This window comes from Oncorhynchus masou, chromosome 6 (assembly GCF_036934945.1).
Source record: "Oncorhynchus masou masou isolate Uvic2021 chromosome 6, UVic_Omas_1.1, whole genome shotgun sequence".
Classification (NCBI taxonomy): Eukaryota; Metazoa; Chordata; class Actinopteri; order Salmoniformes; family Salmonidae; genus Oncorhynchus; species Oncorhynchus masou.
The window spans coordinates 6,325,503-6,447,398 of NC_088217.1; the positions used below are offsets into that span (position 1 = coordinate 6,325,503).

Here is a 121,896-nt window from a genome sequence, read left to right on the forward strand (position 1 = left end):
TAGGCTTCAGAGGTTTGGTGATTGCAATGACCTCGTTCTATCCCAGCTTTCACAATCATTACAAATCATTAGTATTTACCACAGGACTGAAAACACATTGGGTTTTATTTTGAATTTTTTATTTTGAATATTGTAAAGTGGCTGTTCCACTGGATGTCATAAGGTGAATTCACCAATTTGTAAGTCGCTCTGGATAAGAGCGTCTGCCAAATGACTTAAATGTAATGTAAATGTTTTGTCTACATACCCCCTCCCCTATACCCCACCAGTAACACTTTTGGCTATTCTTACCAGAGAACGAGAAAATAAATATCTGTTTTCGTTGTTATCAAAATGGAAACCCCAGAGCCTCCCAATGGATTAATTATGAATTAAGACGCTTACCTCCAAAACACTATAAGAACGAAGAGATATAGTTTCTACACTTAGCTTATAGTTATACTTCACTAAATACTCGTAGGAACCAACACAGCCATAGGGAAGATTTATTTAATTTAATTATTTATTTACAACCTTTATTTACAATGACGGCCAAGGAACAATGTGTTAACTACCTTGTTCAGGGGCAGAACGACCGATTTTTACCTTGTCAGCTCGGGGATTCGTTCCAGCAACCTTTTGGTTACCGGCCCAATGCCTTGTTCAGGGGCAGAACAGCAGATTCCAGATGAATGATATGACACATTGCTGATCCTATTGTAAGAATTTTGAATCGAATTCTGTGAACCTCTTGAGTTCCGGGACTTGTGTGTTCATTGTAGCCTCCTGTGAGCTCCTGAACCAATAGGAAGCCTGTATTCAACACGAGTAGAGGGGATGCACACCGAACAGAGCAGATTTCGATCAACCATAGAGAATGATAGAGGCCAAAAGGCTGTTTTAGCATGGGCAGCACCATTGAGGGCTTCCACCGTGCTTCCACCATTTTAAAGTAGTCCAAGTAGTCAACTGGGTGGGGATTCCTATGGTTTGTTGCCTCAATGGCGCTGCCCATGACGACACAGATCCTTTAATGGCACAGATATAAAGATGAGTCCTCTATCTATCTCTAGGGGATCAACCCTCAGGCGAGGTGGTCAGGATGTTCACCACTATGGCTGCGTTTACACAGGCAGCCGAATTCTAATCTGTTGCCCAATTATAAGTAAAAGTGCTGATCTGATTGGTCAGAAGAATTACTCACTCCAGCTTCAGGGATGGGCAATATAACATTACTATAGAATACTATAGGGCATTATAACTATAGAACATTAATAAAGAATACTGTTGGGAATTAGAACTATAGAACATTACTATAGAATACTATAGGGCATTAGAACTATAGAACATTAATATAGAATACTGTTGGGAATTAGAACTATAGTACATTACTATAGAATACTATAGGGAATTAGAACTATAGAACATTACTATAGAATACTATAGGGCATTAGAACTATAGAACATTCATATAGAATACTGTTGGGAATTAGAACTATAGTACATTACTATAGAATACTGTTGGGAATTAGAACTATAGAACATTACTATAGAATACTATAGGGCATTAGAACTATAGAACATTCATATAGAATACTGTTGGGAATTAGAACTATAGTACATTACTATAGAATACTATAGGGAATTAGAACTATAGAACATTACTATAGAATACTATAGGGAATTAGAACTATAGAACATTACTATAGAATACTATAGGGCATTAGAATTATAGAACATTACCATAGAATACTATAGGGAATTAGAACTATAGAACATTACTATAGAATACTATAGGGAATTAGAACTATAGAACATTACTATAGAATACTATAGGGAATTAGAACATTACTATAGAATACTATAGGGCATTAGAACTATAGAACATTACCATAGAATACTATAGGGAATTAGAACTATAGAACATTACTATAGAATACTATAGGGAATTAGAACTATAGAACATTACTATAGGGAATTAGAACTATAGAATATTACTATAGAATACTTTAGGGAATTAGAACTATAGAACATTACTATAGAATACTATAGAACATTACTATAGAATACTATAGGGAATTAGAACTATAGAACATTACTATAGAATACTATAGGGAATTAGAACTATAGAACATAACTATAGGGAATTAGAACTATAGAATATTACTATAGAATACTATAGGGAATTAGAACTATAGAACATTACTATAGAATACTATAGGGCATTAGAACTATAGAACATTACTATAGAATACTATAGGGAATTAGAACTATAGAACATTACTAAAGGGAATTAGAACCATAGAACATTACTATAGAATACTATAGGGCATTAGAACTATAGAACATTACTATAGAATACTATAGGGAATTAGAACTATAGATCATTACTATAGAATACTATAGGGCATTAGAACTATAGAACATTACTATAGAATACTATAGGGAATTAGAACTATAGAACATTACTATAGAATACTATAGGGAATTAGAACTATAGAACATTACTATAGAATACTATAGGGAATTAGAACTATAGAACATTACTATAGAATACTATAGGGAATTAGAACTATAGAACATTACTATAGAATACTATAGGGAATTAGAACTATAGAACATTACTATAGAATACTATAGGGAATTAGAACTATAGATCATTACTATAGAATACTATAGGGCATTAGAACTATAGAACATTACTATAGAATACTATAGGGAATTAGAACTATAGAACATTACTAAAGGGAATTAGAACTATAGAACATTACTATAGGGAATTAGAACTATAGAACATTACTATAGAATACTATAGGGAATTAGAACTATAGAACATTACTATAGAATACTATAGGGCATTAGAACTATAGAACATTACTATAGAATACTATAGGGAATTAGAACTATAGAACATTACTATAGAATACTATAGAACATTACTATAGAATACTATAGGGAATTAGAACTATAGAACATTACTATAGAATACTATAGGGAATTAGAACTATAGAACATTACTATAGAATACTATAGGGAATTAGAACTATAGAACATTACTATAGAATACTATAGGGCATTAGAACTATAGAACATTACTATAGAATACTATAGGGAATTAGAACTATAGAACATTACTATAGAATACTATAGGGCATTAGAACTATAGAACATTACTATAGAATACTATAGGGAATTAGAACTATAGAACATTACTAAAGGGAATTAGAACTATAGAACATTACTATAGGGAATTAGAACTATAGAACATTACTATAGAATACTATAGGGAATTAGAACTATAGAAAATTACTATAGAATACTATAGGGCATTAGAACTATAGAACATTACTATAGAATACTATAGGGAATTAGAACTATAGAACATTACTATAGAATACTATAGGGCATTAGAACTATAGAACATTACTATAGAATACTATAGGGAATTAGAACTATAGAACATTACTATAGAATACTATAGGGAATTAGAACTATAGAACATTACTATAGAATACTATAGGGAATTAGAACTATAGAACATTACTATAGAATACTATAGGGAATTAGAACTATAGAACATTACTATAGAATACTATAGGGAATTAGAACTATAGAACATTACTAAAGGGAATTAGGACTATAGAACAGTACTATAGGGAATTAGAACTATAGAACATTACTATAGAATACTATAGGGAATTAGAACTATAGAACATTACTATAGAATACTATAGGGAATTAGAACTATAGAATATTACTATAGAATACTATAGGGAATTAGAACTATAGAACATTACTATAGAATACTATAGGGCATTAGAACTATAGAACATTACTATAGAATACTATAGGGAATTAGAACTATAGAACAATACTAAAGGGAATTAGAACTATAGAACATTACTATAGGGAATTAGAACTATAGAACATTACTATAGAATACTATAGGGCATTAGAACTATAGAACATTACTATAGAATACTATAGGGAATTAGAACTATAGAACATTACTATAGAATACTATAGGGAATTAGAACTATAGAACATTACTATAGAATACTATAGGGAATTAGAACTATAGAACATTACTATAGAATACTATAGGGAATTAGAACTATAGAACATTACTATAGAATACTATAGGGAATTAGAACTATAGAACATTACTATAGAATACTATAGGGAATTAGAACTATAGAACATTACTATAGAATACTATAGGGAATTAGAACTATAGAACATTACTATAGAATACTATAGGGCATTAGAACTATAGAACATTACTATAGAATACTATAGGGAATTAGAACTATAGAACATTACTAAAGGGAATTAGAACTATAGAACATTACTATAGGGAATTAGAACTATAGAACATTACTATAGAATACTACAGGGAATTAGAACTATAGAACATTACTATAGAATACTATAGAACATTACTATAGAATACTATAGGGAATTAGAACTATAGAACATTACTATAGAATACTATAGGGCATTAGAACTATAGAACATTACTATAGAATACTATAGGGAATTAGAACTATAGAACATTACTAAAGGGAATTAGAACTATAGAACATTACTATAGGGAATTAGAACTATAGAACATTACTATAGAATACTACAGGGAATTAGAACTATAGAACATTACTATAGAATACTATAGAACATTACTATAGAATACTATAGGGAATTAGAACTATAGAACATTACTATAGAATACTATAGGGAATTAGAACTATAGAACATTACTATAGAATACTATATGGCATTAGAACTATAGAACATTACTATAGAATACTATAGGGTATTAGAACTATAGAACATTACTATAGAATACTATAGGGAATTAGAACTATAGAACATTACTATAGAATACTATAGGGAATTAGAACTATAGAACATTACTATAGAATACTATAGGGCATTAGAACTATAGAACATTACTGTAGAATACTATAGGGAATTAGAACTATAGAACATTACTATAGAATACTATAGGGAATTAGAACTATAGAACATTACTGTAGGGCATTAGATCTATAGAACATTACTATAGAATACTATAGGGAATTAGAACTATAGAACATTACTATAGAATACTATAGGGCATTAGAACTATAGAACATTACTGTAGAATACTATAGGGAATTAGAACTATAGAACATTACTATAGAATACTATAGGGAATTAGAACTATAGAACATTACTATAGAATACTATAGGGAATTAGAACTATAGAACATTACTGTAGGGCATTAGATCTATAGAACATTACTATAGAATACTATAGGGCATTAGAACTATAGAACATTACTGTAGAATACTATAGGGAATTAGAACTATAGAACATTACTATAGAATACTATAGGGAATTAGAACTATAGAACATTACTGTAGGGAATTAGAACTATAGAACATTACTATAGAATACTATAGGGCATTAGAACTATAGAACATTACTGTAGGGCATTAGATCTATAGAACATTACTATAGAATACTATAGGGAATTAGAACTATAGAACATTACTGTAGGGCATTAGATCTATAGAACATTACTATAGGGCATTAGAACTATAGAACATTACTGTAGGGCATTAGATCTATAGAACATTACTATAGGGCATTAGAACTATAGAACATTACTGTAAGGCATTAGATCTATAGAACATTACTATAGAATACTATAGGGCATTAGATCTATAGAACATTACTATAGAATACTATAGGGCATTAGAACTATAGAACATTACTGTAGGGCATTAGATCTATAGAACATTACTATAGAATACTATAGGGCATTAGAACTATAGAACATTACTGTAGGGCATTAGATCTATAGAACATTACTATAGAATACTATAGGGCATTAGAACTATAGAACATTACTGTAGGGCATTAGATCTATAGAACATTACTATAGAATACTATAGGGAATTAGAACTATAGAACATTACTATAGAATACTATAGGGCATTAGAACTATAGAACATTACTGTAGGGCATTAGATCTATAGAACATTACTATAGAATACTATAGGGCATTAGAACTATAGAACATTACTGTAGGGCATTAGATCTATAGAACATTACTATAGAATACTATAGGGAATTAGAACTATAGAACATTACTATAGAATACTATAGGGCATTAGAACTATAGAACATTACTGTAGGGCATTAGATCTATAGAACATTACTATAGAATACTATAGGGAATTAGAACTATAGAACATTACTATAGAATACTATAGGGAATTAGACCTATAGAACATTACTGTAGGGCATTAGATCTATAGAACATTACTATAGAATACTATAGGGCATTAGAACTATAGAACATTACTGTAGGGCATTAGAACTATAGAACATTACTATAGAATACTATAGGGCATTAGAACTATAGAACATTACTGTAGGGCATTAGATCTATACCTGTCCAATCCGTTTAGACCAGTGCCATACTGAAGTATGGAAAACAATCCTGATAATTACCTGACAGTTTGTCTAGTTTTCCTGTAGTAGATGTTCTGATCTCATCCTGATACTGTGCTTTACTAACACTGGGATCTCTGAACCAGTGGGGTTCATTTAACACCACACGGGGTGACAGATTATCTGTGGGCTATCTGGTGATCTTGTCTGAACCTCTGATCAAGTCAAGTTATTGCTAGTTCTATCTCTGGTCCAGGATGTTAGTGTATGTTCCTTCACTAACCCACACAGCCACACTAATGCCTGGGACCAAAGCTACTCTATTCCTTGGGGAGCCACAGTGCCCGAATGGCGCCCCCTTGTGATTGTAATGTCCCCTCTTGCAGGTAACACAACATATCACATCTTTCGGGAGTTCTCGCTCATGGCGTCCCACCAGCCCGAGAAGCTAAAGAAGAGAATACACTTCAACAACTGCCAGACGTAGTCCATGATGACATCAAAACATACTTCAGCCACTGCCTGAGGTAGTCAAAGACTCCTAACTTGAGTCAGACTCTGAAGTGACTTACTAACAAGTCTCTGTGTCCTACACCTGAGATCTATTTAGGTAGAGCACCGCCATCAAGACAGATCTATTTGGGTAGAGCACCATCAAGACAGATCTATTTAGGTAGAGCACCATCAAGACAGATCTATTTAGGTAGAGAACCACCACCAAGACAGATCTATTTAGGTAGAGAACCACCACCAAGACAGATCTATTTAGGTAGAGAACCACCACCAAGACAGATCTATTTAGGTAGAGAACCACCACCAAGACAGATCTATTTAGGTAGAGCACCATCAAGACAGATCTATTTAGGTAGAGCACCATCAAGACAGATCTATTTAGGTAGAGAACCACCACCAAGACAGATCTATTTAGGTAGAGAACCACCACCAAGACAGATCTATTTAGGTAGAGAACCACCACCAAGACAGATCTATTTAGGTAGAGAACCACCATCAAGACAGATCTATTTAGGTAGAGAACCACCACCAAGACAGATCTATTTAGGTAGAGAACCACCACCAAGACAGATCTATTTAGGTAGAGCACCATCAAGACAGATCTATTTAGGTAGAGAACCACCACCAAGACAGATCTATTTAGGTAGAGAACCACCACCAAGACAGATCTATTTAGGTAGAGAACCACCACCAAGACAGATCTATTTAGGTTGAGAACCACCACCAAGACAGATCTATTTAGGTAGAGAACCACCAAGACAGATCTATTTAGGGAGAGCACCATCAAGACAGATCTATTTGGGTAGAGCACCACCATCAAGACAGATCTATTTAGTTAGAGCACCACCATCAAGACCACCATTTTTCTTCAATCAGTTTTGATATAAAGATTTCAGTGGGTGTCCTGGTGTTCTCCTAGCACGCGATCATTGCTCTCAGTTCCATTACATTACACACAAGAGTCATCATTGGACGAAGGCGTCTACTGTACGGGAAAGTTTTGTTAAGAGTCGCGACGCTCGGGCTGAACATTTAACACGCATCGTTTGCGGTACGGTTTTGCAAGCATAAGGACCTTATCTTTATTTATTTTTAAAGGTTAAATTGATACACACCTTTTATAGGGTTCACACACGGTCGTATCTCCATTTAAGCACTAGTTTAGGGAAAACATACGGAAGACAGAGTGGACTACCTGTGCTAGTTAGTTATCTGCGTCTCAGAACATCTGTGTGTAAATGGAAGATGACACACGGTGTTGTCACTGAAAAATACTGTCGGCTGCAACTGTGTTGAAACCGGTTAAAACGGAGTACAGTGTTTCTTTTGTGTATTTTGCATTTGGGAAATTACTTAGAGGGAATTCATGTTTCTAGAACCGTACTGCAATTGAGGATCGATTCAGGTTTGGATTGGATTTGGGTTCCAGAACCACTTCTCCTTTAAACAGAACATGTAAGGTCATTGGACTAAGGAGTAACGTTAGGTTTATTTAGTTTATTATTGGGCGATTGTTCCCTTAGTTAGGGAGAGTGAAAAATAGCAATTTCAATTCATGCTTGATTATGTATTACTGTTTGTACAGACACACACAAAGGTACAGACACATGCACACTGCATACATTATGATATTGTTGTATGGTGGTATTAAACATTTTGTACTGTAGATATGTAGTGGTGTAATAATGTTATTTGATGTACTGTTTTATCTCTTGTTTTATATGTAATGTATGTGCTTTAATGTGTTTGGACCCCAGGAAGAGTAGCTGTTGCCTTGGCAGGAACTAATGGGGATCCATAATAAACCCCAGGAAGAGTAGCTGCTGCCTTGGCAGGAACTAATGGGGGATCCATAATAAACCCCAGGAAGAGTAGCTGCTGCCTTGGCAGGAACTAATGGGGATCCATAATAAACCCCAGGAAGAGTAGCTGCTGCCTTGGCAGGAACTAATGGGGATCCATAATAAACACCAGGAAGAGTAGCTGCTGCCTTGGCAGGAACTAATGGGGATCCATAATAAACCCCAGGAAGAGTAGCTGCTGAATTGGCAGGAATTAATGGGGATCCATAATAAACCCCAGGAAGAGTAGCTACTGCCTCGGCAGGAACTAATGGGGATCCATATTAAACCCATGGAAGAGTAGCTGCTGCCTTGGCAGGAACTAATGGGGATCCATAATAAACCTCAGGAAGAGTAGCTGCTGAATTGGCAGGAACTAATGGGGATCCATAATAAACCCCAGGAAGAGTAGCTGCTGAATTGGCAGGAACTAATGGGGATCCATAATAAATACACATACAGTACAGATAAAATGTGTCCTATATACAAGATAGAAAGTGTGTGTATATATATATATATATTCAGACAAATTGTAATTTTGCAACAAACAGGTGGAAATAAATGGGGCTATAAAATAATTGAAACGTCTGTTGGTCGTTCTTCTACATTCGATTCGGATTATTTAATACAGTTCAATGATTTAGACACACCGACTGTATACATCATACATGGCGGCAGGTAGCAATTGGGCCAATAACCCTGAGAGGTTGCTGGTTCGAATCCCAGAGCGGACTTGGTGAAAAATCTGTTGATGTGCCCTTGAGCGTGACACTTAACCCTGTAAGACGCTTTTAATAAGACAGCAGAGAGGGCCCTCTGGTGGTCATTTGATTTGTCATCTATAATTTTGTAGGCCGACACATGACCCATGTCATACCCAGTGAATGATATATGATGATGTCTAGGATCATACCCAAACTGTCCATCCTATCACTGTTAATGAGAGAAGAAGAAGAAGAAGAAGAAGAAGAAGAAGAAGAAGAAGAAGAAGGAGAAGAAGAAGAAGGAGAAGAAGAAGAAGGAGAAGAAGAAGAAGAAGAAGGAGAAGAAGGAGAAGAAGAAGAAGAAGGAGAAGAAGGAGAAGAAGAAGAAGAAGAAGAAGAAGAAGGAGAAGAAGAAGGAGAAGGAGAAGAAGAAGGAGAAAAAGAAGGAGAAGAAGAAAAATGTATCGTACTAAAGGTTCAAGGTCCATTTATACGAAAAACAGTCTGAAACATGTTGTCAAAGTTGAACAAACAAACACCGATAATCAAAGTCAACATATACCTTAGTACAATCAACCACCCCTAAATAATTATCTTCAAGAAAGACAGTTTAGTCCTCAAAACACACTTTCAGGTACAAGAAAATGCTCTCATCCTGCAGAAAAGAGGTGGTTTTATACTCACTTTGCATGTTCACCACTAATTAGTCCCCTGGGAAACATAGACCGAAACCATGGTTCCTACCTTGTACCATGAAGTAGCCTATCCTACACTAGACAGACTCTTTTCACGCCACTTTTGATAAAAAGGGATTTTCACATTAGGTTAGAAAAGCATTTTTGCTAACCCTAACCCTTTTCCTAATCTTAACCTCCTAACCGGTCACGTTAATTCTCCTAACATGCTACGATAAAGTCACTTCAGTATTAAAGTAGCATGAAAATAGTGTTCGCCTAACCTATAAATCAACCCTGAATAACAGGTCTGTATATCGTCAAAATACCACAAGCCTCTATTAGAACAATAATCATTACAGTTGAATAGTATTCTCATTCTGGGTCAAGTGACACACCTCAATTAACAACTAACATTGATTGCCCTTTATTCACGTTATATATAAAACATAAGATGCATACATTTAGTGTGTATTATTCAGTCGGATCCTTTACTTATGAAGAAGAAGGAAAAAAACGATTTAGAATGACAAAATGATGTTAAATTAACTCTAAATAGACTATTTGTACACTTTACACGCTTTGCTTTGGATTGCACATAGTTTATTTGTATTAATCAAATTGTAAAACTATAAGTAATGTTTTTGCATGATTCAATTTGTTTGGATAAATTATATTTTTATATGACTGTTGCAATGTAACTATTGCACAATGAGTTTATAACTGTGGTGACAACATTGTAACAACAAGTGCAGAGGGCATGTGTATCACTCCCCCTTACTGTAGATTAGACATGGTGAAACACGCAGGCGAAGCGATTACCGTTCTCCTAGCAGCAGGATATTATGCTGGCAGCACGATGACGTTTTATATATATATATATATATATATATAAGAGTCCCCTGCAAAGACATGCTAAACTGAGAATATCGATTTTTTTTTTACGGATGCGGTACAACTGCTTTTCACATAATCGCAAACACCTTTAAAAAAATAAATTGATAATTTTTACATGGAAAAACAGATAGTTCCCCCAAAAATCTAAAGGACGTTTGTTCTGAAGTGTCTGTTCTATATCTGAGAGATACAATAAAGATCAGGAAATATTTTGTTTTGTTTATGTATTTAACCCCTTGTTTTAGGCACTAAACTACCTCCATATATACTTCCCATTCATTTTTAAAAACTGGTATCTGGCTACCTTCAGACTAGTCTTTTGAGGATCCTAGAGCAAAACAACCGACATGTAAGTGGACGTGAGAGACTCCCCTTTCAAACAGAGTGTGTAGCCCAGATGGTTCAGAGGTTGGCAGATTGGATGTACCTACTTCAGAAAAGTCCCATGGCCATAAAACAAAACGGAGAACACCATCATGTTCGTGAGAATCATCTTTCCGGGGGGGTCATAATAGTTTTTTATAATTGTATTTATTTATTTCACCTTTATTTAACCAGGTAGGCTAGTCGAGAACAAGTTCTCATTTACAACTGGGACCTGGCCAAGAATAAAGCTATGCAGTGCGACACAAAACATGTCTCATGACACAACTCCTGGCTCTGCCATCTTTTTATTTATTTATGGGTATATATATATATTTATTAACAACAAATCAGTACAGAAAGTACATGAGGGAACACCAGTATATTTAGATTATAAACAATTGACAATCTGCCACCTTCCACTTTCACAATGCGGAAGGACAACGTCGGCGGAAGTATTTGATTGATACGTCACCGGTGCAACAAAAAAAATATAAAAATAAAAGTTCATTGTTTGTGCTGCTGGCAGAATAACGTTACTAGTCCCAAAACGTCGGTGTTTGTTTTTTTAGTAGCCCGTATTCACGATTTGTGGAAGAAAAAAAACGACTCACCATCGAGTCTTTCCACGAAGAAATAGGTATATTTCTCTAATCGAATGATTTATGTTCAGTTTTTTGTTGTTGTTTTGTTTAGAGGCTAACGTTAGCTAGCTAGCTAATAATGTCGACGCAACGGCCTAGTTAGTTACAGCGATAGCATCAGCTGCTAGCTAGCCGTTTCTTCCTATCGGTCCATTTTATTTTAATTGACCAGTTAGCTATCTAGGTTCGTGGCAAGCAGCTGATTAAGTAGCTAGCACAACGTTTTTAATAGCTTAACACATTAGTTGTTTATAATCGGAGGTTTTCAGCGAACCACGCGTAACCTTGACGCTGGAAATATATATATATTTCGGTTTTCCGGTTACCTAACCAGCACTCAGTCAGAGCTAACGTTAGCCACCAACCCATGGAGATACAGTATGTGTCTGCTAGCTACATATAGGATTAATAAATCCCCCCTCCTCTCGGTTGGTTTACCTTCCTTAGTAACTTACTAGCTAATTTATCTAAAAATTGCGATATTTCCAGGTACGTAAGACCGTAAACTCGCTCGTCTCGTTGATCATTCCTTGGTGTCGGTTCTTCATCAAGTACCATATAAATGTCAATGAGCGTCATCCGATATAATGTAACTTAGAATTCAGGTACTGATTATGCCAATCAAGCTAGTTGGCGACCTAACAAATCCTGTTAACTCGTATCAGTCATTCTATTAAGTAGTTTTACAGCACTGCACTGTGTGTGTGTGTCTCAGCATTGGAGAAGTGCCATTTGTTTAGCCTTACGTAATCCGTGGCATTCAATATGTTGACAGATTTTTATTATCCATAATATTCCCATTGATACCTGCTTCTTATGATAATTTGGGTCCCAAGTCACCTGCTTCAAGATGAGGTGTGAGCTAGTATTTTTTTTACATTTTTAATCCATGACTCAAAGGAAAACGGATTAATACACAGTTAATCTAATCCTTGTAAAGATGATTAATGATGTATTGTAATTTGTGTGTGGTGTCTGTCTAAGGAACTCTCTGCCTGTAGATGAACAACCACGGGAATAAGAGGGCACCGACCACAGCCACCCAGAGACTAAAGCAGGACTACCTCAGGATAAAGAAAGACCCTGTGCCTTACATCTGTGCTGAACCCCTACCATCCAACATCCTCGAATGGTAAGGGCTCTCGCTCTCACATATCGATAGAGCCTCTCAGAGGAGGAGTGCTGATCTAGGATCAGGTCCCCCTGTGCATTACTTATTCATTATGATCTAGAAGGGGGGGGTTGTCTGATCCTATATCAGAACTCCTACTCTGATGCTTTTTTAATTTTGGCCCACGCTGTTTAAGAGCTGAGTCTCGATACTTTTCAATCCTCGCCTGGTCTCTTCTCTCTCTCTCTCCTTCATCTGCACTGATATGAAAACAGGATTGGTGAAAATAGTGGAGGATGGTGATTGCTTGCTGTGAATCTGACTATTGAGATGCACCCGAGGTCTCTTTAGAGAATGTGATGAATGAACAGGATCTTTATAGTATGAATAAATAGTACCCTTGTTGTTAGCCAAATCAGTCATGGGTCTTCTTAGTTGTTCACCAATTGCGTTTTCCATGATGTGATTTTCTCCCCCTCTCTCTCCAGGCACTATGTTGTTCGAGGTCCTGAGAAAACCCCATACGAAGGTAGATAAATGCACTTTTACATATAGTACAGTACTCTGAATAATATAACTTTAAATTGAGGCTCTCCAACCCAGTTCCTGGAAAGCTAACCTCCTGTAGGTTTTTGCTCCAAGCCCAGTTGTAAACTAGCCTGATACATCTCCTCAACCAGCTAATTATTAGAATTAGGTGCTCTAGATTAAGTTTGAGGTGAAAACCTATAGGACGGTTTCTCTCCAGGAACATGTTTGGAGAGCCCTGATTTAAATGATCTCATACTAACTGGTGTTATATTGACATTTTTTAAATTCTGTGTCTGACTAAATTGACAATATTGTTGTTACAGTATATTGTAATTTAATTTATTGAATGTCTTGATTCTTTGTTCCACAGGGGGATATTATCATGGCAAACTAATATTCCCTCGGGACTTCCCCTTTAAACCACCCAGCATCTACATGATCACACCTAACGGGAGATTTAAGTGTAACACACGGTAAGAATCAAATTAAAATCACATTCTAGGGAGTTTTTCCCTGGTTCCTCTCTAGGTTCCTCTCTAGGTTCCTCTCTAGGTTCCTCTCTAGGTTCCTCTCTAGGTTCCTCTCTAGATTTCTGCCTTATCTAGGGAGTCTTTCTATCTCAGAGCCTGGTTCCTCTATACCCGGTACAGCCAGAAGAGGACTGGTAACCTGTCAGAGCCTGGTTCCTCTCTAGTTTCCTTCCTAGGTTCCTGCTTTTCTAGGGATTTTTTTCTAGCCACTGTGCTTCTGGATTGCTTGCGCTCTGAGGTTTTAGGCTGGGTATATGGAAAGCACATGTGACAACTAAAAAGGGCTTTAAAAACTACATTTGATTGATTGAATTACCCAGAAGATGTGATTGAACCAATGACCAGGGCTGGGGTAAATTCCAGAAAATTCAGAAAATAAACCAAATTCCATATTTTTCTCATTGAAGAGAATTAAAATAGGAATTTCAGTGTACATCCTGAATTGAAATTGAATTGACCCCAACCCTACTAACACAATTAAGTACAATCTTCAGTACATATCCTAAATGGATGTAATTTAATCTCAGGGTTTAAACTATGGAACTACGGTATTTTCTGTTAAATCATTGCATCTGTTTTTCATGCTGTCTTTTCCTGAGTGCTGCGGTGACTGAGTGTGTCATGCTGTATCTCTCCCCCCCCCAGGTTATGTCTGTCCATCACTGATTTCCACCCGGACACGTGGAACCCAGCCTGGTCCGTCTCCACCATCCTGACTGGTCTGCTCAGCTTCATGGTGGAGAAAGGCCCTACTCTGGGCAGCATCGAGACCTCTGACTACACTGTGAGTTCATATTGACAATGTAATTTATTATTCTGTGTGTGTTGTATCAGTTGATTAGACGGGGGGCTATGGATACAAGGGATCCATCCTTGAGATCAAAAGGATTTGGAACCATGGTGTAATACAATTCTATTGTTTACAAACAATGGAGTTAAAAACCAGCTTCTATTTGGGTTCTGATGGGGCACAACAGTTGAACTAAAAGCTCATGAAAGCCTTTACAGTATAAAGTTATATTCTTCAACAATCAATGGCTATATATATATATATATATATATCATTAATTTAAAAGGTTTTTAAAAACTTGATGTAGCAATGGACGATTGTCCCTTTTTTTAATGTTAGACCATTAGAGTCCCGCGGCTTTAAATCATTCAGCTTATAAAGCCTTCGTAAGCACTACATAAACATGTTACAAAGCATCTATAACCATATGTCATGGTTTTATAAAGGGTTCATAAATGTGGCATAACGGTGTGTGACATAATCACCCATGTCAAATGTGACATAACCCACTATGTCGAATATGATATAAACATGCTTTACAAAGGGCGACACTACTACTACTACAACACCCTGACAGGGTCTGTCTGAAATAAGCCCCTAGCTGCTACTACTACAACACCCTGACCGGGTCTGTCTGAAATAAGCCCCTAGCTGCTACTACACCCTGACAGGGACTGTCTGAAATAAGCCCCTAGCTGCTACTACTACAACTACTACTACAACACCCTGACAGGGTCTGTCTGAAATAAGCCCCTAGCTGCTACTACTACAACTACTACTACAACACCCTGACAGGGTCTGTCTGAAATAAGCCCCTAGCTGCTACTACTACAACACCCTGACCGGGTCTGTCTGAAATAAGCCCCTAGCTGCTACTACTACAACTACTACTACAACACCCTGACAGGGTCTGTCTGAAATAAGCCCCTAGCTGCTACTACTACAACTACTACTACAACACCCTGACAGGGACTGTCTGAAATAAGCCCCTAGCTGCTACTACTACAACTACTACTACAACACCCTGACAGGGTCTGTCTGAAATAAGCCCCTAGCTGCTACTACTACAACTACTACTACAACACCCTGACAGGGTCTGTCTGAAATAAGCCCCTAGCTGCTACTACTACAACTACTACTACAACACCCTGACAGGGTCTGTCTGAAATAAGCCCCTAGCTGCTACTACTACAACTACTACTACAACACCCTGACAGGGACTGTCTGAAATAAGCCCCTAGCTGCTACTACTACAACTACTACTACAACACCCTGACAGGGTCTGTCTGAAATAAGCCCCTAGCTGCTACTACTACAACTACTACTACAACACCCTGACAGGGACTGTCTGAAATAAGCCCCTAGCTGCTACTACTACAACTACTACTACAACACCCTGACAGGGTCTGTCTGAAATAAGCCCCTAGCTGCTACTACTACAACACCCTGACCGGGTCTGTCTGAAATAAGCCCCTAGCTACTACTACACCCTGACAGGGACTGTCTGAAATAAGCCCCTAGCTGCTACTACTACAACACCCTGACCGGGTCTGTCTGAAATAAGCCCCTAGCTACTACAACACCCTGACAGGGTCTGTCTGAAATAAGCCCCTAGCTACTACTACTACTACAACACCCTGACAGGGACTGTCTGAAATAAGCCCCTAGCTACTACTACTACTACTACAAGAAATACAAAATATTGTGTGTTTGCTTTATTTGTACTATTTTCTACATTGTAGAATAATAGTGAAGACATCAAAACTATAAAATAACACATGGAATCATGTAGTAACCAAAAAAAGTGTTCAACAAATCAAAATATTTTTGAGATTCTTCAAAGTAGCCACCCTTTGCCTTGACATCTTTGTGCGCTCTTGTTCATCATTAATTTAACACATGTCGGTCATACAATATGGAAAATTTCCAGAACCCCACAGGAAAGGAAGACCCAGAGTTATCTTTGCTGCAGAGGATACGTTCATTAGAGTTACCAGCCTCAGAAATTGCAACCCAAATAAATGCTTCACAGAGTTCAAGTAACACATCTCAACATCAACTGTTCAGAGGAGACTGCTTGAATCAGGTCTTCATGGCCTAATTGCTGTAAAGAAACCTACTAAAGGACACCAATAAGAAGAAGATACTTGCTTGGGCCAAGAAACACAAGAAATGGACATTAGACCGGTGGAAATCTGTCCTTTGATCTGATGAGTCCAAATTTGAGATTTTTGGCTCCAACCGCCGTGTCTTTGTGAGATGCAAAGCTGGTGAACGGATGATCTCCGCATGTGTGGTTCCCACCGTGAGGCATGGAGGAGGAGGTTTTTTTTTTTTTTTAACCTCTATTTTACTAGGCAAGTCAGTTAAGAACAAATTCTTATTTTCAATGACGGCCTAGGAACAGTGGGTTAACTGCGTGTTCAGGGGCAGAACGACAGATTTTGTACCTTGTCAGCTCGGGGATTTGAACTTGCAACCTTTCGGGTACTAGTCCAACGCTCTGACCACTAGGCTACCCTGCCGCCCCAATGGTGTGGGGGTGCTTTGCTGGTGATACTGTCTGATTTATTTAGAATTCAAGGCACACTTAACCAGCAGGGCTACCACAGCATTCTGCAGCAATACGCCATCCCATCTGGTTTGTGCTTGGTGGGACTATCATTTGTTTTTCAACAGCACAATGACCCAACACACCTCCAGGCTGTGTAAGGGCTATTTGACCAAGAAGGAGAGTGATGGAATGCTGTATCAGATGACCTGGCCTTCACAATCACCTGACCTCAACCCAATTGAGATGATTTGGGATGAGTTGGACCGCAGAGTGAAGGAGAAGCAGCCAACAAGTGCTCAGCATATGTGGGAACTCCTTCAAGACTGTTGGAAAAGCATTCCAAGTGAAACTGGTTGAGAGAATGCCAAGAGGGCAAAGCTGTCATCGAGGCAAATGGTGGCTACTTTGAATAATCTAATATCTATTTACTTTGTTGGTTACTACATGATTCCATATGTGCTATTTCATAGTGTTGATGTCTTCACTATTATTCTTCAATGTAGAAAATAGTCAAAAATAAACCTTGAAGGAGCAGGTGTGTCCAAACTTTTGACTGGTACTGTGTGGGTGTTCTATAAAGACACACAAACTGTATTCACTATTAAAGTGCATTCAGACCCTTTGACTTTTTCTGCATTCTGTTATGTTACAGCCTTTTTCTAAAATAGTTTTTTTCCCCTCATCAATCTACACACAATGCCCCATGATGATCAACCAAGAACATGTTTTTATACATTTTTGCAAATGTATTGAATATTAAAAACACATCACATTTCCATAAGTATTCAGACCCTTTACTCGGTACTTTGTTGAAGCCCCTTTGGCAGTGATTACAGCCTGGAGTCTTCTTGGGTATGTTGCTACAAGCTTGACACACCTGTATTTGGGGAGTTTCTCTCATTCTTCTCTGCAGATCCTCTCAAGCTCTGTCAGGTTGGATGGAGAGCGTTGCTGCACAGCTATTTTCAGGTTCCCCATAGATTTTAGATTGAGTTCAAGTCCGAACTCTGGCTGGGCACTCAAGGACATTCAGAGACTAGTACCGAAGCCACTCCTGCGTTGTCTTGGCTGTGTGCTTAAGGTCGTTGTCCTGTTGGAAGGTGAACCTTCGCCCCAGTCTGAGGTTCTGAGTGCTCTGAAGCAGGGTTTCATCAAGGACCTCTCTGTACTTTGCTTCGTTCATCTTTGCCTCGATCATCTTTCCTTCCATCCTGACTCATCTCCCAGTCCCTGACGCTAAAAAACATCACGATGCTGCCACCACCACCATGCTTCACTGTAGGGAAGGTGCCAGGTTTCAGGCCAAAGAGTTCAGTCTTGGTTCATCAGACCAGAGATTCATGCCTTTCACGGAGTGGCTTTCACCTGCCCACTGAACCCTGAAGGCCTGATTGGTGGAGTGTTGCAGACATGGTGGTCGTTCTGGAAGGTTCTCCTAGTTCCATAGAGGAACTCTGTCAGAGTGACCATCGGGTTCTTGTTCACCTCCCTGACCAAGGCCCTTGTCTCCCGATTGCTCAGTTTGACCGGGCGGCCAGCTCTAGGAAGAGTCTTGGGGGTTCCAAACTTCTTCCATTTAAGAATGATGGAGGCCACTGTGTTCTTGGGAACCTTCAATGCAGCAGAAATATTTTTGTTACCCCTCACCAGATCTGTGCCTCGACACAATCCTGTCTCGGGGCTCTATGGACAATTCCTTCGACCTCGTGGCTTGGTTTTTTTCTCTTACATGCACTGTCAACTGTGGGAACTTATATAGACTAGTGTGTGCTTTTCCAAATCATGTCATATCAATTGAATTTACCATAAGTGGACTCTAGTCAAGTTGTTGAAACATCTCAAGGATGATCAATGGAAACAGGACGCACCTGAGCTCAATTTAAAGTCTCATAGCAAAGAGTCTGAATACTTATGTAAATAAGGTATTTCAGTTCTTTATTTTTAATAAACGTTAAAACATTTCAAAAACCTGTTTTTGCTTTTCCATTATGGGGTATTGTGTTTAGATTGATTCAGGATTTATATTTAATCCATTTTAGAATAAGGTTGTAACTTAACAAAATATGGAGAAATTCAAAGGGTCTGAATACTTTATGTATGTATAGCCGTTCCTGTAGACTATTGCGCTAACGCCAGTTAGCATTGGCTTGTGAAACTACATTGAATTTCCTTAATCCTGGACACGGAGACAAATAAAAATTGTATCCATGAGTTCATTCACCTCTGGAGAGAAGTATATCAAATACTTACTTGCCAAAATCTTGAGCTATCCCTTTAAGATTAATGTTCTGACAAAATCCTGAGCTAATCCCTAGGAACAGTGGGTTAACTGCCTGTTCAGGGGCAGAACGACAGATTTTGTCAGCTCGGGGATTTGAACTTGCAACCTTTCGGTTACTAGTCCAATGCTCTAACCACTAGGCTACACTGCCGCCCCACCTTTCAGATGAATGTTCTGACAAAATCCCGAGCTTTCCCTTTACGATGAATGTTCTGACAAAATCCCGAGCTATCCCTTTAAGATGAATGTTCTGACAAAATCCCGAGCTATCCCTTTAAGATGAATGTTCTAACTTTAAGTCACTCTGGAAAAGATGTAAATGTAATTCAAATTGTTGGTTCTTTTGGTTATTTATTGTTTTTGTTTATTTCCTCCAGAAACGACAGCTGTCAGCCCAGAGCTTGGCTTTCAACCTAAAGGAGAAGGTTTTCTGTGAATTGTTTCCTGATGCCGTTGATGTGAGTCTGCATGGAAATCATTTACTAAAGACGGATACCATAACAAAGACTGATTACCACTATGACAATAAACAAGACTGATAATACTATGACAATAAACAAGACGGATAATGCTATGACAATACACTAGACTGATAATACTATGACAATACACTAGACTGATAATACTATGACAATACACTAAAGACGGATAATGCTATGACTAAACTAAAAAGCAGCATATACTAGAGCAGTATTTCTGAACCTCGGCCCCCCCCCTGGGTACAAGTTCTGTTTTTTGCTGCTAGCTCTACAGCTGATTCACTGTGGGGAAACCCGACACGAGATCACAATTTCATCCACTGAGTGGATTCTATTACTGGCTTATTTTGACTGCAGGCTTTCATCGTTTTCCACTTCGTCTCTCCCTGACTACTGGCTCGTCCCTGCTCCACCCCTCGTCCCTGCTCCACCCCTCGTCCCTGCTCCATTTCTGCCTCCTCTCTCTCTATCCTCGCTCCCCTGTCCATCCATCCCTCAATCTTTCTCCATCCCTCCCTCTCTCTCCAGGAGATAAAGCAGAAACAGAAGGCCCAGGAGGAATTGAGTGCCCGTCCCCTCCCCCTCCCCGACGTGGTTCCTGATGGCGACCCTCAACACGGCAACTACGGAATCCCCGCCCTCAACGGAGGCCACGGCCCTCTGGGCCCCGCTAACCCCGCCCCCGGCCTCCAGCAGGCCAATCGGAACCACGGACTGCTGGGCGGCGCCTTGGCCAACCTGTTTGTGATTGTAGGGTTCGCGGCGTTTGCCTACACAGTGAAGTACGTGCTGCGGAGCATCGCCCAGGAGTGAGAGAGGAGAGATGAAGGAGAGCAGAGGGTCAGCTACAGGACTATTGTATGATTTAAACACATTATTGATAGAAATTCTGAGCCACCCCCCTGAAGGAGGGATGGAGAAGCAGGTGGGGGGGTTTGGGGTGGGGGGGGACTGGGACAGGGTTGTTTGGGATCACGGTTGTTGATCCACTCTGTGCTTTCGGTGGTTATGACCTAATACCAGGTAGAAGAAGTGCTTGGCTCATGGGTTGACCGCTGGCTCAGAACATTTTCAAGTAATTGTTCTTCTCTGCCTATTTACTCTGAAGCCACTGTATTGTTAGTGTTCTGTGTGCTAGATACATTTTCAATCTATTGTGCCGCCATATTGGTGGGTCCCTGGGAAAAAAAAGGAAAAAAAGAAGAAAAAAAATCATGTGGATTTTGGAACCATGTTTTCATTCTGCCTCTTCCTGCTCCACAAAGTATGTCTTAAGTGGGGATAGCTAGCCCTCTGTTGCCCGGGAAACAAGGTTCAGACTCACTTGGGTAAGTGTTGCCCTTCTGTCCTGTGTCACCTTAGACAGGTAAGACAGTCTCTTCTCCCCCCCCCTCTCCCAGGTGTCCTGAGAAACACACAGGAAGGAGTCTGTGTAATATAATGTCAATGAAACCCTGGCTTTTAAGTAAGCTCATCACAACAAGAGAACCTGTTTTATTCAAACCCCCCCCCCAGGTTTTCGGGACTGAGTCCTAAATCAGTTGTCACTGTGTGTTTAGCAAATACAACAAGGTAGATCTCTGAGTGTGTGTGTGTGTGTGTGTCCCCCAAATGGCCCCCTTTTCCCTTTTCTAGTGCACTACTTTTGACCAGGACCTACAGGGCTCTGGTCTAAAGTACCGCACTATATAGGGGATAGGGTGCCATTTGGGACACCAGCTCAGTCAGTCTGTCTGCTGTGGCTTTTTCCCCAAAATGGCTGACCCCCCCGGGTGTCTTCTTCAGAATGCATCCATAATACCATTGTCACGCTTCATTCACCATCTTGTCTGGTTGAAACCAAATACACGACTCTTAGGTTTGGCCCGTTTTTAATCACTGACAATGCTGTCGTTTTTCATGGGGTTAGTTTGGAAAAGGTTGGGGGTTGTAGGATAATGAGGAAGTTGTTTGAAATTCCGTAAGTCATTGGTCGTGGGATATGTGTCACATAAGAATGGAAGACGCAGGGGACTGAACCGATTAGCTGGCCTTAGAGCATGTTGTCTGTCTGTCTTTACAATGCTACTGACCCACTCAAACATTTTGAAAAGAGAAGTATGGACATGGTGGATAGGTTAACTATAGTAGTGGAATAAAATTAGGTTATATAGTAACCTATTTAAATAGTTATCTCAAGGAAGTTGATTCTGCCTAATATACATTTTAATTCTACTGAAACAAAATATGCACTCGACATGTAAAAGGTTGGTTTCATAAAAGATGCCAGACCGGTTCCATATGTACAAGTGTTTCTCAAAAATGTTGGGCACAAATGTGTTTACATCCGTGTTAGTTAGCATTTCTTCTTTTGCCAAGTGGCATATCAAGAAGCTGATTAAACAGCATGATCATTCCACAGGTTCACCTTGTGCTGGGGTCAATAGAAGGCCACTCTCTAAAATGTGCAGTTTTGTCACACAAAGCAATGCCACAGATGTCTGAAGTTTTAAGGGAGCGTGCAATTGGCATGCTGACTACAGGAATCTCCACCAGAGTTCCTGCCAGAGAATTGAATGTTCAATTCTCTACCATAAGCCGCCTCAATGTCGTTTTTTTTGGGGGGGGGCTGTACGTCCAACTGGCCTCACAACCACAGACCGTGTGTAACAACGCCAGCCCGGGATCTCCACATCGTCTGAGACCAGCCACCCGGATCGCTGGTGAAACTGAGTATTTCTGTCTGTAATAAAGCTCTTTTGTGGGGAAAAACTCATTCTGATTGGTTGGGCCTGGCTCCCCAGTGGGGTGGACCTATGCCCACCCATGGCTGTGCCCCTACCAAGTTAAGTGAAATCCATAGATTAGGGCCTAATGAATTTATTTCAATTTGACTGATTTCCTTATATGAACTGTAACTTTGAAATTGTTGCATGTTGTTTTTTTTCTTCTTCAGTATAGCTAAATTCCCCATTTTAAAATACCATGTCAACCTACCTGTGTGTTTGGTAAAGCTGATATCTGTTTATGTTTGGGTGAGTTTCAATGCGTGCTGTGGGTCATTGCATTGGTCATTAGGCTTGTCTTTAAACCGTGACATCAAAAAGACAGACTGCGTCTGACTAGAGCACGAAATAGGAAATGGGGTAGGAGATATGAGTTGACTCGTCTCTCGGCTGGTGTTTTGTTGTCAGTCAACCCAACCCGTGAGCCAAGGCAGTTAAGTCCAGCACCTGTCAATCTCCCTAGTTGCGCTGAGACGGGGATCTCCAAGGTGCTTGGCTGACCATTTTTTTTAACAACACATCGCTCTATATAGACCCCAATGAGGAGATAACAGTCTGTATAGGCCCCAATGAGACAACAGTCTGTATAGGCCCCAATGAGGAGACAACAGCACATGGAGAAGTAAACCTTTGTGTTTAATATGGATATTTTATTTTATATAATAGTAGCCATGGTGTGGCAGTCTGTTAGATCGGGAACCAGCTTTCTTGTCCCTAGCAGTGTACAAAATGGCACCTTATTCCATATCTTGTTCGCTACTTTTGACCAGAGCCTTTGCAAAGGTTTAAGGAATAGGGTGTAATTTGGGACATATCCCGTCTTGCCAAACAGGACAGGGTTGAGAGAAGAGCTGGTTAATGTGAAAACACACCAGCACCTCCCTGGCTAGTAGAATTACTCATTTACATTGCATTTAGTGCAGATTGTTCTACAGTGTAGCCTACTTTTGACTTCAGAAAGCAGAAGAAAAGAAATCTGTTCAGATAATAGCAGAAGACTTGACAAAGCTCTTTTTGTGTCTTGTTCTGGCCCTTTTTTAATGAGTTAATTTGAGATGCACAGCAAAGCACACAAATTCCACACGCTTCATAATTATCTCCTTTTGAAATTGTATGTTTTCATAGTTGATGCAAATAAATGTACCCCGCCATTTTAGAGAATACGTTTGGTGGTTATTATTGGTGTGTGTGTTAAATGGAACCCAGTGCCAGCGAGAGATGAAGATCACGCCATCTTTGAAATGACAGTCACAACATTTTTAAGTTGGCATTTTAGTGAATTGACCGGTATGTGTGTTTGTAGGAACTTCCAATCCACAACAGCAGAGTAGATCTCTCAGTTTACTTCCTTTTTGAGTTATAAGGGTGCAAAGCCTCATTTGAATATATCTTCGTCTTTCACATTATTTGTATTTATTATGGATTCCCATTATCCGTTGCGAAGGCTACTCTTCCTGGGGTCCAGCAAAAAAAAATATTTTTTACTAGGCAAGTCAGTTAAGAACAAATTCTTATTTTCAATGATGGCCTAGGAACAGTGGTTTAACTGCCTGGTCAGGGGGCAGAACGACAGATTTGTACCTTGTCAGCTCGGGGGTTTGAACTTGCAACCTTCTGGTTACTAGCCCAACGCTCTAACCACGAGGCTACCCTGCCGCCCCCCTCATTTCAAATGAAGGCAGTTATATATTTTTTAACATTACAATACATTATGGCGGTGCAGTGTGAAAGCCAATCTCTGTTGGAATCCAGTTTGCAGGAAGATATCTCTCACAACTTGCATCTTGAATTAGTTTCAGAGTAGGACAGAAAATACAAAGACTACATACACACACCATGTAAACTGGAACGAATTGTCTCACTAACGGTTGCTATAAATCGAACCACTTATAGATTGGATTAGTTTAAGGGGGGTGGGGGGGGGAACGTTTCTTAGTGCTGAACGATTAGTGCTTTTTGAGGTCGATGATCACGTTCGTCGTCCCCGTCCCCCTGGGGTTTTGATTATTTGGATTGAGCGCTGTAACACAGAATAAAACTATTTTACGAAAGGCCCCTTGTTAACCATTTATTCACATTACTTTTATAAAATATTTATGTTGTGTATATTACTATTATTTGAATTCCAAGTCCTCATCTCTATAGAGCTGCTGTCTACGCTGTCTGACAAAATCACGACTTTAGTCGTTCTTCAAAGTAAATAAGGCATACTTCTATGACTGCTGAATACAAGCCATCAACGACAACTCCCTACTACATAGCACAGTTCTGTCTGGATCTGCATAGTTTCTCTAGAGAGAAAATAATGTGCGTATTGAGCTTACAGAAGAAAATAAACTGAACAAAATGGAATTCAAATAATTGAACCGATATCAGTCAATTAGTTGTTTAAACTGCAAAAAAATAACAGACATTTCGGTTAATCTCTCACCACTGACGTTTCTGATCTTTGTGTAGCAGAAGATTGAAAACAATCAATGTACATGCGAAAACACAGATAGTGGAACAAACATTTTTTTTTTTTTTTTTTATCCACCTGCAACAGACCATGCTGAGAAATATAACAGAGGCCCCTCCCATATCTGTGGATAATTGCGTAGATTTAACTCCCTGTTTCTGGTTACTCTTAATTTATTTATTTTTATTTTACCTTTATTTTACTTGGCAAAGGTGAAATGCTCAAAACTTGAGAGCAATAAGCTTTTTGTGCATATGGAAAATTTCTGGGATCTTTTATTTCAGCTCAAGAACAATGGGACCAACACTTTACATGTTACGTTTACATTGCTTGTGACTATATTCACGTCACCAAATAATTTATTAAAATACATGGTTTTGGAATGGTCTACAATAGCCTCAACAGACCTCTGTAGGGTAGCGTCATGGTGTAGCCGGAGGACAGCTAGCTTCTATCCTCATCTGGGTACATTGACTTCAATACAAAACCTAGGAGGCTCTTGGGTCTCACCCCCACCATAGACTTACATGGTAATTATGACAACTTCCGGAGGACGTCCTCCAACCTATCAGAGCTCTTGCAGCATGAACTGACATGTTGTCCACCCAATCAAAGGATTAGAGAATGAATCTAGTTCTGAAAGCATAACCTAGAGCTAGCTAGCACTGTAGTGTATAAAATGTGGTGAGTAGCTGACTCAGAGAAAGATGGGAGTCACACAGTTTTAAACAAATTAATTTCTTCAGAAATTAAGGAGAAGTGAGAGAGCTATATTTATTTTTAAAAAATGTTTTACTTTCACTTAGCTAGCAAACGGAGCTAGCTAGGTTAGCTTACTCAAACACCTGGCTCAAACAAGGGATTACATGTTAGCTAGCCAGCTATGGCTATCTAACACTGGAACTTTTCCAAGTCAAGGTAAGCTTTTTTTCATTTATTGGTGAGAGAGTGCCAAGAGTGTGCAAAGCTGTCATCGAGGCAAAGGGTGGCTACTTTGAAGAATTTCAAATATAGAATATATTTGGATTTGTTTAACCACTTGTTTTTGCATTCCATAGGTGTTATTTCATAGTTTTGATATCTTCACTATTATTATACAATGTAAAAAAAAAAAAAAAAAAAACAATTAAAAACCCTTGAATGAGTTGTTCTAAAACTTTTGACCGGTAGTATAGAATAATACCAAATACCCCACCGAAGACATTCTTTAAAAAACATATATACTTGGTCATAACAGACTTTATATGGGCAAATAGAACTCATAGAATAAAGGAAAGTTTTACATCTCCCTAAGAGGAAACAATGGGTACATATTGAAGATACACAAACCCGACAATCTTTTCACGTGTCTATTTCCAAAGGATAAAGCGAAGACCATGAACAACTTTAATAGTTTAGATGACAATAAGGAAGAAAATGAAACGGATTCTACAAGAACCAATAACCCCTCCCTAAAAAACACACCCCTATGGAACAATCCTTGGATAGCTTTAACTTATTACATTGGTCCACATGGAAAAAAAGGCATAGAAACTGTAAACTACTTGGTAAGGGAAAAATAAAACGACTTAAATGACAGACTAAAAAAAGCCATTTTCGACTGACCAATGTAGATATTTTCAAATACATACAACTTAAAAGTTTCATATCACAAAATGTTGATTTTAAATATTTTGGACATCAGAGCAATTTTGATGGAATCCTATTTGAGTCAGAAAAGGATACTAATATAATAGATAAGATATACAAAACATTGAAGATTGCCTATCCAATTTACAATCTCTTAGAAAAAAAGATGAACTCTTGGTACCAAAACTTCAAAAATAACTGATATTGGCACAAGATGGAGGTGTTGGAACGTAACTAACGAAATTGAAGAGTGCATAGAACGTAACTAATGAAATTGTAAACTTAATCCACTAATGTAAATGTAAACGTAATCCAGTCATGTTTTAAGTGTAAAACGAACAATCACTCAATAAGTCATGCCTTCTGGGAATGCTATGAAGTCCAAAAGTTGGCTGTTTTTTTATTTTTACCTTTATTTAACGAGGCAAGTCAGTTAAGAACAAATTCTTATTTTCAATGATGGCCTAGGAACAGTGGGTTAACTGCCTGTTCAGGGGGCAGAATGACAGATTTTGTACCTTGTCAGCTCGGGGATTTGAACTTGCAACCTTTTGGTTACTAGTCCAATGCTCTAACCACTAGGCTACACTGCCGCCCCAAAGTTGGCTGTTAGACGGACTAAAACGCATAACGCATCACCGGGGGCAAACTACCTGCCCTCCAGGACTCCAACACCACCCGATGTCACAGGAAGGCCATAAAGATCATCAAGGACAACAACCACCCGAGCCACTGCCTGTTCACCCCGCTATCATCCAGAAGGCAAGGTCAGTACAGGTGCATCAAAGCAAAATCAAATGTATTTATATAGCCCTTCGTACATCAGCTGATATCTCAAAGTGCTCTAACAGAAACCCAGCCTAAAACCCCAAACAGCAAGCAATGCAGGTGTAGAAGCATGTTGGCTAGGAAAAACTCCCTAGAAAGGCCAAAACCTAGGAAGAAACCTAGAGAGGAACCAGGCTATGAGGGGTGGCTAGTCCTCTTCTGGCTGTGCCGGGTGGAGATTATAACAGAACATGGCCAAGATGTTCAAATGTTCATAAATGACCAGCATGGTCAAATAATAAAAATCACAGTGGCTGTCGAGGGTGCAGCAAGTCAGCATATCAGGAGTAAATGTCAGTTGGCTTTTCATAGCCGATCATTAAGAGTATCTCTACCGCTCCTGCTGTCTCTAGAGAGTTGAAAACAGCAGGTCTGGGACAGGTAGCACATCTGGTGACCAGGTCAGGATTCCATAGCCGCAGGCAGAACAGTTGAAACAGGAGCAGCAGCACGGCCAGGTGGACTGGGGACAGCAAGGAGTCATCATGCCAGGTAGTCCTGAGGCATGGTCCTAGGGCTCAGGTCCTCCGAGAGAGAGAAAGAAAGAGAATTAGAGAGAGCATACTTAAATTCACACAGGACACAGGATAAGACAGGAGAAGTACTCCAGATATAACAAACTGACCCTAGCCCCCCGACACATAAACTACTGCAGCATAAATACTGGAGGCTGAGACAGGAGGGGTCAGGAGACACTGTGGCCCCATCCGATGATACCCCAGGACAGGGCCAAACAGGAAGGATATAACCCCACCCACTTTGCCGAAGCACAGGCCGCACACCGCTAGAGGGATATCTTCAACCACCAACTTACCATCCTGAGACAAGGCCGAGTATAGCCCACAAAGATCTCCACCACGGCACAACCCGGGGGGACAGAGAGACTGGAAGGACTGAGAGACTGAAAAACAGCTCAAGGCCATCAGACTGTTAAACAGCCGCTGCTGCCAACACACTGACTCAACTCCAGCCACTTTAATAATGGAAATTGATGTTAAATGTATCACTAGCCACTTTAAACAATGCCACTTAATATAATGTTTACATACCCTACATTACTCATCTCATATGTATAATCTGTACTCTATACCATCTACTGCATCTCACCTATGCCGTTCTGTACCATCACTCATTCATATATCTTTATGTACATATTCTTTATCCCCTTACACTTGTGTGTATAAGACAGTAGTTGTGGAATTGTTCTGTTAGATTACTCGTTGGTTATTACTGCATTGTCGGAACTAGAAGCACAAGCATTTCGCTACACTCACATTAACATCTGCTAACCATGTGTCTGTGACAAATAAAATTTTATTAAAAAGTCATCTTTACATTTCTATCTGCATATTTCAAGGCATGGCAAATGAGGGTGAGGTGAGATACCCAATGGGTTGGACCATATTTTTCTAGTAAATCATTTTTGAAAAAATGTTTACATAAAAACTGGAAATCATTAAGACAGTGGATGAATCAAATGCATTATGATTTAAATTTTGCAAAAAATTAAAATGTGGGCTCACATCGAGAAATAAAGTAACACAATTTGAGGCCATGTGTGCATAGTGTTAAACGTGCTGGAAACGCCCAAGGTCTAAAGAATGAGAGGGAACGTTGGACTGAGCCAAACGGAATAGATGTGGGTGCGGTGGGAATGTGGGTGTGACGTCATTGATGTTTGTTGGAATTTGCGTGCGTCTGTCTATTAGATTCCGTCTTGTTTTCTTTTGTTTGAAAATATCTTACCAAAAAAAAAAAAGACACGCATATATCGTCTACATTCGTTTTTATTTGCCACGTTTATTAACTTACAGACACCTTAATGCATACTTTTAAAATATATTATGTTTTCTCCTTAAATGTATAACTGTCCCCACTAGGACAACCAAAATACTTCAATGCATCCTTGAAACATTTAATTTAAATAGTGTAGAATTCCAGTCATTCTTATGGAGGACTGCTACTGGCTTCAAAGTCCCTTAATGGTCAACACATAGCATCAGCAATCCAGGGTTTATATACGTCATTGGTTCAAATTCTCATCCTTAGTGGAAAGACTGTTTGAAGTGCCTTGTTCATTGAATCAAATCCTGAGACACTGATAATGCAACACAGGAAGGAGTCATAATCACTAGTGCACTGCGGTAGAAAACCACTTCATTGGAGTTTATTTTTGGACAAGTTGAAGTAGTCCCTCCCCATTTAGGTTTCTATTAAATAAGGTTTATGGCGAGGTCTTGCTGGTAACAGGAGATCTGCTGTGGCAGGTTGGAGTTGTTGTGGAAACACTGTGACAGGATGAAGACCTGTGTGTAAAATTAATTCAAACATACAGTATATAGTAATTTACTAGATGATTAATGTAAAACGTAGGTTTTAAATGGGGAGGGACTACCGTTCAGTTTAAACTACATTTTTGATTTCACTATCAATATGAGAAGTTTAGCTAACTATTGAATGAATGATAGCCTGACACAAAAGCCTGTTAACTATGATTAGCGTTGCTTAGAGTCAAGAGACAAGACACATGGACTTCTGGGTAATTTATTTGAAAACAGTGATTGGGTTGATTTGACGTTGACATTATCCTCACCAATAACCTGATTACTTAAATGCATTGTGTAACATAATGACAAGACAGTACAGTATCAAGAAAAAGACCAGTGAGTGTTTTGAAAACTATATAAACAACACCACCCAGATGAAGATATTCTGAGGTTCTCTGCAGAACCAGTAAAATATTTCCTTTAACAGCAGTAGGAACCTTCAGTCACAATAGAACACTGGGAGAGTTCCGTCCGAGAGTGAGAATGCACTTCTATCTAAACCACAGGTGACAAAATGAACCAAATCCTTTTCAGTAGGTCAGTTTAAGTTCTAAAGCAGTTTCCTGGCTGATCGATGAGCGATGTGACTTTCCATCGTTCAGCCTCGTTATTACAGTCCAAACAACAAACATTAAAACGCTCAGTATGTCATGTGAAGACCTGGGTTCAATTACTATTTGAAATAATTTCAAATACTTTAAACTGTGCTCAACTGAATGTGCGCGTGTGAAGACTAGTGTGACCGTCTCCCTTACCAGGCTGTGACAGAATAGACTACATCGTTACCAGGCTGTGTCAGAATAGACTACATCGTTACCAGGCTGTGACAGAAAAGACTACATCATTACCAGGCTGTGACAGAATAGACCACATCGTTACCAGGCTGTGACAGAATAGACTACATCGTTACCAGGCTGTGACAGAATAGACTACATCGTTACCAGGCTGTGACAGAATAGACTACATCGTTACCAGGCTGTGACAGAATAGACTAACTACATCGTTACCAGGCTGTGACAGAATAGACCACATCATTACCAGGCTGTGACAGAATAGACTACATCATTACCAGGCTGTGACAGAATAGACTACATCGTTACCAGGCTGTGACAGAAAAGACTACATCATTACCAGGCTGTGACAGAATAGACTACATCGTTACCAGGCTGTGTCAGAGTAGACTACATCGTTACCAGGCTGTGACAGAATAGACTAACTACATCGTTACCAGGCTGTGACAGAATAGACTACATCATTACCAGGCTGTGACAGAATAGACTACATCGTTACCAGGCTGTGACAGAATAGACTACATCGTTACCAGGCTGTGACAGAATAGACTACATCGTTACCAGGCTGTGACAGAATAGACTACATCGTTACCAGGCTGTGACAGAATAGACTACATCGTTACCAGGCTGTGACAGAATAGACTACATCGTTACCAGGCTGTGACAGAATAGACTAACTACATCGTTACCAGGCTGTGACAGAATAGACTACATCGTTACCAGGCTGTGACAGAATAGACTACATCATTACCAGGCTGTGACAGAATAGACTACATCGTTACCAGGCTGTGACAGAATAGACTACATCATTACCAGGCTGTGACAGAATAGACTACATCGTTACCAGGCTGTGACAGAATAGACTACATCGTTACCAGGCTGTGACAGAATAGACTAACTACATCGTTACCAGGCTGTGACAGAATAGACTACGTCATTACCAGGCTGTGACAGAATAGACTACATCGTTACCAGGCTGTGACAGAATAGACTACATACAACATGCTAATGATTTAAATGAAATGATCCAGAACATCAGTGTCAAACAACCATACATTTCTGTCTCCTTCTCCTTCCATTCAAACGTCTTACCATCCATCAGGTGCGGCATGAGCCACCAACAAGACCGTCTTGTGTGACAGCTCACATTAACCACAAAACATAATTTAAACTCACAATAGAGAAGTTTAGAACTTAACATTTCGAACATGTAGAACTAAAAACACAGGAGTTAGGCTATATGTAAAATATAATACAAACATTATCAAACCATATTATGGATGTCACTGGATTAGTTTGGGTTATATAAGGGTGCTAAACACACAAGGATCACCGTTATAAGTTATTTAGGTTAGCATATAGCTAGCATCTCTAGCTAGTTAGCCAGCCATGCTAAAGACACACAAATCACCTTTAGGTAAGCTAGAAGATTCCAACTTTATACGCTCTGCTATATGGTTGGAAAGGGCTTTTGTTTAGATCTAGACACTGCTGAGACGTTTTTTTCCCTCATGCTCGCCAGCATGTGGCTACTGCTCGCTAGCATGAGGACGAAAACGGAATCACCTTAAGTGCTTTGTTTAAATTAGCAAGTAGCTAGCATTCCTCTAGCTAGCCTGTCATGCTAAAGATACTTGGATCACCTTTAGACCGGCCTTGGGTTAGCTAAAAGCTGGCATCTCTCTAGCTAGCTGTGCTATAGTTAGGCTACAAAGGTCTCCTGTAGGTTTTCTTAAGATTAGCTAGCTAATTAGCTAGCAGTAGCATCTCCCTAGCTAGGTGCGCCGTTTCTCTAGCTACGCCTTTCTAGGCTCTCCTACATTGTCTGACGTCAGATAGCGTTGACGGCCGTTTGCACTCAAAAAAAAAAAAAAAAACTCGGTTGAGGGACGAGCGTCGCGTAGGAGTGACGCCATCTGACGTGAGACAATGGGCTCTCCTATTGCAAGGAGACAGCTAGGGCCTATTCAGGAGGCAGCAACGCTACAGACCACACAGACTCATATCATATTCCTACATTTCATATGGAAGTGCATTTCATATACATCCTGATCCTTACATTTCATTCGGTATAGAAACACATTTTGTATCTCCAGTATTCTGTGTTTCAGCTCACTGACTGGACCCCTAGAAGAGACCAGTGTCCTTTAAAACACAAAGCCTTTTAAATAAACACAATTTATAATATATATGTTATTAAAAACCAGAACGCCTCAATCTACATCCAATTAAAACAGGGATAAAACAAAACAATTATACTTTTTCTGCTGGGAAAAATAACAGTACAATATCACATAATAATAATACTACTACAAAAGGTCAGAAAGCTGTTAAACCAGTTTGAGGTGAACCACTGCTTAACAGAACGCTGTTAAATCAGTTTGAGGTGAACCACTGCTTAACAGAACGCTGTTAAACCAGTTTGAGGTGAACCACTGCTTAACAGAACGCTGTTAAAACCAGTTTGAGGTGAACCACTGCTTAACTTAACGCTGTTAAACCAGTTTGAGGTGAACCGCTGCTTAACAGAATGCTGTTAAACCAGTTTGAGGTGAACCACTGCTTAACATAACGCTGTTAAACCAGTTTGAGGTGAACCACTGCTTAACATAACGCTGTTAAATCAGTTTGAGGTGAACCACTGCTTAACAGAATGCTGTTAAACCAGTTTGAGGTGAACCACTGCTTAACAGTAAATAAAATGCAGTAGTGCAAAAATTCAAAGGAACCCCCCCCACCCCACCCCTTTCCATAGCCCTCCCTGATTCATCCACAAGGTGATGTGGGGGGGGGGGGGGTCTTATTGCCCCTTCAGAGAGTGTGTGTGTGAGAGCCATAGTCCTACACATTATCGCCCCTCCCCCCATCTCTCGCCCCAGTATCATAGCCACGTTCAGTTGCAAAACGTTGTCCCAACGTTTCAGATTTAAAAAAAAAAAAATGTCATGAATAGTGTCGACGTGATCTAGAGCTGGGCGATAAGGACAACAAACAAATCCACATCGGGATAAATGACCTGAATTGATTTGACAATGGTACATAGAAAGGGGAGTATATAACAAATCTGCACCAACATATAGTTTTAATATCCTTTAAAGGCCCAGTGTAGCCTAAAACATTGTTTTTCCCCCCTGTGTGGTTGGAATAACACTGTGAAATTGTAAAAAAATATATATATATATATATATATATATATATGATAATGCCCTTTAAATGTAAAAACTGTTTGAAAAGACCGCCTGAAATGGCTGCCTGTTTTTGGTGGGGTGGAGTTTTGGGCGTGTCTGGTGACATCACCAGGTGGTTAATTAGTTAATAGACCAATAAGAAAGAGTTCCAAAACTCTCTGCCAATAACAGCTAGTTTTCAGTTTCTCCTCCCCAGTCAGACCACTCCCAGACAGTCCTAGCAAAATCCTTGCTTGAGAAATTGCTCTTTGCTATTTAGCTTTCTGTTTATTTTAGATTATTTTAATTGAAAACAATCACAGTAAGGTACTTAATTGTTACCCAGAACTGGCTTGATATTGAGATAAAAACGGCAGCATTGGGCCTTTAAACTACTACTAGTTTGATGTTTGTAGCCATCAATTGTTCTATCAACAATCACCCATATTAGTAAACTTATTTAATTTCAAACTTCACATTTCTCTATTAGAGGCTACGTATTATAACGAACGATATTAACAAAATGTCTGCGATAAGTGGTCAGGTATAGTCGGTGTCAATCATTTTTGGTTTATCATCCCAGCTCTAATGTGATCTGCAATTCACAGACACGTTTGTTCTACGTAGGATTTTTCTATCTGAACGTTCCAAAACGTTGCATGCTGCTGAAAGCGCCTCACGTCTCATCACAAGTAAGGGTACTGTCCCAAGCGTCGAGGGCTGAGCTGGTATGCGCTGTAGGCTTCAGCCCGGGGCCTCACACTAATGTATGGGGGCCCAGCAGTAAACTGGTGCTGATAGGTTGCAGGAAGCCCCACCCCATGGATCATCCCTGACCCCACCGAAGACTCCTTCCTGGTCCCTGCGTCACTCCGGGCCAACCCCGAGGCTCCGTAGGAGACGGTGGGAGGGGCGTAGGTGGAAGGGGTGGGGTGGCCACGCCCCAGGAACTGTTCCATGGCCTGAGAGGCGGAGGCTAGCGCTGCGGAGGCGGGAAAGGTGTAGAGGCTGGGGGCGGCGCTTAGGGAGGGCGCTTCCTGAAAGGTGTAGTGGGAAGCGGGGCTAGGGGGGTAGGTTGCCTGGCGACGCAGGCTGCCGTGGGAACGGTCCTGAGACGAGGATGAGGATGAGACTACAGGCTGTACCTGGAGAAAGAGAGGCAGGCAGACTGCATCAGAACATGTCTTTAGCCAAATAACTCAATGAAAATAAACTGTATAAACAAAGGAAACATTTTGCGTCACTGTTTAAAAATTAAAATAGTCAATCAATTGTTCTACACAATACATTTCTATCTGAACGTTCTGTAACATGTCACAGTGGCCTGGGGCACACCTGCTTGTAAGAGAGGATACTATTGGCTGGCTGACTCACCTGGCTGAGGTTGAGAGGATGTGATTGGCTGGGGACAAGCTTATGGCGGTCGCTGTTGTCACCACTACAGGGCTGTCGATTGGCCCGCTTGGGCTTGATGTAGGAGCTCTGGAGTTGCCCTGGAAACCAACCAGGAAGAGACAGAGAGACATGGTTAGAAATGCAGCTTTCAACGAAACACTCAAACTGGTTTTAAAGCTTTGCTTCTGTATACTGGTTTTGTGATTCTAAACTGTACAGAGCTCTGTGGGTATGTCCTAGTGTTGTCAAGATACCAGAATTTTGACATTGATACTGATACCAGGTTGAGTATCACAATACTCAATACCATCACAATACTCGATACCATCACAATACAGAAAGTCAGCTACTGCTCTGTTCAATCATTGGGCAACTGTTGAGTTCAATATAACATTTGCATTTCATTTTATTTTTACATTTGAAAATGAATGCATTAATGAATCAATTATACCATCAATTTGACTTTGTTTAAAAAAACAAACAATTTAGCAACATAACGGTAATAATTGATTTGAATGGTAAATCTCTATTGATAAACTGGGTAAATCAAGATGTAGCGTAGGAGTGTGTGCATACATTGAGTTACTGAGCTTGTTTTTGGCTAATTTCATGGGGCTACAGACGACAAACAATCTGTTTCCTTCCATTTGGGACTTATTTTATTGTACCGATCAAGAACATCTCTTTAACTAGTATTGACATCATTTACGAGGCAGTCAGTTCGCTGAGGCAATAGATCATCATTGTGAGAGACGTGAGAGAGAAACTGAATAAGTGAATTAATAAAGTTGTTGGGCCAATCAGATTTAAAATTAGCATATTTTACATTATGGTTTGCATATCACAAACAAAGTACAAGGGTAACGAATTGATGTTAGCTTCAGCTTTCAGCTAGCAGGGAAAGTTAGCCTACAAAGCTGGAAGGTAGCGATATCTTCTTCCATTGTAAAGTGTTGTAGCCTGTATGGACATTGTTTTGTGAACAGTAATGAACAGTTTCTACATCATTACATTATTCAAATGTGTTGGACTTCTGTGCAGCATGAGTGGGGAGCTAACATGATGCAGCCCAGACTCCCAGTACAGGCTAGCAGTGAGTTAGTGGAGCTAACATGATACAGCCCAGACTCCCAGTACAGGCTAGCAGTGAGTTAGTGGAGCTAACATGATACAGCCCAGACTCCCAGGCTAGCAGTGAGTTAGTGGAGCTAACATGATACAGCCCAGACTCCCAGTACAGGCTAGCAGTGAGTTGGTGGAGCTAACATGATACAGCCCAGACTCCCAGTACAGGCTAGCAGTGAGTTGGTGGAGCTAACATGATGCAGCCCAGACTCCCAGGCTAGCAGTGAGTTAGTGGAGCTAACATGATGCAGCCCAGACTCCCAGTACAGGCTAGCAGTGAGTTAGTGGAGCTAACATGATGCAGCCCAGACTCCCAGGCTAGCAGTGAGTTGGTGGAGCTAACATGATGCAGCCCAGACTCCCAGTACAGGCTAGCAGTGAGTTAGTGGAGCTAACATGATACAGCCCAGACTCCCAGTACAGGCTAGCAGTGAGTTAGTGGAGCTAACATGATGTAGCCCAGACTCCCAGGCTAGCAGTGAGTTGGTGGAGCTAACATGATACAGCCCAGACTCCCAGTACAGGCTAGCAGTGAGTTGGTGGAGCTAACATGATACAGCCCAGACTCCCAGTACAGGCTAGCAGTGAGTTAGTGGAGCTAACATGATGCAGCCCAGACTCCCAGTACAGGCTAGCAGTGAGTTAGTGGAGCTAACATGATGCAGCCCAGACTCCCAGTACAGGCTAGCAGTGAGTTAGTGGAGCTAACATGATGCAGCCCAGACTCCCAGGCTAGCAGTGAGTTAGTGGAGCTAACATGATGCAGCCCAGACTCCCAGGCTAGCAGTGAGTTAGTGGAGCTAACATGATGCAGCCCAGACTCCCAGTACAGGCTAGCAGTGAGTTAGTGGAGCTAACATGATACAGCCCAGACTCCCAGGCTAGTAGTGAGTTAGTGGAGCTAACATGATGCAGCCCAGACTCCCAGGCTAGCAGTTAGTTAGTGGAGCTAACATGATACAGCCCAATCTCCCAGGCTAGCAGTGAGTTAGTGGAGCTAACATGATACAGCCCAGACTCCAAGGCCAGCAGTGAGTTAGTGGAGCTAACATGATGCAGCCCAGACTCCCAGTACAGGCTAGCAGTGAGTTAGTGGAGCTAACATGATACAGCCCAGACTCCCAGGCTAGCAGTGAGTTAGTGGAGCTAACATGATACAGCCCAGAATCCCAGTACAGGCTAGCAGTGAGTTGGTGGATCAGGCAGGCACTTGCACTTGATCCCTGATCTAGTATCGAAAAAGTACATAACTTTCGGTAAACCGTGTAACACTAGTATGCGAGTGAGCCACCTCACCTGTCTCAGTCGGCTGGGTCTTGACAGATGGTGCCACCACGGCCAGTGACCTGCCCATAGACGTCCCCCCTCCCCGGAGGTGTGTGAGAGTGCTGGAGCCGGCGAGGAGGCGGGGGGTGAGGGGGCTGGCCGTGGAGGAGTCAGAGTCGTGGACCGTCAAACAGCTGATCACGTTAGTCCTCTGAGCTGGACCACAGCTGTTAAACAGACAAATACAGAGATTCATACATTAGAGACATACATTAAGGGATTCAGTACCAGTCAAAAGTTTGGACACACCTAATAATTCAAGGGGTTTTCTTTATTATACTATTTTCTACATTGGAGAATAACAGTGAAGACATTGACACTATGAAATAACACATATGGAATCATGTAGTAACCCAAAACGTTTTAAACAAATCAAAATATATTTTATATTTGAGATTCTTCAAAGTGGCCATTCTTTGCCTCGATGACAGCTTTGCACACTTGGCATTCTCTCAACCAACTTCACCTGGAATGCTTTTCCAACAGTCTTGAAGGAGTTCCCACAAATGCTGAGCACTTGTTGGCTGCTTTTCCTTCACTCTGTGGTCCAACTCATCCCAAACCATCTCAATTGGGTTGAGGTCGGTTGATTTGTGGAGGCCGGGTCACCTTCTTGGTCAAATAGTGCTTACACAGCCTGGAGGTGTGTTTGGTCATTGTCCTGTTGAAAAACAAATAATAGTCCCACTAAGCGCAAACCAGATGGGATGGCGTATCGCAGCAGAATACTGTGGTAGCCACGCTGGTTAAGTGTTCCTTGAATTCTAAATAAATCACTGACAGTGTCACCAGCAAAGCACCATCACTCCTCCTCCATGCTTCAGGGTGGGAACCACACATGCAGTCTCCTCTGAACAGTTGATGTTGAGATGTGTTTGTTACTTGAACTCCGTGAAGCATTTATTTGGACTTCAATTTCTGAGGCTGGTAACTCTACTGAACGTATCCTCTGGGTCTTCCTCTCCTGTGGCGGTCCTCATGAGAGTCAGGTTCATCATAGAGCTTGATGATTTTTACAACTGCACTTGAAGAAACTTTCAAAGTTCTTGAAATGTTCCAGATTGACTAACCTTCATGTCTTAAAGTAATGATGGACTGTCATTTCTCTTTGCTTATTTGAGCTCTTCTTGACATAATATATTTTTTTATTGAACCTTGATTTAACTAGGAAAGTCAGTTAAAAACACATTCTTATTTACAATGAAGGACAAACCCGGACGACGCTGGGGCAATTGTGCGCCGCCCTATTGGACTCCCAATCACGGCCGGTTGGGATACAGACTGGAATTAAACCGGGGGTCTGTAGTGACGCCTCTTGCACTGAGATGCCTTAGACCGCTGTGCTACTCAGGAATATATGGACTTGGTCTCTTACCAAATAGGGCTTCTTCTGTATACCACCCCTACCTTGACACAACACAACTGATTGGCTCAAATGCATTAAGAAGGAAAGAAATTCCACAAATTAACAAGGCACACCTGTTAATTTAAATGCACTCCAGGTGACTACCTCATGAAGCTGGTTGAAACGCATTAGGGCGGCGCACACCCTGACCGTAGAGATCCTTTTATTCTCTATGTTTGTTTGGTCAGGGTGTGACTCGGGTGGGAAAGTCTATGCTTTCTGGTTCTTTGTTTTTGGCCGGGTATGATTCTCAATCAGGGACAGCTGTCTATCGTTGTCTCTGATTGGGAATCATACTTAGGCAGCCTTTTTTCCGTTTCTCACTTTTGGGTTGTTGTCTTTGTTAGTGGCATGTATAGCCTTACAGAGCTTCACGTTTGTTTAGCTGTTTATTGTTTTGTTGGCGACATTTAAAATAAAGGAATGTACGCTTACCACGCTGCATCTTGGTCCGGTCCTTCCCTTGACGACGATCGTGACAGAACAACCCACCATAAACGGACTAAGCGGCGTGGCCGGGAGGAGAAGACATTCTGCAAGGAAAAGGACCCTGGGCGCAGGCTGGAGAATATCGGCGTCCGAAGGAGGCAGCTAAGGCGGAACGGCGACGTTACGAGGAGTTGGCTCAATGAGGCACGAGAGGCACACGGGGAGATGGGCGGAGTCAGGGTTCAGACCTGAGCCAACTCCCCGTGGTTACCATGGGGAGCGTGGAACGGGTCAGGCACCATGTTATGCGGTGATGCACCCCATGTCTCCAGTGCGCAGTCACAGTCCGGTGCGCTATATTCCAGCTCCTCGCATTGGCAACCAGCCAGGACGGATCGTGCCGGCGCAGTGATCTTGGCCTTCAGCCCAGGATATCCTGCGCCGGCTCTGCGAACTGTGTCTCCGGTGCGTCTGCACAGCCCAGTGCGTCCTGTGCTAGCGCCCCGCAGTTGCCGGGTGAAAGTAACCATCCAGCCAGGACGAGTTGTGCCAGCTCTACTCTTGAGATCTCCAGTGCGCCTCCACGGCCCAGTGTATCCGGTGCCTGCTCCACGCACCAGGCTTCCAGGGCATCTCCACGTCCGGAGCCTCCAGCGACGGTCTCCAGTCCGGAGCCTACGGAGAGGGTCCCCAGTCTGGGGCCGGCGACGGGGGTGCACAGTCCGGGGCCTGCGGAGAGGGTCCCCAGTCCGGGGCCGGCAATGAGGGTCCCCGCACCAGAGACGCCACCAAAGTGGGGGGAGCCAGAGGTGGAGCGCCACCAGGATAGATGCCCACCCGGACCCTCCCCTATAGTGTTAGGGAAGGATTGTACGCTTACCGCGCTGCACCTTGGTCGGTCATTTCCTTGACGACGATCGTGACAGGCGCACAATTGGCCCAGCGTCGTCCGGGTTTGTCCTTCATGGTAAATAATAATTTAAGTTCCTCGGCATACACATCACGGACAAACTGAAATGGTCCACCCACACAGACAGCGTGGTGAAGAAGGCGCAACAGAGCCTCTTCAACCTCAGGAGGCTGAAGAAATTTGGCTTGTCACCAAAAACACTCACAAACTTTTACAGATGCACAATCGAGAGCATCCTGGCGGGCTGTATCACCGCCTGGTACGGCAACTGCTCCGCCCACAACCGTAAGGCTCTCCAGAGGGTAGTGAGGTCTGCACAACGCATCACCGGGGGCAAACTACCTGCCCTCCAGGACACCTACACCACCCAATGTCACAGGAAGGCCAAAAAGATCCTCAAGGACAACAACCACCCAATCCACTGCCTGTTCTCCCCGCTATCATCCAAAAGGCGAGGTCAGTACAGGTGCATCAACGCAGGGACCGAGAGACTGAAAAACAGCTTCTATCTCAAGGCCATCAGACTGTTAAACAGTCATCACTAACATTGAGTGGCTGCTGCCAACATACTGACTCAACTCTAGCCACTTTAATAATGGAAATATTTATGTAATAAATGTATCACTAGCCACTTTAAACAATGCCACATTACATAATGTTTATATACCCTACATTACTCATCTCATATGTATATACTGTACTCTATACCATCTTGCCTATGCCGTTCGGCCATCACTCATTCATATATTTTTATGTACATATTCTTATTCATTCCTTTACACTTGTGTGTATAAGGGAGTTGTGAAATTGTTAGGTTAGATTACTTGCTAGATATTACTGCATGGTCGGAACTATAAGCACAAGCATTTCACTACACTCGCATTAACATCTGCTAACCATGTGTATGTGACAAATTTAATTTAATTTGAGAATGCCAAGTGCGTGCAAAGCTGTCATAAAGCAAAGGCTGGCAACCTGGAAGAATCTAATAAATATTTTGATTTGTTTAACACTTTTTTGGTTACTACATGATTCCATATGTGTTATTTAATAGTTTTGATTAATTCACTATTATTCTCCAACACTTGATTGTGGACTAAAGGAAAAGGAGGACCGAGCACGCCCCCATTCTCATTGACGGGGATGTAGTGGAGCAGGTTGAGAGCTTCAAGTTCCTTGGTGTCCACATCACCAACACACTATCATGGTCCAAGCACACCAAGACAGTCGTGAAGAGGGCATGACAAAACCTATTCCCTCTCAGGAGACTGAAAAGATTTGGCATGAAGGTTCTACAGTTGCAACATCGAGAGCATCCTGCCTGGATGCATCACCAACTGCTCGGCATCTAACCATAAGGCGCTACAGAGAGTAGTGTGAACGGCCCAGAACGGCCAAGCTTCCTGCCATACAGGACCTATATACTAGGCGGTGTCAGAGGAAGGCCCATAAAATTGTCAGAGACTCATAATAAAAAGTAGCACGATAACAAGACAGGGGGAACCGGTAACGAGTCAGTGTGCGGGGGTACTGATTAGTTGAAGTAATTTGTACATGTAGGTGGGGGTGAAGTGACTATGCATAGATAATAAACAGCGAGTAGCAGAAGTATACAAAAAGGAGGAGGGTGTCAATGTAAATTGTCTGGTGGTGATTTTATTAATTGTTCAGCATTCTAATGTTGAGGGAGAGGTTGTTGTCCTGGCACCACACTACAGTTCTCTAACCTCCTGCCTATAGGCCGTCTCATCGTTGTCCGTGATCAGGCCTACCACTGTTGTGTCATCAGCAAACTTAATGACGGTGTTGGAGTCGTGTTTGGCCACGCAGTCGTGGGTGAACAGGGAATACAGGAGGGGACAAAGCACACACCCCTGAGGGGCCCCGGTGTTGACGATCAGCATGGCAGACGTGTTACCTCAATTATCTCGAATAACCGGTGCCCCGCACATTGACTCTGTACCGGTACCCCAATAGCCTTGCTATTGTTATTTTACTTCTGCTCTTTAATTATTTGTTACTTTAAAAAAAAAAAATCTTAAAACTGCATTGTTGGTTAAGGGCTTGTAAGTAAGCATTTCACTGTAAGGTCTAAACCTGTTGTATTCAGCATTTCACTGTAAGGTCTACTACACCTGTTGTATTCAGCATGTCACTGTAAGGTCTACTACACCTGTTGTATTCAGCATGTCACTGTAAGGTCTACTACACCGGTTGTATTCAGCATTTCACTGTAAGGTCTACTACACCTGTTGTATTCAGCATTTCACTGTAAGGTATACTACACCTGTTGTATTCAGCATTTCACTGTAAGGTCTACTACACCTGTTGTATTCAGCATGTCACTGTGAGGTCTACTACACCTGTTGTATTCGGCATGTCACTGTAAGGTCTACTACACCTGTTGTATTCAGCATGTCACTGTGAGGTCTACTACACCTGTTGTATTCAGCATGTCACTGTAAGGTCTACTACACCTGTTGTATTCAGCATGTCACTGTAAGGTCTACTACACCTGTTGTATTCAGCATGTCACTGTAAGGTCTACACCTGTTGTATTCAGCATTTCACTGTAAGGTCTACACCTGTTGTATTCAGCATGTCACTGTAAGGTCTACACCTGTTGTATTCAGCATTTCACTGTAAGGTCTACTAAACCTGTTGTATTCAGCATGTCACTGTGAGGTCTACTACACCTGTTGTATTCAGCATGTCACTGTAAGGTCTACTACACCTGTTGTATTCAGCATGTCACTGTAAGGTCTACTACACCTGTTGTATTCAGCATGTCACTGTAAGGTCTACACCTGTTGTATTCAGCATTTCACTGTAAGGTCTACACCTGTTGTATTCAGCATTTCACTGTAAGGTCTACTACACCTGTTGTATTCAGCATTTCACTGTAAGGTCTACTAAACCTGTTGTATTCAGCATGTCACTGTAAGGTCTACACCTGTTGTATTCAGCATTTCACTGTAAGGTCTACACCTGTTGTATTCAGCATTTCACTGTAAGGTCTACTACACCTGTTGTATTCAGCATTTCACTGTGAGGTCTACACGTGTTGTATTCAGCATGTCACTGTGAGGTCTACACCTGTTGTATTCAGCATGTCACTGTAAGGTCTACTACACCTGTTGTATTCAGCATGTCACTGTAAGGTCTACTACACCTGTTGTATTCAGCATTTCACTGTCAGGTCTACTACACCTGTTGTATTCAGCATGTCACTGTAAGGTCTACTACACCTGTTGTATTCAGCATGTCACTGTAAGGTCTACACCTGTTGTATTCAGCATTTCACTGTAAGGTCTACACCTGTTGTATTCAGCATGTCACTGTAAGGTCTACACCTGTTGTATTCAGCATTTCACTGTAAGGTCTACTAAACCTGTTGTATTCAGCATGTCACTGTAAGGTCTACTACACCTGTTGTATTCAGCATGTCACTGTAAGGTCTACTACACCTGTTGTATTCAGCATTTCACTGTAAGGTCTACTACACCTGTTGTATTCAGCATTTCACTGTGAGGTCTACTACACCTGTTGTATTCAGCATGTCACTGTAAGGTCTACTACACCTGTTGTATTCAGCATTTCACTGTAAGGTCTACTATACCTGTTGTATTCAGCATTTCACTGTAAGGTCTACTACACCTGTTGTATTCAGCATTTCACTGTAAGGTCTACTACACCTGTTGTATTCAGCATGTCACTGTAAGGTCTACACCTGTTGTATTCAGCATTTCACTGTAAGGTCTACTACACCTGTTGTATTCAGCATTTCACTGTAAGGTCTACTAAACCTGTTGTATTCAGCATGTCACTGTAAGGTCTACTACACCTGTTGTATTCAGCATGTCACTGTAAGGTCTACACCTGTTGTATTCAGCATTTCACTGTAAGGTCTACTACACCTGTTGTATTCAGCATGTCACTGTGAGGTCTACTACACCTGTTGTATTCAGCATGTCACTGTAAGGTCTACTACACCTGTTGTATTCAGCATGTCACTGTAAGGTCTACACCTGTTGTATTCAGCATTTCACTGTAAGGTCTACTACACCTGTTGTATTCAGCATTTCACTGTAAGGTCTACTAAACCTGTTGTATTCAGCATGTCACTGTAAGGTCTACTACACCTGTTGTATTCAGCATTTCACTGTGAGGTCTACTACACCTGTTGTATTCAGCATTTCACTGTGAGGTCTACACGTGTTGTATTCAGCATGTCACTGTAAGGTCTACACCTGTTGTATTCAGCATGTCACTGTAAGGTCTACTAAACCTGTTGTATTCAGCATTTCACTGTAAGGTCTACTACACCTGTTGTATTCAGCATGTCACTGTGAGGTCTACTACACCTGTTGTATTCAGCATGTCACTGTGAGGTCTACACCTGTTGTATTCAGCATGTCACTGTAAGGTCTACTACACCTGTTGTATTCAGCATGTCACTGTAAGGTCTACTACACCTGTTGTATTCAGCATTTCACTGTGAGGTCTACTACACCTGTTGTATTCAGCATTTCACTGTAAGGTCTACTACACCTGTTGTATTCAGCATTTCACTGTGAGGTCTACTACACCTGTTGTATTCAGCATTTCACTGTAAGGTCTACTACACCTGTTGTATTCAGCATTTCACTGTGAGGTCTACTACACCTGTTGTATTCAGCATTTCACTGTGAGGTCTACTACACCTGTTGTATTCAGCATTTCACTCTAAGGTCTACTACACCTGTTGTATTCAGCATTTCACTGTGAGGTCTACTACACCTGTTGTATTCAGCATTTCACTGTAAGGTCTACTACACCTGTTGTATTAGGCGCATGTGACTAATAAAGTTTGATTTGATTTTACAATGTAGAAAATAGTAAAAAATAAAGAAAAACCCTGGAATGAGAAGGTGTCCAAACATTTGACTGGTACTGTACATTAGAAACATACATTAGATTCATAGCAACAACAGAAATCAATCTGGTATCACTAGCCACTTTAACTATGCCACTTTGTTTACATACTCATCTCATATGTATATACTGTACTCGATACCATCTGCTGTATCTTGCCTATGCTGCTCTGTACCATCACTCATTCATATATCTTTATGTACATATTCTTTATCCTCTTACACTTGTGTGTATAAGACAGTAGTTTTGGAATTGTTAGTTAGATTACTTGTTGGTTATTACTGCATTGTCGGAACTAGAAGCACAAGCATTTCGCTACACTCGCATTAACATCTGCTAACCATGTGTATGTGACAAATACAATTTGATTTGATTTGATTTGGATAGGATGATCAATTCTCGTCCATTCAGATCAGATTTTCACATGTTTTAGGAGAACTTGAATACTAGTTTTACCATCATTAGTGGATGACCTATGCTCCTCACTTAAAGGGTTTAATGCAAGTAAATCTGTGAAATTGTTGCAAATCAACAGAGATTAGTACAAGCTAGATGCTAGTTTCGATAGGCTGTCATCTGAAAACCATCTATAAAGGGACAGTCCACCTAAAACCAACAGTCGTTTGTGATTGGAAAGGAGTACAGGCATAGGAATATGACCTCACCTGGCGGGGTGGAACTTCCTCTCGTCTTCCTCGTCTGAGTCGCTGTGGATGGTGATGACGCTGACCGCCGGGCTGGGCGTGTCTGAGATGATGATTGGCTGAGAGAGAGCTGCCACACTACAGGTGGGCGGAGTCAGCATGGCGTTGGTGAGCAGCGACACACCGGACACACCCCTGGATACACACACACTGGGTTACCAATCCTGCTTTTCTAGTCACCGTTCCAGAGTTCCAGAGTAATGGCCAAAACATTTCCATCAGTGAGCAAAAAAACACACACCTTTCTAAGTGGAGCCCCTGAAAATCTAACTTTACCAGCTAACTGTTGCTAGTTGATAACAGTAACTAGTTAATAACTGTAACTAGTTGATAACTGTAACTAGTTGATAACTGTTACTAGTTGATAACTGTAACTAGTTGATAACTGTTACTAGTTGATAACTGTAACTGGTTGATAACTGTTACTAGTTGATAACTGTTACTAGTTGATAACTGTAACTAGTTGATAACTGTAACTAGTTGATAACTGCTACTAGTTGATAACTGTAACTAGTTGATAACTGTTACTAGCTGACAACTGTAACTAGTTGATAACTGTTACTAGTTGATAACTGTTATAAGTTGATAACTGTAACTAGTTGATAACTGTTACTAGTTGATAACTGTTACTAGTTGATAACTGTTACTCGTTGATAACTGTTACTCGTTGATAACTTACTAGTTGATAACTGTAACTAGTTAATACATGTTACTAGTTAATAACTGTAACTATATAGTTGATACTAGTTGGTAACTGTAACTATATAGTTGATAAACTAGTTGGTAACTGTAACTATATAGTTGATAAACTAGTTGGTAACTGTAACTATATAGTTGATAAACTAGTTGGTAACTGTAACTATATAGTTGATAAACTAGTTGGTAACTGTAACTATATAGTTGATAAACTAGTTGGTAACTGTAACTATATAGTTGATAAACTAGTTGGTAACTGTAACTATATAGTTGATAAACTAGTTGGTAACTGTAACTATATAGTTGATACTAGTTGGTAACTGTAACTATATAGTTGATAAACTAGTTGGTAACTGTAACTATATTATTGATACTAGTTGGTAACTGTAACTATATAGTTGATACGAGTTGGTAACTGTAACTATATAGTTGATAATAGTTGGTAACTGTAACTATATAGTTGATACGAGTTGATAACTGTAACTATATAGTTGATAAACTAGTTGGTAACTGTAACTATATAGTTGATAAACTAGTTGATAACTGTAACTATATAGTTGATAAAGTAGTTGGTAACAGTAACTATATAGTTGATAAACTAGTTGGTAACTGTAACTATATAGTTGATAAACTAGTTGATAACTGTAACTATATAGATGATAAACTAGTTGATAACTGTAACTATATAGTTCATAAACTAGTTGGTAACTGTAACTATATAGTTGATAAACTAGTTGATAACTGTAACTATATAGTTGATACGAGTTGGTAACTGTAACTATATAGTTGATAATAGTTGGTAACTGTAACTATATAGTTGATACTAGTTGGTAACTGTAACTATATAGTTGATAAACTAGTTGGTAACTGTAACTATATAGTTGATGAACTAGTTGGTAACTGTAACTATATAGTTGACACGAGTTGGTAACTGTAACTATATAGTTGATACTAGTTGGTAACTGTAACTATATAGTTGATAATAGTTGGTAACTGTAACTATATAGTTGATACGAGTTGGTAACTGTAACTATATAGTTGATAATAGTTGGTAACTGTAACTATATAGTTGATACGAGTTGATAACTGTAACTATATAGTTGATAAACTAGTTGGTAACTGTAACTATATAGTTGATAAACTAGTTGATAACTGTAACTATATAGTTGATAAAGTAGTTGGTAACAGTAACTATATAGTTGATAAACTAGTTGATAACTGTAACTATATAGATGATAAACTAGTTGATAACTGTAACTATATAGTTGATAAACTAGTTGGTAACTGTAACTATATAGTTGATACTAGTTGATAACTGCAACTATATAGTTGATACTAGTTGGTAACTGTAACTATATAGTTGATAAACTAGTTGGTAACTGTAACTATATAGTTGATACTAGTTGATAACTGTAACTATATAGTTGATACTAGTTGGTAACTGTAACTATATAGTTGATACTAGTTGGTAACTGTAACTATATAGTTGATAAACTAGTTGGTAACTGTAACTATATAGTTGATACTAGTTGATAACTCTAACTATATAGTTGATACTAGTTGGTAACTGTAACTATATAGTTGATACTAGTTGATAACTGTAACTAGTTGTTGTGCCACGATCTATCCATAGCCTTTCTCTTCCAGTCAGTTGTACCTGGTTGTTCTGTTGTTGCCACGGCGACCTTTGGCCCTCTTCCCCGCTCCGCTCCTCTCCTGCTGTGACCTCTGGGTGGCCTGACCCCGGCTAGGGTCAGAGGTCGATTGACTCTGCTGCAGGACTCCCCTGTACTGAGACCCCCTACACACACCACACACATCTGAGTAACGCTGCGTTTCTTCAGACATGTGTTTCAAATACTGTTTCCGTGCCTGTGAGCTTTTGCCTGTCTTAAATCAACCAATAGAAAGGTCCCAAAACCGCAACCCCCCCCCATCTGGCACTCCAAGCAGACAAGTAAACGCTCAAAGTTTTTAAACATTTTTGTTTCTCTATTTTTTGGGATAGCTACACCCTGACATGATCTGGGTAACAATCCTATTGATGGCCTGACTACTGTTCTCTTATATAAAGAGGTCTATTGTGACAGACAGCTATGTAACCATGGTGATAACCATACCTCCAGCTGTTTGTGTGCTGGGCTGTGTCCGGATGGAGAGTCTCAATGGGAGACTCCGCGACAACCGTCTGGTGGGCGGAGCCGTGGATGGCCACGCCAGGAACCTGCTGCCATGACGACGGGATGAGGATCTGCTGGGTGCCGGCGGGCCAAGCCTGCTACAGAGAGAGAGAGAAACACACACACACACACACACACACACACACACACACACACACACACACACACACACACACACACACACACACACACACACACACACACACACACACACACACACACACACACACACACACACACACACACACACACACAGAAGCCAGTTAGCATTCATTCCAGTGTTTATATGTAATATCACATGAAAGCAATGCCAACCCTGGACAGAATGTCATTATCAAGAAGAGCCAATCACTACTTGTAAGAAGTATTGATATGTTGAACAGATCTGTCTTCATGGAACTCTATTCCACAGTACTACATAGAGCCATGACTACATGGAACTCTATTCCACAGTACTACATAGAGCCATGACTACATGGAACTCTATTCCACAGTACTACATAGAGCCATGACTACATGGAACTCTATTCCACAGTACTACATAGAGCCATGACTACATGGAACTCTATTCCACAGTACTACATAGAGCCATGACTACATGGAACTCTATTCCACAGTACTACATAGAGCCATGACTACATGGAACTCTATTCCACAGTACTACATAGAGCCATGACTACATGGAACTCTATTCCACAGTACTACATAGAGCCATGACTACATGGAACTCTATTCCACAGTACTACATAGAGCCATGACTACATGGAACTCTATTCCACAGTACTACATAGAGCCATGACTACATGGAACTCTATTCCACAGTACTACATAGAGCCATGACTCCATGGAACTCTATTCCACAGTACTACATAGAGCCATGACTACATGGAACTCTATTCCACAGTACTACATAGAGCCATGACTCCATGGAACTCTATTCCACAGTACTACATAGAGCCATGACTACATGGAACTCTATTCCACAGTACTACATAGAGCCATGACTCCATGGAACTCTATTCCACAGTACTACATAGAGCCATGACTACATGGAACTCTATTCCACAGTACTACATAGAGCCATAACTACATGGAACTCTATTCCACAGTACTACATAGAGCCATGACTACATGGAACTCTATTCCACAGTACTACATAGAGCCATAACTACATGGAACTCTATTCCACAGTACTACATAGAGCCATGACTACATGGAACTCTATTCCACAGTACTACATAGAGCCATGACTACATGGAACTCTATTCCACAGTACTACATAGAGCAGCTGCTGCCTTGGCAGGAACTAATGGGGATCCATAATAAACCCCAGGAAGAGTAGCTGCTGCCTTGACAGGAACTAATGGGGATCCATAATAAACCCCAGGAAGAGTAGCTGCTGCCTTGACAGGAACTAATGGGGATCCATAATAAACCCCAGGAAGAGTAGCTGCTGCCTTGACAGGAACTAATGGGGATCCATAATAAACCCCAGGAAGAGTAGCTGCTGCCTCGGCAGGAACTAATGGGGATCCATAATAAACTAATGGGGATCCATAATAAACTAATGGGGATCCATAATAAACCCCAGGAAGAGTAGCTGATCCTTTGACAGGAACTAATGGGGATCCATAATAAACCCCAGGAAGAGTAGCTGCTGCCTTGGCAGGAACTAATGGGGATCCATAATAAACCCCAGGAAGAGTAGCTGCTGCTTTGGCAGGAACTAATGGGGATCCATAATAAACCCCAGGAAGAGTAGCTGCTGCCTTGGCAGGAACTCATGGGGATCCATAATAAACCCCAGGAAGAGTAGCTGCTGCCTTGGCAGGAACTAATGGGGATCCATAATAAACCCCAGGAAGAGTAGCTGCTGCCTTGACAGGAACTAATGGGGATCCATAATAAACCCCAGGAAGAGTAGCTGCTGCCTTGGCAGGAACTAATGGGGATCCATAATAAACCCCAGGAAGAGTAGTTGCTGCCTTGACAGGAACTAATGGGGATCCATAATAAACCCCAGGAAGAGTAGCTGTTGCCTTGGCAGGAACTAATGGGGATCCATAATAAACCCCAGGGAGAGTAGCTGCTGCCTTGGCAGGAACTAATGGGGATCCATAATAAACCCCAGGGAGAGTAGCTGCTGCCTTGGCAGGAACTAATGGGGATCCATAATAAACCCCAGGAAGAGTAGCTGCTGCCTTGGCAGGAACTACTGGGGATCCATAATAAACCCCAGGAAGAGTAGCTGCTGCCTTGGCAGGAACTAATGGGGATCCATAATAAACCCCAGGAAGAGTAGCTATTGCCTTGGCAGGAACTAATGGGGATCCATAATAAACCCCAGGAAAAGTAGTTGCTGCCTTGACAGGAACTAATGGGGATCCATAATAAACCCCAGGAAGAGTAGCTGTTGCCTTGGCAGGAACTAATGGGGATCCATAATAAACCCCAGGGAGAGTAGCTGCTGCCTTGGCAGGAACTAATGGGGATCCATAATAAACCCCAGGGAGAGTAGCTGCTGCCTTGGCAGGAACTAATGGGGATCCATAATAAACCCCAGGAAGAGTAGCTGCTGCCTTGGCAGGAACTACTGGGGATCCATAATAAACCCCAGGAAGAGTAGCTGCTGCCTTGGCAGGAACTAATGGGGATCCATAATAAACCCCAGGAAGAGTAGCTATTGCCTTGGCAGGAACTAATGGGGATCCATAATAAACCCCAGGAAGAGTAGCTGCTACCTTAGCAGGAACTAATGGGGATCCATAATAAACCCCAGGAAGAGTAGCTGCTGCCTTGACAGGAACTAATGGGGATCCATAATAAACCCCAGGAAGAGTAGCTGCTGCCTTGGCAGGAACTAATGGGGATCCATAATAAACCCCAGGAAGAGTAGCTGCTGCCTTGGCAGGAACTACTGGGGATCCATAATAAACCCCAGGAAGAGTAGCTGCTGCCTTGGCAGGAACTAATGGGGATCCATAATAAACCCCAGGAAGAGTAGCTGCTGCCTTGGCAGGAACTAATGGGGATCCATAATAAGTTCCAATGCCAGACTCTCATGATTGCTAAATACTGCACAATTTAAACACCAATCCTCCTTCCCAAATGCATGTGTAAATGTTGGACGATAAACTGTGCCTTCCTGTATTATACTGATGCTCAAATGTTTATTCTATTCTACTGAGGCATTTACTTTATGTTTGTATTCTTAACTGTTTTATTTATTATTATTGTTATTGCTTCGTCCAGAAGGAATCTGTATGTGAGCATTTGGTTGGACGATGCCATGACTATCCTGTACATACAACTAATAAAACTTCAAACTTAGATTAGGCAGAGAGAGACAGAGAGAGACAGAGAGAGAGAGAGAGAGAAACAGAGAGAGAGAGACAGAGAGAGAAACAGAGAGACAGAGAGAGAGACAGAGACAGAGAGAGACAGAGAGAGAGACAGACAGACAGAGAGAGACAGAGACAGAGAGAGAGAGACAGAGAGAGACAGAGAGAGAGACAGAGAGAGAAACAGAGAGAGAGACAGAGAGAGACAGAGAGAGACAGAGAGAGACAGAGAGAGAGACAGAGAGAGAAACAGAGAGAGACAGAGAGAGAGACAGAGAGAGAAACAGAGAGACAGAGAGACAGAGAGAAGACAGAGACAGAGAGAGAGACAGAGAGAGAGACAGAGAGAGACAGAGAGAGACAGAGAGAGACGGAGAGAGAAACAGAGAGAGAGACAGAGAGAGACAGAGAGAGAGACAGAGAGACAGAGAGAGAGAGAAAGAGACAGACAGAGACAGAGAGAGAGAGGGAGACATATATATATATATATATAATATGACATTTGTAATGTGTTTATTGTTTTGAAACTTCTGTATGGGTGATGTCTACTGTTAATTTTTATTGTTTATTTCACTTTATATATTATCTACCTTACTTGCTTTGGCAATGTTAACACATGTTACCCATGCCAATAAAGCCCTTGAATTGAATTGAATTGAGAGAGACGGAGAGAGAGAGAGAGAGAGACGGAGAGAGAGAGAGAGAGAGAGACGGAGAGAGAGAGAGAGACGGAGAGAGATGGAGAGAGAGGGACGGAGAGAGAGAGACAGAGAGAGAGAGAGAGAGACGGAGGAAGAGAGACGGAGAGAAAGAGACGGAGAGAGAGAGGGAGACGGAGAGAGAGAGACGGAGACAGCTTCCTGGAGGGGGAAATCAATCATTTCCAGGCCCAGGGACATGTACTCGTCTGTGGCGACCTAAATGCCAGAACCGGACAAGAACCTGACACCCTCAGCACACAGGGGGACAAACACCTGCCTGGAGGTGACAGCATTCCCTCCCACATATGCCCCCCTAGGCTCAACTATGACAACGTAACCAACAAAAACGGGTCACAACTCCTGCAGCTCTGTCGCACGCTGGGTATGTACATAGTCAATGGTAGGCTTCGAGGGGACTCCTATGGTAGGTACACCTATAGCTCATCTCTTGGCAGTAGTACTGTAGACTACTTTATCACTGACCTCAACCCAGAGTCTCTCAGAGCGTTCACAGTCAGCCCACTGACACCCCTATCAGACCACAGCAAAATCACAGTCTACCTAAACAAAGCAATATTCAATCATGAGGCATTAAAGCCAAAGGAACTGAGTAACATTAAGAAATGCTATAGATGGAAGGAATGCAGTTTGGAAAACGTTCCACTGTAATAGTGAAGGTGTAAACTTGGCAGTAGAAAATCTTAACAGTATATTTGACCTCTTAGCTTCCCTATCAAATCTAAAAATCTCAAATAGAAAACCGAAGAAAATTAACAACAATGACAAATGGTTTGATGAAGAATGCAAAAATCTAAGAAAGAAATTGAGAAACCTGTCCAACCAAAAACATAGAGACCCGGAAAACCTGAGTCTACGCCTTCACTATGGTGAATCACTAAAACAATACATAAATACACTACGGAAAAAGAAGGAACAGCATGTCAGAAATCAGCTCAATGTAATTGAAGAATCCATAGACTCTAACCACTTCTGGGAAAATTGGAAAACACTAAACAAACAACAACACAAAGAATTATCTATCCAAAATGGAGATGTATGGGTAAACCAATTCTCCAATCTTTTTGGCTCTATAACAAAGAATAAAGAGCAAAAACATATACATGATCAAATACAGATCTTAGAATCAACTATTGAAGACTACCAGAACCCACTGGATTCTCCAATTACATTGAATGAGTTACAGGACAAAATAAAAACCCTCCAACCCAAAAAGGCCTGTGGTGTTGATGGTATCCTCAATGAAATGATCAAATACACAGACAACAAATTCCAATTGGCTATACTAAAACTCTTTAACATCATCCTTAGCTCTGGCATCTTCCCCAATATTTGGAACCAAGGACTGATCACCCCAATACACAAAAATGGAGACAAATTTGACCCCAATAACTACCATGGAATATGCGTCAACAGTAACCTTGGGAAAATCCTCTGCATTATCATTAACAGCAGACTCGTACACTTCCTCAATGAAAACAATGTACTGAGCAAATGTCAAATTGGCTTTTTACCAAATCACCGTACAACAGACCATGTATTCACCCTGCACACCCTAATTGACAACCAAACAAACCAAAACAAAGGCAAAGTCTTCTCATGCTTTGTTGATTTCAAAAAAGCCTTTGACTCAATTTGGCATGAGGGTCTGCTATACAAACTGATGGAAAGTGGTGTTGGGGGTAAAACATACGACATCATAAAATCCATGTACACAAAACAAGTGTGTGGTTAAAATTGGCAAAAAACACACACATTTCTTCACACAGGGTCGTGGGGTTAGACAGGGATGCAGCTTAAGCCCCACCCTCTTCAACATATATATCAATGAACTGGCGCGGGCACTAGAAAAGTCTGCAGCACCCGGCCTCACCCTACTAGAATCTGAAGTCAAATGTCTGCTGTTTGCTGATGATCTGGTGCTTCTGTCACCAACCAAGGAGGGCCTACAGCAGCACCTAGATCTTATGCACAGATTCTGTCAGACCTGGGCCCTGACAGTAAATCTCAGTAAGACCAAAATAATGGTGTTCCAAAAAAGGTCCAGTCACCAGGACCACAAATACAAATTCCATCTAGACACTGTTGCCCTAGTGCACACAAAAAACTATACATACCTTGGCCTAAACATCAGCGCCACAGGTAACTTCCACAAAGCTGTGAACGATCTGAGAGACAAGGCAAGAAGGGCATTCTATGCCATCAAAAGGAACATAAATTTCAACAACATACCAATTAGGATTTGGCTAAAAATACTTGAATCAGTCATAGAGCCCATTGCCCTTTATGGTTGTGAGGTCAGGGGTCCGCTCACCAACCAAGACTTCACAAAATGGGACAAACACCAATTTGAGAGACTGCATGCAGAATTCTGCAAAAATATCCTCTGTGTACAACGTAGAACACCAAATAGTGCATGCAGAGCAGAATTAGGCCGATACCCACTAATTATCCAAATCCAGAAAAGAGCTGTTAAATTCTATAACCATCTAAAAGGAAGCGATTCCCAAACCTTCCACAACAAAGCCATCACCTACAGAGAGATGAACCTGGAGAAGAGTCCCCTAAGCAAGCTGGTCTTGGGGCTCTGTTCACAAACACACCCTACAGAGCCCCATGAAAGCAGCACAATTAGACCCAACCAAATCATGAGAAAACAAAAAGATAATTACTTGACACATTGGAAAGAATTAACAAAAAAACAGAGCAAACTAGAATGCTATTTGGCCCTACACAGAGAGTACACAGCGGCAGAATACCTGACCACCGTGACTGACCCAAAATTAGGGAAAGCTTTGACTATGTACAGACTCAGCGGGCATAGCCTTGCTATTGAGAAAGGCCGACGCAGGCAGACATGGCTCTCAAGAGAAGACAGGCTATGTGCTCACTGCCCACAAAATGAGGTGGAAACTGAGCTGCACTTCCTAACCTCCTGCCCAATGTATGACCATATTAGAGAGACATATTTCCCTCAGATTACACAGATCCACAAAGAATTCAAAAACAAATCCAATTTTGAAAAACTCCCATATCTACTGGGTGAAATTCCACAGTGTGCCATCACAGCAGCAAGATTTGTGACCTGTTGCCACGAGAAAAGGGCAACCAGTGAAGAACACGCACCATTGTAAATACAACCCATTTCTATGCTTATTTATTTTATCTTGTGTCCTTTACCATTTGTACATTGTAAAAACACTATATATATATATATATATATATATATATATATAAATAATATGACATTTGTAATGTCTTTATTGTTCTGAAACTTCTGTATGTGTGATGTTTACTGTTAATTTTGATTGTTTATTTCACTTTATATATTATCTACCTTACTTGCTTTGGCAATGTTAACACGTTTCCCATGCCAATAAAGCCCTTGAATTGAATTGAATTGAGAGAGAGACGGAGAGAGAGAGAGACAGCGAGAGAGAGAGAGAGACGGAGAGAGAGAGAGAGAGACGGAGAGAGAGACAGCAAGAGAGAGAGACGGAGAGAGAGAGAGAGAAAGAGACGGAGAGAGATGGAGAGAGGGACAGAGAGAGAGAGAGAGAGACGGAGGGAGATAGACGGAGAGAGAGAGAGGGAGACAGAGAGAGAGAGGGAGACGGAGAGAGAGAGGGAGACAGAGAGATAGAGGGAGACGGAGAGAGAGAGACGGAGAGAGAGACAGAGAGAAAGAGAGAGAGACAGAGAGAGATAGATATAGACAGAGAGAGAGGGAGACAGAGAGAAAGAGAGAGAGACGGAGAGAGAGCGAGACGGAGAGAGAGAGACGGAGAGAGAGAGAGAGACGGAGAGAGCGAGAGAGACAGCGAGAGAAAGAGACAGCGAGAGAGAGAGAGAGACAGGGCTATATGGCTGCTAACTAGCTCTCTACATCACCGATGTCATGGGAGTCTGGGACCTGATAAACTGGACAACTACATCCAACAAGAAAGGAAGGAAGGACGGAGGGAAACACTAACTAGAACAGTCTCATTGCGGTGCCAATACCGTTGAGCTGAAAGGAAAGGAGAAGAATGGGTCGAGCTGTTAAGGAAAGATGTGTCTCAGCTGGTGTCTCCTTTAGGGAAAAGATATGAGAGGAAGGAGGGGCGAGGGAGGGGCGAAGGAGGGGCGAGGGAGGGAGAGGGGGAACAAGCAACCACAGGAAGCTTCAAGTAAAGTGAAGTCAGGCATCATGCCTCCATGTCCTCAGAACAGCAGATCTAAAGAAAGGAGGGGAAGAGGGTGTGTGTAGGCACCTCCGCACTGCAAGAGAGAGGAAATGACAGACTGAGGAAAAGGAAACGGGGACAGAGAGAGAACGAGGTAAGAGACAGAGATCATCAGAGTAGAGATGGAGAACGAGGTAAGAGACAGAGATAATCAGAGACGGAGAACGAGGTAAGAGACAGAGATAATCAGAGACGGAGAATGAGGTAAGAGAGAGATAATCAGAGACGGAGAACGAGGTAAGAGACAGAGATAATCAGAGACGGAGAACGAGGTAAGAGAGAGATAATCAGAGACGGAGAACGAGGTAAGAGACAGAGATAATCAGAGTAGAGACGGAGAACGAGGTAAGAGACAGAGATAATCAGAGTAGAGACGGAGAACGAGGTAAGAGACAGAGATAATCAGAGACGGAGAACGAGGTAAGAGAGAGATAATCAGAGTAGAGACGGAGAACGAGGTAAGAGACAGAGATAATCAGAGTAGAGAAGGAGAACGAGGTAAGAGACAGAGATCATCAGAGTAGAGACGGAGAACGAGGTAAGAGACAGAGATAATCAGAGACGGAGAACGAGGTAAGAGACAGAGATAATCAGAGTAGAGACGGAGAACGAGGTAAGAGACAGAGATAATCAGAGACGGAGAACGAGGTAAGAGACAGAGATAATCAGAGACGGAGAACGAGGTAAGAGACAGAGATCATCAGAGTAGAGACGGAGAACGAGGTAAGAGACAGAGATAATCAGAGACGGAGAACGAGGTAAGAGACAGAGATAATCAGAGACGGAGAACGAGGTAAGAGAAAGAGATAATCAGAGATGGAGAACGAGGTAAGAGACAGAGATCATCAGAGTAGAGACGGAGACCGAGGTAAGAGAAAGAGATAATCAGAGACGGAGAACGAGGTAAGAGACAGAGATAATCAGAGTAGAGACGGAGAACGAGGTAAGAGACAGAGATAATCAGAGTAGAGACGGAGAACGAGGTAAGAGACAGAGATAATCAGAGACGGAGAACGAGGTAAGAGACAGAGATAATCAGAGACGGAGAACGAGGTAAGAGACAGAGATCATCAGAGTAGAGACGGAGACCGAGGTAAGAGACAGAGATAATCAGAGTAGAGACGGAGAACGAGGTAAGAGACAGAGATAATCAGAGTAGACGGAGAACGAGGTAAGAGACAGAGATAATCAGAGTAGAGAGAGAGAACGAGGTAAGAGACAGAGATAATCAGAGTAGAGACGGAGAACGAGGTAAGAGACAGAGATAATCAGAGTAGAGACAGAGAACGAGGTAAGAGACAGAGATAATCAGAGTAGAGACAGAGAACGAGGTAAGAGACAGAGATCATCAGAGTAGAGACGGAGAACGAGGTAAGAGACAGAGATCATCAGAGTAGAGATGGAGAACGAGGTAAGAGACAGAGATAATCAGAGTAGAGACGGAGAACGAGGTAAGAGACAGAGATCATCAGAGTAGAGACGGAGAACGAGGTAAGAGACAGAGATAATCAGAGTAGAGACAGAGAACGAGGTAAGAGACAGAGATAATCAGAGTAGAGACAGAGAACGAGGTAAGAGACAGAGATCATCAGAGTAGAGACGGAGAACGAGGTAAGAGACAGAGATAATCAGAGTAGAGACGGAGAACGAGGTAAGAGACAGAGATAATCAGAGTGGAGACGGAGAACGAGGTAAGAGACAGAGATAATCAGAGTAGAGACGGAGAACGAGGTAAGAGACAGAGATAATCAGAGTAGAGATGGAGAACGAGGTAAGAGACAGAGATAATCAGAGTGGAGACGGAGAACGAGGTAAGAGACAGAGATAATCAGAGTAGAGACGGAGAACGAGGTAAGAGACAGAGATAATCAGAGTGGAGACGGAGAACGAGGTAAGAGACAGAGATAATCAGAGTAGAGACGGAGAACGAGGTAAGAGACAGAGATAATCAGAGTAGAGACGGAGAACGAGGTAAGAGACAGAGATAATCAGAGTGGAGACGGAGAACGAGGTAAGAGACAGAGATAATCAGAGTAGAGACGGAGAACGAGGTAAGAGACAGAGATAATCAGAGTAGAGACGGAGAACGAGGTAAGAGACAGAGATAATCAGAGTAGAGACGGATAACGAGGTAAGAGACAGAGATAATCAGAGTGGAGAGAGAGAACGAGGTAAGAGACAGAGATAATCAGAGTAGAGACGGAGAACGAGGTAAGAGACAGAGATAATCAGAGTAGAGACGGAGAACGAGGTAAGAGACAGAGATAATCAGAGTAGAGACAGAGAACGAGGTAAGAGACAGAGATAATCAGAGTAGAGACGGATAACGGGGTAAGACACAGAGATAATCAGAGTGGAGACTGAACATTATTGAAAGGGAGAGAATAAGAAGAGGATTGAACTGGGTGAGCGAGGAGGAGGAGGGAGAACGTGGAGGTGTGTGTGTGTTTTACCAGCACGGTGGCAGTGTGCTCCAGCAGAGTGGGGTGGCCAGCATCACAGCCCAGCCCCAGGGGAACAGAGTACTGGGGGGCTACGCCCGCTACCGTGGGGGGGTGGGTGTGGAGGGTGGCTACCATCAGGGGTGTGCAGGAGCCCTGGGAGGTGGAGGGGAGGGGGGATGGGTCAGGAAAGGGTGGAGGGTTAAATAAGTTGGCAGAGACTCTTTTTCCTCGGGTTGGTGAACACTCATTCTTTTCAACCTGTGGAAGCAGGTGTTTCTGGACTGATTGAGGTTAGATAAGCTGTAGGTCAGACGATAAACTGTCCATGGATGGGGAGAGGAGGAGATATGAGCCCAACTCCAACAACCTTTCAACCGGAATATGTTCTAGATTCTTCTGAGCTTCAAGACCTGGAGTTCTAACAGACACGCAGACAGACACGCAGACAGACACGTAGACAGACACGCAGACAGACAGACAGACAGACAGACAGACATGTACCTGTGTGAGCATGGCAGGCTGCAGCTGCAGTGGCTGTGTTGATTGGTTCTGGTTCACTATGGGGGCTGAACTGTTCATCCTCACTGGGAAACTAGAGCTCTTATTGGATGACTGGAGACCTGCAGACAGAAGAACAGCCAATCAGTGACCACCACTACACCATGATATCACAACAGTGTTACTAAGTCCCAAGTCATTCAGACAGTCAGAAGTTTACATACACCTTAGCCAAATACATTTAAACTCAGTTTATTCACAATTCCTGACATTTAATCCAAGTAAAAATTCCCTGTCTTAGGTCAGTTAGGATCACCACTTGATTTTAAGAATGTGAAATGTCAGAATAATAGTAGAGAGAATTATTTATTTCAGCTTTCATTTCTTTCATCACATTCCCAGTGGGTCAGAAGTTTACATACACTTAATTAGTATTTGGTAGCATTGCCTTTAAATTGTTTAACTTGGGTCAAACGTTTTGGGTAGCCTTCCACAAGCTTCCCACAATAAGTTGGGTGAATTTTGGCCCATTCCTCCTGAGCTGGTGTAACTGAGTCAGGTTTGTAGGTTTGTAGGCCTCCTTGCTCGCACACACCTTTTCAGTTCTGCCCACAAATTTTCTATGGGATTGAGGTCAGGGCTTTGTGATGGCCACTCCAATATGTTGACTTTGTTGTCCTTAAGCCATTTTGCCACAACTTTGGAAGTATGCTTGCGGTCATTGTCCATTTAGAAGAACATTTTACGACCAAGCTTTAATTTCCTGACTGATGTCATGAGATGTTGCTTCAATATATCCACATAATGTTCCTACCTCATGATGCCATCAATTTTGTGAAATGCACCAGTCCCTCCTGCAGCAAAGCACCCCCACAACATGATGCTGCCACCCCCGTGCTTCACGGTTGGGATGGATTTCTTCGGCTTGCAAGCCTCCCCCATTTTCCTCCAAACATAACGATGGTCATTATGGCCAAACAGTTCTATTTTTGTTTCATCAGACCAGAGGATATTTCTCCAAAAAGTACGATCTTTGTCCCCATGTGCAGTTGCAAACTGTAGTCTGGCTTTTTTATGGCGGTTTTGGAGCAGTGGCTTCTTACTTGCTGAGCGGTCTTTCAGGTTATGTCGATATAGGACTCATTTTACTGTGGTTATAGATACTTTTGCACCTGTTTCCTCCATCATCTTCACTGGGTCTTTGCTGTTGTTCTGGGATTGATTTGCGCTTTTCGCACCAAAGTGCGTTCATCTCTAGGAGACAGAATGCGTCTCCGTCCTGAGCGGTATGACGGCTGCGTGGTCCCCTGGTGTTTATACTTGCGTACTATTGTTTGTACAGATGAATGTGGTACCTTCAGGCGTTTGGAAATTGCACTCAAGGATGAACCAGACTTGTGGAGGTCTACAATTTGTTTTCTGAGGTCTTGGCTGATTTATTTTGATTTTGCCATGATGTCAAGCAAAGAGGCATTGAGTTTGAAGGTAGGCCTTGAAATACATACTCAGGTACACCTCCAATTGACTCAAATGATGTCAATTAGCCTATCAGAAGATTCTAAAGCCATTATAGAATTTTCTGGAATTTTCCAAGCTGTTTAAAGGCACAGTCAACTTAGTGTATGTAAACTTCAGACCCACTGGAATTGTGATACAGTGAATTATAAGTGAAATAATCTGTCTGTAAACAATTGTTGGAAAAATTACTTGTGTCATGCACAAAGTAGATGTCCTAACCGACTTGCTAAAACTATACGTATATAGATGGGCTCCGATACGATACATGAACGATACGTTTTAGTTTGAAACGATTCGGTGGGATTCGGTTTGATTAGAGAATGAATCGACGCGACTCGGTTCGATACAATTCGATGCACTAACATTTGATGCATAAACACATTCATTTTCCATTCTAAATGAAAATCTGCTGCTGATGGAACTCATGAGCTGAATGTCTCTGAGCTGAATGTCTCTGAGCTGGATCTGTCTGAGCTGGATCTGTCTGAGCTGGATCTGTCTGAGCTGGGCCTCTCTGAGCTGGATCTGTCTGAGCTGGATCTGTCTGAGCTGGATCTGTCTGAGCTGGATCTGTCTGAGCTGGATCTGTCTGAGCTGGATCTGTCTGAGCTGGATCTGTCTGAGCTGGATCTGTCTGAGCTGGATCTGTCTGAGCTGGATCTGTCTGAGCTGGATCTGTCTGAGCTGGATCTATCTGAGCTGGATCTGTCTGAGCTGGATCTGTCTGAGCTGGACCACTTTGAACTGTCTGTGAACAAAAATAAACGCAACATGCAACAATTTCAAAGATTTGACTTGTCCAATAAGAAACAGAAATGTAAATGTTCCAGTTGAAAACATGAACAATGTGTCCTAAACAGCACAAACAGATCTGGGACCAGGGTAGTTCATTTATATGCTGTTATAATAGGAACTATCCCTATTTTTTTATTACCTACTTTCCCCCCCTAATTTTAATGTCGATCTTGTCTCATCGCTGCAACTCCCCAACGGGCTCTCGAGAGATGACGGTGGAGTCATGCGTCCTCTGAAACATGCCTAATCGCGCTCCTTAACACCCGCCAGCTTAACCCAGAAGGCCAGCCGCCCCAATGTGTCGGAGGAAAACACCGTTCAGCTGGCGACTGGGATCAGCCCGCAGGCACCCGGCCAGCCACAAGGAGTCGCTAGAGTGCGATGAGCCAAGTAAAGCCCCCTCCTGCCAAACCCTCCCCTAACCCGGACGAAGCTGGGTCAATTGCGCTCCTGTCCTATGGGACTCTCGGCAACGGCCGGTTGTGGCACAGCCCGGGATTGAACCCAGGTCTGTAGTAACGCCTTCAGACAACTGCGGCACTCGGGAGACCCATAAGTATTCCTCTATCGTGGACGGTAAAGAGCATATTTTTGGGTCATGTTCCCGAAAATATTTGAAACCCTCCATCTTAAATAATCCAACCCCCCCCCCCCCCAAATCAGAGAGCTTGGACTTCCCTTTAGTTTACTCAACATCATAGTGTTTGGCTCTTACCCTGTATGGTGTTTGGTGGGCAGACGATGAGAGTCTGCTGGAAGGGCTCAGTCTGGCAGGCCAGGCCGTTGGGGCGTGCCTGCACGGGGACACTCTGTTGGGCCAGACCAGGGATGTTGATGGTGGCCTGCTGGTACAGGGCTGGCTGGTAGTTCATGAGAGGAACAGCGCCCCCTGCTGACGGGACCTGTTGGTTTACGCTCATTTAGAGTTCCACTACTGGTCGGTCAGACGGAAGTTGGAACAAACAGTTTTGTCCCGGTCATTTTGTTCATAGATCTGGACCCATAATTCTAAAGAGCCTTAAAGTACACATGCTGATCTAGGATCAGATCCCACTCGTGGATATTATATATATAATTCATTGTGATCTAAAAAGGCAAAGCTGATCCTAAATCACATCTTGCCCCTGGTGACTTGCACTGTGTGTGTGTGTGTGTGTGTGTGTGCGTGCGTGAGTGAGTGAGTGAGTGAGTGAGTGAGTGAGTGAGTGAGGGTGTGTGTGTGTGTGTGTGTGTGTGTGTGTACCTGGTTGTGCTGGCTCAGCTGGCTGCTGAAGGTGACAGTGAGGTTGCCGGCGGCAGCACTAGGAAGAGTGTTCGTAGAGAAGAGAGTTTTGTTGTTGTTGTTGTTGTCGAACGATGAGCTCCTATGTTTACAAAGCTCCATGTTCTGAAAACAAGACTTCACACTGCAAGGGGTGAGAAACAAACAATCAATCTATTGTTCCATCAAATAATGTAATCAATCGACTCAAACAATTAATTACATTTCACCCACAGAGGGAAAAGTTAAATCGTGACATTCTTTCACACCACAGACAGGTGTACGTACTGGGAGCTGTGAGGGAAGTCCAGCAGGTGACTCATGGTGACGAAGGGATGACCCAGCGTCTTAGTGGGCGTGATCCTCTTGTCAGCGTCCAATCGAAGCATCCGCTTCAGCAGGTCGATGAATTCCCGCCTATCAGCTTTCTCCGCAAGCATGTCCGTCCCCTCCAGGTGAGACGATAGGTTGACCTGCACCAGGAGGAAGTGAGGCAACAGGAGGAAGTCAGGTTGGATGAACGTGGTGCTAGAAAGATCTATTTTCAGTTTAGGATTATCTATTATTATTATTATATATATATATATTATCTATCTATAACTATATCTATAATATATATATATATTATCTATCTATTATCTAGTTGTTAAAGTTAGGATTTGGGGAGAGGGAGCAGAGGAAAAGCAGAATCATTGAATTAGCCAGCTAACTTGCCTAAATGTTAAGAAATAACTCGTTTATAAAAATAAAATAAAAAGATTAAATACTTTTCCCGCCCTCATCAATCTAAACATAATACCCCATAATGACAAGGCAAAAAACAGTGTGAAATGTTTGTAAATGTATTAAATATAAAACACTGAAATATCACATTTACATAAGTATTCAGACCCTTTACTCAGTACTTTGTTGAAGCAACTTTGGCAGCGATTACAGCCTTGAGTCTTCTTGGGTATGACGCTACAAGCTTGGCAAACCTGTATTTGGGGAGTTTCTCCCATTCTTCTCTGCAGATCAGATGCCTCCCAAGCTCTGTCAAGTTGGATGGGTAGAGTTGCTGCACAGCTATTTTCAGGTCTCTCCAGAGATGTTCAATTGGGTTCAAGTCCAGGCTCTGGCTGGGCCACTCAAGGACATTGTCCCAAAGCCATTCCTGTGTTGTGTTGGCTGTGTGCTTAGGGTCATTGTCCTGTTGGAAGGTGAACCTTTGCCCCAGTCTGAGGTCCTGAGCGCTCTGGAGCAGGTTTTCATCTCACCCCTCTGAGCCTGGTTCCTCTCTACCCGGTACAGCCAGAAGAGAACTGGACACCCCTCTGAGCCTGGTTCCTCTCTACCCAGTACAGCCAGAAGAGGACTGGTCACCCCTCAGAGCGGCAGGGTAGCCTAGTGGTTAGAGCGTTGGACTAGTAACCGAAAGGGTGCAAGATCGAAACCCTGAGCTGACAAAAGACGCCGCAGCCCGTCTGGTGTTCAACCTTCCCAAGTTCTCTCACGTCACCCCGCTCCTCCGCTCTCTCCACTGGCTTCCAGTTGAAGCTCGCATTCGCTACAAGACCATGGTGCTTGCCTACGGAGCTGTGAGGGGAACGGCACCGCAGTACCTCCAGGCTCTGATCAGGCCCTACACCCAAACAAGGGCACTGCGTTCATCCACCTCTGGCCTGCTCGCCTCCCTACCACTGAGGAAGTACAGTTCCCGCTCAGCCCAGTCAAAAAAATAAGAATTTGTTCTTAACTGACTTGCCTAGTTAAATAAAATACACTTAAATAATAAAGAGACTGGTTTCTTCTTCATTTCTTGCCTTGTAATATAATTTTTCCTGGCCACTGTGTGTGCTTCTGGCATCTGCCTCTGCCTCTGCATTGCTTGCTCTTTCTGTAAAGCTCTTTGGGGTTTTCGGCTGGGTATCTTTAAAGCACTTTGTGACAACTTTGTTTTCAAAATAATGGTCCAGTGGTATACTAACAAGCAAGCTAGAGCTAGTCAGGCTTTTATAAAGCTAGCCAGCTTCAGTTAGCCAGCTTCAGTTAGCTTGGATACTGGTTGTCTTTTAACTGCGCGTGAATTGCGAACTCTTTTTTAAATTTTATTACCTTTATTTAATTAGTCAAGTCAGTTAAGAACAAATTCTTATTTTCAATGACGGCCTAGGAACAGTGGGTTAACTGCCTGTTCAGGGGCAGAACGACAGACTTGTACCTTGTCAGCTCGGGGATTCGAACTTGCAACCTTCCGGTTACTAGCCCAACGCTCTAACCACTAGGCTACCCTGCCGCCCCAGGGCGCCCACTAGGCTACTCTTCCCTAAGACAACGCTGAACCGTCAACCCATCGGCGAGTCAGTACCACGTTTTAATTCTTGCGAACTCAGCAGGCTACGGTGTGAACTAGGCTTTTAAAAAGTGTCGTCTTTATTGTATTATTTTATAATTTAATGCCGTCTTTGTGTGCTGAGTTTATCAATGCACAGAGCACCTTTTTCCTCCACTAATATCAATAAAATAATTTTATAAAATCATATAAATGTTTTCCTGAACTTTTAAATGCATCCCATCATTAGTAAATGGTATTTTAATATATATATATTTTTAATTTACACCGGAAAAAAACGAGAGAAAAAAAAATATTTGATTAATTAAATATGTCAAAATTGATCATCTTTCTTCAAAATGAAGGGGACGCAATCTGATGGATTGGAGACAGGGATGGATTGGAGACAGGGATGGATTGGATTGGAGACAGGGATGGATTGGATTGGAGACAGGGATGGGATGGAGACAGGGATGGATTGGATTGGAGACAGGGATGGATTGGAGACAGGGATGGATTGGAGACAGGGATGGATTGGATTGGAGACAGGGATGGGATGGAGACAGGGATGGATTGGAGACAGGGATGGATTGGAGACAGGGATGGATTGGATTGGAGACAGGGATGGATTGGAGACAGGGATGGATTGGAGACAGGGATGGATTGGAGACAGGGATGGATTGGAGACAGGGATGGATTGGATTGGAGACAGGGATGGATTGGATTAGAGACAGGGATGGGATGGAGACAGGGATGGGATGGAGACAGGGATGGATTGGAGACAGGGATGGGATGGAGACAGGGATGGGATGGAGACAGGGATGGGATGGAGACAGGGATGGGATGGAGACAGGGATGGATTGGAGACAGGGATGGGATGGAGACAGGGATGGATTGGAGACAGGGATGGATTGGAGACAGGGATGGGATGGAATGGAGACAGGGATGGATTGGATTAGAGACAGGGATGGGATGGAGACAGGGATGGGATGGAGACAGGGATGGATTGGAGACAGGGATGGGATGGAGACAGGGATGGGATGGAGACAGGGATGGATTGGATTGGAGACAGGGATGGATTGGATTAGAGACAGGGATGGGATGGAGACAGGGATGGATTGGAGACAGGGATGGGATGGAGACAGGGATGGGATGGAGACAGGGATGGGATGGAGACAGGGATGGATTGGAGACAGGGATGGATTGGAGACAGGGATGGATTGGAGACAGGGATGGATTGGAGACAGGGATGGATTGGAGACAGGGATGGATTGGAGACAGGGATGGATTGGAGACAGGGATGGATTGGAGACAGGGATGGGATGGAGACAGGGATGGATTGGAGACAGGGATGGATTGGAGACAGGGATGGGATGGATTGGAGACAGGGATGGATTGGAGACAGGGATGGATTGGAGACAGGGATGGATTGGAGACAGGGATGGATTGGAGACAGGGATGGATTGGAGACAGGGATGGGATGGATTGTGGTCCTCAACTCGCGGCTCAGACACTTCATTCAGGGTGAGTGGAGTTAGCCGTGAGTTAGCGTGCCCCGGTAGCAGGTTAGTTCTGAAGGATACGTTGCTAATGGAAATTAACCTAGCGAAAAGCTGAGCCTCGATTATCGGTTATCCCGAGGAACAAAGTTACCTCACCAACTCTTCAGACCTGCTTTGTTGTTTAGTTTCTCGTGAAAAAAAAAATATATATATATATTTTTTTAGATCTCAACGAGACTAACCTGATTAAATAAAGGTAAAAAAACATAAAAAATAAAAAAAAATGGCGAATGTAAAAAGGGGGTTTATAAACATAAACGTGACATACTAGATGACGTCACATAGCTTAACCAACCTGCATCATGTCGTCCAGACAGTTGAAGATGTATTTACGAGCCTCCTTGGACTTGATGCCCATCTCAGCCTCGTGGTCCGAAGGGGCCTATTGAACAGACACATCAGGAACGTTACACTTGTTGTCGTCACCAAAATACTGATTCAATAAAACTAATAAGGAAGTGCCCAGGAAAACGTGGGTTTCTATCTGCCCACGAACCCCACTGAAAGCCCTGTCCACAGCAGTGTGTGGAGATCCACCTGCTGATTCCGGCAGGAACTAGATGAGTTTCCAAAATGGCAACCTATTCCCAATATAGTACTGTTATTCAGGGCTCTGTAGTACACTACTGTTGACCAGGGCTCTGTAGTACACTACTGTTAACCAGGGCTTTATAGTACACTACTGTTAACCAGGGCTCTGTAGTACACTACTGTTAACCAGGGCTCTGTAGTACACTACTGTTAACCAGGGCTCTATAGTACACTACTGTTAACCAGGGCTTTATAGTACACTACTGTTAACCAGGGCTCTATAGTACACTACTGTTAACCAGGGCTCTATAGTACACTACTGTTAACCAGGGCTTTATAGTACACTACTGTTAACCGGGGCTCTGTAGTACACTACTGTTAACCGGGGCTCTATAGTACACTACTGTTGACCAGGGCTCTGTAGTACACTACTGTTAACCAGGGCTCTGTAGTACACTACTGTTAACCAGGGCTCTGTAGTACACTACTGTTAACCAGGGCTTTATAGTACACTACTGTTAACCAGGGCTCTGTAGTACACTACTGTTAACCAGGGCCCTGTAGTACACTACTGTTAACCAGGGCTCTGTAGTACACTACTGTTGACCAGGGCTCTACAGTACACTACTGTTAACCAGGGCTCTGTAGTACACTACTGTTGACCAGGGCTCTACAGTACACTACTGTTAACCAGGGCTTTATAGTACACTACTGTTAACCAGGGCTCTGTAGTACACTACTGTTAACCAGGGCTCTATAGTACACTACTGTTAACCAGGGCTCTATAGTACACTACTGTTAACCAGGGCTCTATAGTACACTACTGTTAACCAGGGCTCTATAGTACACTACTGTTAACCAGGGCTCTATAGTACACTACTGTTAACCAGGGCTCTGTAGTACACTACTGTTAACCAGGGCTCTATAGTACACTACTGTTAACCAGGGCTCTATAGTACACTACTGTTAACCAGCGCTCTGTAGTACACTACTGTTAACCAGGGCTCTGTAGTACACTACTGTTGACCAGGGCTCTGTAGTACACTACTGATGACCAGGGCTCTGTAGTACACTACTGTTGACCAGGGCTCTATAGTACACTACTGTTAACCAGGACTCTATAGTACACTACTGTTAACCAGGGCTCTGTAGTACACTACTGTTGACCAGGGCTCTGTAGTACACTACTGTTAACCAGGGCTCTGTAGTACACTACTGTTAACCAGGGCTCTATAGTACACTACTGTTAACCAGGGCTCTGTAGTACACTACTGTTAACCAGGGCTCTGTAGTACACTACTGTTAACCAGGGCTCTGTAGTACACTACTGTTGACCAGGGCTCTGTAGTACACTACTGTTAACCAGGGCTCTGTAGTACACTACTGTTAACCAGGGCTCTGTAGTACACTACTGTTAACCAGGGCTCTATAGTACACTACTGTTAACCAGGGCTCTGTAGTACACTACTGTTAACCAGGACTCTATAGTACACTACTGTTAACCAGGGCTCTGTAGTACACTACTGTTAACCAGGGCTCTGTAGTACACTACTGTTAACCAGGGCTCTATAGTACACTACTGTTAACCAGGGCTCTATAGTACACTACTGTTAACCAGGGCTCTATAGTACACTACTGTTAACCAGGGCTCTATAGTACACTACTGTTAACCAGGGCTCTGTAGTAGTCAGGTGTACTGTAATACCTGGACCATCCAGAGAGGATAGATGGAGTCAGGTGTACTGTAATATATTGACCATCCAGAAGGGAATATTTGTTTTTAAATTTTACATTTGAGATTCTTCAAAGTAGCCACCCTTTGCCTTGATGACAGCTTTGCACACTCTTGACATTCTCTCAACCTGGAATGCATTTTAATAAACAGTTGTGCCTTGTTAAAAGTACATTTGTGGAATTTCTTTCCTTCTTAATGTGTTGTGTTGTGTTGCGACAAGGTAGTGGTGGTATACAAAAGATAGCCCTATTTGGTGAAATACCAAGTCCATATTATGGCAAGAACAGCTCATATAAGCAAAGAGAAACGACAGTCCATCATTACTCTAAGACATGAAGGTCAGCCAATAAGGAGCATTTCAAGAACTTCAAGTACAGTAGCAAAAACCATCCAGCATTATGATGAAACTGGCTCTCATGAGGACCGCCACAGGAAAGGAAGACCCAGAGTTACCTCTGCTGCAGAGGATAAGTTCGTTAGAGTTACCAGCCTCAGACATTGCAGCCCAAATAAATACTACACGGAGTTCAAGTAACAGACACATCTCAACATCAACTGTTCAGAGGGGACTGAGTGAATCAGGCCTTCATTGTCTAATTGCTGCAAAGAAACCACTACTAAAGGACACCAATAAGAAGAGACTTGCTTGAGCCAAGAAATACGAGCAATAGACATTAGACTAGTGGAAATCTGTCCTTTGGTCTACTGAGTCCAAATTTGAGATGTTTGGTTCCAACCGCCGTGTCTTTTGTGAGAAGCAGAGTCGGTGAACGGATGATCTCTGCATGTGTGGTTCCCACCGTGAAGCATGGAGGAGGAGGTGTGATGGTGTGGGGGTGCTTTGCTGGTGATACTGTCAGTGATTTATTTAGAATTCAAGGCACACTTAACCAGCATGGCTGGCACAGCAACGCTCCATCACATCTGGTCTGCTCTTAGTGGGACTATCATTTGTTTTTCAACAGGACAATAACCCAAAACACACCTGTGTACGAGCTATTTGACCAAGAAGGAGAGTGATGGCGCGCATCCGTGCGTGAAGTCAGTGTGTCGTGTACTGGAATTGACTCAATACCTTGATTCTCCAGATGGGATAGCTGGAGTCAGGTCCTCTCTTGAAGAAGCGGCTTGTCTTGGTGCCGGCACTCAGCAGGTACTCTGCAGGCAGGCCCTGGGTCTGGGAGATGTACCGGATCTAGCGGACGAGGACAGGAGGGGACATGTTAGAATGCATCATAAGAGTTTTAAGATAAAATACACGTGTCTTGGTGTGGTTGTGCGGTTCCTACCTGGTCATACTCCGAGGCCCCGGGGTACAGCGGCCACCCCAGGAACAGCTCAGCTATAACGCAGCCCAGAGACCACATATCTATAGCCTCACAGAACGGCAAGCCCAGGATGATCTCTGGAGCCCTGAAAGAACAATAACACGTCAACAACAACACAGATAACATGCTCGCACACTTAGTATTAAATATAGTATATTGGGAAAGTGTTCAACTGTTGTGAAACAACCACCTGTATTTTTTCTGTAGTCTCAGATTCTTACCAGTGAATGGAATTACTTACTTGTAAAGTCTGGTTCACCTGTACCAGTCATCATGTTATATACACCTGTACCAGTCATCATGTTATATACACCTGTACCAGTCATCATGTTATATACACCTGTACCAGTCATCATGTTATATATACCTGTACCAGTCATCATGTTATATACACCTGTACCAGTCATCATGTTATATACACCTATACCAGTCATCATGTTATATACACCTGTACCAGTCATCATGTTATATACACCTGTACCAGTCATCATGTTATATACACCTGTACCAGTCATCATGTTATATACACCTGTACCAGTCATCATGTTATATATACCTGTACCAGTCATCATGTTATATACACCTGTACTAGTCATCATGTTATATACACCTGTACCAGTCATCATGTTATATACACCTGTACCAGTCATCATGTTATATACACCTGTACCAGTCATCATGTTATATATACCTGTACCAGTCATCATGTTATATACACCTGTACCAGTCATCATGTTATATACACCTGTACCAGTCATCATGTTATATATACCTGTACCAGTCATCATGTTATATACACCTGTAACAGTCATCATGTTATATACACCTGTACCAGTCATCATGTTATATATACCTGTACCAGTCATCATGTTATATACACCTGTACCAGTCATCATGTTATATATACCTGTACCAGTCATCATGTTATATACACCTGTACCAGTCATCATGTTATATACACCTGTACCAGTCATCATGTTATATACACCTGTACCAGTCATCATGTTATATACACCTGTACCAGTCATCATGTTATATACACCTGTACCAGTCATCATGTTATATATACCTGTACCAGTCATCATGTTATATACACCTGTACCAGTCATCATGTTATATATACCTGTACCAGTCATCATGTTATATATACCTGTACCAGTCATCATGTTATATACACCTGTACCAGTCATCATGTTATATATAGCTGTACCAGTCATCATGTTATATATACCTGTACCAGTCCTCATGTTATATACACCTGTACCAGTCATCATGTTATATATACCTGTACCAGTCATCATGTTATATACACCTGTACCAGTCATCATGTTATATATACCTGTACCAGTCATCATGTTATATATACCTGTACCAGTCATCATGTTATATATACCTGTACCAGTCCTCATGTTATATACACCTGTACCAGTCATCATGTTATATATACCTGTACCAGTCATCATGTTATATACACCTGTACCAGTCATCATGTTATATATACCTGTACCAGTCATCATGTTATATACACCTGTACCAGTCATCATGTTATATATACCTGTACCAGTCATCATGTTATATATACCTGTACCAGTCATCATGTTATATATAGCTGTACCAGTCATCATGTTATATATACCTGTACCAGTCCTCATGTTATATACACCTGTACCAGTCATCATGTTATATATACCTGTACCAGTCATCATGTTATATACACCTGTACCAGTCATCATGTTATATATACCTGTACCAGTCATCATGTTATATATACCTGTACCAGTCATCATGTTATATATACCTGTACCAGTCCTCATGTTATATACACCTGTACCAGTCATCATGTTATATATACCTGTACCAGTCATCATGTTATATACACCTGTACCAGTCATCATGTTATATATACCTGTACCAGTCATCATGTTATATATACCTGTACCAGTCATCATGTTATATATACCTGTACCAGTCCTCATGTTATATACACCTGTACCAGTCATCATGTTATATACACCTGTACCAGTCATCATGTTATATATACCTGTACCAGTCATCATGTTATATATACCTGTACCAGTCATCATGTTATATACACCTGTACCAGTCATCATGTTATATACACCTGTACCAGTCATCATGTTATATACACCTGTACCAGTCATCATGTTATATATACCTGTACCAGTCATCATGTTATATATAGCTGTACCAGTCATCATGTTATATACACCTGTACCAGTCATCATGTTATATATACCTGTACCAGTCATCATGTTATATATACCTGTACCAGTCATCATGTTATATATACCTGTACCAGTCATCATGTTATATACACCTGTACCAGTCATCATGTTATATATACCTGTACCAGTCCTCATGTTATATACACCTGTACCAGTCATCATGTTATATACACCTGTACCAGTCATCATGTTATATATACCTGTACCAGTCATCATGTTATATACACCTGTACCAGTCATCATGTTATATACACCTGTACCAGTCATCATGTTATATACACCTGTACCAGTCATCATGTTATATACACCTGTACCAGTCATCATGTTATATACACCTGTACCAGTCATCATGTTATATATACCTGTACCAGTCATCATGTTATATACACCTGTACCAGTCATCATGTTATATATACCTGTACCAGTCATCATGTTATATATACCTGTACCAGTCATCATGTTATATACACCTGTACCAGTCATCATGTTATATATAGCTGTACCAGTCATCATGTTATATATACCTGTACCAGTCCTCATGTTATATACACCTGTACCAGTCATCATGTTATATATACCTGTACCAGTCATCATGTTATATACACCTGTACCAGTCATCATGTTATATATACCTGTACCAGTCATCATGTTATATATACCTGTACCAGTCATCATGTTATATATACCTGTACCAGTCCTCATGTTATATACACCTGTACCAGTCATCATGTTATATATACCTGTACCAGTCATCATGTTATATACACCTGTACCAGTCATCATGTTATATATACCTGTACCAGTCATCATGTTATATACACCTGTACCAGTCATCATGTTATATATACCTGTACCAGTCATCATGTTATATATACCTGTACCAGTCATCATGTTATATATAGCTGTACCAGTCATCATGTTATATATACCTGTACCAGTCCTCATGTTATATACACCTGTACCAGTCATCATGTTATATATACCTGTACCAGTCATCATGTTATATACACCTGTACCAGTCATCATGTTATATATACCTGTACCAGTCATCATGTTATATATACCTGTACCAGTCATCATGTTATATATACCTGTACCAGTCCTCATGTTATATACACCTGTACCAGTCATCATGTTATATATACCTGTACCAGTCATCATGTTATATACACCTGTACCAGTCATCATGTTATATATACCTGTACCAGTCATCATGTTATATATACCTGTACCAGTCATCATGTTATATATACCTGTACCAGTCCTCATGTTATATACACCTGTACCAGTCATCATGTTATATACACCTGTACCAGTCATCATGTTATATATACCTGTACCAGTCATCATGTTATATATACCTGTACCAGTCATCATGTTATATACACCTGTACCAGTCATCATGTTATATACACCTGTACCAGTCATCATGTTATATACACCTGTACCAGTCATCATGTTATATATACCTGTACCAGTCATCATGTTATATATAGCTGTACCAGTCATCATGTTATATACACCTGTACCAGTCATCATGTTATATATACCTGTACCAGTCATCATGTTATATATACCTGTACCAGTCATCATGTTATATATACCTGTACCAGTCATCATGTTATATACACCTGTACCAGTCATCATGTTATATATACCTGTACCAGTCCTCATGTTATATACACCTGTACCAGTCATCATGTTATATATACCTGTACCAGTCATCATGTTATATACACCTGTACCAGTCATCATGTTATATATACCTGTACCAGTCATCATGTTATATATACCTGTACCAGTCATCATGTTATATACACCTGTACCAGTCCTCATGTTATATACACCTGTACCAGTCATCATGTTATATACACCTGTACCAGTCATCATGTTATATACACCTGTACCAGTCATCATGTTATATACACCTGTACCAGTCATCATGTTATATACACCTGTACCAGTCATCATGTTATATATACCTGTACCAGTCATCATGTTATATACACCTGTACCAGTCATCATGTTATATACACCTGTACCAGTCATCATGTTATATACACCTGTACCAGTCATCATGTTATATACACCTGTACCAGTCATCATGTTATATACACCTGTACCAGTCATCATGTTATATATACCTGTACCAGTCATCATGTTATATACACCTGTACCAGTCATCATGTTATATATACCTGTACCAGTCCTCATGTTATATACACCTGTACCAGTCATCATGTTATATATACCTGTACCAGTCATCATGTTATATATACCTGTACCAGTCATCATGTTATATACACCTGTACCAGTCATCATGTTATATATACCTGTACCAGTCATCATGTTATATATACCTGTACCAGTCATCATGTTATATATACCTGTACCAGTCATCATGTTATATATACATGTACCAGTCATCATGTTATATATACCTGTACCCGTCATCATGTTATATATACCTGTACCCGTCATCATGTTATATATACCTGTACCAGTCATCATGTTATATATACCTGTACCAGTCATCATGTTATATATACCTGTACCAGTCATCATGTTATATATACCTGTACCAGTCATCATGTTATATATACCTGTACCAGTCATCATGTTATATATACCTGTACCAGTCATCATGTTATATACACCTGTACCAGTCATCATGTTATATACACCTGTACCAGTCATCATGTTATATATACCTGTACCAGTCATCATGTTATATATACCTGTACTAGTCATCATGTTATATACACCTGTACCAGTCATCATGTTATATATACCTGTACCAGTCCTCATGTTATATACACCTGTACCAGTCATCATGTTATATATACCTGTACCAGTCATCATGTTATATATACCTGTACCAGTCATCATGTTATATATACCTGTACTAGTCATCATGTTATATACACCTGTACCAGTCATCATGTTATATATACCTGTACCAGTCATCATGTTATATATACCTGTACTAGTCATCATGTTATATACACCTGTACCAGTCATCATGTTATATATACCTGTACTAGTCATCATGTTATATATACCTGTACCAGTCATCATGTTATATACACCTGTACCAGTCATCATGTTATATACACCTGTACCAGTCCTCATGTTATATATACCTGTACCCGTCATCATGTTATATATACCTGTACCAGTCATCATGTTATATATACCTGTACCCGTCATCATGTTATATATACCTGTACCAGTCATCATGTTATATATACCTGTACCAGTCATCATGTTATATATACCTGTACCAGTCCTCATGTTATATACACCTGTACCAGTCATCATGTTATATATACCTGTACCAGTCATCATGTTATATATACCTGTACCAGTCATCATGTTATATACACCTGTACCAGTCATCATGTTATATATACCTGTACCAGTCATCATGTTATATACACCTGTACCAGTCATCATGTTATATACACCTGTACCAGTCATCATGTTATATATACCTGTACCAGTCATCATGTTATATATACCTGTACCAGTCATCATGTTATATATACCTGTACCAGCTATTACTCACTGATGCAAACATGCTGTGTCACTCACACACACACCTGCAAAGAAAACCCCAATATGAGGTGTAAAAACAGGTGAATCTACCTGTAGTATCGTGACTGCAGGTACGTTGAGCAGATAGCCTTGGAGACGTGTGAGGCTGAGCCGAAGTCGATGACCTTGACCCTGTAGGGCTGTCTGAGTGGATCCACCAGCATTATGTTCTCTGGCTTGAGGTCAGCATGGATCAGACCCAGAGACTTCAACTTCATCAGCGCAGTCGCCACCTGGTGGGGAAATAGACGTAACACTGAAGAGTTAAACAGCTGTGTGCCAGCTATGGACACTAAAGGGTTAAACAGCTGTGTGCCAGCTATGGACACTAAAGGGTTAAACAGCTGTGTGCCAGCTATGGACACTGAAGGGTTAAACAGCTGTGTGCCAGCTATGGACACTGAAGGGTTAAACAGCTATGTGCCAACTATGGACACTGAAGGGTTAAACAGCTGTGTGCCAGCTATGGACACTGAAGGGTTAAACAGCTGTGTGCCAGCTATGAACACTGAAGGGTTAAACAGCTGTGTGCCAGCTATGGACACTAAAGGGTTAAACAGCTGTGTGCCAGCTATGGACACTGAAGGGTTAAACAGCTGTGTGCCAGCTATGGACACTAAAGGGTTAAACAGCTGTGTGCCAGCTATGGACACTGAAGGGTTAAACAGCTGTGTGCCAGCTATGGACACTGAAGGGTTAAACAGCTGTGTGCCAGCTATGGACACTGAAGGGTTAAACAGCTGTGTGCCAACTATGGACACTGAAGGGTTAAACAGCTGTGTGCCAGCTATGGACACTAAAGGGTTAAACAGCTGTGTGCCAGCTATGGACACTGAAGGGTTAAACAGCTGTGTGCCAGCTATGGACACTGAAGGGTTAAACAGCTGTGTGCCAGCTATGGACACTGAAGGGTTAAACAGCTGTGTGCCAGCTATGGACACTGAAGGGTTAAACAGCTGTGTGCCAGCTATGGACACTGAAGGGTTAAACAGCTGTGTGCCAGCTACGGACACTGAAGGGTTAAACAGCTGTGGGCCAGCTATGGACATTGAAGGGTTAAACAGCTGTGTGCCAGCTATGGACACCGAAGGGTTAAACAGCTGTGTGCCAGCTCTGGACACTAAAGGGTTAAACAGCTGTGTGCCAGCTTTGGACACTAAAGGGTTAAACAGCTGTGTGCCAGCTCTGGACACTAAAGGGTTCACTCTTTTCAAAGAACATTTTACTAGGACTTTAATGACAATTTAAAGACACAAACACATATTAATGCTGACACACAGATCAAGTAAGGTAACATGCAATTGTGCTGTTGTTTTGGAGAGTTATTTGAGTACAATGCATGGTAAGGTAATAGCCAGGTAACAGGTTAATATGTAACACATGACTCATTCAGAATAAGCACCAGGTAATTGTCACATTGTCTCTGTGTCAATAAAGTTGTATAGTATTGCGACCTGTTGCAGTATGGGTCTGATGTGTTGTAGCGGCAGGGGGCTGAACTTGCTGTGCTTCAGGAAGTCATACAGGTTCTGCTCCAGCATCTCAAACACCAGGCAGGTGTGACCTTTGTGTTGGAAACACTCGTAGGAACGCACAAAGTTAAACTCGTCGGCGTTCTCCGAGCTCAGACGGTTCAGGATGCCCACCTGGGAACAGACAGAATGACAAACCTTGATACTCGACGACGCGCATGCTAGTTCTGTACATTTTAGTCCTAGTCTCGAGTTTAGCTCGAATTTCCTCTCGAAGGCCAATAGAAATCTATCAATTAAATTGATCTAGTACCTCCACATACTAAACAGCCAGTCCTATCTATTATCGAAGTAGGTGCGTCCCAATAACATCTAATTTTTCCTGAAGTGTGCACTCTGTCAACACTTCACACAAATCTGAAAAGCATTGGATTGGTGGAGGCATATGGGTTAGTGGGACATTACCCCATTTTTTGTTTTTACCAGTTATTTCCTTTCAAATCAGTGAAGGAAAAGTGAACAACTTAGGGAGGAAGGAGAGATGAATTGGGACTTGGCCCTGGTCTCGTGCTTTGCATATGGTAATGACAGGAGGGGTTTAAAGGGGAACTACACCCGCTGATTTGGCCTCGTTTTTTTTTTTTTTTGCTTTGCTCTTCGAGAAATGCTGGCGGACGTGACAGAAGCCAAACGTGAGTTGGCATGGGGGTGTGGTTTGACGTGGGTGTGTCCTTGCCACCACCAGGACACACCCCTCTGTCAGAACCTCGCCCACAGCAGTTTCCTCGCCACTCAATCACAACTAACAAACCTCCTGCAGGTTGAGCTCAATAACTACAGACAGATGTATAAGATAAGATCCCTGGAGGAAACTTCAGGTCAGTAGCCCTCCAGAGTAAACTATGTTTTTTTTAAATAACGTTCAAATAGAGTAACAGGTCCATGTGGAACAAACCTCCCTTAACGTAATACCATAGAAGAAGTGTTCTGCTAATATAACAATGTTCACCTTTCATTCCCAGCCGATACAGATGCGGTGCATGTCAGCATTTTGTCTGGTGGTAATGGGGTTACCATGGTAACATGTCAGAGCGGTCACAACTTCCTGTGTGGCGTCTCGTATACAACCGTTGTTCCCTGATCCTGGTCCAGAATACGCAGGGTTTCTCCCTCCCCATATTGACTGATCCTGGTCCAGAATACACAGGGTTTCTCCCTCCCCATATTGACTGATCCTGGTCCAGAATACACAGGGTTTCTCCCTCCCCATATTGACTGGTCCTGGTGCAGAATACACAAGGTTTCTCCCTCCCCATATTGACTGATCCTGGTCCAGAATACACAGGGTTTCTCCCTCCCCATATTGACTGGTCCTGGTCCAGAATACACAGGGTTTCTCCCTCCCCATATTGACTGATCCTGGTGCAGAATACACAGGGTTTCTCCCTCCCCATATTGACTGATCCTGGTCCAGAATACACAGTGTATTCCCCATATTGACTGATCCTGGTGCAGAATACAGGGTTTCTCCCTCCCCATATTGACTGATCCTGGTCCAGAATACACAGTGTATTCCCCATATTGACTGATCCTGGTGCAGAATACACACGGTTTCTCCCTCCATATATTGACTGATACAATGCAATAATAAAAAAATACAATGTACAAAGTAAAAGATTTCAACTAAAAGTTTAATGCAGAGTGACAGGTTTCTTTTCATTTCATCAAGCCCATCCGGACGTCATCCTGCAAGTCTCCATAGATCCATCTGTGAACCCAGTTGCTGTGAACCCAGTTGGGTCGGTCACAAAAAAAAACGAAAATCCACTTTGTCATTATAGGGTAATTGTGTGTAGATGGGTGAGAAAATATATACTTTATGCATTTTTTTTAAAATTCAACCTGGAACACAACATGTGGAATACATCAAGGGGTATGAACACTTTATGAACACTAATTATAATCCATCCAAACGACTAATAGCGTCACACGCTCCGAGACCTTGAAGTAGTGGTTCCCCTTTGCCCTGCTTTTGTATAAGGGATGGGTAACAATGCTTCGAGGGTGGCTGTTGTCGATGTGTGCAGAGGGTCCCTGCTTCGAGCCCAGGTAGGGGCGAAGAGAGGAACGGAAGCTATAACTGTTACATATAAACGATCAATGAAATAAACCAGGAAGCCAAATTAGTATTGTTCTGGTGGAAAAAATGCCTCAGTAGTAGATTGATACACTGTATATGTGGATAATATTTACGTAGGCAGGCTACTTTTTTATGCCAGACAAAACCGGAGGATATGAAAACAAGCGCTTTCTGGTCACTAATGTCGATATGTGCGCCAATGTTGATGAATTATCATTCAAGGCGCGGAACTTTTTGTTTCTGAAGCACAGAGTTGTTTTTTTGAAACAAGAATTTGGTGCAATGCTGTAGGGTCTATGTTAGTTACCAGATCGAATATGCAAAGGTTTAAATAGAAAATACAAATGGTAGGCTAATAGCCTATTAAAATATGTACACCATATAAAATAAATCCCATTCCGTTTCACACCGATGGCCCCAAAAACCCTTCTCACTAGGCTAGCTCATCCGAAATGTGTTGATTGACAGTCTGCTGGTCCAATCAGAGGGCTGAATGTGCGTTTCACTAACCAGTTAGTTGTACTTTTTTTTTTGCAAGCGCATAGCTGCAGCTACTGTCTCCAGCTGCTTGGAGTAACTAAGTCGATTCTGTGCAACACAACTAGTAACAAAACATTACAAAAACCTGGTCAGATAATTTCAAGTCATCCGTCTCGAGATATTATATTTTTTCTATGAAGCCGAGTTTTAAGTCATCAAATTTGTGACACGAGTCCAAGTCATGTGACTCGAGTCCACACATCTACAGAGAGGGTATGTCTGCGCGATGCAGCGGGTCCCCTTGCTGGTCTTCTCCCTGTTGCATGTTGGGCTGCAAACTGGATCCGTCTCGAACAACTGCAGCAGGCGATCCTCATACACAATGTACTTCCTCATCTTATGAGGTGGTGTTGACACGGAGGGCCTGTAACACGGTGATACAACAGACAAGTGGTTAAATTGCATTTTGTTAGAAAAAGGACAAAGATTTTTGATAATGTACTTCACAACCAAAATGACTCTACTGGCTGTATCTGCTGGTTTGAGGAACTAACCTTGGTCTGTCATCAGGGCAGTAACCTCAGTAAAGCCATTTCTAAATCGTCACGAGTTACCACAGCCACAAACCCCAACCATTTCTAAACATTCTTAAAATTTGATTTCATAACCCAACCACAATGCTAACCTTACGCCTAACCTCAAATCAAAACCCGAAAAGCAATAAAAAATAATGGTTTTCATGATTTGTTATATTATAGCCAATTTTGACTTTGCGTCTGTGGTAAATCCTAATTGCATGCTTTTACAGATGTAGACTGCCTGCCTGTAGCCTCAGATGGGATTAAATCAGGTGGCTGACGACTTTGCGGTTTGATGCTTCAAATTCACTGTATAAATCCGACTCCGAGGTGAGGTTGTTACGACCAGAGTTGCATCCATTATTTAGTTTTGCCTTAAGACAATATACACTTGTATGAGCCACAAACTAACTTGCAAATCGGACTTGCATGCTAACGTTAGCTAGCTAGCTACCTAACCTGTAACTAGCTTGCAACTCGCTAGCATTATCAAATAACAACATTAAATAACCAGCAGTATCTAGACAATACACAAACTGGTAGGAGCACGATTTAACGAACATTGTAATGAGACAGCTGGCTAGCTAGTTAGACTTCCGTTAGCTAAAATGTCAGCTAAGCCTGCCCCTGTTTTATCTAAAAAATATAATGTTTTAAAGATAGCTACCAACATAACCAGCAATAACATTATCGAACGTCGTTAACTAAGTCATACCAGGGAGGTCATTATCTCTGGTTATACTCACCACCACCAGACGAGCGCAATCCACTTGTTCCGCATAGCCAGCATCCTCCGGCAGGACATGCAAACCACATAACTTTGGCTGTGGAGGCATGGTCACGATCTGCCTTCCGTTGAACAGAGGGGGGGGGGGGCCCATTCAATGAACGGAAGAAGGCAGACCGGGGGGCAATTTGCACGTAGAGCTTGGCCAAAGGGGGGCATGATTTTGTTAACAATTTTAATCCAAACCCCAATCTTCATTTGACCCATAATTCCACCCATACAACGACAAAAGGCCTAGGGATATATATATATATATATATACACAGAGAATATAAAACATTAGGAACACCTTTCCATGACAGACTGACCGGGCGACAGCTACGATCCCTTGTTGATGTCACTTGTTAAGTTCACTACCAAATCAATGTAGATGAAGGGGAGGAGACAGGTTAAAATAAGGATTTATAAGCCTTGAGATGGTCTGTTTCTCTCATGTATTAAAAGAAGGAAGCCAGTGTTTTTCCTCTCGTTGTTTCTGAGTAACTCGGGTCTCGCGGCCCAAGACAAAGAGCCTCAGACTGACTGGTTGTTTTGGTCCACCCTGTTCTTTTCGTATCTTTCAACGACAGTGTGGAGATGTGAAGAGAATAGAGGTCAGCTCGAGCAGCAGTTATCACACACACACACACTCACTCACACACAGGTTGTATTTTTCCTATAAAGGCTGAGACCCAAATCGTGTTTGTTGGGTTCTTAACGCTGCACTGTTTAGTGGATTGTTAACCAGCTCCAGATTTGCAAATCTTATAATACATTAAATAATATTATAGTAAACAACATATAGGGGTTAACACCCTAAATACCTAGGATAGGATAAAGTAATCCTTCTCACCCCCCCCCCCCCCTTAAATGATTTAGATGCACTATTGTAAAGTGGCTGTTCCACTGGATGTCATAAGGTGAATTCACCAATTTGTAAGTCGCTCTGGATAAGAGCGTCTGCCAAATGACTTAAATGTAATGTAAATGTTAACATAGAACCACTTTCAGAACAACACTAAGAACAACACTCTTTTTTTTTAGGCCAAGCAAATGCATTGATACTAAACTTGTTATTTAATTTAAAAAATAACAGAATAACGGACTTGCCTGACTAGAACACATAATAAAGTCATGAATGGTGGTAGCATTAATCTCACCATCGCAGTTTTTATAATGAGAAAGCGACCCCCCCCCCAATTTTTTTAATTTTGTAATAGAAGGATTTGTATGGAAAGCTAAGTTGAAGACATTGTCGTGGTGTTAAAACAACAACAGAGTAGTGAAACACCCTTTGAAGAATATTCTGCGACTTACACATTTAGTGAATTGATCTTAAGATAGCTAGGTAGGAGAAACACATATCAGTCAGTCAGTCATAGCAAGTACACTTCCCCTCAATTAAAAAAAAAAAAAAAAAACTATCAGCAAAGTCATAGCTAGTAAATGGGGAAAAGCCTGGACTGGGCTGAGCGGGGCTTTGCCCTCCCTTAAAGATGGGAGGGCCAAAAGACCAGAGGTGGCAGGAAGGAGGGCTGTGGTGAAGGGTTTGAGCATAGCCTGAAAGTAAGGAGGGGCAGTTCAGCAGCCTGATGGTCTGGGGGTAAAAACTATCGGCCAGCAGGTATCCTAGTGGTTAGAGCGTTGGGCCAGTAACCGTAAAAATCTGTCATTCTGCCCATGAACAAGGCGGTTAACCCTGTGTTCTTAGGCCGTCATTGTAAATGTGAATTTGCTAGATAAATAAAAGGTTAAATTTAAAAAATTAAGTCTGGCAGTTTTTGCCATGATGCTGCTGTGTCTGATTGATGGAAGCGGGGAGAACAGGCCATGACTCGGGTCACTGATGATCTTCTTGTGTCCTGGAGGCCAGTCAGTGAGCGTGCCGGTGTCGTACCAGGCGGTGTCGCACCCTGATAGTATGCTCTCGATGGTGCTCCTGTAGAACACTGAGGAGCCTCAGGGACATGACGAATTTATTCAGTATCCTAAGTTGAAGAGGTGCGGTTGTGTAGTCTCGGTCGGCAGCCCTGCGAGGGTTAACTTGTTTGAATGACTTACACACGTCCTCCGTAGAGACCGTAAGTACCTATCCCTCGTTGTCCCCGGGGGATTGTCCTCGGCCACTCAAAATCGTCATTGTGCTCGAAAAAGATGTTCAGGGCGGCGTTCGCGACATTCCTCGCAAACACCTTTTTTCCAGCACTTGGGCTGTTGTTGCCTCACATGCGCTATCCCAACAGCTGCTCTTCACTTGACTGTCAGTCAGAAAATTTCTTCCTGGATCAGATGATGTGTGAAAATATCAGTATAATAGCATAATTAGAAATATTAACTAGGAAATTAATATTTTACAATGACGGCCAAACCCGGACTACGCTGGGCCAATTGTGCGCCGCCCGAATGACAGTATCGATTTAGGTTAAGTAACACGGTTAGGTGAGTCGGTTAGAGACATTCGATTTCGTAATGCAAGACATTATTCTGGATTTATGTGGCCATTTAAACAGTTTTCACCCCGTTAACATGAAGGAGACACTAACTGTTACTGAGACCTCTATACAAAAACAAAAAATAATTATCTGACAGATTGAACCTTGTAAGAATCCTGAATCTATGGCTAATTTAACTGACTAATTAGATGCAAGTGTAACAGTATAACTTTAGACCGTCCCCTCGCCCATACCCGGACGCGAACCAGGGACCCTCTGCACACATCAACAACAGTCACCCTCGAAGCATCGTTACCCATCGCTCCACAAAAGCCGCAGCTTGTGCAGAGCAAAGGGGAACCACTACTTCAAGGTCTCAGAGCAAGTGACGTCACCGATTGAAACGCTATTTGGCGCGCACCACCGCTAACTAAGCTAGCCGTTTCACATCCGTTACACTCACCCCCCTTTTGACCTCCTCCTTTTCCGCAGCAACCAGTGATCCGGGTCACGGCACCAATGTAACAGTATAACATTTCACATCCGTTACACAAGGACAGAAAAGTAAATGTTTTATGGCGCACGAATTTGGACAAATCGGTCAAGACGCCGACCAGGAGAAAGGCTTAAACACCAACTTGTGAGTTGTAATTGAATATGATCCCCCTTCATATAAGAATATAATGACATAAAAAAAAGATTGGCTGATTATTTATCAATGACTTATCAACCGATTTAGCAAGTGTAGAAAATCCTCAGTGGTACCTAGTTTCTAGACAGAACCATGTATTAGTTGTGACACACTCAGGTACCTAGTTTCTAGACAGAACCATGTATTAGTTGTGACACACTCTGGTACCTAGTTTCTAGACAGAACCATGTATTAGTTGTGACACACTCAGGTACCTAGTTTCTAGACAGAACCATGTATTAGTTGTGACACACTCTGGTACCTAGTTTCTAGACAGAACCATGTATTAGTTGTGACACACTCTGGTACCTAGTTTCTAGACAGAACCATGTATTAGTTGTGACACACTCAGGTAGCTAGTTTCTAGACAGAACCATGTATTAGTTGTGACACACTCAGGTAGCTAGTTTCTAGACAGAACCATGTATTAGTTGTGACACACTCAGGTACCTAGTTTCTAGACAGAACCATGTATTAGTTGTGACACACTCAGGTAGCTAGTTTCTAGACAGAACCATGTATTAGTTGTGACACACTGGTACCTAGTTTCTAGACAGAACCATGTATTAGTTGTGACACACTCAGGTTCCAAACTCTGTTTTAGACGAGACTTTAAAAGACCAAAAGTATAATTTACACTTTCCGGGTGAAATGTTTGACACTCGACTAAATTAGTCTGATTCATATTGATGCGACATTGGCTGTTTTCAAGGGGACTGGTTGAAATTGGTTGCTTTTGTAGGAGCAGTCGCTCTAAGGTCTATGGGACATTTCCTCTTGAAAGGCAATAAAAGTCTAGCCAGGTATCCGAGCTGATATGCTCTCACGTCACAAAACCATGAAGGTGAAACGGATCACATCACAGTCTGGAATCCGGTCTAATACACATCACAAGTTAAAATCAACCAAAAGCGTAACAGACTAACAAAGTAGTACCACGCCTTGAAGGGCGATAAACATTAACCAACCAAATCGATCCAAATCAAATAAATGACTCACCTCGATTTGACCCTGTCGTGCGTACGAGGGGTGGTTCTTCAGGATCTTGATGGCCACGATATCATTGGTTCCCCTCTTCCAACACTTGGTCACCTGACCGAAGGTCCCCCTCCCCAGAAACTCCAGCACCTCATAACTACAGGAGGCCGAACACAGAATCTCATGCTGCACCAGCTGGTAGTCCCCCTCTCCGCTGGAGCTGGAGCTCTTGGTGGTGGGGGCCGAGTGGGGGATGGACTGGCCCGTACCACCTCCTCCTCCCCCCGTACGCGTAGAGAAGACGGGAGGAGGGGCAGAGAGCTCCTCCAAGATCTGAACACTCCCACAGCCGCTCCCGCTCCCTTTGACGACGTCGTCGTTCTTCCTCTTCTGGCCGTGTCGTCGCATCCCGTTCCCCATGCTGGCCGTCTCAGAGTTTGTGTGTGAGGAGGAGTGTGTGTACTGGTCGTTGAGGCGGCGACTGGAGCCCCGGGGGAGGTTTCCCGTGCTGTCCGCTGGCCTGACCACCACCTGGCCACGGGAGCCTGGGGCGGGAGGGAACACTAACGCAGAGGGGGCGAAGGTGGGCACTGCCATGCCTAGTGCAGGGGTGAAGGAGTAACCCCCTACTCCCTGCTGTCCCCCCACTGAACCGTATGGACAGTCAGAGGAAGCGTCCCAAACACAGTTCTCCACCTTCATCTTCTTGACACGACAAAATGCGCTGGAGGAGCTGGAGGGAGCAGAGAACACCTGGAGCTGGGACGACATACCTAAAGAGAGGAGGGGAGAGGGAAGGAGAGGGAAGGAGAGAAAAGAAGAGATCCATATACAGCATTTACCATGTCATCGTGCCTCGATGAAAGGTCTTATAGCAACAACAACAAAAAAACACATTGCATGTTACAGAATGCTCATTTAGCAAGAAATACATACTGTCAATGTGTGTTGTTTCCATTTTATCTGTCTGCTAAATTCCTTTTTATCTGTCTGCTAAATTCCTCTCCGATCAGCCAAAAACTGACCTCTGAGCCTGTGTTCATGAAGCATCACAGAAACAGGAATACTGAACTAGGCTGCGTTCTCTTTTCGATAGAGATTACATGGACACGAAAGATCTGGGGGGCCTGGGCCCGTATACACAAAGCATTTCAGAGTAAGAGTACTGACCTGGGATATGTCATTATGAAATAAAAGGGCAAAACTGATCCCAGATCCAGCACTCTTACTTTGAAATGCTTTGTGGATACGGTCCCGGATCTCTCCTGTCCATTCATTACAATCTTAAAGAGACAACGGATCCTAGATCAGCACTCTTACTCTGAGACACTTGGTGAATACAGGCCCAGGAGTTTATTCTACTTCTTACAATGTGTAATCATGATGTCCTCTTCTCCTCTCAGCTAGGCTGCTAGCATGCATCTCATCTCACCTAGGCTGCTAGCATGAATCTCATCTCACCTAGGCTGCTAGCATGAATCTCATCTCCTCTTACCTAGGCTGCTAGCATGCATCTCATCTCCTCTCACCTAGGCTGCTAGCATGCATCTCATCTCCTCTCACCTCGGCTGCTAGCATGCATCTCATCTAATTTAGGCTGCTAGCATGCATCTCATTTCCTCTCACCTCGGCTGCTAGCATGCATCTCATCTCACGTAGGCTGCTAGCATGCATCTCATCTCCTCTCACCTAGGCTGCTAGCATGCATCTCATCTCCTCTCACCTAGGCTGCTAGCATGCATCTCATCTCATCTCACCTAGGCTGCTAGCATGCATCTCATCTCCTCTCACCTAGGCTGCTAGCATGCATCTCATCTCATCTCACCTAGGCTGCTAGCATGCATCTCATCTCCTCTCACCTAGGCTGCTAGCATGCATCTCATCTCATCTCACCTAGGCTGCTAACATGCATCTCATCTCCTCTCACCTAGGCTGCTAGCATGCATCTCATCTCATCTCACCTAGGCTGCTAGCATGCATCTCATCTCCTCTCACCTAGGCTGCTAGCATGCATCTCATCTCCTCTCACCTAGGCTGCTAGCATGCATCTCATCTCATCTCACCTAGGCTGCTAGCATGCATCTCATCTCATCTCACCTAGGCTGCTAGCATGCATCTCATCTCCTCTCACCTAGGCTGCTAGCATGCATCTCATCTCCTCTCACCTAGGCTGCTAGCATGCATCTCATCTCATCTCACCTAGGCTGCTAGCATGCATCTCATCTCATCTCACCTAGGCTGCTAGCATGCATCTCATCTCCTCTCACCTAGGCTGCTAGCATGCATCTCATCTCCTCTCACCTAGGCTGCTAGCATGCATCTCATCTCACGTAGGCTGCTAGCATGCATCTCATCTCACCTCGGCTGCAAACATGCATCTCATCTCCTCTCACCTAGGCTGCTAGAATGCATCTCATCTCCTCTCACCTCGGCTGCTAGCATGCATCTCTTCTTCCATTGCCTGACTGCACTATAGAAGTCTTTGGAGAGTTGGTTAAAGCTAGTCATGATGATTCTAACTGCATTGTGGGTTAAGGGCTTGTAAGTAAGCATTTCACGGTAAGGTTGTTGTATTCGCCACATGTGACAAATAAAATTAGATTTGAACTGTGTCGAGGAGAAACCCACGTCCCAAATGATCGAATGTAGTGCACTAAATGGGCTGTAACAAAACCCTGCAAGGAAGTTAGCTAGCTCTCCTGGACAAAACTGGACAGTTTTATCTCAATCACTTCATTCAAAGACTCAATCATGGACAATCTTACTGACAGTTGTGGCTGCTTTGTGTGATGTATTGTTGTCTCTACCTTCTTGCTGTTGTCTGTGCCCAATAATGTTTGTACCATGTTGTGTTGCTACCATGCTGTGTTGTCATGTTGTGTTGCTACCATGCTGTGTTGTCATGTTGTGTTGCCATGCTGTGTTGTCATGTGTTGCTACCATACTGTGTTGTCATGTGTTGCTTCCATACTGTGTTGTCATGTGTTGCTTCCATACTGTGTTGTCATGTGTTGCTACCATGCTGTGTTGTCATGTGTTGCTTCCATACTGTGTTGTCATGTGTTGCTACCATACTGTGTTGTCATGTGTTGCTTCCATACTGTGTTGTCATGTGTTGCTACCATGCTGTGTTATCATGTGTTGCTACCATGCTGTGTTGTCGTCTTAGGTCTCTCTCTTTATGTAGTGTAGTGTTGTCTCTTTATGTAGTGTAGTGTTGTCTCTTTATGTAGTGTAGTCTATGTAGTGTAGTGTAGTCTCTTTATGTAGTGTAGTGTCGTCTCTTTATGTAGTGTAGTGTCGTCTCTTTATGTAGTGTAGTGTCGTCTCTTTATGTAGTGTAGTGTCGTCTCTTTATGTAGTGTAGTGTCGTCTCTTTATGTAGTGTAGTGTCGTCTCTTTATGTAGTGTAGTGTCGTCTCTTTATGTAGTGTAGTGTCGTCTCTTTATGTAGTGTAGTGTCGTCTCTTTATGTAGTGTAGTGTCGTCTCTTTATGTAGTGTAGTGTTGTCTCTGTATGTAGTGTAGTGTTGTCTCTGTATGTAGTGTAGTGTTGTCTCTTTATGTAGTGTAGTGTCGTCTCTGTATGTAGTGTAGTGTCGTCTCTGTATGTAGTGTAGTGTTGTCTCTTTATGTAGTGTAGTCTATGTAGTGTAGTGTTGTCTCTTTATGTAGTGTAGTGTCGTCTCTTTATGTAGTGTAGTGTCGTCTCTTTATGTAGTGTAGTGTCGTCTCTTTATGTAGTGTAGTGTTGTCTCTTTATGTAGTGTAGTGTTGTCTCTTTATGTAGTGTAGTGTTGTCTCTTTATGTAGTGTAGTGTTGTCTCTTTATGTAGTGTAGTGTTGTCTCTTTGTGTAGTATTGTCTCGTCTCTGTATGTAGTGCAGTGTTGTCTCTTTATGTAGTGTAGTGTTGTCTCTTTATGTAGTGTTGTCTCTTTATGTAGTGTAGTGTTGTCTCTGTATGTAGTGTTGTCTCTTTATGTAGTGTAGTGTTGTCTCTTTATGTAGTGTAGTGTTGTCTCTTTATGTAGTGTTGTCTCTTTATGTAGTGTAGTGTTGTCTCTTTATGTAGTGTTGTCTCTTTATGTAGTGTAGTGTTGTCTCTGTATGTAGTGTAGTGTTGTCTCTTTATGTAGTGTTGTCTCTTTATGTAGTGTAGTGTTGTCTCTTTATGTAGTGTAGTGTTGTCTCTTTGTGTAGTATTGTGTCGTCTCTTTATGTAGTGTAGTGTCGTCTCTTTATGTAGTGTAGTGTTGTCTCTTTATGTAGTGTAGTGTTGTCTCTTTATGTAGTGTTGTGGTGTCTCTTTATGTAGTGTAGTGTTGTCTCTTTATGTAGTGTAGTGTTGTCTCTTTATGTAGTGTTGTCTCTTTATGTAGTGTAGTGTTGTCTCTTTATGTAGTGTAGTGTTGTCTCTTTGTGTAGTATTGTGTCGTCTCTTTATGTAGTGTAGTGTCGTCTCTTTATGTAGTGTAGTGTTGTCTCTTTATGTAGTGTAGTGTTGTCTCTTTATGTAGTGTTGTGGTGTCTCTTTATGTAGTGTAGTGTCGTCTCTTTATGTAGTGTAGTGTCGTCTCTTTATGTAGTGTAGTGTCGTCTCTTTATGTAGTGTAGTGTCGTCTCTTTATGTAGTGTAGTGTTGTCTCTTTATGTAGTGTAGTGTTGTCTCTTTGTGTAGTATTGTGTCGTCTCTTTATGTAGTGTAGTGTTGTCTCTTTGTGTAGTATTGTGCCGTCTCTTTGTGTAGTGTCGTCTCTTTATGTAGTGTAGTGTTGTCTCTTTATGTAGTGTAGTGTTGTCTCTTTATGTAGTGTAGTGTTGTCTCTTTATGTAGTGTAGTGTTGTCTCTTTATGTAGTGTAGTGTTGTCTCTTTATGTAGTGTAGTGTCGTCTCTTTATGTAGTGTAGTGTCGTCTCTTTATGTAGTGTAGTGTCGTCTCTTTATGTAGTGTAGTGTTGTCTCTTTATGTAGTGTAGTGTTGTCTCTTTGTGTAGTATTGTGTCGTCTCTTTATGTAGTGTAGTGTTGTCTCTTTGTGTAGTATTGTGCCGTCTCTTTGTGTAGTGTCGTCTCTTTATGTAGTGTAGTGTTGTCTCTGTATGTAGTGTAGTGTAGTCTCTTTATGTAGTGTTGTCTCTGTATGTAGTGTAGTGTTGTCTCTGTATGTAGTGTAGTGTCGTCTCTTTATGTAGTGTAGTGTCGTCTCTTTATGTAGTGTAGTGTCGTCTCTTTATGTAGTGTAGTGTCGTCTCTTTATGTAGTGTAGTGTCGTCTCTGTATGTAGTGTAGTGTCGTCTCTGTATGTAGTGTAGTGTTGTCTATGTAGTGTAGTGTTGTCTCTTTATGTAGTGTGGTCTCTGTATGTAGTGTAGTGTTGTCTCTTTATGTAGTGTAGTGTTGTCTCTTTATGTAGTGTTGTCTCTTTATGTAGTGTAGTGTTGTCTCTTTATGTAGTGTAGTGTAGTCTCTTTATGTAGTGTAGTGTTGTCTCTGTATGTAGTGTAGTGTTGTCTCTTTATGTAGTGTTGTCTCTTTGTGTAGTATTGTGCCGTCTCTTTGTGTAGTGTCGTCTCTTTATGTAGTGTAGTGTTGTCTCTGTATGTAGTGTAGTCTCTTTATGTAGTGTTGTCTCTGTATGTAGTGTAGTGTTGTCTCTGTATGTAGTGTAGTGTTGTCTCTGTATGTAGTGTAGTGTTGTCTCTGTATGTAGTGTAGTGTTGTCTCTGTATGTAGTGTTGTGTTGTCTCTTTGTGTAGTATTGTGCCGTCTCTTTGTGTAGTGTCGTCTCTTTATGTAGTGTAGTGTTGTCTCTGTATGTAGTGTAGTCTCTTTATGTAGTGTTGTCTCTGTATGTAGTGTAGTGTTGTCTCTTTATGTAGTGTTGTCTCTTTATGTAGTGCAGTGTTGTCTCTTTATGTAGTGTAGTGTTGTCTCTTTATGTAGTGTAGTGTTGTCTCTTTATGTAGTGTAGTGTTGTCTCTTTATGTAGTGTTGTGTTGTCTCTTTATGTAGTGTAGTCTCTTTATGTAGTGTTGTCTCTTTATGTAGTGTAGTGTTGTCTCTTTATGTAGTGTTGTGTCGTCTCTTTATGTAGTGTAGTGTCGTCTCTTTATGTAGTGTAGTGTCGTCTCTTTATGTAGTGTTGTGTCGTCTCTTTATGTAGTGTAGTGTCGTCTCTTTATGTAGTGTAGTGTCGTCTCTTTATGTAGTGTAGTGTAGTCTCTTTATGTAGTGTAGTGTTGTCTCTGTATGTAGTGTAGTGTTGTCTCTGTATGTAGTGTAGTGTTGTCTCTGTATGTAGTGTAGTGTTGTCTCTGTATGTAGTGTAGTGTTGTCTCTGTATGTAGTGTAGTGTTGTCTCTTTGTGTAGTATTGTGCCGTCTCTTTGTGTAGTGTCGTCTCTTTATGTAGTGTAGTGTTGTCTCTGTATGTAGTGTAGTCTCTTTATGTAGTGTTGTCTCTGTATGTAGTGTAGTCTCTTTATGTAGTGTTGTCTCTTTATGTAGTGCAGTGTTGTCTCTTTATGTAGTGTAGTGTTGTCTCTTTATGTAGTGTAGTGTTGTCTCTTTATGTAGTGTTGTGTTGTCTCTTTATGTAGTGTAGTCTCTTTATGTAGTGTTGTCTCTGTATGTAGTGTAGTGTTGTCTCTGTATGTAGTGTAGTGTTGTCTCTGTATGTAGTGTAGTGTTGTCTCTGTATGTAGTGTAGTGTTGTCTCTTTGTGTAGTATTGTGCCGTCTCTTTGTGTAGTGTCGTCTCTTTATGTAGTGTAGTGTTGTCTCTGTATGTAGTGTAGTCTCTTTATGTAGTGTTGTCTCTGTATGTAGTGTAGTCTCTTTATGTAGTGTTGTCTCTTTATGTAGTGCAGTGTTGTCTCTTTATGTAGTGTAGTGTTGTCTCTTTATGTAGTGTAGTGTTGTCTCTTTATGTAGTGTTGTGTTGTCTCTTTATGTAGTGTAGTCTCTTTATGTAGTGTTGTCTCTTTATGTAGTGTAGTGTCGTCTCTTTATGTAGTGTTGTGTCGTCTCTTTATGTAGTGTAGTGTCGTCTCTTTATGTAGTGTAGTGTCGTCTCTTTATGTAGTGTTGTGTCGTCTCTTTATGTAGTGTAGTGTCGTCTCTTTATGTAGTGTAGTGTCGTCTCTTTATGTAGTGTAGTGTAGTCTCTTTATGTAGTGTAGTGTAGTCTCTTTATGTAGTGTTGTCTCTGTATGTAGTGTAGTGTTGTCTCTGTATGTAGTGTAGTGTTGTCTCTGTATGTAGTGTAGTGTTGTCTCTGTATGTAGTGTAGTGTTGTCTCTGTATGTAGTGTAGTGTTGTCTCTGTATGTAGTGTAGTGTTGTCTCTTTATGTAGTGTTGTCTCTTTATGTAGTGTAGTGTTGTCTCTTTGTGTAGTATTGTGTCGTCTCTTTATGTAGTGTAGTGTTGTCTCTTTGTGTAGTATTGTGTCGTCTCTTTATGTAGTGTAGTCTCTTTATGTAGTGTAGTGTAGTCTCTTTATGTAGTGTAGTGTAGTCTCTTTATGTAGTGTAGTGTTGTCTCTTTATGTAGTGTAGTGTAGTCTCTTTATGTAGTGTAGTTTTGTCTCTTTATGTAGTGTAGTGTTGTCTCTTTATGTAGTGTAGTGTTGTCTCTTTATGTAGTGTAGTGTAGTCTCTGTATGTAGTGTAGTGTTGTCTCTGTATGTAGTGTAGTGTTGTCTCTTTATGTAGTGTTGTCTCTGTATGTAGTGTAGTGTTGTCTCTTTATGTAGTGTTGTCTCTGTATGTAGTGTAGTGTTGTCTCTGTATGTAGTGTAGTGTTGTCTCTTTATGTAGTGTAGTGTTGTCTCTTTATGTAGTGTTGTCTCTTTATGTAGTGTAGTGTTGTCTCTTTATGTAGTGTAGTGTTGTCTCTTTATGTAGTGTAGTGTTGTCTCTGTATGTAGTGTAGTGTTGTCTCTTTATGTAGTGTTGTCTCTGTATGTAGTGTAGTGTTGTCTCTTTATGTAGTGTAGTGTTGTCTCTTTATGTAGTGTATTGTTGTCTCTTTATGTAGTGTAGTGTTGTCTCTTTGTGTAGTATTGTGTTGTCTCTTTATGTAGTGTAGTGTTGTCTCTGTGTAGTGTAGTGTTGTCTCTTTGTGTAGTGTTGTCTCTGTGTAGTGTTCTCTCTTTATGTAGTGTAGTGTCGTCTCTTTATGTAGTGTAGTGTTGTCTCTTTATGTAGTGTAGTGTTGTCTCTTTATGTAGTGTAGTGTTGTCTCTTTACGTAGTGTAGTGTAGTCTCTTTATGTAGTGTAGTGTTGTCTCTTTATGTAGTGTAGTGTTGTCTCTATGTAGTGTAGTGTTGTCTCTTTATGTAGTGTAGTGTTGTCTCTTTATGTAGTGTAGTGTTGTCTCTTTATGTAGTGTAGTGTTGTCTCTTTATGTAGTGTAGTGTTGTCTCTTTACGTAGTGCAGTGTTGTCTCTTTACGTAGTGCAGTGTTGTCTCTTTACGTAGTGCAGTGTTGTCTCTTTACGTAGTGCAGTGTTGTCTCTTTACGTAGTGCAGTGTTGTCTCTTTACGTAGTGCAGTGTTGTCTCTTTACGTAGTGCAGTGTTGTCTCTTTACGTAGTGCAGTGTTGTCTCTTTACGTAGTGCAGTGTTGTCTCTTTACGTAGTGCAGTGTTGTCTCTTTACGTAGTGCAGTGTTGTCTCTTTACGTAGTGCAGTGTTGTCTCTTTATGTAGTGTTGTCTCTTTACGTAGTGCAGTGTTGTCTCTTTACGTAGTGCAGTGTTGTCTCTTTACGTAGTGTAGTGTTGTCTCTTTACGTAGTGTAGTGTTGTCTCTTTACGTAGTGTAGTGTTGTCTCTTTACGTAGTGTAGTGTTGTCTCTTTACGTAGTGTAGTGTTGTCTCTTTACGTAGTGTAGTGTTGTCTCTGTATGTAGTGTAGTGTTGTCTCTTTATGTAGTGTAGTGTTGTCTCTTTATGTAGTGTAGTGTTGTCTCTTTATGTAGTGTAGTGTTGTCTCTTTATGTAGTGTAGTGTTGTCTCTTTACGTAGTGTAGTGTTGTCTCTTTATGTAGTGTAGTGTTGTCTCTTTATGTAGTGTAGTGTTGTCTCTTTATGTAGTGTAGTGTTGTCTCTTTATGTAGTGTAGTGTTGTCTCTTTATGTAGTGTAGTGTCGTCTCTTTATGTAGTGTAGTGTCGTCTCTTTATGTAGTGTAGTGTTGTCTCTTTATGTAGTGTAGTGTCGTCTCTTTATGTAGTGTCGTCTCTTTACGTAGTGTAGTGTTGTCTCTTTACGTAGTGTAGTGTTGTCTCTTTACGTAGTGTAGTGTTGTCTCTTTACGTAGTGTAGTGTTGTCTCTTTACGTAGTGTAGTGTTGTCTCTTTACGTAGTGTAGTGGTGTCTCTTTACGTAGTGTAGTGTTGTCTCTTTACGTAGTGTAGTGTTGTCTCTTTACGTAGTGTAGTGTTGTCTCTTTACGTAGTGTAGTGTTGTCTCTTTACGTAGTGTAGTGTTGTCTCTTTACGTAGTGTAGTGTTGTCTCTTTACGTAGTGTAGTGTTGTCTCTTTACGTAGTGTAGTGTTGTCTCTTTACGTAGTGTAGTGTTGTCTCTTTACGTAGTGTAGTGTTGTCTCTTTACGTAGTGTAGTGTTGTCTCTTTACGTAGTGTAGTGTTGTCTCTTTACGTAGTGTAGTGTTGTCTCTTTATGTAGTGTAGTGTTGTCTCTTTATGTAGTGTAGTGTTGTCTCTTTACGTAGTGTTGTGTTGTCTCTTTACGTAGTGTAGTGTTGTCTCTTTACGTAGTGTTGTCTCTTTACGTAGTGTAGTGTTGTCTCTTTACGTAGTGATGTCTCTTTACGCAGTGATGTCTCTTTATGTAGTGTTGTCTCTCTTTATGTAGTGTCGTCTCTTTATGTAGTGTTGTCTCTTTACGTAGTGTTGTCTCTTTACGTAGTGTAGTGTTGTCTCTTTACGTAGTGTAGTGTTGTCGTCTCTTTATGTAGTGTTGTCTCTCTTTATGTAGTGTTGTCTCTTTACGTAGTGATGTCTCTTTATGTAGTGTTGTCTCTTTACGTAGTGATGTCTCTTTTCGTCCTTTATTTGTTTTACATGTTTAATCCCAGCCTCCATCTCCACAGGAGGCCTTTTGCTAGGCCGTCATTGTAAATAACAATTTGTTCTTAATTAACTGACTTGCAAAATAAAAATACAGGCCACAGCCCTTATCTAGTGTCTGACTGTCAAGTTGTTGACAACAACGTTGTTCACAAACAGCTATCTGGCTCGTGTGCTCAAGACAACTGCACCTATCAACATTATACATGTTATACTAGCCATTTATGATACAACAACAACAAAAAAGAAAAGAGAAGGAGCTTCTTCATCTGAACTGTTTTCCATCCAGGTTGAGCATTGCAATGTTAAGGCCAAGACTGTGGACTCTCCTGAGACAAAGGCCCAGCTAGATAACTATCAAAATGTTGTGCCACTCTGGTGAACATCCACATTTCACCTCCAGGCGTAATCTATTGCAGTGGTTCCCAAGCGGTGGGATGACATTGACAATATATATATACACAGAACAAAAATATAAAACACATGTCTCATGAACTGAAATACAAAATCCAATAAAATGTTGCATAATCACAAAAAGCTTATTTCTCTCAAATGTTGTGCACAAATGTGTTTACACTCCTGTTCGTGTGCATTTCTCCTTTACTAAAATAATCCATCCCCCTGACAGTTGTGTCATATCAAGAATGGTTTCAACAGCATAATTACACGGGTGCACCTTGTGCTGGGGACAATACAAGTCCACTTTAAAATGTGTAGTTGTGTCACAACACAATGCCACAGACGTCTCAAGTTGAGGGAGCGCACAATTGGCATGCTGAGTGCAAGAATGTCCACCAGAGCTGTTGCCAAATAATTGAATGCTCATTTCTCTAATATAAGCCAACTTTATTTTTAGAGAATTTGGCAGTACGTCCAACCGGCCTCACAACCGCAGACCACATGTAGCCATGCGAGCCCAGGGCATCCACATCCAGCTTCATCGCCTGTGGGATTCGGAGGAGTATTCATGTCTGTAATAAAGCACTTTTGTGGGGGGAAAAAGTCAATCTGATTGGCTGTGCCTGGCTCCCCAGTGGGTGGGCCTATTGCCCTCCAAATCATGTGAAATCCATAGATAGATTAGGGACTAATGAATATATTTCAATTTACTTATTTCCTTATATGAATTGTATCTTTGAAAGTGTTGCATTTATATTTTTGTTAAGAGTGTGTGTGTGTGTGTATGTTTCAGTATCAAAACATGTTTCCAGTGTAAATTTAAACATCTAAAACCGAATAGATTTGATGTAAAAAGGCCTTGTACATTTTACAATAGCCTATAATCTTTCATCACTTACAATCAACAAAATACAAGCTAGACAATCAGGGGCCCCATTGATTTTGATAAGTTTGAGCATAAGAACACAGCATTGGCCATGTCAAATCGTAATGCAATTAGCTTAAAAACGGTAACGTTTTACTTTCAGTTCCATGGCAGGGTGTCTGGATTTGCATGAGATTAACTTTGAAACTGCTACAGTTTCAATCTGCTGCCAAGATAATATTGTTGATGTATTGCTTGGTCTACTTGTTTTTGCACCCCTCAACCCTTATGGTGGGTCGCAACTCAAAATGCAACTCAATCGGTGGGTCACGAAGCCAAACAGTTTGGGAAGCCCTGATCTATTCAATAGGAAGTTTTATTGTATGTCACCTATTTCTCAAACAATACAATCGATCAAACGCAGAAAAATAAAAACAGAGCTAGCCGAGATTGTCATTACTTAAGACATAGACAACTACAGTAGCTAGCTGGTTAACTTTGACTACTTGTCCCATTTCAAGCCTAGCTAACTAACGTAGTTAGAAACGTCAATATCCCCCTCGGGATGTAAACCCTACCGAAAATATCGTGTTTGAGACATAAACCATCTACATACCTGATTTGAATTCACAGTGTAATGTCGATGATTAATACAGTCATCAATTGAAATCCCACACAGACTCGCAGATTATCTGATTTAGTTAGCTGACGTTCGCTATATTGCCGATTAACTAGTAACGCTAGGCCTTCATTTCATTGTTTTCCAACGACAGAGAAGTAGATAAGAAGAAACACACAATTCGCGTGGGGGTTTCGGTCGGAAACAGTCGACTCGGTTGAAATAAAAATGACATAAAAAGCAATAAAATAATAAAAACGTATTTCGGTAAATTAAAAAACACTTCTTTTAAAAGCTAATTACCCGATCATAAGACCACCTAACAGCAGACCGCTGTGAAGCAAGCCAGAAATACTAAGTACTTCCGTGTCACGGATTCTTGTTCTGCGGTAGGGTTCATCGGCAGTTGCTATGTAGCGTTATGGTGCACTTACCGCCACCTACTGTACTGGAGTGTGGGCCAGAGACCAGGACAAACTAAATCCTACCTGCCAGCCCCGTTGCTCTCAAAAAAGAAAAAATATGTCAGACTATATCTAATGACGTTCTACTCAATATACTCTTTAAAATAATTTCCTGTATGCCCTTCTCCCTCATACTAGATGTCAGCCTCTCTCTTTCCCTCTGATAATGGCCACACTGTAGCAGTACATGCTCCACGGTCTCTGTTTCCTGGTAAAAATCACACTTTCCTGTTGGATGCTTTCCCATCACATTTAAGGTCTTATTCAACCGGCTGTGTCCCACCCTTAATCTACTGTCTGTGTCCCACCCTTAATCTACTGGCTGTGTCCCACCCTTAATCTACTGTCTGTGTCCCACCCTTAATCTACTGGCTGTGTCCCACCCTTAATCTACTGTCTGTGTCCCACCCTTAATCTACTGGCTGTGTCCCACCCTTAATCTACTGGCTGTGTCCCACCCTTAATCTACCGGCTGTGTCCCACCCTTAATCTACCGGCTGTGTCCAACCCTTAATCTACTGTCTGTGTCCCACCCTTAATCTACTGGCTGTGTCCCACCCTTAATCTACTGGCTGTGTCCCACCCTTAATCTACCGGCTGTGTCCAACCCTTAATCTACTGTCTGTGTCCCACCCTTAATCTACAGGCTGTGTCCCACCCTTAATCTACTGGCTGTGTCCCACCCTTAATCTACTGGCTGTGTCCCACCCTTAATCTACTGGCTGTGTCCCACCCTTAATCTACCGGCTGTGTCCCACCCTTAATCTACCGGCTGTGTCCCACCCTTAATCTACCGGCTGTGTCCCACCCTTAATCTACCGGCTGTGTCCCACCCTTAATCTACCGGCTGTGTCCCACCCTTAATCTACTGTCTGTGTCCCACCCTTAATCTACCGGCTGTGTCCCACCCTTAATCTACTGTCTGTGTCCCACCCTTAATCTACCGGCTGTGTCCCACCCTTAATCTACTGGCTGTGTCCCACCCTTAATCTACTGTCTGTGTCCCACCCTTAATCTACTGTCTGTGTCCCACCCTTAATCTACTGGCTGTGTCCCACCCTTAATCTACTGTCTGTGTCCCACCCTTAATCTACTGTCTGTGTCCCCCCTTAATCTACTGTCTGTGTCCCACCCTTAATCTACTGGCTGTGTCCCACCCTTAATCTACTGTCTGTGTCCCACCCTTAATCTACTGTCTGTGTCCCACCCTTAATCTACTGGCTGTGTCCCACCCTTAATCTACTGTCTGTGTCCCACCCTTAATCTACTGTCTGTGTCCCACCCTTAATCTACTGGCTGTGTCCCACCCTTAATCTACTGTCTGTGTCCCACCCTTAATCTACTGTCTGTGTCCCCCCCTTAATCTACTGTCTGTGTCCCACCCTTAATCTACTGGCTGTGTCCCACCCTTAATCTACTGTCTGTGTCCCACCCTTAATCTACTGTCTGTGTCCCACCCTTAATCTACTGGCTGTGTCCCACCCTTAATCTACTGTCTGTGTCCCACCCTTAATCTACCGGCTGTGTCCCAGATAAATGGTGCATCCAACACATAATTTACATCCTCCCTCCCATCCATCACTCCAGGATGCCCCTCTCTCATTCCCTCCCTCCCATCCATCACTCCAGGATGCCCCTCTCTCATTCCCTCCCTCCCATTCATCACTCCAGGATGCCCTTCTCTCATTCCCTCCCTCCCTCCCATTCATCACTCCAGGATGCCCCTCTCTCATTCCCTCCCTCCCATCCATCACTCCAGGATGCCCCTCTCTCATTCCCTCCCTCCCATTCATCACTCCAGGATGCCCCTCTCTCATTCCCTCCCTCCCATCCATCACTCCAGGATGCCCCTCTCTCATTCCCTCCCTCCCATCCATCACTCCAGGATGCCCCTCTCTCATTCCCTCCCTCCCATCCATCACTCCAGGATGCCCCTCTCTCATTCCCTCCCTCCCATCCATCACTCCAGGATGCCCCTCTCTCATTCCCTCTCTCCCATCCATCACTCCAGGATGCCCCTCTCTCATTCCCTCTCTCCCATCCATCACTCCAGGATGCCCTTCTCTCATTCCCTCCCTCCCATCCATCACTCCAGGATGCCCTTCTCTCATTCCCTCTCTCCCATTCATCACTCCAGGATGCCCTTCTCTCATTCCCTCTCTCCCATCCATCACTCCAGGATGCCCTTCTCTCATTCCCTCTCTCCCATTCATCACTCCAGGATGCCCTTCTCTCATTCCCTCTCTCCCATCCATCACTCCAGGATGCCCCTCTCTCATTCCCTCTCTCCCATCCATCACTCCAGGATGCCCCTCTCTCATTCCCTCTCTCCCATCCATCACTCCAGGATGCCCTTCTCTCATTCCCTCCCTCCCATCCATCACTCCAGGATGCCCTTCTCTCATTCCCTCTCTCCCATTCATCACTCCAGGATGCCCTTCTCTCATTCCCTCTCTCCCATCCATCACTCCAGGATGCCCCTCTCTCATTCCCTCTCTCCCATCCATCACTCCAGGATGCCCTTCTCTCATTCCCTCCCTCCCATCCATCACTCCAGGATGCCCCTCTCTCATTCCCTCTCTCCCATCCATCACTCCAGGATGCCCCTCTCTCATTCCCTCTCTCCCATCCATCACTCCAGGATGCCCCTCTCTCGTTCCCTCCCTCCCATCCATCACTCCAGGATGCCCCTCTCTCATTCCCTCTCTCCCATCCATCACTCCAGGATGCCCTTCTCTCATTCCCTCTCTCCCATTCATCACTCCAGGATGCCCCTCTCTCATTCCCTCCCTCCCTCCCATCCATCACTCCAGGATGCCCCTCTCTCATTCCCTCTCTCCCATTCATCACTCCAGGATGCCCCTCTCTCATTCCCTCCCTCCCTCCCATCCATCACTCCAGGATGCCCCTCTCTCATTCCCTCCCTCCCATCCATCACTCCAGGATGCCCCTCTCTCATTCCCTCCCTCCCATCCATCACTCCAGGATGCCTCTCTCTCATTCCCTCCCTCCCATCCATCACTCCAGGATGCCTCTCTCTCATTCCCTCCCTCCCATCCATCACTCCAGGATGCCCCTCTCTCATTCCCTCTCTCCCATCCATCACTCCAGGATGCCCTTCTCTCATTCCCTCCCTCCCATCCATCACTCCAGGATGCCCCTCTCTCATTCCCTCTCTCCCATTCATCACTCCAGGATGCCTCTCTCTCATTCCCTCCCTCCCATCCATCACTCCAGGATGCCCCTCTCTCATTCCCTCTCTCCCATCCATCACTCCAGGATGCCCTTCTCTCATTCCCTCCCTCCCATCCATCACTCCAGGATGCCCCTCTCTCATTCCCTCTCTCCCATTCATCACTCCAGGATGCCCTTCTCTCATTCCCTCCCTCCCATCCATCACTCCAGGATGCCCCTCTCTCATTCCCTCCCTCCCATCCATCACTCCAGGATGCCCTTCTCTCATTCCCTCCCTCCCATCCATCACTCCAGGATGCCCCTCTCTCATTCCCTCTCTCCCATCCATCACTCCAGGATGCCCCTCTCTCATTCCCTCTCTCCCATTCATCACTCCATGATGCCCCTCTCTCATTCCCTCTCTCCCATTCATCACTCCAGGATGCCCCTCTCTCATTCCCTCCCTCCCATCCATCACTCCAGGATGCCTCTCTCTCATTCCCTCTCTCCCATCCATCACTCCAGGATGCCCCTCTCTCATTCCCTCCCTCCCATCCATCACTCCAGGATGCCCCTCTCTCATTCCCTCTCTCCCATTCATCACTCCAGGATGCCCCTCTCTCATTCCCTCCCTCCCATCCATCACTCCAGGATGCCCCTCTCTCATTCCCTCCCTCCCATCCATCACTCCAGGATGCCCCTCTCTCATTCCCTCCCTCCCATTCATCACTCCAGGATGCCCCTCTCTCATTCCCTCCCTCCCATTCATCACTCCAGGATGCCCCTCTCTCATTCCCTCCCTCCCATTCATCACTCCAGGATGCCCCTCTCTCATTCCCTCCCTCCCTCCCATCCATCACTCCAGGATGCCCCTCTCTCATTCCCTCCCTCCCATCCATCACTCCAGGATGCCCCTCTCTCATTCCCTCTCTCCCATTCATCACTCCAGGATGCCCCTCTCTCATTCCCTCCCTCCCATTCATCACTCCAGGATGCCCCTCTCTCATTCCCTCCCTCCCATCCATCACTCCAGGATGCCCCTCTCTCATTCCCTCCCTCCCATCCATCACTCCAGGATGCCCCTCTCTCATTCCCTCCCTCCCATCCATCACTCCAGGATGCCCCTCTCTCATTCCCTCCCTCCCATCCATCACTCCAGGATGCCCCTCTCTCGTTCCCTCCCTCCCCCTCCGCCCCTCCTCTGACAAATTTGCTGAGCTATGCACTTCAACAAACGCTTTGGCCATCATCTCTGCCTTCTCTTCATCTGCTACTGTCATATCCTTCTACCTCGTCAACACTGGATAATCCCACTCCCTTCTGACCCCACACATCCTCTTAATCATCCTGGTGTCGCCCTTCCAATGGTGTCACAGAATCGACGCCAACATGACCTCTTTGCCTGATGGATAGTTCTCCTCACCAGGGCCTGTTTATACTGAATCAGACTGAGGGATAGTTCTCCTCACCAGGGCCTGTTTATACTGAATGAGACTGAGGGATAGTTCTCCTCACCAGGGCCTGTTTATACTGAATCAGACTGACGGATAGTTCTCCTCACCAAGGCCTGTTGATAGTGAACCAGACTGAGGGATAGTTCTCCTCACCAGGGCCTGTTTATACTGAATCAGACTGAGGGATAGTTCTCCTCACCAGGGCCTGTTTATACTGAATCAGACTGAGGGATAGTTCTCCTCACCAGGGCCTGTTTATACTGAATCAGACTGAGGGATAGTTCTCCTCACCAGGGCCTGTTGATACTGAATCAGACTGAGGGATAGTTCTCCTCACCAGGGCCTGTTGATACTGAACCAGACTGAGGGATAGTTCTCCTCACCAGGGCCTGTTTATACTGAATCAGACTGAGGGATAGTTCTCCTCACCAGGGCCTGTTTATACTGAATCAGACTGAGGGATAGTTCTCCTCACCAGGGCCTGTTGATACTGAACCAGACTGAGGGATAGTTCTCCTCACCAGGGCCTGTCTATACTGAATCAGACTGATGTGATTCTAATTTTTTTTTTAAGAGATTCTAAATAAATAAAGAGATTCTAAATAAAAAAAGAGATTCTAAATAAATAAAGAGATTCTAAATAAATAAAGAGATTCTAAATAAAAAAAGAGATTCTAAATAAATAGAGATTCAAAATAACTAAAGAGATTCTAAATAAATAAAGAGATTCTAAATAAATAAAGAGATTCTAAATAAATAAAGAGATTCTAAATTTAAAAAAAGCCTAAAAAAACCTATAGAATGGATGGAGTGGGCTTCCTCACTCCATCCACCACGCGGGTCGGTCGGTGTACACCAACCGCTTGATCCAACTCATCACATACGCACCTGCTTGTAGAACATCTCATTCTAAAACCATTGGCATTAATATGGAGTTGGTCCCCCCTTTTGCTGCTATAACAGCCTCCACTCTTCTGGGAAGGATTTCCACTAGATTTTGGAACATTGCTGCGCGGACTTGCTTCCATTCAGCCACAAGAGCATTAGTGAGGTCGGGTACTGATGTTGGGCAATTAGGCCTGGTTCGCAGTCGCTATTCCAATTCATCCCAAAGGTGTACGGCGGGGTTGAGGTCAGGGTTCTGTGCAGGGCAGCCAAGTTCTTCCACACCGATCTTGCCAAACTATTTCTGGATGGACCTCGCTTTGTGCACGGGGGCATTGTCATGCTGAAACAGGAAAGAGCCTTCCCCAAACTGTTGCCAAAAAGTTGAAAGCACAGAATTGTCTATAATGTTATTGTATGATATAGGTTAAGATGTCCCTTCACTGGAACTAAGGGGCCCGAACCATGAAAAACAGCCCCAGACCATTATTCCTCCTCCACCAAACTTTACAGTTGGCACTTTGCATTCGGGCAGGAAGTGTTCTCCTAGCATCCGCCAAACCCAGTTTCATCCATCAGACTGATTACAGTGGAGAATGCTGAAGAAAATAAGGTAAATTAAATGGTAGTGGAATCTTGTCAATCCAAACCTAGTTCTGATAATTTTTTGTAAGGTTTTTTTGGATTGATGTTGTTACCTGGGAGATGTGAAGTCTCTCTGCGTTGGATGAGGTGGCATCAATGAGAGTAACACAAAAAATATATTTAAAAAAATAAGCCCAATTCTCGTATCTATGGAACAGAAGGAGCGTGATCTGCGCCTCGAGGATATCGAATTGGAATGTGTCGTGTTGGTGCTCTGTTCTGAACACCCCCACTTGGACAAGATGGTATGCCCCCCAGCAGCCAGACTTAGAGAAGGCAGCATTCTGGTCCTTTACACCAGACAGGCCCGGCTTTGACTCAGTACCAGTATCACCGTTGTACATTCTCAGCCAAGTATGACTCAGACATTCATCTAGAGGTTCAACCAAGAGCCATAACTTCTTAAACGGCTCACTGGATGAAAGTCAACAAATGGCTCAGTTCAGTTAACTGTGGCTGGTGGAGAGCCCACCTCCTATATGTCTAGACTGGACTGCAATTCAACACTTCACACATTCATGTGCGTCGGCTGGAGGGGTGTAAAGCTCGCCGCCAATGGAGTCTGGAGCAGTGGAAATGCGTTCTTTGGAGTGATGAATCACGCTTCACCATCTGACAGTCTGACGGATGAAACTGGGTTTGGCGGATGCCAGACTCATTTGCAAATTCCTGTCATCCGCTTTCGCCATTTTCTCCCTCCAACCAAAGATTTTCAGAACTAATCCATTGTGCCCCATTGTCTTTAAGAAAGTCTGTAACTTGAGCATCAAGGATGATCAATCAATCAAGATAAAAAAAACAGATCTCAGAATTGTAAAACCTCTTCTATTTTCAGTCATAGATAGTAGTTTAGTTAGCTACAGTGCATTCAGAAACTATTCAGACCCCTTCCATTTTTCCACATTTTGTTACATTACAGCTTTATTATAAAATGTATTAAATAAAAACAAATCAATCTACTCACAATACCCCATAATGACATCATAATACCCCATCATGACATCATAATACCCCATCATGACATCACAATACCCCATCAAGACTTCACAATACCCCATTATGGCATCACAATACCCCATCATGACATCATAATAGCCCATCATGACATCACAATACCCCATCATGGCATCATAATACCCCATCATGACATCACAATACCCCATCATGACATCATAATACCCCATCATGACATCACAATACCCCATCATGGCATCATAATACCCCATCATGACATCACAATACCCCATCATGACATCATAATACCCCATCATTACATCACAATACCCCATCATGACATCATAATACCCCATCATGACATCACAATACCCCATCATGGCATCATAATACCCCATCATGACATCACAATACCCCATCATGACATCATAATACCCCATAATGACATCATAATACCCCATCATGACATCATAATACCCCATCATGGCATCATAATACCCCATAATGACATCATAATACCCCATCATGACATCATAATACCCCATCATGACATCACAATACCCCATCAAGACTTCACAATACCCCATCATGACATCACAATACCCCATCATGACATCATTATACCCCATAATGACATCACAATACCCCATCATGACATCATAATACCCCATCAAGACATCATAATAACCCATCAAGACATCATAATACCCCATAATGAAAACGAGATGGTGAGATAAGACACATTGTGTCATTCAATTGACTGTCACAGCCCCACATTTAGTTTATTTAGTAAATATTTTCTTAACTCCATTTCTTGAACTACATTGTTTGTTAAGGGGCTTGTAAGTAAGCATTTCACCGGAAGGTCTACTACACCTGTTGTATCGGGTGCATGTGACAAATAGGATTTGATTTGATAAGAAGTATGTGATGGTGAGTTGAGAAGACAATCAGAAATCCTGCCATAGCCCCCCCCCCCCCCCCAAAAAAAAAGTCAACTTGGCACTTAATTACCACATTTTTTCACATGGTTGAAGTCACGAGAATTTTCAGATATCAAAATGGGGCCGTAGGACAAAAAAGTTTGGGAGCCCTTGCAACATTGTCTACCTGTGCGTTTAAGCCACTGCGAAGGTGAGATTATTTTTTTTTTCTTATTTCATAAGGGGCGGTTTCTCGCCTCCTCCACTCTCAGGTGACACAGGTTAGTTCCATGGAAGTCCAAAAACACTTTTATCCCTCTTCTACAGAATTGTCAACACTTGTGGAGAATTCACGCCATGTTTTCTTTCTTCCAGGAAATGCTTTGATGGAATCCTCTTTGTCAGGACCTTGCAGAGACATTTAGGAAACAGGTATTCATGTCTAAAAACGACACACATGTCCAGTTTTTGGTCACCGATATCTAAAATAGATCAATCTTATTTTGTAGGGGTATTTTCACTGGAGGAGGGTAGCACTTCTAGACGCCTATCTGTGCACGTGTCTTGTCATTGTAGTGGTTTTAACTAGAGTCGATGTCCGCGTCCAGTTGGAAATCTAATTGGCATTATGAAAAAAATCCCCATAAAAATCAGTCTGTTTAAACGAGAGAGAGATTCTGATTTTGGAAAGAGTGAGAGGAAACGCCAATCAGATGTTTCACATTTATTCATACGGTGAAATATCTGGCTCATTGTTCTGTCTGTGCACCAACCGTCTGTCATCACCTTTAGGTTTCCCCCTTTCACTTTCCCTTCTCAAGAATCAGCTGTTTCTCCTGCATCTCCGGTCCGGGGTCACGGATTTATGTAATCCTTCAGAATAAAAGTCCCGTATATTTTGTAAATTAATAATTAGGGCGAAAATTATGAAAATGTGCACAATTATCGCAGAAGGTTCCTGACTGTTTTTTTTTTTTTTTTACCGAACAAACGACGTCCTTTTTAAACCCTCAATTCTCTATACCTTTATAACAGTGAGAGCTGTCGCACGATGAATGCAAGCTTTCTAACCCCAGTGGCTTAACAATGACATGACAGTGAATGTAACGTAATTATATGATATTGTTGCGAATTACAACACACTTACAGGGATACAATAACATTTGCTTATTTTGCTGTTACTACAATAATAGTTCCTCAAACCAGAGGGAGAGGGAGTGTTGAATTTATTATGGATTTATTATGGATAAATGAATAAACAATATCCCCATTTTAAATAGAATTGTATCGAGGTAAACTTATACTTATACTGTTTTATAAGTGATTGACAAAATGAGTTCATAAGAAGGGATTGTGTGACAGGACAAGGAGTAATAAAACGTTAATGAACACCATTCCAACTAGGCGCCAACAAATGTGTTGTGGACTGTGTAAACACATAAGGTCATTAGCCTATGGTTGACCCAACTGAAACTTAGCTCTGGGGTTTTTAGATAAGGCAGTGAGTGCATTCCTAGGTTCTCTTTTAATTATAAATGTCAGTTCAGTGGTGATCGATAATGTTGATGGGTCAAAAGTTATCTGGGAGTGTGTTAGTAAGTTAGAATGAACTAGAATTTTCACCTTACTTTGTCCCGGTCGAGAGGAGGTGATTCTGTTAAAGCAGTAAAATGACGTCATGATCTGTATATAAACTGATGCATGTGTTTGAGTGGTAGCGCGCTCCGAGAATAAATTCTATTACCTATTATGTAAAGACTGGTCTGCGTCTATTTTATGCAAACAAGAAATCTTACAAATTCTCATAAAATAGATTAAGGGCTTTCAATTGATGAAAGCACATTGGCATAATTAAATTATACTAACAGGGAGAGAGAGAGAACTGATTGCACCAGAGAGTGATTTCACAACTAGAAGAGAGTTATTTTAAAGCAGATTAATTTATTTTACAATGATAGCAATAAATATCACTTGAGTACAAAAAACATGCACTTCAGACATAAAGGGACAATCATATTACAGGGTTCATTTGAAAAAAGAAACACGAGTTCTTAAAATAGCTACATGTAGTAGTCCAGGACAGGAAGCAGCAGTTGGGATACCAATGTTTTTCTTTTTCAGTATTTATTTTTATATTTTATACAATATACTGTCTACAATCTTTATAATAAAAACAAATATGTAAACTTTATTTTAACACGGTGACATCATCTATCAAAACACAACCAAGACCTTAATTTCTTCCCTTCTTTTAGTGCTCTCTGACCATTTTGTCTCACTCTCCTCCAGAAACTCTGGAGCTTGATCCTCACACCAGAATGCCCCAATGAAGAGCTAGAAGAGAGGACCAGAGCAGAAAGAGGGAGAGAATTACAATCTAGTGATGTTTAACAGACTCTTGAAATACCTCCTATCCTGAGCATCAACCCAATAACAAAACTAATACGATCATCATAAGTGACACCAAAAGTAAAACTATCACAGTACGACAAAAAACAAGATTCAGAGAGAGAGCGAGAGAGAGAGAGAAGATTGAGTTAGACAGAGAGAGAGACTGGAGGAAGATCAGACATCAACAGACATCCATTAACAGAGACCAGAGGAAGGTTTCAAGAAGTTTCTAAATCCATCTACATAGCAGCTATCCATCCATCCACCCATCTTAGCCTGGAGTACTCACCATTTGTACTGTGTGGAGGTCTGTGTCTGTCTGTTATCTCCTATCCATGCCTCCATCTCCTCCTCTTCCTCCTGTCTGTCTGCTATCTGGTCCCAGATCTCAGTATTGACAACCAGAGAACCAGAAAAGGGTAGGCTGACCTGGCAACAGGTGATCCAGCGACACAGAGGGCAGCACGCGGTCAGGATGCCACTCTGGATCCTGGAGATTGCCTCCAAGCACGGCCCACAGAAGGTGTGTTCGCAGTGGAGCACCCGAGGTATTTTCTCCCTGCGAGAATAGGGTTGGAAGCAGACGCAACAATTCATGTCTTCACTCATCAGACCCATGGCTGGTTGGCTGGGGTGTGGATAGACGGATGGACAGCTGGAGCACAGGAGGGACTCTGGATGGAGAGCAGTGTCTGGGTAGGAAGATGTGGGGTTTAAATGCTGGTCTCAGGTCATTTTTCCACTTTGTGGTTTATTAAGGTCCTGGTTTGGATTTGACGATGGTGAGCTGATCCTAGATCTGTCCTTTGGATCAGGAAGCTGCAATAGACATCAGGATGTTTAAATTACTTCAATCACTGACACTATAGACACATATCTAATGATTTCTCTCAAATCAACAGTCTGGCAGGTTTTTCTGAGAAGACGTGAATACATTTTTTTTTTTTAACATCACACAACTCTTAATAACATCCATAGTTATCACACATAGACAATATGTTTTCCTTTCATCATTATCAATAAGAGGAAAGATTTTACTTACTTGGGAGGTTTACAGCCCAGGAACCAAGTATTCGATGCCTAAACTTTATCTGTGAATGTGTGTGAGAGAGAAAAGTCTTGTAATATTGTCTGCCTGTATGTGCTCTCCTTTTAAGCCACTGGGGAGGAGACAAAAATGATTGTTTCATAAGGGGCGGTCTGTCGCCTCCTCCACTCTCAGGTGACACAGGTTAGTTCCATGGAAGTCCAAAAACTCTTTTATCCCTCTTCTACAGAATTGTCAACACTTGTGGAGAATTCACGCCATGTTTTCTTTCTTCCAGGAAATGCTTTGATGGAATCCTCTTTGTCAGGACCTTGCAGAGACATTTAGGAAACAGGTATTCATGTCTAAAAACGACACACATGTCCCGTTTTTGGTCACCGATATCTAAAATAGATCAATCTTATTTTGTAGGGGTATTTTCACTGGAGGAGGGTAGCACTTCTGTGCACGTGCCTTGTCATTGAAGGGGTTTTAACTAGAGTCGATGTCTGCTCATTACGCCAATCCAATTAGCATAATAAATGAATTCCCCATTTAAAAAAAAGATATGTCTGTTTAAGTTGAAGAGAGCTGCTGTTGTTTTGTTGCATGGGCTGCGTGTCAATCTACTGTATCTGCTGATGTCGGCGTTCCGTACCTGGTAGAGCAACAGAGGTGTGAGTCAGACCAGGAAGTATCCCGAAAAATCGATATAGTCTCACTAAAAAAATCTGTAGCATTTGAACGGTTTGGTATACAAATGATTACCTAACCCTTCTATGGAAAGATGAGACTCTCACAATCAGTTGGGGGTAATGCATTTACAAAGTAACAGCTGAGAGTACTCAAATAACACGTTCGTTTTTCAAATATCAAGACGCACCTTCAGATCAAGCATCTCCACAAGACTGGTGGAGAAAGACCCACGTCAGCTGATTCCCTTCAATGCAGAGGATGACGGTTCTGCTCTAAAACAGCAAAAGCGAGATTTCTGTGCAGCTCTACCAGAGAGTACTAAATGAGCCTGTATGACGCCTCTTTGATGATTCTAAGAAATTCATTTTGATTGCATGCCGTTTATTTCAATGCATTATTTTTGGGGGGTTTATCAACGTTTTCACATTCGTGGTCAACAGTTTAATGGGTAGGTTATTTTTATTTTTATTTTCGATATTTCAAATCGGGCTTGTTGTGACTTCATAGCCTGCTTTTAGTGGCTTTAGTATGTATATTTAGTTTCATAAAGCTTCCTAAATGTTGGTTTTGATTCACGGACAACGTTCCTTTGATGTGTTGGATTTATGAAGAAAGAATGAGACATTTAGACATTCAGATATTCAGACATTCATCAGACATTTCGATAGTTTAATATGGAATTTCGTTTGAACAATTAAGGCCATTATTTATACATAATTCTTTATTATCATAACGTGTAAACATTTGTCCTCCATCACGCATTGTTTGTGGAACAGTTAGGCTACATTTCAATACAGACTGCTGAACTACAAAGGCATCTTATTTTTGGCAATAAACAGTCTAAAGCCATATCTAGGGATCATTTAGCAATTTGAATTTGAATTGTAAGACCCCTGGAAATATCAAAAATATATACACGTGCGCAAAGCTGTCGTCAAGGCAAAGGGTGTCTACTTGAAGAATCTCAAAGATAAAAATAGATTTGGATTTGTTTTAACACTTTTTTGGGGGGGTTACTACACGATTCCATATGTGCTATTTCATAGTTTTAATGTCTTCACTATTATTCTACAATGTAGAAATGAGTAAAGAAAGAAAGAAAGAAAAACCCTGTAATGAGTAGATGTGACCAAACTTTTGACTGGTACTGTATATTGTTATATAGTCTCAACATGTTATATATAGTCTCTCTCAACATGTTATATATAGTCTCTCTCTACATGTTATATAGTCTCTCTCTTCATGTTATATAGTCTCTCTCAACATGTTATATATAGTCTCTCTCTACATGTTATATATAGTCTCTCTCTACATGTTATATAGTCTCTCTCTACATGTTATATATAGTCTCTCTCTACATGTTATATATAGTCTCTCTCTACATGTTATATAGTCTCTCTCTACATGTTATATAGTCTCTCTCAACATGTTATATATAGTCTCTCTCTACATGTTATATAGTCTCTCTCTACATGTTATATATAGTCTCTCTCTACATGTTATATATAGTCTCTCTCAACATGTTATATAGTCTCTCTCTACATGTTATATATAGTCTCTCTCTACATGTTATATAGTCTCTCTCAACATGTTATATAGTCTCTCTCTACATGTTATATAATCTCTCTACATGTTATACAGTGCCTTGAAAGTATTCGGCCCCCTAGAACTTTGCGACCCTTTGCCACATTTCAGGCTTCTAACATAAAGATATAAAACTGTATTTCTTTGTGAAGAATCAACAACAAGTGGGACACAATCATGAAGTGGAACGACATTTATTGGATATTTCAAACTCTTTTAACAAATCAAAAACTGAAAAATTGGGCATGCAAAATTATTCAGCCCCTTTACTTTCAGTGCAGCAAACTCTCTCCAGAAGTTCAGTGAGGATCTCTGAATGATCCAATGTTGACCTAAATGACTAATGATGATAAATACAATCCACCTGTGTGTAATCAAGTCTCCGTATAAATGCACCTGCACTGTGATAGTCTCAGAGGTCCGTTAAAAGCGCAGAGAGCATCATGAAGAACAAGGATATATATAGTCTCTCTCTACATGTTATATATAGTCTCTCTACATGTTATATAGTCTCTCTCAACATGTTATATAGTCTCTCTCTACATGTTATATAGTCTCTACATGTTATATAGTCTCTCTCTACATGTAATATATAGTCTCTCTCTACATGTAATATATAGTCTCTCTCTACATGTAATATATAGTCTCTCTCTACATGTTATATAGTCTCTCTCTACATGTTATATAGTCTCTCTCTACATGTTATATAGTCTCTCTCTACATGTAATATATAGTCTCTCTCTACATGTAATATATAGTCTCTCTCTACATGTAATATATAGTCTCTCTCTACATGTTATATAGTCTCTCTCTACATGTTATATAGTCTCTCTCTACATGTTATATAGTCTCTCTCTACATGTTATATAGTCTCTCTCTACATGTTATATAGTCTCTCTCTACATGTTATATAGTCTCTCTCTACATGTAATATATAGTCTCTCTCTACATGTAATATATAGTCTCTCTCTACATGTTATATAGTCTCTCTCTACATGTTATATAGTCTCTCTCTACATGTTATATAGTCTCTCTCTACATGTTATATAGTCTCTCTCTACATGTTATATAGTCTCTCTCTACATGTTATATAGTCTCTCTCTACATGTTATATAGTCTCTCTCTACATGTAATATATAGTCTCTCTCTACATGTTATATAGTCTCTCTCTACATGTTATATAGTCTCTCTCTACATGTTATATAGTCTCTCTCTACATGTTATATAGTCTCTCTCTACATGTTATATAGTCTCTCTCTACATGTTATATAGTCTCTCTCTACATGTAATATATAGTCTCTCTCTACATGTTATATAGTCTCTCTCTGCATGTTATATAGTCTCTCTCTCTACAGTTTTTGTTATTGATGTGTTGTGTTGCTTGCATCATACCTTGTTTGAAGAAGTCTGTTACAGATGTGGTACAGGCTTCAGGTATGATGCCTTTGCTTGATGCTCCTGAAGGAGATGCAGATACGGAATCTAACTTCCGGAGACAGATGGGGCTGACTGAGGATGACCCCTGGTTTGCTGTGGGTGAGGTCGTGGAATGATAACTTCTTAAATACATAACGTGTACGATATAACTTGTCCTCTCTTATGTGAAGGTTTAGAGTCCCTGGGTGGCAAGGAGCCCACCTGGTACAGGATAGGAGTAGCTGAGAGGACCAGATGGTTTATAATAATGCTCTGCTTTACTCTATTTTCCATGACCAAAGTTTTATCCTATATCTAACATGTCAATAAACAATGAAGTTTTATCATATTTTTGGTAAATGACACTCTTGTGGGTGTCAAAAGGGGGAGACAAAAGCATGTGTAATTTGTTGATTTTTTTTTCTATTTTTCTTTGTTGATTTTTCTTTTCTGTTTTTCTGTAAAAAAAATATATATATATATATATATTATAATAAACATTTTATTATTTTCATGAAATGCTATTAACATATTACTATGTTGGGACCGCTGAAATAAAGGATAATGAGTGACACCCCACTGTTTTTTTTTATTCTGTTTTTAAATGAGCTGTTGTTCTCTTTTGACATGAGGGTTTTAAGTTCCTCGGTGGCTGGTAGCCAATCTAGTACATAGTGGGATCGAATGGAGGACATGAAGGTATTTTAAACTTTGTAGCTTTTATGTGATTCATTGCTGAATTTGTATTCACACCCATAGGGGTGTGAAAAGGGGGATTGTGAGGATTGAAAATATGCTTGGCCTATCAGGTGGTTGTCTGTGTATGTTAGAAGCAACATTTTGCAACATATGGTGTGACTAGTGGAAAGGCTGTGGCTGGCCTTGAGGTGTAGGCAGCTATCATGAGTTGTGGGAGACACGTACAGAACGCAGGCAGTTAAACAGACTGTCTTTTGTTAAAACTCAAACTTAGCAATAACAGGAACCAGATAACGGTATCTAGGGTATGAGCGTATAGATACTCTACACAGCCACAGTTACATCTATCAACTGGAGCGCCCGGGGGCTGGGACCAGCTCGTGCGCCAACAATCAACGATAGGTTGAGTAAGTTTAAACCACACCTGACCTCTACTCTGACAGGTCGGCTCAGAAGCAGGAACTACTTCTGTCAGAGTATTAAAGAAGATACCTTTAGGGTGTTGGCCAGTACTCTGTTTGCCCTACGAGGTGTGACAGAGAGCCTGTATATACGAAAATTGCATTTACCACTTAGTGCTTAGCTAGTAAAAAGTACATAGTATACAATCGGTGACTCATTGTCATATTTATCCTGATACCAGATTCGATTGACGCAACACTTAACAAGCAGCAGAACGCAACATTGAACATTCAGGTTGCAAAGCAGGAGAGGAAACTCCCCGAAAATGGAGTCAAAGGTCAACGAGAATGACCGGTATAGTCGGAGATGGAATCTTCGAATTAATGGAATAGCAGAAAAATCTGACGAGAACATCAAAGCAAGAGTGAAGGACATTTGCAGGGCAATTAGTCCCGGAGGAGGAGCGAAATCCAGGTTCTCTGGATGTAGTGCACCGCCTGGGTAGGCTGAGAGATGGGGAAAACAACCAGTGATCATGAGATTCATCTCCAGGAAAGCGAGGGATATGACATGGAAAAGTGCAAAGAAAAATGACCTGAGGATCTGACAGCACTTGACAAAGAAGCTCTGAATCGTCTGTGGCGGATGATTGAGAAAGGAAGGAAGGAAGGGAAAAGGTCATACGTTGCGGGAGCCAAGGCTTTTGGTAATGGAAGGGAAATTCACGCTGACGCCTAGCTTGTTGACTGATGGATTTATCAAGTGAGTTGTGCAGGACTGATTTTTATTTGCATCTGATAAAACTTTATATTTCTTGTGGAAAGAGCATTTTTTGTGTGAGCCAAGATTTTTTAAAATATATATATATATATATATAATATATATATTTTTTTATGGCAGGGAAATTGCACTGACTTTTAATGTTAGCTTGATGGCTATTTGTTTTACCAATCTATGGTACAATGTTATTTTGCAATTGTATAAAAATATATATATATAATTTAGATGAACCACTTGGTGTGGTGCAAATGACTGTTTTTATTTTCAACTAGTCAGAACTTTTCTTTTTGTGAGACCCTGATTCATGTGAACGTACACAAGTTTAATATATAGTCACTTCATATAGTCACTGTGACAGTAAGTGTCCATTTCTGTTTTTTCTATTACTGCCAGGGGAATCCGTAATATTTTGAAAAGGAAATCTTTATTTTTGTATTGTAAGGGTAAGAGTGACGACTTTTATTTCATTCAAGAAACTCATGCCTGTTCCACAGATACGAGTTTTGGAAGTGTCAATGGGGGAATGATATTTGGTTTTCGTTTGGTACTAATCGGTCAGCAGGTGTCGCTATTTTAAAAGGCAACTTTAAGGGTCACATATTGAGTGATGAAGCAGATAATACAGGGAGATGGATTATACTTTTGGTAGATGTCAACCACGTTCAATTCATTGTTGTAAATACTTGTGCTTCCAATAACAAGTCAAGTAACTGTATTTTATTTAGAGACATTGAGAGGAAAATAAGTCAAATGTATAAATTACCATTGGCCAAAGTCATATTTACACAGTATTACATGATAATCTAGATAGATGGTCAAAGTCATATGGGGTGGAGATTTTAACACAGTATTACATGATAATCTAGATAGATGGCCTCCTAAAGACAGCAATTCTGTTTGTGAGATAAGGAATATATGTCTAAGGTTATAGGTTTTGCCCGTTGCTGACAGGTCCCGTCAATATCCAGCAACTTCTCACAGCCATTGAAGGAGTGGGAGAACATTCCACAGGCCACAGTCAACAGCCTGATCAACTCTATGCGAAGGAGATGTGTCACGCTGCATGAGGCAAGCCCCTCCCTTTAGGGCCTAATGATCCTAGCCCCTCCTTTTACGGCCTAATGATCCAAACCCCTCCTTTTAGGGCCTAATGATCCAAGACCCTCCCTTTAGGGCCTAATGATCCAAGCCCCTCCCTTTAGGGCCTAATAATCCAAGCCCCTCCCTTTAGGGCCTAATGATCCAGGCCCCTCCCTTTAGGGCCTAATTATCCAAGCCCCTCCCTTCAAAGCCTAATTATCCAAGCCCCTCCCTTCAAAGCCTAATTATCCAAGCCCCTCCCTTCAGAGCCTAATGATCCAAGCCCCTCCCTTTAGGGCCTAATGATCCAAGCCCCTCCTTTTAGGGCCTAATGATCCAAGCCCCTCCCTTTAGGGCCTAATGATCCAAGCCCCTCCCTTTAGGGCCTAATGATCCAAGCCCCTCCCTTTAGAGCCTAAGGATCCAAGCCCCTCCCTTTAGGGCCTAATGATCCAAGCCCCTCCCTTTAGAGCCTAAGGATCCAAGCCCCTCCTTTTAGGGCCTAATGATCCAAGCCCCTCCCTTTAGGGCCTCATGAATTTATATGAACTGTAACACATGATAAAATCTTTGACATTTTTCCATGTTGTGATTATATTTTTGTTCAGTAAAATTTTGAGTGAAAAAACAAAAAAAATCTATAAACAGGAAAAATGAAACTGAGAAAACAGAAATCCAGAAATCTGGGAAAATATAAAACATAATTTGGGGGAAAAAAAATGAGTTGTTTATTAACCATTATTTTCACCAGGTACATTGACAGAAAAATAGTGCACTACTTTCTATTGTACAGTAAGGACCAGGGGAAGACTTGACAACATAGTGCACTACTTTCTATTGTACAGTAAGGACCAGAGGAAGACTTGACAACATAGTGCACTACCTTCTATTGTACAGTAAGGACCAGGGGAAGACTTGACAACATAGTGCACTACTTTCTATTGTACAGTAAGGACCAGGGGAAGACTTGACAACATAGTGCACTACTTTCTATTGTACAGTATGGACCAGAGGAAGACTTGACAACATAGTGCACTACTTTCTATTGTACAGTAAGGACCAGAGGAAGACTTGACAACATAGTGCACTACTTTCTATTGTACAGTATGGACCAAGAGAAGACTTGACAACATAGTGCACTACTTTCTATTGTACAGTAAGGACCAGGGGAAGACTTGACAACATAGTGCACTACTTTCTATTGTACAGTAAGGACCAGGAGAAGACTTGACAACATAGTGCACTACTTTCTATTGTACAGTAAGGACCAGAGGAAGACTTGACAACATAGTGCACTACTTTCTATTGTACAGTAAGGACCAGAGGAAGACTTGACAACATAGTGCACTACTTTCTATTGTACAGCAAGGACCAGGAGAGGACTTGACAACATAGTGCACTACTTTCTATTATACAGTAAGGACCAGAGGAAGACTTGACAACATAGTGCACTACTTTCTATTGTACAGTATGGACCAAGAGAAGACTTGACAACATAGTGCACTACTTTCTATTGTACAGTAAGGACCAGAGGAAGACTTGACAACATAGTGCACTACTTTCTATTGTACAGTATGGACCAAGAGAAGACTTGACAACATAGTGCACTACTTTCTATTGTACAGTAAGGACCAGGGGAAGACTTGACAACATAGTGCACTACTTTCTATTGTACAGTAAGGACCAGGAGAAGACTTGACAACATAGTGCACTACTTTCTATTGTACAGTAAGGACCAGAGGAAGACTTGACAACATAGTGCACTACTTTCTATTGTACAGTAAGGACCAGAGGAAGACTTGACAACATAGTGCACTACTTTCTATTGTACAGCAAGGACCAGGAGAGGACTTGACAACATAGTGCACTACTTTCTATTATACAGTAAGGACCAGAGGAAGACTTGACAACATAGTGCACTACTTTCTATTGTACAGTAAGGACCAGAGGAAGACTTGACAACATAGTGCACTACTTTCTATTGTACAGTAAGGACCAGGAGAGGACTTGACAACATAGTGCACTACTTTCTATTGTACAGTAAGGACCAGAGGAAGACTTGACAACATAGTGCACTACTTTCTATTGTACAGTAAGGACCAGAGGAAGACTTGACAACATAGTGCACTACTTTCTATTGTACAGTAAGGACCAGGAGAGGACTTGACAACATAGTGCACTACTTTCTATTGTACAGTAAGGACCAGAGGAAGACTTGACAACATAGTGCACTACTTTCTATTGTACAGTAAGGACCAGAGGAAGACTTGACAACATAGTGCACTACTTTCTATTGTACAGTTAGGACCAGAGGAAGACTTGACAACATAGTGCACTACTTTCTATTGTACAGTAAGGACCAGAGGAAGACTTGACAACATAGTGCACTACTTTCTATTGTACAGTAAGGACCAGAGGAAGACTTGACAACATAGTGCACTACTTTCTATTGTACAGTAAGGACCAGGAGAGGACTTGACAACATAGTGCACTACTTTCTATTGTACAGTAAGGACCAGAGGAAGACTTGACAACATAGTGCACTACTTTCTATTGTACAGTAAGGACCAGAGGAAGACTTGACAACATAGTGCACTACTTTCTATTGTACAGTAAGGACCAGAGGAAGACTTGACAACATAGTGCACTACTTTCTATTGTACAGTAAGGACCAGAGGAAGACTTGACAACATAGTGCACTACTTTCTATTGTACAGTAAGGACCAGAGGAAGACTTGACAACATAGTGCACTACTTTCTATTGTACAGTAAGGACCAGAGGAAGACTTGACAACAGTGCACTACTTTCTATTGTACAGTAAGGACCAGAGGAAGACTTGACAACATAGTGCACTACTTTCTATTGTACAGTAAGGACCAGAGGAAGACTTGACAACATAGTGCACTACTTTCTATTGTACAGTAAGGACCAGAGGAAGACTTGACAACATAGTGCACTACTTTCTATTGTACAGTAAGGACCAGATTGTACAGTAAGGAGACTTGACAACATAGTGCACTACTTTCTATTGTACAGTAAGGACCAGAGGAAGACTTGACAACATAGTGCACTACTTTCTATTGTACAGTAAGGACCAGAGGAAGACTTGACAACATAGTGCACTACTTTCTATTGTACAGTAAGGACCAGAGGAAGACTTGACAACATAGTGCACTACTTTCTATTGTACAGTAAGGACCAGAGGAAGACTTGACAACATAGTGCACTACTTTCTATTGTACAGTAAGGACCAGAGGAAGACTTGACAACATAGTGCACTACTTTCTATTGTACAGTAAGGACCAGAGGAAGACTTGACAACATAGTGCACTACTTTCTATTGTACAGTAAGGACCAGAGGAAGACTTGACAACATAGTGCACTACTTTCTATTGTACAGTAAGGACCAGAGGAAGACTTGACAACATAGTGCACTACTTTCTATTGTACAGTAAGGACCAGAGGAAGACTTGACAACATAGTGCACTACTTTCTATTGTACAGTAAGGACCAGGGAAGACTTGACAACATAGTGCACTACTTTCTATTGTACAGTAAGGACCAGGAGAAGACTTGACAACATAGTGCACTACTTTCTATTGTACAGTAAGGACCAGAGGAAGACTTGACAACATAGTGCACTACTTTCTATTGTACAGTAAGGACCAGGGGAAGACTTGACAACATAGTGCACTACTTTCTATTGTACAGTAAGGACCAGAGGAAGACTTGACAACATAGTGCACTACTTTCTATTGTACAGTAAGGACCAGAGGAAGACTTGACAACAGTGCACTACTTTCTATTGTACAGTAAGGACCAGGAGAGGACTTGACAACATAGTGCACTACTTTCTATTGTACAGTAAGGACCAGAGGAAGACTTGACAACATAGTGCACTACTTTCTATTGTACAGTAAGGACCAGAGGAAGACTTGACAACAGTGCACTACTTTCTATTGTACAGTAAGGACCAGGAGAGGACTTGACAACATAGTGCACTACTTTCTATTGTACAGTAAGGACCAGAGGAAGACTTGACAACATAGTGCACTACTTTCTATTGTACAGTAAGGACCAGAGGAAGACTTGACAAAATACTGTACAATAGAAAGTAGTGCACTGTTGTCAAGTCTTCCTCTGGTCCTTACTGTACAATAGAAAGTAGTGCACTAAGGACCAGAGGAAGACTTGACAACAGTGCACTACTTTCTATTGTACAGTAAGGACCAGGAGAGGACTTGACAACATAGTGCACTACTTTCTATTGTACAGTAAGGACCAGAGGAAGACTTGACAACATAGTGCACTA

General features: G+C 41.8%; 3 protein-coding genes and 2 long non-coding RNA genes across 10 annotated transcripts in view; 3 read left to right on the top strand and 2 right to left on the bottom strand.

Annotated features, from left to right (window-relative positions):
* Positions 1 to 9,337, top strand: part of LOC135541314 (arf-GAP with coiled-coil, ANK repeat and PH domain-containing protein 3-like) — a 203,998-nt gene extending 194,661 nt beyond the window's left edge. Inside the window, exon 25 of the mRNA XM_064967473.1 lies at positions 6,808 to 9,337. Within this exon, the coding sequence (XP_064823545.1) occupies positions 6,808 to 6,908 (101 nt within the window). The 3' untranslated portion in view covers positions 6,909 to 9,337. The remainder of the gene's footprint in view (positions 1 to 6,807) is intronic.
* Positions 9,338 to 11,896: 2,559 nt separating this feature from the next.
* On the top strand, positions 11,897 to 24,259 carry ube2j2 (ubiquitin-conjugating enzyme E2, J2 (UBC6 homolog, yeast)). 3 transcript variants are annotated; one of them, XM_064967472.1, is made up of 7 exons: positions 11,897 to 12,053; positions 13,059 to 13,189; positions 13,657 to 13,697; positions 14,070 to 14,172; positions 14,875 to 15,013; positions 20,232 to 20,312; positions 20,862 to 24,259. In XM_064967472.1, the coding sequence occupies exons 2-7, from the start codon at positions 13,059 to 13,061 to the stop codon at positions 21,144 to 21,146; spliced, it is 780 nt and encodes a 259-aa protein (XP_064823544.1). In that variant the 5' UTR covers positions 11,897 to 12,053; the 3' UTR covers positions 21,147 to 24,259. The 3 variants fall into 3 exon arrangements, with proteins under 3 accessions (XP_064823544.1, XP_064823540.1, XP_064823541.1); XM_064967468.1 differs by having other exon boundaries at positions 11,898 to 12,053; positions 13,042 to 13,189; XM_064967469.1 differs by lacking the exon at positions 11,897 to 12,053 and adding an exon at positions 12,827 to 12,912 and having other exon boundaries at positions 13,042 to 13,189.
* A 6,282-nt stretch (positions 24,260 to 30,541) lies between these two features.
* Positions 30,542 to 99,342, bottom strand: LOC135541308 (homeodomain-interacting protein kinase 1-like). Of its 4 annotated transcripts, none has more exons than XM_064967457.1 (18): positions 99,007 to 99,342; positions 87,053 to 87,804; positions 78,949 to 79,140; positions 77,546 to 77,727; positions 71,613 to 71,736; positions 71,399 to 71,518; positions 68,353 to 68,439; positions 64,473 to 64,657; positions 64,167 to 64,329; positions 63,639 to 63,825; positions 60,614 to 60,732; positions 60,122 to 60,265; positions 49,323 to 49,477; positions 48,860 to 49,003; positions 46,468 to 46,641; positions 38,115 to 38,311; positions 35,673 to 35,791; positions 30,542 to 35,443 (listed from the first exon to the last, which is right to left on the bottom strand). In XM_064967457.1, the coding sequence occupies exons 2-18, from the start codon at positions 87,800 to 87,802 to the stop codon at positions 34,985 to 34,987; spliced, it is 3,501 nt and encodes a 1,166-aa protein (XP_064823529.1). In that variant the 5' UTR covers positions 87,803 to 87,804; positions 99,007 to 99,342; the 3' UTR covers positions 30,542 to 34,984. The 4 variants fall into 4 exon arrangements, with proteins under 4 accessions (XP_064823529.1, XP_064823527.1, XP_064823531.1 ...); XM_064967455.1 differs by having other exon boundaries at positions 49,323 to 49,480; XM_064967459.1 differs by lacking the exon at positions 78,949 to 79,140 and having other exon boundaries at positions 49,323 to 49,480.
* An 8,417-nt stretch (positions 99,343 to 107,759) lies between these two features.
* LOC135541316 (uncharacterized) lies at positions 107,760 to 111,307 on the top strand. Its single transcript, XR_010455958.1, has 5 exons — positions 107,760 to 107,789; positions 107,884 to 107,940; positions 109,798 to 110,595; positions 111,057 to 111,130; positions 111,225 to 111,307. It is a non-coding gene; the product is annotated as an uncharacterized LOC135541316 (long non-coding RNA).
* On the bottom strand, positions 109,436 to 111,244 carry LOC135541315 (uncharacterized). The gene is made up of 3 exons (XR_010455957.1): positions 110,942 to 111,244; positions 110,189 to 110,718; positions 109,436 to 109,842 (listed from the first exon to the last, which is right to left on the bottom strand). It is a non-coding gene; the product is annotated as an uncharacterized LOC135541315 (long non-coding RNA).
* Positions 111,308 to 121,896: the final 10,589 nt, after the last annotated feature.

Bases quoted from the DNA above. Each gene is read 5' to 3' on its own strand.
- LOC135541308 (XM_064967455.1), bottom strand. From the start codon at position 87,802: ATGTCGTCCCAGCTCCAGGTGTTCTCTGCTCCCTCCAGCTCCTCCAGC. The intron at 77,728-78,948 runs GTCGCAATACTA...TTTCCCCACCAG, and splicing joins TCAGACCCATACTGCAACAG to GTGGCGACTGCGCTGATGAA. The intron at 64,330-64,472 runs GTACGTACACCT...CACCCCTTGCAG, and splicing joins GACTTCCCTCACAGCTCCCA to TGTGAAGTCTTGTTTTCAGA.
- ube2j2 (XM_064967472.1), top strand. From the start codon at position 13,059: ATGAACAACCACGGGAATAAGAGGGCACCGACCACAGCCACCCAGAGA. The intron at 13,698-14,069 runs GTAGATAAATGC...TTTGTTCCACAG, and splicing joins TGAGAAAACCCCATACGAAG to GGGGATATTATCATGGCAAA. The intron at 20,313-20,861 runs GTGAGTCTGCAT...CTCTCTCTCCAG, and splicing joins TGTTTCCTGATGCCGTTGAT to GAGATAAAGCAGAAACAGAA.